The sequence below is a fragment of the Dipodomys spectabilis genome, unplaced genomic scaffold (assembly GCF_019054845.1).
Source record: "Dipodomys spectabilis isolate Male_0828 unplaced genomic scaffold, ASM1905484v1 ptg000478l, whole genome shotgun sequence".
Taxonomy (NCBI): domain Eukaryota; kingdom Metazoa; phylum Chordata; class Mammalia; order Rodentia; family Heteromyidae; genus Dipodomys; species Dipodomys spectabilis.
In genome coordinates, this window is record NW_024871155.1 from 198504 (window position 1) to 302892 (window position 104389).

The 104389-nt window shown below is 53.3% G+C and overlaps 3 protein-coding genes and 1 long non-coding RNA gene across 5 annotated transcripts; 2 read left to right on the forward strand and 2 right to left on the reverse strand.

The window, feature by feature from the left end:
- Nucleotides 1–23756: 23756 nt before the first annotated feature.
- Sema7a (semaphorin 7A (John Milton Hagen blood group)) lies at nt 23757–48410 on the reverse strand. Its single transcript, XM_042668881.1, has 14 exons — nt 48221–48410; nt 34666–34808; nt 33951–33992; nt 32885–32977; nt 32620–32704; nt 32303–32413; nt 31028–31167; nt 30424–30608; nt 29272–29380; nt 28986–29184; nt 26280–26407; nt 25491–25645; nt 25324–25385; nt 23757–24337 (listed from the first exon to the last, which is right to left on the reverse strand). Exons 1-14 carry the CDS (start codon nt 48408–48410, stop codon nt 23976–23978), a joined length of 2004 nt encoding a protein of 667 aa, XP_042524815.1. The 3' UTR covers nt 23757–23975.
- Nucleotides 48411–59655: 11245 nt separating this feature from the next.
- Nucleotides 59656–79823, reverse strand: Ubl7 (ubiquitin like 7). 2 transcript variants are annotated; one of them, XM_042668832.1, is made up of 11 exons: nt 79745–79823; nt 76335–76547; nt 70907–71026; nt 68907–68989; nt 67396–67480; nt 66808–66865; nt 65134–65267; nt 64847–64896; nt 64417–64584; nt 63856–63978; nt 59656–59895 (listed from the first exon to the last, which is right to left on the reverse strand). In XM_042668832.1, the coding sequence occupies exons 2-11, from the start codon at nt 76516–76518 to the stop codon at nt 59758–59760; spliced, it is 1143 nt and encodes a 380-aa protein (XP_042524766.1). In that variant the 5' UTR covers nt 76519–76547; nt 79745–79823; the 3' UTR covers nt 59656–59757. The 2 variants fall into 2 exon arrangements, with proteins under 2 accessions (XP_042524766.1, XP_042524767.1); XM_042668833.1 differs by lacking the exon at nt 79745–79823 and adding an exon at nt 79670–79744.
- A 135-nt stretch (nt 79824–79958) lies between these two features.
- LOC122098463 lies at nt 79959–81781 on the forward strand. The gene is made up of 3 exons (XR_006145738.1): nt 79959–80045; nt 80530–80640; nt 81332–81781. It is a non-coding gene; the product is annotated as an uncharacterized LOC122098463 (long non-coding RNA).
- A 648-nt stretch (nt 81782–82429) lies between these two features.
- Nucleotides 82430–90181, forward strand: LOC122098462. The gene is given in 6 exon segments (XM_042668892.1): nt 82430–83363; nt 83366–83859; nt 83861–84246; nt 84248–84435; nt 84438–86007; nt 86009–90181. Coding segments are annotated over 6 exon segments (5277 nt in total). The 5' UTR covers nt 82430–82558; the 3' UTR covers nt 87843–90181.
- The last annotated feature ends 14208 nt before the right edge of the window (nt 90182–104389 follow it).

Below are 104389 nucleotides of genomic sequence, written 5' to 3' on the forward strand. Positions count from 1 at the left end.
AATAAAACAGGGGCCGGGAGGGTGGCTCAGTGGTAGAGCGCTTGCCTTGCATGCATGCGGCCCTGGGTTCGATTCCTCAGCACCACATAAGCAGAAAAAACTGGAAGTGGCGCTGTGGCTCAAGTGGTAGAGCACTAGCCTTGAGCTGAAGAGCTGAGGGACAGTGCCCAGCCCAGAGTTCAAGCCCCACGACTGACAAAAAGAAAAAGAGGCGGAGGCAGCCATGGAGGCAGAGGTGGGGTTCTGGTGGTCACATCTCTTCTCTGAGTCCATGGCAGCTGCCCTGCCCTGCCGAAAGACCCACGTTAAACCTACAGAAGCTAAAAAAAGAACGTTCCTGTGGTTCTCCGTGAGGGAGGGCCTGGGGTTGGATATTTCTGCCATGTGTGATAGGTGCTCTGATGTCAGGTCACCCAACACCTTCCTGTTTTACCGTCCTCCGGCTTCTCCCCACCACCAGGCACAAACAACCTGCCAGAGAAATGCAAATCAGAAGAGGAGTTCCCAGTGTGTATTTAAACAAACGCTTTTAATTACAAGTGGATGCAATTTAGCTTATTAACAATGGCTGCGTTGAACAACCAGCTGGCAACACTGAAAAGCCAAGCCCAGGCACTGGCGGCTCCCGCCCATCATCCCAGCAACTCAGGAGGCTGAGATCTGAGGATCACCATGGAAAGCCAGTCCCCCACCTCCATCCTGGGCCGGAAAATCCATAAGACTCCTCTCTCCATGGGTTAGCAAAAAGCTGGAAGAGCTGTGATTCAAGAGGTAGAGCACCAGCCCTGAGCAAACAAGAAACAGCATCCAGGCCCTGAGTTCAAGATCCAGAACTGGCGCGTGCGCACACGTGCACAACACACACACACACACACACACACACACACACACACACGTCAGAGAGGCCTCCTCATGGCGTTCATGTTTCTCCTGGGCTTTTGGCTCACCACAGACCTTCTGCCACAAAGCCTCCCCTCCCCCCAGCCTGTTCTCCCAGGTGAACCCCAAAACTCTGGTGTGTGACTGTAATTACCATCATTTCTATAACACGTTGCTGCTCCTCCTAATTACCAGTGTTATGCCAATTACACCAGTAAGGGAAGCAGCTCCTGATCCAGCCTGCCAACCCCAGCTCCCCGCCCCACCCCCACCCCCGCCCCGGCCAACGGGGGGAGGGGGGGGAAGGGGGGCTCCATCTTCTTTCTGTTCCCTTTGGAAGTCCTGGGTTCAAGATCTGCCTTGGATGGGCATGGGCTGAGGAGGAAGCCAGTGAAGCCCCTACCCTAGAATTGGGTTTGAGGCCTGGGGAGCAAGTGGGGGCCCGGTCCACGCATGCAGCCGGTGGTCTCAGAGCACTGGGGTGCCCCGGGGCGGGGTCCCCAAGGAAAGTGGCTGCACAGATCTTGATAATAAGCCCCTCCCTCCCCAATCACTGAAGGAGACAGAACCATCCCAGCAGGGTGCTGGCTTAGCATGGGCACTGTCACTGTAAGCCGCCATCTTAGGAGATGTCATTGAGTTAAGCTGCGTCCTGTTGTGACAGTTATTGGAAAGCCAGGGCCAGTGGCTCACGCCTGTCATCCCAGCTCCTCAGGAGGCTGAGATCTGAGGATCCCAATTCGAAGCTAGCCCAGGCAGGAAAGTCCTTGAGATTCTTACCTCCAGTGAACCACCCAAAGGCTGGAAGTGGAGCTGTGGCTCAAGTGGTAGAGTGCTAACTTTGAGCAAAAAGCTCAGGGAGAGTGCCCAGGCCCTGAGACCAAGCCCCAGGACTGGCTCTACTACTACTACTACTAATAATAATAATAATAATAAATTAATAATAAAAATAAAAATAAATTAATAATAATACAGCAGTTGTTTAATGGGTCTTCCTGGAAAAACTTTAGAAAGAATACTAAGTAGTAGCTCTCAACACTCCCTCCACACAAAAGCCAGGCTCTGGTGGCTCATGCCTATAATCCTACCTAGTTATTCAGGAGGCTGAGATCTGAGGATCTCAGTTTGAAGCCAGCCCGGGCAGAAAAAAACAAGTCCCTGTGAGACTTTTTATCTCCAATTAACTACTCAAAACACCAGAAGTGGAGCTGGGGCGCAAAGTGGTAGAGCTTTAGCCTTGAGCAAAAGAGCTCAGAGGTGGCATCCAGGCCCTGAGTTCAAGTCCCACAACTGAAAAAAAACAAAACAAAAAACAACCTCCCACACTCCTCTAAGACCTAGAACTTTCCCCTGATATGGGGGAAGACCTTTGAGCATCAAGTCTGAGGTTTCTGGGCCCCATGGTGGCAGGGGACCCCCAGAGGCTGAGAGCTGACCCCTCCCAGGGTGCACAGGGGCACCTAACTCCCACCGACACTGCTGCCAACCAGGCAGAGCCAGGAGCGAGGTCTTCTGACACCCCAAGCCTCCTCCGCCCCTCGCAGCCAGACCTGGGCCAAGGGAGACCTGAGCAGCCTCCCCTGGCTTCCAGCCTCAGGAGGGCGGGTCTGGCCCCGTGAGTGCACTTGTATGTGGGGGAGACTGAAAAGAGGGGGTCCCAGGGCCCTTACTCTTCAGGGCCTGGGTGCTGGTGTGATTGGTCCCATTGCAGGTGCAGGGAGGGGCTGTGAGCCAGGAGGGTGGAGGCAGGAATGGCCGGCACCAGGCAGGCCGGGCAGGCTCCATATTTCATCTCTGGGAGGAACTTTGAGTCAGCCTGCTGATCATCAGACAGATGGAGAAATTGAGGTCAAAGAAGAAACAAATAAACAAACAAAGAGCCTAGCTGGCCACCTGCGGCTCACACCTGTCATCCTGGCCACTCAGGAGGCTTGAGATCTGAGGATCGCGGGTTCAAGGCCAGCCGGGGCAGGAAAAATCCTTGAGACTCTGATGTCCAGTTAATCACCAAAAAGCCAGAAGTGGAACTGTGGCTCAAGTGGTGGAAGGCGAATGATAAATCCTCAGGAAAGGGGCCCAGGCCCTGAGTTCAAGTCCCAGTACAAGCACAAGAACAACAAAAAATTCCCAAAGCCACTCAGCCAGTGGGAGGATCGGGCAGGGGAGCTGTCAGGCCCTGGAGAAAACCAAGGAGCCAGGTTTTCTGTCCCCAGCAGAAACCATGAAAAGGTTTCGCTCCCTCTTCTCTTGAGCGGCCAGCAGGGGGCGCTGCTGCCCAGAAATGGACGTCAGTTCCCAGGCTCTCCTAAAGGAGGAACTCAATGAGATCTCAAGATGATTTTGATTGATTGATTGATTGATTGATTTCAGGGCCTGGGGCTTGAACTCAGGGCCTGGGCGCTGTCCCTGAGCTTCTTTGTGCTCCAAGCTAGCGCTCCACCACTTGGAGCCACAGCGCCACTTCCTGCTTTTTCGGTGATTAATTGGAGAGAAGAATCCCACAGACTTTCCTGCTCCCCGGCTGGCTTCGAACTAGGATCTCAGCCTCCTGAGTAGCTGGGATGGCAGGTGTGAGCCACCGGTGCTAGGCTTCTCTAGGGGTTTTAAGATGGTCCCCTTACCTAAACCAGATCTGGAGAGCCAGCCCTTGGACCGCAGCCATGCAGGATCAAAGCAGATGGGGAGACTGAGAACCCCAGGCCCTGAAGACTCCCGCCCCACAGCCCACCTTCCCCCCAAGATTCAAGGAACTCAGAGGCTGACGGTGGCGTATGGCGGTGATGTGTATACTGGCGTGTATACCCGCGTGGAGGAAGGGCTGGTTGGCCACCTGTGGCTTTACCATCAAACACAGTGATCTCAGCCAGAGTCCTGTGGCTCACGCCTGTCATCCCAGCCACTCAGGAGGCTGAGGCCTGAGGATTGCGGTTGCAAGCCAGCCCTGGGCAGGAAAGTCCGTGAAACTCTTATCTCCAAGGAACCAACAAGACAAAACCAGACGCCGAGCTTCTGAGCAATAACGCTCAGCAATAGCGCCCAGGCCCTGAGTTCCAGTTCTATGGCGCAGGGAGCAGATGGAGAGCCAGGGGCCGGGAAATCACAGCAGAATCCCTGGGGACAACAGGGACAAGGAAATGGAGCTGGCCCCGTGTGGCAGGGGGGAGACAGCGTCCTGACAGAACCTCGGGTCACTCCCATGACTCAAAGAAGGGGGCATTTCCTTCCCAGAACCCGCAGAAACCAGACGCACACGGGGGGGGGGGGGGGGGGGGCCGGTCAGGTGATTCACAGGATGGGGCCTCACCCCTGCTGCCAGCTCACCCTGACCACGGAATCTCCCCGCCCCGCCCCTCACCCACCAGCATCCAGGTTGAACTGCCACAGGTAGGTCCTGGACCACCAGAAACTCCCGCCCCTTCGGGACCGGGCGCCATCTTGTCAGTTCTGGGATGCTGCATGCCAACCGCTCTGCCGGCAGCCCCTGCGGTCACCTGACTCACCACAGGGCCTTTGCACCTATGCTTCCTATCCCCTTCCCACCTGGGATTTCCCTGCCACTCCCCTACTTTGCCAGTTGGTCTTTATTGACACATCGCCCCTCTCAAGCCTGCTCTGAAAGCCCTTGAGGGGGTTACAGTGGTGGCAAATTGTGAACCCCTGTGTCCTGGGCCTCCACCAATGAAACCTCAGATGCCTAGAGGAGAAGGCAGCGAAGGGGATTCCTGTCTCATTTGTCCCAGGCCACAGAGGGCCAGGCACACAGTAGGTGCTCAATAAACATCACGGGATGAGCCCGTGCCCCAGAGTGGGCCTTCTCCTCCTGCCCAGTCTAAGCCCATCCTACGCCCCCTCTGCCCTCAGACCCCTGCCCCCTGCAGCCCTCAGAGCCTGCTAATTAATGGCGGGCTGGGCTTTGTGGGGGCAGTGTGTGTGTGGGGGGACAGGCCACCACCCAAGATCAAGACGAGATCAAACGATGATGCTTAGTGACATCAGCCCCTCCGACTTGGTGACTCGGAGCCCCGTCAACTTCCTAGAGAAACCAGACACCCAGAGAGGCCTGGCGCCCAGCCCAAGGTCACACAGCACGGCTTGCCACCACCGGCCTGTGCCCACGATCCCGCGTCCCACGATCCTGCTTAGGGTTCTCCCAGTTTTGCTCTCATAAATGGGGCTATTTTTAGGGAGCCCATTAGCAAGTCAAATATGACTTCTGCTAATAATAACCGCACCTTTCTGCTTCTCAGCCGTGTGGCGACATCACCTCGTTTGCTCCTGCAGCATGGCGGTGGGCGGGGCTGCCGGGCAGGTGGGGGGGGGGTCTCAGTCAGAAGGGGCGGAGCCTCAGACACAGAGCCCGCCCTTCCTGCTTCCTAAATCCCAAGACCTCCCACAGCCTCCAAGCCTGGGACCCCCTATTGCTCCCGCCACCCCAACCCTTCTCAGGTCAGGGAAGAAGACCAGCTTTAAGGACTGAGCCCCAGTCCTAACTGAGGTTCCTCCATCAAAATACAAAGTATCTGTGGCTCCCGGTCAGTGGCTCTTGCCCATCATCCCAGCTACTCTGGAGGCTGAGATCTAAGGATCTTGGTTCAAAGCCAATCCTGGGCAGGAAAGTCTGTGAGACTCTAACTCCAATAACTAGCAAAAAGCCCGAAGTGGAGCTATGGCTTAAGCACCAGCCTTGAGTGGAAATGCTAAGGGACAATGCCCAGGCCCTGAGTTCAAGCCCCAGGACTGGCACACGCACACACACACACACACACACACACCCTAAATCCAGAAAAGCTTCATCCTGTGAGCGGCTGGGTCAGGATCAGCCCCTCCTCTGTCAGCCCCTTCCCTGCTGGGTCCCCATCCCCCTTGGGCACTGCCTGGACATCTGGGGTCCCAGCTGGCGCCAGCCGGATGCAGGTGCGAGGTCAGATCTTCCACTGCTTCCTGACCTCTTCCCAGAGGAGGGGCACGCTTCCTCCGGCCGCTCCCCGGGGGACAGACAGGACACAGGATGTGACCAAGGCCCACATCTCCGGTGGGGACTGAGGTTGGGCCGAGGTTGGCACCGCAGCCCCGGGGGTAAAATCAAGAGGAACCATGGAGTTGGTGCCAGTGGCTCACGCCTGTCATCCCAGCCACTCAGGAGGCTGAGATCTGAGGATCGTCGTTTGAGGCCAGCCCAGGCAGAAAAGTCTGTGAGACTTTCTACTAAACTACCAAAAAGAAGCTGGAAGTGGAACTGTGGCTCAAAGGGTAGAGAGCTAGCCTTGAGCAGAAGAGCTCAAGGACAGCGCCCCTCCAGGCCCTGAGTTCAAGACCCGGGACTGGCACAAAAGATTTAAAAAAGCAAGTGGGAGCTGGGCGTTAGTGGCTCACACCTGTCATCCTAGCTACTCAGGAGGCTGAGATCTGAGGATCGAGGTTCAAAGCCAGCCCAGGCAGGAAAGTCCATGAGATTCTTATCTCCAATGAACTACCAGAAAACCGGAAGTGGCGCTGTGGCTCAAGTGGTAGAGCGCTTGCCTTGAGCTGAAGAGCTGAGGGACAGCGCCCAGGCGCAGAGTTCAAGGCCCTCCCTACCCCCCAAAAAAGCAAATGGAGCCCAGGCAGCGGCTGGCACCGCTGACTGTCCCCTGCGTGTTCCTGACCAGATTCTGGGGGCAGAACCGGCTACATCTGCTCCCGTCACCACCCCACGGTGCCAGGGGCCTCCCTACGCCTGGCATCAGGGGTCGACTCTCTGCCCACTTCCCCCGCCCCCCGCCCAGTGCCCACTGGGGGGGCAGCAGGAGGTATGCACGGGGCTGGTCGCCAAGGCAGAGGGCGAGAGGTCTGAGAAGCCCCCAGGGACGCAGGGCGGCAGGTGCGGAGGCTGGTGCCCGCCTGTCACAAGCCATCAGGAAGCGCTGCCAGGCTGGGGAGGCCCAGAGCCCCAGGCAGCGACCGCCTGGCAGCTGAGTGAGCAGGAAACATGGGCTCAGGTTGAGGTACTGCCCCACTTTCGGGTGCATGTGGCCAGGGAGCGGGGCGGGGTGTGGGGGGGCAGTGCCTGCTGCCCACAGACCCAAGCCAGGGTTGAGGGCCGGGCCCTAAGCGGATCCACACAGGCCTGTCCAGAATCCCTCATCTCTAGGAGGGCAGGAGTCACGCTGAGCAGGAAGACAGGGCCAATGCTGGAGAGAGCCCTGGGGGTTCAGGGGACCCCCAAAAAACAGAGGCCTGAAGCTGGGCACCCGTGGTCATACCTCCTAGCTACTCAGGAGGCTGCGATCTGAGGATTGAGGTTCAAAGTCAGCCCAGGCAGGAAAGTCCATGAGACTCTTACTGCCCATAAACCACCAGAAAACCGGAAGTGGGGCTGTGGCTCAAGTGGTAGAGCGCTCGCCTTGAGCTGAAGAGCTGAGGGACAGCGCCCAGGCCCAGAGTTCAAGCCCCACGACTGACAAAAAAAGGTTCTTCCTCCAAAACAGCCCTCTCCTGTGTCTCCTTAGGCCTCCAAGGGTTTGCTTGTCACCAAGATCCTTGGTTTCCTGGCCTCTCTTCTGCCCAGGGCTATGTCGCCCCTGGCTCCAGGCTTTGGTGTCTGTGGCTCAGTGGCTGGCACTCAGGAGTGTGTGGGTGCTGGAGGGGACAGAGCTAAGTCCTGCTGTATTCCTGGTACCAACATCCCGGACCCTGTACTTACCTCGCCTCTAACAAGCTGGGGCTTGAACTCAGGGCTTCGAGTTCTCCCTTAGCTCTTTCACTCAAGGCGAGTACGGTACTACTTGAGCCACAGCTCTATTTCCAGCTTTTTGCTCGTTCATTGGAGATCAGCGTCTCATGGACTCTTCTGCCCTGGCTGGCTTCAAACCTCGATCCTCCGACCTCAGCCTCTTGAGTAGCCAGGAGCCACCAGCAGCACCTGGACCAGGACAATTTCCTAGATCATTTGCTTCCTCCTTCCTCCTCTGTTCCAAGTAACTTCCTGGAATAACTTCCATTTTTTAGCCTCAGGAATCGGGACTGGAGAGAATTGGAGATGTGGCCACTGCCCTGCGGGCAGTTTTTGTCCCCCCAAGAAGAAGAGGCTCAGACTGAGCATGAGGAAGCTGGGGGGGGGGGCGGCGCCTGGCCAGCCCCCGGTGACCAGAGTGGTCATCACCACGGCCCAGCCTTTCCCCATACCAGGCCTACATACCCGCCTCACCCTGTGCCCCCCCTCCACACACAGCCCCAGGGAGCAAACACACACACACACACACACACACACACACACACACCAAGGACAGGTCAGTTCTCTGAAATCGCCAGAGGGGTTTTGGGTGTGCACAGAGGAAATCTGCTCCACACCTGGCTGTGCACCTCCAGGAGAGGAGACCCAGGCAGACAGACAGGACAGACAGGACAGACAGACAGGCCCTGAAGGGGGCCGGGACCGCAGTGGGGGGCTCTGGCTGGCCAGGGCAGGGGATCGGGGAACGTCCTGCCAAGACTACTCACACCCAAATGTCCCAGCCTCCCCTCCCAGCCAGCCTTCCTTCCCCATCCTCCAGCCAACATCTGCCTCCCTCCCCTGTGCTCTGACCACCTCCCCCAGCTCCACGCTCCCCCTCGTCCCCTCCCAATCTTCCTCCTTTCTTTTATGGTCAGTAGCAGGCCTTGAACACAAGGCCTGAACTCTGGGCCTGGGCGCTGTCCCTCAGCTCTTCAGGTCAAGGCTAGCGCTCTACCCCTTGAGCCACAGCACCACTTCCGGCTTTTTTCTTTTTGCTTATTTGGTGCTGAGGAATTGAACCCAGGGCCTCAGGCATGCAAGGCAAGCGCTCTACCACTGAGCCATCTTCCCAGCCCACTTCTGGCTTTTTGATGGTTACTTGGAAATAAGAGTTTCCTGCCCAGGCTGGCTGTGAACCGCGATCCTCAGCCCTCAATCTCGCTTCTCTTGGTCTTCTTCTCCCTGCAACAGAAACAAATCCTCTCCTTTCCCATCCAGCATTTGCAAAGCCTTGGTCCACCACCTGCAGAGCAGAGACCGCCTCCAGGAAGTCCTCCAGGCCCTTCTATCAAGTTCTCCCAAGCAACCGGCCCTTCCTTCCTCCTCCTCACTCCCCTCCCCAGCTCATCCCAGCTCAAGGTACCTAACACCTTCTAAGTTCCCCCCCACAAAATCAAGACCAGGACTTCACTGGGAGTCCAGGTACCATGGCTCACGCCTGTCATCCCAGCTACTCAGGAGGCTGAGATCTGAGGATCACAGCTCAAAGCCAGCCTGGGCAGGAAAGTCCTTGAGACTCTTATCTCCAATGAACCACCAGAAAACCGGAAGTGGTGTTGTGGCTCAAGTGGTAGAGCGCTCGCCTTGAGCTGAAGAGCGCAGGGACAGCGCCCAGGCCCTGAGTTCAAGCCTCACAGTGGACAAAACCACATGATGACAGCTTGGGAGATGTGAGCAGGCCAGATGGGAAGTCCACCAGTGAGCTCACCTCCAGCCCCTCCCTGATGGTTCCGTAACAGCCTCCTGGGTATCTCAGAATAGCCTCCACCATCCCCATCCTCCACCACCCACCCCTCAGCAAGGCAAGCTACAGGAGGTAAAGGTCATGTGGTATGGCACTGGGGCCAGCCTGGCTACATTCTTTCTGTGGCTCTGCTGTTTTCCTGCTGGGTGGCTTTTATGCTCCATCTTAACCTCTCTGTCCTCCACTCCCGAGTTGATGAGTGTTGGGACCCAATCTTAATGTTAGGACCCCGTAAACCTACAGGACTCCACCCGGGTTAAACATCCATCTTGTGTTTACAAGTTTAGGAAAAAACTGTGGATTGCAAGTCTCTGGTAACAGAGCCTAGAGGTCAGGACCAATGCAAAACCCCACCCCACATCCCCTCCTTAACCGCCAAACCTGCGCCCCAAAACTGACCGAAGTGGTAGGCTAGTTTAAACAACTGCGTAAGGAAAAGGTGTCACCTCATTGGTCACCTGCGTGTGGCCCGACGTAACTGTGCGATTTCGTGCAGGTGTTGCAATGCTATTGGCCACCGGTGTGTGCCCAGCCTACACTGCACGGCCTGTTCCCTAAAAAAGTGAGCCTGGGCGGGGTTCGCCTCTGCCCAGGCGGCCGTGACCGGTCAGTCTGTTTCTAGATACTTGGCACGAAGTATAGCTTTGTCTGACTTTTGCTTTGTTTCGGTCTCGTTCCTTTGATCACGGACTCCAAGATGGGGGTACCCACCCCAATAGTGAGGTGGGGTGCGCCCCTCCCCCAGAATGTCACAATGGGGCACCATGTTGTAAATCTGCTTCCTTGTTTGCAGCTGGCGTAGAACTCACTCCCAGACAATCTTGTGCTGAGATAAGGATTCCCAAAGATCACCATGAGAGCCTGGACTTATAACCGTCACCGCCGCAGCGGGTCAGAGTTGAGAGTCCAGGCCCTGCAGTGAACAGGGTTTTTATAGGGTATAGGGTTGAGGTAAGGGGGTTCCTAGCTTGGCAGTTACATGATTGGTTGACATGTAGTGAGTGAATCTTGTAACAATCTTATTGGCCAGTGTGCACAGGCTAGGCAGTAAGCAGCAAACTATGTTAACTATGCTATCTGGAGAAACATCTGGAGCTTTAGGTACCTTCCTGTCCTCCGCTGATGGCTATTGCTAGGGGAGTTACGGGCAGAACGCTATTGGGACATTTCGCAGTTTTTCCAGGAACCTGAGTTCTTACTTTCAGTAAAAGTCTTCACAATGGACACTTTGGGTACAGGCCTTCGCAATGGAGTCTAGATCCAGAATGGCTATACTTTGACTAAGACCTCTCAACAAAAGCAGGTGAAAAGCTGGGCGCTGGTGGTTCACCCCGGTCATCCTAGCTACGCAGGAGGCTGAGATCTGAGGATCATGGTTCAAAGCCAACCCGGGCAGGAAAGTCCATGAGACTCTTATCTCCAGGGAACCACCGGAAGTGGCGCTGTGGCTCAAGTGGTAACAGCGCTAGCCTTGAGCCAAAAAAAAAAAAGCCAAGTAAGAGACCAAGGCCCTGAGTTGAAGCCCCAGTACCAACACACACACACACACACACACACACACACACACACACACACACACACACACACATGCAGAAGAGAATCTGATTTTGTCCGTCCCAGCCTGGCCACTGCTTGCTTTCCAAGCATTCTGATGACTCGCACTCACTTTGCTTTTTTTCTTCACAAAAATCCCAGTGCTGTTTCGCACATTCATACCTAGACAGCGCCCCATCCTCCCATCCTTCTTCACAGCAGCGTGGTATTCCCTCACAGGGACACCCCCCACAGGGACATCCCTTAGTTCCTGCCAATCCTGCGTGGCCCAGTAAGGAGGGGGTTACCCATCTCCCACCAGCAGAGCGGGGCTGCCATCCAGCACCACACCCCTGCACCATGCGAGGCAGCTTGCAGAGACCACTCCCAGAAGTGGGGATGTGGGCCCCAAAGAAACTGGCAAGTTGGGATGAGATGCTCTCCTTACCCAACAGGGCCACCATTTAGGCCAGGACCCCATGGTCTCAGAGCTCATGGCCTCCTTCAGAACTGGAGGTTGCTCTTCTGGGCACCAGTGGCTCACACCTGTCATCCCAGCTACTCAGGAGGCTGAGATCCGGGGCTCACGGACATTCCTGCCTGGGCTGGCTTTGAACCCCGATCCTCAGATCTCAGCTCCTGAGTAGCTAGGATGACAGGTGTGAGCCACCGGCGCCCGGCCTCCGGTCTTGTTTTGCCGTGGATAGTTTTTGAGCTGGGGTCTTGATTCCCTCCTTGATACTTCTTGAGAAATGTTCTGCCTGGCTTGGCCTCTAACTGTGATCCTTCCATTCTTAGCCTCCCAAGAAGCATAGATTATAGATAGGAGCCGTTGGTGCCCGGCTCCACCTCAATGGCCTCCCCCTCCAGACTGTCAGAGCGCCGAGTACGCCCTCACACCAACTTTCTCTGGAGCAAATCCCCAAAATCCAGAGCAGGTGGGCCCTGATGTCCGGGCAGTGGGGAGCTGATGTTTGCGGTCGCTGAGCTGTCCGGGGAGGGGGGTGGTGGTGAGGGAGTTTCAGCCCTGACGATCCCCTGGGAGTGCGGAAATCTCCCTCCCTCCCCCCTGCACTGTGGGCCGTCAGCACCAGGGCAGCCCCTGGGAAAAGCCAGGCCTCAGAGGGCCCCCCCGCCCCCTCCCCAACTCCATGATGGGGAAATGGCCTTCTCAACCTGGGGGGGGGCAGGGAGTGGACAGCTTGCTTCAAAGGTGCCCGTCCACTCAGGGCTTTCCCCAGCACTCAGGGCTCTGCTTGGTGGGAGGGTGGGCCGGGAAGAGACTGCAGGCGGCATCAGCTCCAGTGGGCTGTGCTCTTGAGATGAGGAAAATCAGAACCCTCAATGGGCAAGAGGGCCGGGGTGGCTTGAGACTCCCCCAGCCACGGGTGGAGGGGGTAAGGAGGGGAGGGCAGAGGAAAGGGAACTCCTGTCCCCACCCTCCAGCTTCCTCTTCCACTACCCAGACTGCCCCCCCACCCCCCGCCAATCCTCGAGAGACTCAGACACAGAAGCAGTCCCAGACCCCTCCCCACGGGCCCTCAGCGGCGGCTGACAAGCCCATCCTGGCCCCTGGGATTGGCTTTGGTAAATCGAGGAATGGACTGGAATCCTCTAGACCCAACCAGGTTTCCAGTCTACCTGCCCAGCACCCAATGAGGAAGGTACTTCCCTCCCCCCCCCCAACTCCTCCACCTGCATCAGCACCCTGACTACCTTCCCCAGCCTTCAGAGGTACCTCTGCCCCTGGTAACTGCTACCCCAAGACTCAGTGTGAGGCCCCACAAGTCAGGAGGGACCAGAGTGTAAAAACCAGAGGAAGACAGTTCAGCCTGTTCACACAGACTGTGAGCTCCCGCTGACAGCCCCTCCCCCCTCACCTTGCTTTTCCATTAATTTTCCATTAATTCCATTAATTAATTAAGTCAGTCCTGGGGCTTGGACTCAGGGCCTGGGTGCTGTCTCAGAGCCCCTTGTTCAAGGCGAGTGCTCTATCACTTTGAGCCACAGCGCCACTTCCGGTGTTCTGGTGGTTAACTGGAAATGAGGGTCTCTTAGACTTTCCTGCCTGGACTGGCTTCGAACTGCGATCCTCAGCTCTCAGCCTCCTGAGGAGCTGGGATGACAGGCGTGAACCACTGGTGCCTGGTTTTCAAACTTGGCTTAGGGGTCAGCACGGATCCACTGGGCCGTGGGATTTTTGAGATACAGGAAGAGGCCACAGGCCTCGTGGGCCAGCAGGGCTGTGACCCACAGCCCCCCCCATGGACCCCAACAGGCTCCCTTCCACCCTCAGCTCGTCCACCACCACGGCCAGACCTCAGGCCTTTCCTTGTTCCTTGGCTAGAGGAAAAATAAAAATCAGGCCGGGAGCCTGAGGCTCACACCTGTCATCCCAGCTACTCAGGAGGCTGAGATCTGAGGATCGATCAGAGTTCAAAGCCAGCCCCAGGCAGGAAAGTCGGTGAGACTTTTATCTCCAGTGAACCATCAGAAAAGCGGAAGTGGCTCCAGTGGCAGAGCGCTTGCCTTGAGAGAAAAAAAGAAAAGAAAAAAGCTGGGGCTGGGGGGTTTCTGATCTCTGGGCCTGATTTTCTGTTCCCTAGAAGGAGGCCTAGGTAGCATTGGGGCCGCTCTCCTGGCTTTGTTATAGGGGAACTCGGCCAGATCAGGGAGACAGGGCCACACTCGGACAGGTAGAACTGGGAGTCTCTTCTAGGAAGCAGGCAACGGGGAGCTGATCGATGTCAGCAGGCGGGTGCCACTGATGTTAGCATAAAGCTTATAAAGGCATAAAGAAGGTCATCATAAAGGCGGGTACCGCGTGGGCTGGGTGGGGGGAATTGCGAAGCCTGTTGCTTTTAGAAGCAAAAGAAGCTAGGAGCAATAAGGGTTCCTTAATCGTTAACTAGGGGTAGAGATTTACTGGAATACAACCATCAGGGGGTAGGGATTTCCTGGAGATTCACAATCCGTGTTCCCAGCCCTGGGAATGACCTACACCTCAGCAAGAGTTCGTGGAAATCGAGTCAAGTGCCCCCATTTCCTAGGAAGGTGGTGAGCGTATATTAGACTTTGCCAGAAAACCACGCAGACATCCAGGGACAAAGAACACAGAAAAAAGTTTCTTGCCTTGTACAGGGAGGAGCAAGACCTCTTCTCACAAGAGAGGAGTGAGAAGTTTCTGGGGATTCTTGCTGCTAATTATAGGGTTATAGCTGCCCCAAAAGAGGCCTACTGTTGCCTTGGGAAAGAGCATGCTAGGCCTTGAGAGTAGAGGCTTCTGGGTTAACAAAGGCATTAAAATGGCGGTGGTGGGGACCAGATGACCTAGTATGCACCCCCCCCCCCATGGCTCCTTTGGAGCCTCTGCCCTCTCTGGCTGCCATCTGCAGGTTGCGTGGGCCTCAGTTTCCCCATTGGCTGCTTTCCTACTAAGTTCACTCATTACCCAGAAGACCCCCTCCTCCTCCCCCCCCCCCCCAGGGTTGGGGAGAGGCCAGGAGACAAAGAACAAATAACAAACTACTGAAACCAGGCCATGGAGAAACCGGTCTGGGCAGGTCTAAGGGAGGGGGGGTGCTTAGACTCTCACCCCTAAACCCACACACCTGACCTAGGCCTGGGAAAGTCTTCAAAGCTTGGCTTTCACCCACCCGGGAAGAGGAGGAGGAGGAGGGGGGAGGAGGGGGGAGAAGAGGGGAGGGGGGGCAGCCTCCAAGCTCCACCCCTCCAATCAACAGAACTAAGAGGATCCTAGGCTGCCACGTGGTGTCTGGAAAGCCAGGATCGGAGCTACTTTCTGAGCCTTTTTTTTTTTTGGCCAGTCCTGGGGCTTGAACTCAGGGCCTGGGTACTGCCTCTGAGCATCTATGCTCAAGGCTGGCTCTCTGTCACTTGAGTCATGGCTCCGTCTAGCTTTTTGCTGGTGATTGGAGAGTCAAGTCTTAGGGACTTTCCTGCCTGGGGTTGGCTTCGCACTGCGATCCTCAGATCTCAGCCTCCCGAGTAGCTGGAATGGCAGGTTGCCTGATCATAGACAGCGCCCAGGCCCTGAGTTTAAGCCCCAGGACCGGCACCAAAGGGAGATGGGGGAAAATAAATAAATAAAGGTCATCTATTGCCCAACTCCATTTATCTGAAGTGTCCAGAACAAACAAAACCATACAAAGACAAATAAATAAAAATGACAGGGTGGGGTGTGTGTGGAGGGGACAAGGGAAAGGGAGGGGTTCCTCTTGGGTGAAGGAATGTTCTAGAATTAGATCAGAGGGTGAGGGGGCAGGTGGTTAGTGTGGCCCACGGTATTGTGAATCGGAGAAAACCCGCGGGGACTAAACCTTTTAGCGCGGTGAATTTTGTTATGTAAATTCTCTGCTTCCTTTTTTTTCTCTTTCTTTCTTTCTCAGATAAAGAACAAGGACAAGCCGGCCGCCATTACCCAAGAGAGGAGAGTTTGGAGGGAGACCGAGCAGGTCTGGCTCCCCTGCTTTTATTTTCTATTTGCGTCTGTCTGAGAACTGTCATTGTTTACCAAGGGAGGTTCCCGGCTTCCCCACCCCTCACCCCTGCCCGGGACTCTCAGCCCTGTGGGAGGGAGGCAGGAGAGGACCGATGGATCTGGACAGCTCTGCAGAGGCCAATTTATGGCTTCCATCCTGGCCATGTGCTGACCAGCAGTTGGGAAGTTCTTCCTTTGGTCTGACCACAGTATGCCACTTGGAGACAGCAGTGGGCCGAGGGCTCCACTGAGTCAGTCTGACTCAGCCTCAAGTTCCCATGAGGGTCTTCGCCCCAGGATGCTCACCTCCCCGTCATGGGCAGGATGTGGGTGTCTGCTGCCCCCCAGAACAGCTGCTCCCCAAAAGAAATGCTGCTTTCTGTTTCCTTTCTTCTCTCTGTCTGTGCTCTCTCTCTCTGTCTCTCTGCAGCATTGAGGGTGGAACTCAGGGCCTCATTCTTGCTATCAAGAATGAAGCACTCTACCACTTGAGCCATACCCCCAGTACTGGGTCTTGAACTCAGGGCCTGGGTGCTGTCTCTTAGCTTTTTCATTCAAGGCTGGCACTCTACCACGTGAGTCACAGCTTCACGCCTGGCTTTTTGGTGGTTCATTGGAGATTAGAGTCCTCTGAATTTGCTTCCCTGGCTGGCTTCAAACTCTGATCCTCAGCTCTCAGCCTCTTGCGTAGCTAGGATGACAGGCGGGAGCCATGGGTGTCCTGATTTTTCTTTTTCTTTTCTTAAACTGAAATGTAGACAATTTACTATTGCTTAACAGAAGAAAATAACAACTTTCAACTTTAACAAAGAAAAACAAGTCTAAAACCATCTTGTCACATCTGAACTGTATACATAGATAGCTATGAGCCAGGCATGTATTCGAGACCCAGGACAGAGACAAGGCTCTGGGATTCAGGAGGACAGGGAAAGGGGCCGAACCCCTGTTTTTCCTTTTCTTTTTTGTGTGTGTGCCAGTCCTGGGGCTTGAACTCTTTGCCTGAGCACTGTCCCTGAGCCTCTTTGTGCTCAAGGCTAGCACTCCACCACTTGAGCCACAGCACCACGTCCAGCTTTTTCTGAGTAGTTTATTGGAAATGAGAGTCTCACAGACTTTCCTGCCTGGCCTCAAACTACAATCCTCAGACCTCAGCCTCCTGAGTAGCGAGGATGGCAGACCTTGAGGCACCAGGACCCAGCTCTAAATTCTCCTTCGATCTCTGAAATTTGTCAACTCCTTGCCTCTTTCTGTGCTCGTTCCTTTAACTCTAAAACAGACATTATGATAACATGGTGCTCCGAGCGGGTTCAGGTGCCGGCTAAAGAAAGCCAAGCTTGGGCTGGGAAGGTGGCTCAGTGGTAGAGCGCTTGCCTTGCATGCATGAGGCCCTGGGTTCGATTCCTCAGCACCACATAAGCAAAAAGAAAAAAGCTGGAAGTGGCGCTGTGGCTCAAGTGGTAGAGCGCTAGCCTTGAGCTGAAGAGCTGAGGGACAGCGCCCAGGCCCAGAGTTCAGGCCCCGTGACTGATAAAAAAAGAAAAGTCTCATGGACTTTCCTGCCCGGGCTGGCTTTGAACCCTGATCCTCAGAGCTCAGCCTCCTGAGTAAGCTAGGATGACAGGCGTGAGCCACAGCGCCTGCCCCAGGCTCTGTTCAGGATTCCGTAGGAATCCTTCAGGCCTGGGATTACAGAAAAGCAGTGCATCCTGGGAAAGGCCAGAGGGGCCTGGGAAACCCGAGCAGCTGGGGTGGTCGAGGGACTTCGGGGGTCCCATGCAGACAGGCACAAGAACTTGTCACGGTGACCGTGACCGCGCCTCCCCAGGGGCCTCCCGGAGGAGCCTTCCTGTCCCCCACCGTCCCTTTCCCTTGTGGGTACATTATTAGTCAGACTTCCTCCCCAGAGTCTCACTGTGTGTGTGTGGGGGGGCTGGGGGAGGCAGGGAGGGGAATCTGTCCCCAGCTGCCAGGTGGGGGTCGCAGAATGTGTCAGCAGGACCCCAAGGCAAGGCCACCCCCATTTCCCATCCCCTCCTCCAGCCCCAGCCTTCTCTCTCAACTTGTAGCCAGCCTTGAGCAAGAAATGCTAAGCAAGAGCATTCAGGCCCTGAGTTCAAATCCCAGGACTGACATAATGTTTTTTGTGTGCCAGTCCTGGGGCTTGAACTCAGGGCCTGGGCACTGCCCCGGAGTTTCCTTTGCTCAAGGCTAGTGCTCTACCACTTGAGCCATAGCACTATTTCTGCCTTTTTCTGAGTGGTTAATTGGGGATAAGAGTCTCACGGCCTTTCCTGCCCAGGCTGGCTTGGAACCATGATCCTCAGAACTCAGCCTCCTGAGGAAGCTAGGATTACAGGTATGAGCCCACACATTAAAAGTTAAAATAGGTAGTTCTTCTTTGGCTCTTTCTTGTTTGCCAGCTTGAACTCAGGGCCTGGACACTGTCCTTGAGCTTCTTTTGCTCAAGGCTAGCACTCTGGCACTTGAGCCACAGCGCCACTTCTGGCTTTTTCTGTGTATGTGGTACTGAGGGATCGAACCCAGGGCTTCATGAATGCAAGGCAAGCACTCTACCACTGAGCCACCTTCCCAGGCCTTCCTTGACTCTTAAGGTGCGGATGGTGGCTGTGTCCCCCAGAGCTGAGAGGGGCAGCCAGCTCCCCACAGAGCTGGGCAGATGCAGCATACAACTCTAGGGCAGCCATGCATAAGGGCAGAACCAACCTGTGCCAAGCCTGGCCCCGCTCTCTGCCCTTCCCTAATGGATCACACTCTGCTACCACGTGCTGAAGGCTAGTCCTGCTGCGTGCCTTTGCGTTCCACGTCTCCACTGCTGGGAGTGAGTCCTTGCTCACAGTTGTGTCTGCCTAGCTACCCTGCAAAAGCTAAATGGACAAACCAGCACCGGTGCTAACACCTGTAATCCCAGACACTCTGAGGATGGCGATTCAAAAACCAGTCCGGGCAAGGAAAGGCCGTGAGACTTTTTAGCTCCAAACGAATGACTAAAAGGCTGGAAGTGGAGAGCTAGGTCAAGTGGTAGAGCGCCAGCTTGCAGGGGAAAAGTTTTGAGATGGCACCCAGGCCGGGAGTTCAAACCCCAATAATGATGAGAGAAAGAAAGAAAGAAAGAAAGAAAGGAAGGAAGAAAGAAAGGAAGGAAGGAAGAAAGAAAGAAAGGAAGGAAGGAAGAAAGGAAAGAAAGAAAGAAAGAAGGGAAGAAAGGAAGGAAGGAAGGGAGGAAGAGAAAGGGAGAAGGAAGGAAGGAAGAGAGGAAGGAAGGGAGGGAGGGAAGGGAGGGAGGGAAGTGAGGGAGGGAGGGAGGGAGGGAAGGAAGGAAGGAAGGAAGGGAGGAAGGAAGGGAGGGAAGGAGGGAGGGAGGGAGGGAGGGAGGGAGGGAGGGAAGGAGGAAGGAAGGAAGGAAGGAAGGAAGGAACTTAGTGAACCGAGCCTGCATGTAGACGCCAGTGGGTCTGTTTGGGAGGGCAGAGGAGATGTCTGGCCCCCACAGAGTGCCGACTCGGGGTCCCCAGGGCTGAAGAGATGGGCTGGCGGCCGGGGCAGATCTTGCAGGCAGGAGCACGTGGGGGAGGCTGGCACTATTTTTAGGTTGCTGTTGCATTTGAGAGACAAGGACGCTGCAGGCTACGAGTCCTCTTCTTCCACCGCCATGTCACCGCCAACACGCACACCCCAGTTCCTGGTTTGGGGCGTCCCCTGGGTCCCCCAGGGACCACAGGCAGGAACCAGGAAACAGAGCAGTGGCATCTTCAGCTCCCCATATGCAAACATGGAGGAGAGGTCATTTCCATATCATTTGCACATAGCCCTGCTTCCCCAGAGAAGGGGGCACCTTCCAGAAAACTCTAGAAGCAGCGCGTTTATCCTCCTGGCAATCAGGGGATGAGGCCCCAGTCAGAAAGCACGTGGGCCAAGTATAATGGTGCACACCTGTAGTCCTAGCTACTCGGGAGGCTGAGATCTGAAGATCCTGTTTTAAAGCCAGCTAGGGCAGGAAAGTCCACGAGATTCTTTTTTCTTTCTTTCTTTCTTTCCTTTTCTTTTTGGTCAGTCATGGGGCTTGAACTCTGGGCCTGGGCGCTGTCCCTGAGCTCTTCAGCTCAAGGCGAGTGCTCTACCACTGGAGCCACAGCACCACCTCCGGTTTTCTGAGTGGTTAACTGGAGATAAGAGTCTCACAGACTTCTCTACCCAGGCTGGCTTTGAACTGTGATCCTCAGATCTCAGCCTCCCAAGTAGCTAGAATTTCAGGTGAGAGCCACCAACGTACAGCTCTCAGTCCACAAGATTTTTATTTCCAATGAAACACACACACAAACACACACACACACACACACACAAGCTGGAAGTGGAGCTGTGGCTCAAAGTGGATACAGCACCAGCCTTGAATGAAAAATCTCAGGGACAGAACCCAGGCCCTGAGTTCAACCCCCAGGACTGGCACAGAAATGCATAAATAGGTAGAATTAAATTTCATAGTATACTCAGCACAAGATATTCAAACTTTCCTTATTTCCATGTGTAGAACCATATAGTAAGCTGAGATAAATCCTTCTTTCCATGTTAGGTAGTGTGTGTGTGTGTGTGTGTGTGTGTGTGTGTGTGTGTGTGTGTGTGTACCTATTCTGGGGCTTGAACGCAGGGCCTGGATACTGTCCCTGAACTTTTTCACTCAATTCCAGCCTTCTACCACTTGAGCCACAGCTCCACTGTGAACTTTTTTAGTGATTAATTGGAGATAATAGGTCTCACAAATTTTCCTGCCTGGGCTGGCTTTGAACTAGGATCCTCAGATCTCAGCCTCTGGAATCGCTGGGATGACAGGCGTGAGCCACCAGCACTCAGCTCTGTAGTAGCTTTTCACAATCTAAGATGTCTTTACTACTTAGGCCCATTTCCTTTCAGGTCCTGAGGCCTGTCCTGGGACCCTGGAGAAAGGAGCTCTAGAGGAAAATGGCTCCCAGGGACACAGGAGAAGGTTCGGCAATTGATTTGTGCTGTCTTGAGCAGGCAGACAGGTGCATGGGGAGGCTGTGCGTTTAGACAGGTGCATGGGGAGGCTGTGCGTTTAGACAGGTGCATGGGGTGGCTATGCGTTTGCCTGTAGCAGGTGTTCACCCCGACCCACACCCTTTCCGATCCTATTCACATCACCCCACTTGGAGTAACCACCTGTGCCAGGCTGTGTTCAGTGCTTTCCCTTCCCATTTGGTCATGCCACTAGCAAGCTAGCACGGTGGCTGTCCCTGGGATGTAGCCCTGCGCCCTCCCCTCCCCTTCCCTCCCTGTGGAAACTGGCCTGTGTGGGTCATCCTGACCCTGAGACTGTGAACTTTGTTTTGTCCCAAGGTCTCTTTGTCCCAGAGCGAAACAATAACATGAAAGTACTTCCTGAGCCAGATTTAGCCCGGCCAGCCCCCCTGCGCCAGCCCGCGCCCACAGAACCTCCTGTCTGGACCAGGGCCTTCCCATTCTTGTCCAGACAATGAGAGGCTAAAATTAGGCCAAATAAGGAACTAGAAGTCAAGCATTGGTGCTCATGCCTGGAATCCTAGCTACTCTGGAGGCTGAGGATTAAGCATCAAAGTTCAAAGGGAGACAAACTGGAGAGACTCTTATCTCTAGTTAACCAGCTAAAAGCTGTGGCTCAAGTGGGTTGAGCTAAGGGAGAAAAAAAATGGGAGGCCTAATAATAATAATAGTAATAATAATAATATGCTTGGTTCAGAATTTGTGAAAGAGGAACCAAGGCTGAAAAATCACTAGAACAGTAAGAAATTGAACTAATTGTTCAAGAATAAACAGATCTGGCCGGGTGCCGGTGGCTCACACCTGTAATCCTAGCTACTCAGCAGACTGAGACCTGAGGATCACAGTTCAAAGCCAGCCCAAGCATGAAAGTCTGGGAGACTCTTTTCTCCAATAAACCACTCAGAAAACTAGAAGAGGTGCTGTGGCTCCAGTGGTAGAGCACTCGCTTTGAGCTGAAGAGCTGAGGGACAGCGCCCAGGCCCAGAGTTCAAGCCCCATGACTGACAAAAAGAAAAATAAAAGAATAAACAGATCTGAATTCCTCCCAGGGCCTAAATTCAAGCCCCAGGACTGGCACAAAAAGAAGAAAGAGAAGGAGGAGGAGGAGGGGGAGGAGGAGGGAAAAGAGGAGACAAAGGAGAAGGAGATCAAGAAGAGGAGAAGCCTGAGGAGGAAAAGAGGAGGAGGAGGAGAGGAAGAAGAGGAAGAGGGAGAAGAGGAGAGGAGGACAAGGAGGAATCCCACTGAAGAATTCCACGCCATCCTGACATCTCAGGTGGGAGCACCCTCCAGCACGCCCGGGGATCACGGTGTGCAGGAGGGCCAGGCTTTGGGCCTTCACATCTCTGGCCCTCTGCTGTCCCAAGGAGAGCAAGCAGGGGTGAGAAGCAGAGGGACAGGCCCGGCTCCGGGCCCACACTGGCCCTGGGCATGTCACACGGCTGCCCTGCAGCCAGGCCTGGCCTTCAGACACCTGCCCACCTCCAGCAGAGGCCCCGCGCCAGCCAGTCAGACAGGAACCTTGTGTGTGTAGGGGGGAGGGGGCGGAGGTGGAGGAGCTCCGTGAGGCCTCATTTACATGAGATTTACATGGGATTTACATGGGCTCATCTCATGCCTGGATGCACAGGGCTCCTGTGGGACAAAGGAGTGCACACTCCATGCTCACCACAGCACCCCCCAAAAAAGCTGTGGAGCCCCTGCAGGTCTCTTGGTCACTGTGGAAGGGGGCGGGGAATGGGGGGGGAGGAAATGCTGGTGGCAGGGGTAAGCGTGCCTCATTCCAGCTCTGCCAGAACTGATCAGAGGCTGGGCTGGTGGTTGGATAAGAGGGGGGACTGTCCTAAGTGTCTCTCACACACACACACACACACACACACACTTCCAGCAGTGGCTGCTACTAGTACAGAGAAGATGGGAAGCAAGGCCTCTCAGGACCACGTGGACTCTTCTCTTGTGGCACCGTGGTTTGGGGTGCCCACCTTGATTAGGGCTCTGCCTGGCACACCAGAGAAGGAGGGGGGTACAGGAGCTATGGGGCTGGGGATGCATGGCTGGGGGGGGGGTCTGGTCCCCCAGCAACAGAAGCCACCCAGTGGTCACTCAGTCTCACCACGGTCCCCCCCCCGGCCCCGGGACAGCTGGCAGGGAAGGCAGAGAGCAGGCACTGGTAAATAAATAGCTTGTTTATTAGTAATATGTGACATTATTATTAAAGTGCATTGAGAAGATGCAGGGGCGGAGGCCCCCGACACAGCTGGACAAAGGCCTGGGACCGAGGGGCCTCCAGCCGCCCCCTGGACAGCGGGGCCCAGGCCAACCCCACGAGAAGTTTTCACAGTTTAGCCTAAGTTACGGCATGTCCTGAGCTGAAGGGGGGGGTGGGGTGGGGGGAGGCGAGGAGCATGGAAGCACAGCCCCTGGGGGAGGGGGGCCCGAAGGGAAGGGAGGGGGGCCTCCCTGCCCCCCCAACCCCCAATGCCAGGGGCAGAGTCCTGGGACCTCCCCCTATGGACCCGGCTCCTTCCTTGAAATGACCACGGCCCAACTTAGGGCTTTAATTTCCCTGTCTCCCTTCCCCCCACCCCCCACCCCTCCTCTATTCACCCCTACCCTAAGGGGGGGAAAGGGCGGGGGCTTGCACCCTCAGACTGGATTCCCAGGCCAGAGGCTGCTCACCCTGGCACCCTCCAAACCCGTGCCCTTTACGCCAGCCTGTGACCGGCCCCGCCCCCCCTTCCCAGCCCCTTCCTCTCCTCCCCCCACCCCTACCCCCCCCCCCCCTGTAGTTTTGGTATTTCATACAGATGCAATCGGAAGAAATAGCTATTCGTGAAATAGGCCTAACGTAAAAATAGAGCTTTTTTTTTTTTTTTTTGTGGGTTTTCTTTTTTGCTTTTTTTCTCTCTCCCCCCCCACCCCACCCCACCCCCATCCTTCAATCCGGAAAGCAAAAACATCCTTCAATAAACATGCAAGGCGCTGTCTGGTGGCACCAAGCTGGGCACAAAGGCCAGGCGGGAGCTATTAGCCACCCAGAACCCAAAAAACCACGGGGGGGGCGGCGCAAAGGAAAGGCGGCCTCAAACCTCAGCCCCCAAAGTCTAGATATGCTGAAGTGGGGGGCCTCCGGCTAGCCTTTCCCAAACCCCAGCCGACTCTGGGTTGGGCCAGGAGAATCATTGCATTCAGTTAAAGGGGAGGGCTTCAGGGGAAAATAGCCTCCAGAAAATAAAAAGTCTTGGATCTCTGATGTCCCCAGCACCTCCTGGGACACCCCCCACCCTCCCCCCACCCCCCCCTCCCTGCCCTCACCCCACCTGGCCCAACAGCCGCCCGCGGCTGGACAGCTCCAGGCCTTTTGCCTCCACTGGGCCATTCAGTCTCCGTGGAAGAGCTGATGGATGGGCCTGTGGCTTCTGGGGCCAGCGGGCTATGAGCAGATGTTTGGGGGACCCCCCCCCACACTCCGTGGGCTGTGGGAGTCTGGGCTCTGCCCAGCTCTTGCAGGCCTAGTGGAAGAGCAGGCCCAGAGTGAGCGTAGGCAGGATCCCCAGCCAGAGAGAGGTAGCCAGGACCCCTGCGCGGCCCATCAGCTGCTCGGCCAGGGCGCGGTCCTCGGGCAGCAGCTCCCAGTGCTGGGCCTCGCGGAGGTAGGAGCCCTCCTGGGCCTCGCAGCGGTAGTGGCCGTACTGCCGGGCCGTGAGGTTCTCGATGAACAGGATGCAGCTGGGGCTCTGGTGGCCCGGCTCACAGCTCTGCTCCACATTCTCCTCATGACGCCAGGAGTAGGTGGCGTGGCGTGACTCCATGGGGCAGCTCAGGTAGTAGCGGGAGTTCTGGGCCAGTGATACCTTCTGCAGTGGAGCTTCGTCTGGGGTGGTGGGGAAGTGGAGGTGGGGGGAAGCAACTTGAAAAGGAGCTCAAGGCACCAAGGCTTCTTTTTTTTTTCTGTTGTTGGTCGTGGGGCCTGAACTCTGGGCCTGGGCGCTGCCCCTCAGCTCTTCAGCTCAAGGCCAGCACTCTACCACTTGAGCCACAGCACCACTTCTGGCGTTTTTCTGCCTATGTGTGGTACTGAGGAATGGAACCCAGGGCCTCATGCATGCAAGGCAAGCGCTCTACCACGGAGCCACCTTCCCAGCCCCCTGGGCTCCTTGTTTTACTCAAGGCTAGCACTCTACCACTTGAGCCACAGCACCATTTCTGACTTTTTTTTCTGGAGGTAAGAAGTCTCATGCACTTTCCTGCCCAGGCTGGCTTTGAACCACGATCCTCAGATCTCAGTCTCCTAAGTAACTAAGATTAGAGGTATGAGCCACCGGCGCCCAGTTCCAAGGCTTCTAAATAAAGAGGAGGGCCTGTTTTATAACGTCATTCCCCACATCTCCCTCCTCCTGACTGGCCGGGCACAGTAGCTCATGCCTGTAATTCCAGCTGAGATCTGATGATCATGGTTCAAACCCAGCCCTTTAGCATGAACAGTCCAGGAGACTCTTATGTTCAATTAACCAGAAAAAAAAAATAATAATAATAAGGAAAAGTAGAACTGTAGCTCAGGGGGTAAAGCACTAACCTTGAGCAAAAAAAAAAAAGGTAAGGGACAGCACCCAGGCCCTGGCAGTGGTACACGTAACATGTACACGTACACGTACACACACACACACACACACACACACACACACACACACACACACCCTACACTTACCCTGTGGTTCCCTCAACAGAACTGGGTCCCACCTCATCTGCCCAGGGTTCCCAGGTTGGGGCCAGCACAATCCAGCACAAACCAGCACAATCGGAGAGCATCCCCCCCGCCCTCCCCCCCAACAAGCTGAGGCCCAGAGGTAGGGCAGATACCTGGTTTGGGACTGGGACATTCTTTGTGTGGCTCAGCTGGGTTAATAGCCTGCAGCACTGGACTGGGGTAGAAGCAGATGGTAAGAAGATGTGCCCCCTTGCAGCTCTCCCCCACCTTCTTCCCCTCCCCCCCCCTTTCCGGGACACAAAGGGCCTGGGCAAGGTACCGGTGGGAGCTGTAGATGGATATACAGCGGTCCTGGTCCCAGCCGCAGTACGGGTCTCTGGACATGAGGCAGCCATGGCAGCCACCGCCGTACACATCACACAGGTCCAGTGGCACCTGGCTCACCTCCCACTGGGAGCCCACGAACAGCTTCCGCTGCCGAGGAGAAAGAGCGAGTCCCCAGCATCAGGCCCTGCAGGGTTCCCAGTGCCCAGGCCACAGAGGGCCTTGCTACCCAGCAGGCCCTGGGGCTCAGAGCCGGGCACCGGGGGCTCACACCTGTCACCCAGTTAGGTTCTCAGGAGGCAGAGATGTGAGGATCATGGTTGGAAGCCAACCCAGGGAAGAGAAGTCTGTGAGACTCTAAATTTGGTTAGTCGTGGGGCTTGAACTCTGGGCCTGGGTGCTGTCTCTGAGCTCTTCAGCTCAAGGCAAGTGCTCTACCACTTTGAGCCACAGTGCCACTTCTGGTTTTCTGGTGGTTCATTGGAGATAAGAGAATCTCACGGACTTGCTTGTCCGGGCTGGCTTTGAACTGCAATCCTCCGATCTCAGCCTCCTGAATAGCTAGGATTACAGGTGTGAGCCAGCAGCCAGGCTTCTGTGAGACTCTTATCTCTAACAAAATAGCCAAAAGCCAGAAATGGAGCTGCGGCTCAAGTGGTAGAACAAAGCTTTGAGTGAAAACGCTCAGGGACAGCGTCCAGGCCCTGAGTTCAAAAGGCAGGACCAGCGGGGCGGGGCTGGAGGGGGAGCCCTGTGGGAGGAGGTGGGGGGGAGGGGAGCTCACCCTGTCAGCATCCAGGGACATGGTTTGAATGGCGGCCGCCCGGCGGAAAGGCTGGATCTCCATGATGTTGAACACAAGTCTGTGTTCCTGCTCTCCTGCTTCTACCACCTTGTGGATGGTGCCTCTGTCTGTGGGTGGGTGGGGGGGGGGGGGGCAGAGGATCAGTGGGTGGGGGTGGGCCACAAGGGGAGTCCCACTCCAAACCAGGAGGTGCCTGTCATCCTAGCTACTCAGGAGGCCGAGATCTGAGGCTCATGGTTCGAAGCCAGCGAGGGCAGGAAAGTCCCCAGGAGACTCTTATCTCCAATTCACCACTCAAAAACCGGAAGTGGCGCTGTGGCTCAAGTGGTAGAGCGCTCGCCTTGAGCACAGAGAGGCTCAGGGACAGCGCCCAGGCCCCGAGTTCAAGCCCCACAGCCAACCAAAAGAAAACAAAACACACCAAAAATACCAGAACCAGGCCTGGTCTATTCCAAGACTGTGCCAGCAGGGGTAGATGCGGGGCCGGAAGGGCAAGAAAGTCACAGGACTGGCGTAGAGTGGGAGGAGGGCACGGAACCCAAGGGCAATCTAGAAGCTTCCCAAGGGCAATCTAGAAGCTTTCGGTCTAGAGAAGAACCCTAATATGCCTGGGGCTGCAGCCTTTGGGACAAACCAAGACTGGGCACACCATCCGTGACCCCATTTACCTGTCCCCAGCCCTTCTTGGGGGGACAGGTATCTCCCCCACATCGCAGCTAAGGAAGGGAGGCTCAGCAAAGCCAAGCCATTCTCTCAAGGTCACACAGCTGGTGAAAGGCAAAGATGCCAACAAAACACAGATTGAGGGGCGGGGAGGGAGGGGACCCCAGCCCTCAACTTCCTCCACCTGGCCCCTGCTTGCTTGCTGGCCCCTGTGGGGACACAGGCCCATGACATCAACTGCTTACTTTGGAAGAATGTGGACATTTCCGGGGAAGTTGTGAAGATGGATCACAGACAGCCTTCTTGTTTCCCCTCATTGCTCTGCCTTATATAAGCGGAGTGCATCTGTCACAGCAGAGCTGTTGACACGGGCCTCGCTTACTGGCTACGCTGCAGGCTTTGTCTGCATCGCATAGGTTTGGGGTGTATGTGTGTGTGAGAGTGTATGTGTGTGTGTTTCCACGATGGCCTTCTTTTGTTCTAAGATCCAATCCCCAGCACTTAAGTCTTGGGGGATATTTTAATTTCCACAGAATCTCACAGCTGAAAAGAACTTCAGATTCCATTTAAGTGCTCCCAAGGTCGTAGAACTGGGCTACTGCCTGCAAGAACGGTGCTCCCTGGAGCTACCTGCCCGAGGCTAATGGGGATCCTGACCCTCAGCTCTCCTAATCCCATATCACCTGCTGTCCCAGTTTCTAGAACCATCTTCCCTCTCTCCCTCCCTTCCTCTCTTCTTCCCCATTTCCCAGGGCATCACCTGGGGCCCCTAAAAAAAGCAATCAGATGATCCACTTTGGAGCAGGTTCTAGAATGCCCACCTGCAGAGTCTTCCTGAACCTTGACAAAGCCCCCAGCCTGGGTGCATGCGCACGCAGAGGTGTGCACGTTCACACATGCACGTGTGCATGCACATATTGCCTGCACCTCCTTCCAATCAGCCTGGGGACATTATCTTCTCCCCTCAGAGAACTTCCCAGTCTCCAGAGCCTCCGTTCCCTCACTATTTCCAAATGCTGCAGGCTCCAACATGATTCCTCTCCGTGGGCCTCAACGAGGACACAGACACTTTCCCTAATCCTTGAGCGTGCAGGATGGGACTGCATGGGAGCCCTGGCCCTGAGCCCCATGGCTTTTCCTGGGGGGCTGCTGCCCTGAGCCCAGCCCCGTGGGATCCTGTCCTCCCCTGCTTCCCAATGCCCTATGGGAAATCCCTTTCCTAGAGCATTCTGGGAGCCACACGATGGTCTTAGGGCCTGGGCTTCCACTCAGGCCACCACAGGCCTGGGCCAGGCAACTTGGAGGTGAAGGGACAATTCAGGGCCGAGGCCTGGGGTGCTCAGGTTCCAGAGGTGTAAGGCCCCTTCCAATCTTCAATAAGGCCTATGCTCACGCCTGTCATCCTAGCTACTCAGGAGGCTGAGATCTGAGGATCGTGATTTGAAGTCAGCCCAGGCGGTAAAGTCAACAGGACTTTTTTATCCAAGTAATCAGCAAAAAGCTAGAAGTAGAAGTGTGTCTCAAGGGGTAGAGCACCAGCCTTGAGCAAAATAAAAACCTCAGGGACAGCGGACGTATACACGTACACACACACACACACGCAAACACCAACACAATCCCAAATTCAGGCAGAAGTTCCAGGGTCCTCATTCTACTTGAAAGATCCTTCCAGAAGGCCTGAAGGCCAGAAGGCCAGGCCCTTGCACCTGGCTTTCCAGATCTGTCTCCACTACCTTCTTCCCTAAGTCCAACATTGAGACCAAAGCCGCACCAGGCTTTGGCTCACTCACTCTACTTCTGCCTCAAATCCCACGTCAGGCTCTCCTCCTATCCTACAGGTCTTTCCCATTTCCTTCTGCCCCACCTCCTCCAGGAAGCCCTCCAGGCCTGCTTCATCAACCACAGCCACACACACAGCCCAAGCAAATGCTACCCCCGTGATCCTTTCCACCGCTCATCCACCATTTCTACTGGTCGTAAGCATCTTCACTAAGAAGCCAGAAGGCCCTAGGGCAGCCTCACCTGTGGTTAGGTAAAGCACGCGGAAGGTCTCCCCGTGGCTGGCTTGCATGCGGTGGACGACCACTTTCTGGTAATGGTACTTAGAGTGGAACAATGGCGTCTTTAGGGGTCCCATGGGCTCCACCCTCTGAGCCACCTCGGGGTGGCTGTCGGCCACCTGGAAGGTCTCGGTAGGGATGGGATGCTGGTCTGGGAGGCACTGGGAAGGAAAAGAGGCTCAGATCAGTGGGGGTGCCTGGGAGCTGGGGTGCAGGTGGGGCTGGGTGGGGCCTGAGCTCCGGCTCACCTTGCCAGGTCGAGGGTTAGGAAGGCCCGCGTGGTAGCCCTTGAGTGAGGACGTGCGGAAAACCCGGTCGATGTCGCCGAGGGAATACACGCACACGGCCGAGTAGTTCCTGCAGGGACATGGGATTGCCGTCACTGGGGGAAAGGGGGGCGCTCAGGATCCCCTACCTCCACGTCACAGGCCAGCCCAGGCCCCTGAGCCGGTGAGCCGAGACTATCCATGGCCCAGCCCCAGGGGCCTGGGATACATGGAAATGAGGGAGGGAAGCCGGGGGGCCGGGTGGCTCACGCCTGCCATCCCAGCTAGTCAGGAGGCTGAGATCTGAGGATTGCGGTTTGAAGCCAGCCCGGGCAGAAAGAAAATCAAGGACAGTGCCAGGCCCTGCGTTTAAGCCCCAAGGTCTGCACACAAAAATGAATAACTGAGCCAAGAAATAAATGAATAAATAGGGGGGGAGGGAAGGACAGACAGGAGGAAAGAGAGAGAAGAGTAGGAGGGAAGTTCAACCTAGTATCTCTTGGGCTAAAACCACGACCTTCGGTTCTGGGATGGCATTGCCCAGCTCCCAGTGTGGATGGGGGGTACGGATATCCCAGGAGCCCTGATGCTCACCCCTTTCCCCCCGCCCAGCGGCCGCCCCACCCACACAGGGGCCAGAACGAGATCTTCATTCCCCCACTACACCTAGGACTTTTTTTTTTGGTTTTCTTGCCTGCCTTGTTTTCAATCAATGAAAGTGATTAAGGGGTGTGAATTTGGGAGCAGGCTCAGCGCCTGAGCAGGTGTCATCGCACCCCGAAGAGTCCTGGGGGGCCATTCCCCGGGCCCAGCTCTGGCTCTGAGCACACGACACAGGGGTCCTGATGTTCACACCTCACGGATTGACTCCTGAACGCAACTGAATACATATCTCAGCTGTGGGGTTGTGGTGTGTGTGTGTGGGGGAGCATGCCTGTCATCCCAGCTACCCAGGAAGATGAGATCTGAGATTGAGGCTCCAAGTCCATGAGAGTCTTCTCTCCAGGGAACCAGCGAAAACACAATAGAAATACTGATCAAACAAAACCCACGGCACTGACACCACACGCACGCACGGCCTGGGCCTTGGTCTTGGTCAGCAGGGGCAGGCTGAGCGGGTGGGGAGGGGCTCACCAGGGGTTGGAGAAGACGCCATAGACCCGGGTGTTTCTCCACTGGCCACTGGGGTCAGGGAGCAAGAAGACGTCCTGCAGCCGGTTGAAGTTCTTGTTGGTGGCGGCGTCGCTACACACCAGCATGGCTTTCAGGAACGTGTTCCATTTGGACACCGACAGGGAGCTCTCACCTCCCTGGTCCCCCTAGAAAGGCCGAGAGCAGAGAAGGCCCCTGAGCACCTGCCTGGGGCTCCAGTGCATGCTTGGGGCTACTGCGCATGCTTGGGGCTCCAGTGCATGCTTGGGGCTACTGCGCATGCTTGGGGCTCCAGTGCATGCCTGGGGCTACTGCGCATGCTTGGGGCTCCAGTGCATGCCTGGGGCTACTGCGCATGCTTGGGGCACACCTGCTGCTAGGCGTGCCGGCCTATGGCCCACAGGAAGATGGGCTGGGAGGACTGGGATGGGGCTGAGGAAGAGGCATGGGCCTGGCTGATCCAGGCTCATGGTGGATCCATGTGTTAAGAACCCTGATCCTCCGACCTCAGCCTCCTGAGTGGCTGGGATGACAGGCGTGTGCCACCAGCCCAGGCTAACTTTGCTTCCGTGGCCTGGCCGCTCACCCTGCACAACTGAGCCACGCGCGACACGTTGAGAGGAGCCTCAGGGTTCTTGTCCGGGTTGTCCTCTCGGAAGAAGTAGTAGATCTTGTCGTCATAAGCCTGGTCTTGGTGCACCACCGTGGCCTTGATGAACTGGGGGTCTGCAGGGAGGGGCAGGTGGGGGTTAAGGAGTGGTTATAAGGACCAGGGGGCCCATCCCCCATCTACTCCCTCCTGCACCCCACCCACCATTCACCTAACACAAGCCCAGGGCAGCTGAGACTTAAAAGTCAGACTGGCGACACCAGGCCCAGCACCCAAAGGACAGGGAAACTCTGTGGCCCCGCCCACACCTGTGTGCTCTGTGCCCCCCTTCTTACGGTGACATCATGGGCCCAGGAGCAATGACTTCATGCCTGGGGACTTGGGGGAGGGAGAGAGGGGGAGAAGGGCACTGTCCCTAGGGACGCTTATGTCACTTTGTGACTAATTGGCAGAGCCTTAATGAACAGAGGGGTAGGCTGTCCACCCGTGAGCTCAGCAGAGAGTTGAACCTGGGCTCTGGGCCCTCACTCTGGGAGAAGCCACCCTGTCTCCATGCTTTTATTTGGGGGGGGGGGGGGAGGGCTTGAACTCAGGGCCTGGGCACAGTCCCTGGGCTGCTTCTTTTGGCTCAAGGCTAGCACTAGAGCTACAGCTCCACTTCTGGCTCTGTGTGTGTGCGTGCGTGTGTGTGTGTGTGTGTGCGTGTGCATGTGTGTGTGTTTCATTGGAGATAAGTCTCAGACTTTCCTGCCCTGGCTGTCTTGGAAGCATGATCCTCAGAGCTCAGCCTCCTGACTAGCTGGGATTATAGGCGTAAGCCACCAGCCTCTCAGCATACGTTTATCTCAACAGCGTCTCTGCTCTTCTAACCCAAACCCCTCAGCCTGGGCCTGGCTTCTGGCTTTCCTGAACAGTTCAAAACACATCTGCAAGCTAGCTGCTGGTGGCTCATGCCTGTAATTCTAGCTCCTCAGAAGGCTGAGACCTGAGGATCACAGTTCAAAGCCAGCCAGGGCAGGAAAGTCCATGAGACTCTTTACCTCCAATGAACCACTCAAAAAGTGGAAGTGGCACTATGGCTCAAGTGGTAGAGCGCTGGCCTTAAGCTGAAGAGCTCAGGGACAGCACCCAGGCCCAGAGTTCAAGCCCCACGACCAACACACACACAAAAACTCCCAAACAAAAACCATGCCCCCCCCCCCCCCGCAAACCCCCCCTCCAGATTCAGCCCAGCCCAGGGCTCCGACTCACTCTGCATGACCGTGTCGCTGGTGTACAGTTCGCTCTCGCCACGGATTCGGCGGAATCGGGGTATCTTCCCATTGTACTCCTGCTTCCGAATGGTGGAGTAGACCTCGTCTCCTGGGGAGTGATGAGGGGGCGTGGCCTCAGGACAGGGCTCCTCCCCGACCTGGGCGTGGCCTTAGAACAGCTCCACCCACAAGTGGGCATATCCCACGATGACTCCACCCAACCTGGGCGTGGCCTCTGGACAGGGCTCCGCCCAACCCCTCCCCTGCCCACCCTTTAAGAGGGGGGGCAGCAGCTCCCTCCCAGGGTCACCCTACCTTCAAACAGGACCAAGGAGTTTTCCTCTGGGCTGAACGGGGCGTAACCTCTCATCTCCCCAAGCGCCATCACAGAACCATTCACCTGGGGGACAATGGCCTTGTGATCTCCCAGACTCTGCCCGCCAGGAGGACTAGTGTCTTCTGGGACATTCTGGCCAGGATGAGGCCCACCCAGGGGGGATCCCTGCACCCAGGAAGGCAGTGGCTTCTCTGGGGTGCAGAGGGGACCGGGGTGGGGTGCAGAGGGGGTTATCTTGCTCACCAGGTTCCAGCAACTAGGGCGCCGCGCATTGGTGCCACAAATCAGCAGACCCTCACTCCGCCTTTCTATGAGTGTGATGTAGTTCTCGCAGTCCTGCATAGAGAAAGAGGGTGAACAAGGAGATGGGGGGTCGGAGTGAAGAGGGACCAAGAGCCCCTAACTCAGAAAAGAAGACATCAGAAGGGCTGAACAAGCCAGCTACAGGTGGCTCACGCCTGTCACCCCGGCTACTCAGGAGGCTGATATCTGGGGATCGGGGGTTCAAAGCCAGCCCAGGCAGGAAAATCCGAGAGACTCTGATTTCCAATTAACCACCAGAAAACCTGAAGTGGTGCCGTGGCTCAAAGTGCTAGAGCACTAGCCTTGAGCAAAAAACTCAAGGACAGCACCTAAGCCCTGAGTTCAAGCCCCTCCACTGAAAGGAAAATAAAGGGGGTTGAACAAGCCAGGCACTGGTGACTCACACCTGTAATCCTAGCTATCCAGGAGGCTGAGATCTGAGGATTGACGTTGGAAGCCAGCCCCAGCAGATACATCTAAGAGACTCATTGGAGAACAAACCATCCCCTGGGGGTGGGGGGGAACTGCAGGTGGAACTGTGGCTCAGGTAATAGAGTGCTATGCAGCCTTGAGGATAAAAGCCAAGAGAAAGCCGGGTACTGGTGGCTTATGCCGATAATGCTAGCTACTCAGGAAGCTGAGATCCATTTAAAGCCAGCCGGGGCAGGAAAGTCTGAGAGACTCTTATCTCCAATTAACTGCCAGAAAACCGGAAGTGGTGCTGTGGCTCAAGTGGTAGAGTGCTAGCCTTAAGCTGAAGAGCCGAGGGACAGCGCCCAGGCCCAGAGTTCAAGCCCTAAAACTGATGGGAAAAAAAAAAAAAAAAGCCAATAGAAAGTTCCAGGCTCTGAGTTCAAGCCTCAGGACCAACACAAAACAAAACAAAAAGAAACAAAAACCTTTCCTATCAGTGTGGGGACTCAGGGCAGACTCTTCTTCCTCCTCCTTCAGATTCTCCTCTCGTCCCAAGGGATACTGACCCTGGCCATGCTGTGCCCATACTCACCCGCTTGTCCTGGCAGGACCCCTTGGTGGAGCCAATGTTCACCTGGGGGAAAGGGAGAGGAACATGAATCTACTCTTCTAGGGGGCGGCAAGACGCCCCTAAATGCTGTCCATGCCACCTCAGGCCACCCCTGCATGAGACTCAAAGGGACAAGGAGATTTCCCATCATCCCATAGGCCGTCCAGTGTGGTACTGGGCCCAGCTGTGTCAGAAGACCAGGAGCCAAGCACCGCCTGTCATCCCAGCTACTCAGGAGGCTGAGATCTGAGGCTCAAGGTTCAAAGCCAGCTCAGGCAGGAAAATCTGTGAGACCAAGGAACCACTAGAAAACCGGAAGTAGAGCTGTGGCTCCAAGGAGTAGAGTACTAGCCTTGAGCAAAAGAACTCAGGAGCAGTGCCCAGGCCTTGAGTTCCAGCCCCATGACTGACAAAAAGAAGAAAAAACACAGACCAGGAAGCTCAGCATCTCCCCCCCCCTTCCCCAATTTGCCTTCCCTCACCTGGTCAGGCATAGCCACCCTCAATTTCCCTAGCCCATTGTTTGGCTGCATGCCCCAATCTGAACTACATTTGGGAACCATATGTGGGCTGTAGAGGTCAGGGTCCAGTTCAGGAAGAGGGGGGTCAGCTCCTTCATAACCCCCCCCACCCGATGGGGGTGGGGGTCAGAGGGGAAGCCGGGAAGGGAAGCAGGGAGGGGAAGGGGCAGGCTCACTGTGTGCACGGAGGCGTTCTTGCCCTCGGGAAAGTCGAAGAGGTAGATCTTGCTGCGCCCACCCACCCACACGGAGGTGCTGCCGGGTTCGTGGAAAAGCACGGTGTGGGGCTCAGCCTGGCCAAAATCCACCCGATCCTGCCCTGCATGGCGTGAAGAGGTAACAGGGAGAAAGCAACGTTGAGGTTGGGCCCTGAGCACCCCCCGATTTAAGAGTCTTAAGTTCCCAGGAATTAGTGCAGAACCCCAAGTTCTCCTCCTTTAAGATGCCCTGTAGGCTTGCCCCAGCCCTGCCATGGGTACAAGATCGGGGCTAGATCTGTATGATAGAAATCCTCCATTCCCGTTGGGAAAGCACAGTCATGGGGTGGAAGCACATGTGGAAGGTGGTAAGGAGGGGGGTCCCCCTGAATCAGGGGCTTGGGATAGCACCTCCCAAGCCAGACTCCGGCACACCCCAACCCTATCCTAGCTTTGCCCCCTGAGGTGCCACGGAGGCAGAAGGCCCAGCTTTTCCCTTCCGGGAGAGTCTGGACCACAGCACACAGCCTGAGTTTTTCCATAGAAGGGCTGACCAGGACACAAATGTTTGTCCCCAAAAAAAGAAACTCGCAGCCACCACCTCCCTGGAGAGCGCACTGTCTCATCTCCGGCGTGACATTGTTGCGGTTGTTCTGATTGCCGGGCTAAATGACGGGGCTGGGCTAGCCTGGGGCTGTGCCCTCAGCAATCAGCCACCCCCAGCGGCTTCCCACCTCCGGAATTGGGTCTGACCAGTGTTTTTCCAGCTGCAGTAAACTCTAGAACAACAAGCCAGGACTTGGGACACCCACACAGGACGTGCCCTAAGCCCAGACAGAGAAAAGCTGCCATTTCCTCAACATCTTCCCCAGATCTTGTTGGTTGTGGGTGGGGCTTGAACTCTGGGCCTGGGCGCTGTCCCTCAGCTCTTCAGCTCAAGGCTAACGCTCGACCGCTTGAGCCACAGCGCCAGGAGTGCTGAGGATTCGAACCCAGGGCTTCATGCATGTGAGGCAAGCACTCTACCACTGAGCCACCTTCAACAGCCCCTCCCCTGAGTCTTTCTTGCTGTCATTTGAACCACTCCTCACCACCTGACATCCTACTGTGTGGCTGGAACTGTCTGGGCTCTCTCCAGAGGATGGAAAGAAAGGACACAGACATGGCCCATGGGGGTGGGGGGTGCCAAGTTTGCAGCCATCAGCTCATCTCGGCTCTTCTGGTATATTCTGCAGACAGCTGACACAGCAGTTCAGGAGAAAACAGACACCATTACTCCCCTCCCCGCTGCCCAGCTACCAAAATTACCTCCTATTCACCTGAGATACAAAGGTCAAGGGGTAGCCAGGCACTGATGGCTCACGCCTGCCATCCCTGCTACGCAGGGGGGCTCAGAGCTGAGGATCACGGTTCAAAGCCAGCCCAGGGCAGGAAGGTCTGGGAGACTCTTATCTCCAAGGAACCATAAAAAGCCAGAGGTGGAGCTGTGGCTCAAAGTGGTAGAGCACCGGCCTTGAGCACAAAAGGTATGGGACAGCGCCCAGGCCCTAAGTTTAAACACCAGTATTAAGTGTGTGTATACACACACACACACAGAGAAGGCAAAGTGCTGAGCGCTCAGTTCTTTGCTGCCAGTGTGGTACGGGATGCTGGCAGAGCTCAGCATTGCCCTTCTCCAGTTCCCTTTGAGCTGGGGTAAATCCGGGGTCGGCGGCCTGCAGATAGGTCTGCCTGAGTCAGCCCTCAAGGCTCTCTCTCCACCTGCAGCCTGAGTAGCATATGCTGTCATCGATGGCCCCAGCTGGATGCAGAGGGTGTACAATCTGCAGAAGCCCCGAGCCTCTCTCCCATCACCCTGCACAGCCAGCCTGGTGGAGCGGGGGAGAGGTTCATACGTGTGTCTTGCAGAGGTTGGCCCCAGGAGACCACCCCAGTCCCAGAGGGCCAGCATCTGCACCGGCCTCAGTGGAAAAGCCAGAGGAGGCCAATGTACAACTCTACCCATGAGGACCCTGGACAGCTCCTCTGGGGGGGGGGGGGATCACTGGACTGTCAAAGGGAGTGAGTCAAATCTGATGGAGGAAGTTGAGGGCGGGTGACTCAAGCCTGTCATCCTAGCTATTCAGGAGGCTGAGATCTGAGGCTCGAGATTAGAAGCCAGCCTGGGCAGGCAACTCCGTGAGACCCTCATCTCTAATAAATCACCAGAAAACCAGAAGTGGAGCTGTGGCCCAAGTGGTAGGATGCCAGCCATAAGCCAATAAAAAAAAAGCTCAAGGACAGTACCCTGGTCCTGAGTTCAAGCCCCATGTCCGGCAGGTGAGCGTGCACGCAGACACACGTGCACACACACACACACACACAAATCCTGGCTGCAAGATGGAGGAGAGGGGAGGCAGGGGTGGGTGGCCCCATTTTGTAGAGAAATGAGCACCCCCAAGAAGTCACCTCTGGTGACCCCCGGGCTCTGCCCTTGCCCACTCGGTGCCTGGCAATGGGCATGGAGAGAGGGTGATGGCACAGCTCGGCCCCGGGACAAGACCTTGGCACAGTCTCTGGCGGCTCCTGCACTGCCTGAGACCCTCAAAGAGCCTGATTGTGCCCGGAAAGTGTCAAAGCCACAGCCGCGCCATGAATACATGAAAGGAACCTTTGTTCCGGTCAGCAGGAGCGGCTGGGGGTGGGGAGGGCTGGAAAGGGGGATCTGGGGGGCAGGGGGGCGGGAGGGCTGCCTGGAAGTGAGGACCAGGATCTGTGGCCCTTTTGGATCAAGGCTAAGAGGGCTGGGCCAAGGGGGCTGAGATTGGCCTTCTAGGCTGTGTGTAGGCAGGGCCGGTGCGAGGCCAGGCCAAGGGAGTTAAGTGGCAGGTCCCCTTAAACTCTGCTCTTTTTATCGACTAGTGAAGCCAAAAGGGACAGAGAGGCAGATAAAAGCTTCTATGGGCCAGGAATGGGGTGGGGGAGGGAGGCGCATGGAGAAGGACAGAGCCACGTGCTAAGCGCCTGCAGCCCAGCCCGCAGCGCCCTAAAGAGAAAAGGGAAGGTGGGCCGTGTGCGATCAGGGGAGGGGAGGCCCTCACCCACTGCCCAGTCCCCCAGCTCCCAGACTCCCCTGCTTCCTATCCTGCATATCTAAAAGGAGCACCGTCTGGCACCGGGCTCCCCCCCCCCCATACACACACAGCCTGACGCATTAATGACTAAGTGGTAGCTAAAAGCTCCCAGAATAACCAGGGGTTCGGGCAGGGGAGGGGGCGAGGGGGCACAGAAGGAGGACGAGGACCTGAGGCAGGGCCCCACTCCCGTGCGATGCTCACTCTACCGCATAGGGAACCAAAAAAAAAAAACAAACCACAACACAGTCTAGAGACTCCCCACTACCCCATCTCAACTCCGTGACCAGACCCTGAGGACTCAGCTTTAGCCCCAGCCAGATAGGAGAGATGGTAGGGTTATGACAAGCGCTCTGATGCTGTTGGAGAAAAGACGGTCTGGTCTGGTTTCTGGGGGGGGGGGGGGGGGGGCGGAAGGAAGGGGACACATCATCTTGCTATCCCAGACCAATGACAATTCTGCATCCCTGCAGGGTGGGTTTCCCCCAAAGCAGGCCTGGCAGAGCCCCCTCCCCCAGCCTTCTCCATCCACTCCGGGTCTCTGGGTCACCCACTATCTGATCCTGCGGTCCCCACTCGCTTGCAAGAGGAAGGAAGGAGGCCTAGAGGAGGAAGGGCCGAGCCCTGGGGGCGGGGCTGACAAAGATGGACCTCCATCTGACCTAGTCACCCCAACAGGCTTTGAATGCCAGAGTCCCGGGGAGGCTGAGAATGGCAGGAATGTAGGGCAGCCTGGCAGCCAAAGCCTGGGGCCATCCAGGCCTAGGAGTTTGGCCAACCCCAAGATGAGGGACCAGCTTATGTCGGGAAGGAGCCTCGATCCATGGTTTTGTGCCACAAGGCCACGCTGCCACATCCAGCCATGCTCTCACCCAATTGGTCACCCGCTGGCAGCGCAAGAAGAGTGAATGGCCCCATGGGACCTGGGGACTTGCCCACAGACTCCGGAGGAAATCCAAACAGCCACCAGGCGGATGAGGCGCAGAGACCAGAGAGGCTACGACACTCTAGCCAAAGGCACGCAACACCACTTCACTGTGATTGCCCAGGTGTGTGTGTGTGTGTGTGTGTGTGTGTGTGTGTGTGTGTGTGTGTGTGTGTGTGTGTGTGTGTGTGTGTGTGTGTGTGTGTGTGTGTGTGTGTGTGTGTGTGCGTGCGCGCGTGCATTCACATGGGCCAGGACTACGACTCAAACTCAAGGCCTGGAGCTCTTGTTAAGCTTTTTCATTCAAGACTGGCGCACACCTGTAATCTTAGCCGTTCAGGAGGCTGAGATCTGAGGATTGGGGTTTGAAGCCAGCCCAGGGAAGAAAGTCCGTGAGACTCTTATCTCCAATGAGCCAGCAAAAAGCCAGAAGTGGAGGTGTGGCTCAAGTGGTAGAGTACTAGTTTTGTTGTTGTCATTGTTGTGGAAGTACTAGGGCTTGAACTCAGGACCTGGGCACTGTCCCTGAGCTTCTTTTGCTCAAGGCTGGCACTCTACCACATAAGCCACATCTCTACTTCCAGCTTTTTTTCCCCCCTTTTTCTGGTTCATTGGGAAATAAGAGTCTCATGGACTTTCCTGATTGGGCCGGTTTCAAACTGAAGATCCTCAGATCTCAGCTTCCTGAGTAGCCGGGATTACAGGCATGAGCCACTAGTGTGCTTGCCTAGGAAAGCCAGCTTTGGGAGAGCAGAGTGGAACAGGATTCTGGACCTCAGGTGGGGAGACAATCCTGGCACGGAGCCCAGTGGAGAGAGAGGAGGCTCCCAACGCAAACCCAAGGAGGCTGGAAGCCAGAGACAAACACCATAACTTTATCTTCCACCACAAAGTAGAGCCAAGGTCAGCTGGTGACTCCTTCAAACAGCGTGGGCAGAGATGCCAGGCCTGCTCTGCATCTGGGAGCCTGGGGCTAGGGTGGGAGGAGGCAGAGGGTGGCCATACCAGCCATGTAGGGAGGAAGGAGGCAGGTGTAAGATTGTGCAGAAACTCAAGGTTCCTGGTCTGAGTCTTGGCCAAGCCAGGGAGGCAGTATGGGCGTGGCCAGCCCACACAGCCCTGGACACAGCGCTGAGCCTGGGCTGGGCCAAATGCCTCAAGCTCTAAGTAATCAGATCTGCCAGCAAAGTAGGAACAGGTGGCTCACGCCTGTCATCCTAGCTACTCAGGAGGCTGAGATCTGAGGATTGCCGTTCAAAGCCAGCCGAGGCAGGAAAGTCCATGAGACTCTTATCTCCAATGAACCACCAGAAAACCGGAAGTGGCGCTGTGGCTCAAAATGGTAGAGTGCTCTAAAGAGCTCAGGGGTGGCGCCCAGGCCCTGAGTTCAAGCCCCACAAGTGACAAAACAAAAACAAAGCTGATGTCAGTGCTACCTATGCAGCCTGGCCAACAGTGAAGGTGAGCCTTCCCAGATCTCACAGCGTGTGTCTTCCACACTGTTCCTACCCAAGCCGGCCCTGGCCAAAATGCTCACGCCAACCCCTGGCTCCTCAGCTCAGGCTCATCCAAGCAGGACTCAACTCCCAGGAGCGGGGCCGTCCAGGCTTACCTTATCTCTGAGCACCTCTGCCATAGCTCTCTCTCATCCTCACCCACCCCCCTGCTCTCTTGCCCTCCTGGGCTGCCCCAGCTCCCCCTCTTCTGCAGACATGGTCTCTCCTGTTCTTGAAGATCTGGCCTCCATACACCTGCTGCGGGAAGCGATGCACACTCTCCCCCACGCATGCCTCCGTCCTGACCTTTTGCCATCTGCCAAGCCTGGAGTGTGGTGCTCTACCACAGAGACCTGGCCCCCCGCTCACTCCACCACCAGTCCAGTTCCAGGGCTGGGCGAGAAGGGGGCAGTTTGGCCAGGTGCCGGTAGCTCATGCCTGTCACCCTAGCTATTCAGGAGGCTTGAGACCTGAGGATTGTGGTTTGAAGCCAGCCTGGACAGGAAAGCCTGTGAGACTCTTATCTCCAATGCACCATCCAGAAAAGCCCAAAGTGGAGAGCTGTGACTCAAATGGTAGAGCAATAGTGAGAAGGCTGAAGGACAGCGTCCAGACTGAGTTCAAGTCCCGAGACTGGCACACACACACACACACACACACACACACACACACACACACAAAGGTAAGGGTAAGCTTGGACAGAACGAAGGGTTAGCACGGGGGTGGGCAGGGCCTCCTGGTTTGAGAAGTAGAGATCTTAGCCCTGCCCCTTCCCCTTTCCCTAGCTTGGCTTCTTTTCCACCTGTACTTCCGTGTACTGGCGTCTTCTGATAACTCCTCACGGTCTGAGGCCTCACTCCCCACATTGTGTTGGCCTCCCCACCTGAGAAGCAGGAGGCCTCCACCCCTCCAGCCTCCAGGGCCTCTACCATGGGCTCCCAGCAGGAGCTGATCGCAGGTTCAGGTGTGGGCTGGGGGCTTTCGGGCCTCCACGGGGAGGGTCCCCGGGAGGCTGGCTCAAAGCCCCAAGGCCCTGATTAGAAGTGGGGTGGGTACAGGAGGCACTGAAGGATCTGCTTAATCCCAGGCTGCTGTGGCGGTTAAACCCAGATTAGCCTGAGCCGTGACACAGATCAATCTGCCCCTGAGACCCGCCTGCAGCCATCCCGAGGAGGGCCAGAGAGGTAAATGGGAGCTGGTTCAATCCAGCTTTGAGGACAAGACTTTCCAGATGGGAGTAGCTGCTGGGTGCAGAAAGCTCAGGGCAGAAAGAATCTGGACTTAGCTGGGCACTGGTGGCTCACACCTGTCATCCTAGCTACTCAGGAGACTGAGAACTGAGGATCACGGTTCGATGCCAGCCCAGGAAGGAAAGTCCATAAGACTCTTATCTCCAGAGGAGAGAAAAAACCAGAAGTGGCGCTGTGGCTCAAGTGGTAGAGTGCTAGCCTGGAGCAAAAAGCTCAGGGACAGTGCCCAGGTCCTGAGTTCAAGCCCTAGGCTGACCATGAAAAAGGACACCAGGAGCCCCAATTTTCAGACAGGCACAAAGGTAGCCAGAATAACCTCTCCAAGGTCAAAAGGCTGGACCAGCCATAGACTCAGGGCAGAAAAATTCAGCCCTGACGCCAATCTTTATCATCCCCAGGCCTCAGTTTCCCCATCTGGGGACTGTGTGGTAGGACGAGGTAACCGGTGACATTTCTCTCCTGACACCCTCAGCTTGGCGTCACCAGCCTCGGTGGCTTGAGGTCACCCCAGAAAGCTCAGGGGGGAACTGAGAAAGAACACAGAGTTTCCACATCACAGAAAGGAGCAGGAGGTGGTTGGGGTGCACAGAGGGCCGCCCTACGGCTGTAATGGGGGGCTGGGGAGGCCAGGATGGTGGGAAGACACAGGCCAGGCCACCATGAGGTGGCGTTCTAAGTGGGATAGCCTGGAGAACAGACATTAGGGCCGGGAGGAGGAGCAGGCTATGCCCTACACTGTGCCTGAGGCGTAGGGAGCGAGGCCCCGCTTTTCTTTCCGGCCTGCCCTGGGGTATGCTGGGGCACACCTGGCAGCTTCTTGGACAGGGCCAGAAACGGGGGGGGGGGGGGGGGGGGGCCTTCCTCAGAAGGAGGAAGGCGGTGTGGGGGAACAGCCAGGGCCTGGCCAAAAAAGGAAAAGAAAAAAAAAACACAAAGCCAAAGGGGAAGTGGTGTCAGCCTCTTGTGACACAGCCAGCCAGGGGTGAAGTAAGAGGTGTGGGGGAGAGGTGGGTGGGGGGTGAGGGGGGCGGGATCTGGGCTATGGACATCCATCCAAGGGGCCAAACACTCCCGCTACTCTGCTCCCTGGGCTCTGCTTCTCCTCCTGTCTAGCCTTGGATCCCCACAAAGAAGAGGTGCCTGGGATTCCCCACCCCCCCTCAGCCCAGACAGTGGTCTACCCTCACTGAGGGACCCCAGGTTCCAGGAAGGGGAAGGTAGACATGGTAATGGCGCTCCATCCCCACCCAGGGTCAGTAAGGGGAGGCGCTGGGGCTAGAACCCCTCTCTAAGCAAAGCCTGGGTCTCCCACCAGGAAAGAGGCCCTGCCACAGGTCTTCCCCTGGGGCCAGCAGCCTCTTTCCTATTGGGGGGCTAGCCGTGGGATGATAAATGGTCCAGCTGAGAAAACTTCTCCTAAACCAGGCACCAGTGGCTCACACCTGTAATCCCAGCTACTCAGGAGGCTGAGATCCAAGAAGCCAGGTTTGAAGGCAAATCCCACTTTGACAAATCTGAGAGACTCTTCTCTCCCATGTACCACCAAAAAGCCAGAAGTGGAGCTGTGGCTCAAGTGGTAGAGCACTAGCCTCAAGTGAAAAAGCTCAGGGACAGCGCCTGAGTTCAAGTTCCAAGTCGAAGATGAAGAAAAAAGAAAGAAAACTTCTTGTTTCCAGACCCAAGCTGACTCAACACCTTTCTGTCTGCCTCTCCCTCTTTCCATCTGTCTATTTCTGTCTGTCATTCTGTCTTTCTGAGACTCTCATATCTCCTCTCTGAATTCCTAACCACAAGATTTTTGTTGTTGTTATTGTTGATGATGATCGTAGGGCTCGAACTCAGGGCCTGGGCACTGTCCCTGACTCTTTCCAATCAAGGCTAGCACTCTATTACTTTAAGCCACAGCTCCACGGACAGTTTTCTGGTTGTTAATCAGAGATAAGAGTCTCATGGCTTTTCCTGTCCAGGCTGGCTTTGAACTGCAATCCTCAGATCTCAGCCTCCTGAATAGCCAGGATGATGGGTATGAGCCCCCGGCGCCTGACTTAGCCACAAATTTTGGGGTCTAAAATACTGTCCTTCCTCCCACTCCCTTCCCTCTCCTACTCAACTTACCCTCCTGGCCTCTCAGCTTTTCTAACCTGCCCCAGCCCTCACAGCCCAGCCACCAGGCCGGCCTGTAACATGGCCGCCACATTGTACAAGTTTATGTACAAAAATTTATCTGCAAGTCTCCCTCGCCACTCCCTCAGTACAAAGGGCACCAACGCAAATGGTTTCCCAGCCTGAAGCCCAGACCTAGAACCAGCACAAATTTGGCTACAGAAAATATCTGCTGAATGACTACGCCTACCCTCAGGCCACAAGCCAGCGCACTTCCCCCAAGTGATGCTGGTCTTCAAACCATGAAATTATGACTCAAAGATTTCCCCTGACCTCCCAGGCTTCAATTACTCAGAAACTGCTAAGGTAGGGATGTGTGTGTGTGTCTTGAACCCAGGGCCTGGATACTGTTTCTTAGCCTTTCCACTGAAGGATGATTGATGCTCTACTACTTGAGCTCAATCTCTACTTGTCTTTTTGGTGGTTAATTGGAGATAAACGTCTCACAGAGGGCTGGGAAGATGGCTCAGTGGTAGAGTGCTTGCCTTGCATGCATGAGGCCCTGAGTTCGATTCCTCAGCACCACATAGAACAGAAAAAGCCAGAAGTGGTGCTGTGGCTCAAGTGGTAGGGTGCTCGCCTTGAGCTGAAGAGCTGAGGGATAGAGCCCAGACCCAGAGTTGAAGCCCCAGGACTGACAAAAAAAAAAACAAAAACATCTCACAGACTTCCCAGCCTGCACTAGCTTTGAACCATGATCCTTAGATCTCAGTCTCCTGAGTAGCTGGGATGACCGGCGTGAGCCATCAGCTTACCAGTTTAGAGCTTGGAATCTGCTAAGATTTGAACAGGCCACAGAGTCCGCCCAGCCCTTTTCACTCCTAAGTAATCCTAAACCTTATCCCAGCCTCTCTGGGTATTTGGGAAAAACTAAGGCTCAGAGTCACACAGCTGAATCAAAACAGAATCCGGTTTCTCATTACCCATTTCTTTCTATCCTCCAGCCAGGGTCCTCCGAGACCTATATGCAAGAATCTTTACTATAGGACAGAGCCATCACGGAGCTTGATAGGAAGCTTCTGGAAGCCAGGCTCTGTTGGCTCATGCCTATCCTCCTATCTACTCAGGAGGCTGAGATCTGAGGATTAAGGCTCAAAGCCAGGGAAATCTGAGAGACTTTGATCTCCCATTAACTACCAAAAAAAAGCCAGAAGTGGCGTTATGGCACAAGTGGTAGAGTACCAGCCCTTGAGCAGAAAAACTTGGGGGGGGGGTGCCCCAGGCCCTGAGACAAACCCCCGGACTGGCAGAAAAAGAAAGCAGGTTTCTGGAGCTATCACCAAACATCGCTTGAAGCTTAGGAAATTCCCCTTTCCTCCTGGGAACTGCCCCCCTCCGTGCCTCTTTCTTCCAGGGGAGAAGTTCACCTTAAAGGTGATAAATACATCCCAGCCCCCCCATGGGGCCAAGGATTTCCACTGGAAATGCTGATGCTTGGGGAGCCCCAGCTCTGACCTCATCCCCTGGGGGAGGTGACAACCCCACACCCCCAGCCCCAGGGATTAGCTCCACAAATGGCTTCCCAGCAGCTACCAAATCAACAATAACATCCTGTTGTTTAATTGGATCAGAGAGGGCAGGGAGTGACTAGAGACTGTTTTTCCTCTGAGGTAAGTAGGTGTGTGTGTGTGTGTGTGTGTGTGTGTGTGTGTGTGTGGTGTGTGTGTGTGTGTGGTGTGTGTGTGTGTGTGTGTGTGGTGTGTGGTGTGTGTGTGTGTAGGTGTGTGTGTAGGTGTGTGTGTGTGTGTGTTCCCTTCACCTCTGACCTCTGACCTGGGGAGGGGGGTCAGGCTCTGCCTGCACTGTTCCATCTCCTCCAACCACCCAGAGAGAACCAGGGACGTGCTACACAGCCATGCCAACCTCCCGTGGCCTTTGCTGCGTGGCCCAGCGGGAGGCCAAAGGCAGCACCGTAACTGACATCTGTGTTTGCAATCACGCAGGGAGACCCCCAGATCATTCCTATTCTGGCAAGCTCTGAGGGGCAAGGACATGGGGTACAGCTCAAGGACACACGGGCCAGGTCCGTACTGACACGGCCCTGGTTGCCAGGCCTTTGTCAGACTGCAGAGAACTGAGATCGCCCCAACAAAGACAGGAGGAGACTCCCCAGACCCCCAGCTCGAAATCTTTCCCCTAAAACTTAGGGATCGAAGTGGCAGAGAGTAAAAAACAGGCGCTGGGGGCTCACGCCTGTCATCCTAGCTACTCAGGAGATCCCAGGATCTAGGTTCGGTGCCAGCCTGGGCAGGGAAGTCCATGAGACTTTATCTCCAATAAAAACTACTCAGAAAAAGCCAGAAGTGGCGTTGTGGCTCAAGTAATAGAGCACTAGCTTTGAGTTAAAAAAAAAAGCTTAGGGACAGCACCCAGGCCCCAAGTTCAAGTCCCAGGACTGCGTGCATGCACATGTGTGTGCACGTGTACACACACACACACACACACACACACATACACAAGAACTTTCTATACCTATTTCAGGCCCTACACTTGTCCTGATTAAAAACTAAAATTCTAGCTTACACCTTATAAAGGAACGACTTTGGGAGGCTTGGTGGAGCCTGGGAAGTTCCCCACTCCTGGCTTTACCCTTCCCGAACTCAGTTCTGATCGACTGCCATGTGTCACCCTGCAGGAGACAGGAGACAGTTGTCAACCGGGCACATTGTCACCAGCTGGTGGCTGGGGGGGGCAGGGGGGGAGGTGAATGGTGGAGTTTGTCTGGTCAGTTGGGACACCTGGAATTCTTGATCACAGACGATTCTTCTATGGGATTGCTGAATGGCTGAGGGACCCAGGAGGGGTGTGGGGGGGGGGTGGACCCTGGGGGTGGGGGTGGGTTAACAGTCAATACCAGGGTGGACACTGCGGTGAACTGCGGGCAGCAGAAAGGGGACAGAGAGCTGGTTGGAAAAGTGGGTAAGACAGTTTGAAAGCAGCTGGAAATAGCCCCAGGGTGGAGACTAAGTGCCAGCGCTGCGGAGGTATGCATTAAATACTAAGCAGAGGGTGTGCATTAAGTGTGTGGGAGGGAGGGGGGTCAAGGGAAGAGTTTAGGGGTGAGGTGAGTGCATACCCTAAAGGGAGCAGGATGCTTCCAGAACGCTGATTAAAAAACCATTTGTTCCCTTCCGGAGGGGAGGGAGGAAGACAGCTCGTATTTACACTGTGGCATCTGACATAATAGCCAAAGGAGAATGAGGCAAGTTGGAAGATTCTGGGAGGGGCTGGCACCACTCAGAGCTGTGCGGGAGTCGCGGATGAGGGTCCGTCCGGCTCAGCTGCTGGACACCACGGCATTTACGGTTGGAGATCCACCTGCAATGCCTTGTCCTGCGTGTGCCCCTGCGCCCAGGCCCGGTCCTGCGCGGCCGGGAGACCCCCCTGCAGCGGGTGGCCGCCGCTGCCCAGTGACCTTGGGCGAGTCTGGCTTCCTGGGCCACTGCGGCAGTCCGGGCCACTCTGGGGTTTTGTCTCTCTGTGTGTGTGTGTGGTTTTATTTTTTTCCCCTCTGCTAAGAATACCTGCCCCAGATTCGGCTCCGGCTCCCGCCCTCCCCGCACACGGCCGGAGGCGATCCAAAGGCTCCCGCAGCGGGTGAGGGGTAACAACCCCGACCAGCAGCACCCCGGGAGGGCCCCCCTCCACCCCGCAGAGGGGCCACGCCAGGATCCGGGGGGGGACAGAGCTGGGGGGGGGGCGCTGGAACGCACTGCAGCTCTCCGTCCCATTCATCGTCCGGGGACCTAAACTGAGGCACGGGTCCCCCAGGTCCCCAGCGCGCGCGCCCCGGCCCCGCCGCAGCCCGGGGTCCCCACGGCCTCGCCGCCCCACCCCAGGGGGCGATGCCCCCCCCCCAGCCCGCGCCGACCTCGGGGGTGGCGAGTGCCACGTGCGGGCAGGGGGTGGGGCCGGTCCCGGCCCTGCGGGGACGGTGCCCGGGCTGCCCCCCCCCCCCCGCCCCGCACCGGAGCGCGGCCCGCCCCGCGTCCCCCCTCCCGCCCGGGCCGCGCTCCGGGCCGGGGTGGGCGGCGGGGTCTTTGTTCCCGCAGCCCGGGAGCGCCGCGGCGGCGGCGGCGGCGGCGGGTCCGCCCCGCACCCCCAGCAGCCCGGCCTCCAGCCCAGCCCGCCACGCGGAGAAAGCCAGCCAGGGTCCCGCGTGGAGGATCCCGCCGCGGGGAGGCCGCTGCCGGCCCCGGGCTGCGGGCGCTGCGGCGGCGGCTCCGCACTTGGCGGCGCGAGTCGGAGCCGGGCAGGGGCGGGGGCCGCGGGCCGACCGCGCGCTGCGGCGCCGCACACACGCGCGGGCACACGCGGGCACAGGTGCGCGCGCACCACACACCCACGTGCACACGCACTCCTCCTCCCCCCCACTCCGGGCGCGCTGGCACTCACCGTCCCGCACACACCCGCGCGTGCACACGCGCACTCACACACGTGCATCCTCACACGCGCGCGCCCCGGACCCCTGGCGACCCCCGCGGGGGAGACCTCCCCCCCCGGCCCCGCAGCGCCCCGCGCGCGCGCGCGCTCACCCGGGATGAACCGCACACGCCCGTCCGCCCCGCGCCCGCCGGCCCCGCCTACCTCTCCAGACCGTGGCGATGCGGGGTCCGCTCCGCGGGTGGCCCCGGGCGGGGGTCTCCCCGAGCAGCAGCAGCAGCAGCAGCAGCACCGGCAGCGGCCGGGGCCCCGACCGAGGCGGCGCCGGGCTGGGGACGCGGGCGCGCGGCGCGCCGGGGGCGGCTGGTCCCGGAGGCGGCGGCGGCGGCGTCATCCCGCGGCCCCGGAGCCACCGCGGCCGGCGAGCAGCCGAGACTGAGCCGGCGCCCGGCCGCGGGCTGAACCAGGCGCCGGGGGGGGCGGAGCGAGGCCTGACCCCGCCCCGCCCCGCCCGCCCGCCCCGCCTTCCCCCGGCTCCGGGGCGCCCGCAGCCGAGCCCCCCGGGGCCACCTGGCCGCCGAGCCCGGCCGGCCGGCCGACCCAGATCCCCGGTCCTCTGCGGGTCACCCCAGAGCGGCTCCTAGCTCCCCAACCTGCACCCAGGAAACGATCTTCAACCTGGGCACCCCAGAAAACCACCTTCAAACCTGCGCCCCGGAAAACCATCGGCCTTGCGAGTGCTTAGCTGGACCTTCTCTTAAGAGTCCGTAGACCACCCGGCTCGGCCCAACTCCAGCTAAGTGATCTGTACTCTCAGAACTTCCCGGGTTGGGGAGATGGGGGGGGGGAGGGAAAACAGCCCCTAAATGCCACTATTCCCCCACATACCTGGGGAGGGGGGCAGGCCTATACAGCACCCCAAGATTGCTTCTGTGTGTTTGTGAGAACACTGGGATTTTTTTTTCATCCTTTTTTTTCCCCCATCTTGGCCTGACTCCTTCCCCTCCCTCTCCTTTCTCCTCCTTTCCCCAGCCAGCAGCCTTCTGGGCTGCCTCCCCCCAGCCAGCTGGTGTACGCTCAGAAAAAAACCTAAACTCATTTCCATGTGAGCACAGGGGGATATAATTAGGAAGGCCCCTTCCCCAAGTAGAGAGAGAAAACATCCTTCATTCCCCCCCCTGCCCCCCACAAAACACCTTCCTGTCAAGGAGACAGGGTCAGAACAGATCCAGGGCGTGGGCCTAACCCTTGGAAGTCCTTATGTAGGGCTTGCTGGAGATCTAGCCCCGAATGTACTGCTTTGAGAGGAGGCCAAATGAAGAGGAGGCAACTAGCGACAGGGAGGTTTGACCTTCAGAACCCACAGACCTAGGCTTGATGCACGCACTGCAGAAATCAGCAAAGACGCTGGGCAGGATGCCCTGGCCCCAGTGCAGTCGTCTGTCCAGCTCAATAGCCAAGAAAAGTTTTGCTTCCAGGAATTTTAGCTTCGCCATTCCGCATTTTGCTTCTAACTGTCCCCTCCTGCCTTCCTGAGGGTCCCTGCCACTTCCCCGCCCCCAACAAGGTACCCTAGAAAGCTGAGAAGGTGGAATTAAATCCCCAGTACTCCTAGAGCGAGAGGGAAGGAGGGAGGAAAGAAGGGAGAGAGAGAGAGAGAGAGAGAGAGAGAGAGAGTGTGTACAGGGCTAGCTCCCTGAGCTTTTCCAGATTCATGATGCCCAGGGAGGAAGCTGTGGGCAGACTGAAAGCAAACAGTAGCATAGTGACTATGGGCGAGATTAGCCTGGGCTAGCCTCACAGAATACCATAGGATGCTCGTGAATCCCCTACTGCACAAGCATAGCCCCCAATGTCTTCCCTGGCTTTGAAAAGTTAAGACAAATTAAGAACTCCTTAGGCTGGGAATTGCTGGCTCAAACCTGTAACCCTAACTACCCAGGAGGCTGAAATCAGAGGACAGTGGTTCAAAGCCAGCCCAGGCAGACAGATTCCCAATTAACCAGCAAAAAGCTGAACGTGGCTGTGCTTTTGCCTTGAATGAAAAGGCTAAAGGACAGCACCCAAACCCTGAGTTCAAGCCCCAGTACCGCTTCACCCCTAAAAAAAAAAAAGAAAAGAAAAAGAAGTCCTTTATTTTAAGAACTAAGAATCAAACCGGGCGCCAGTGGCTCACACCTGCAATCCTAGCTACTCTACTCAGGAGGCCAAGATCTGGGGTTCAATGCCAGCCCGGGGAAGCTAAGTCCATGAGACTCTTATCTCCAATTAACCACCAGAAAACTGGAAGTGGTGCTATGGTTCAAGTAGTAGAGCGCTAGCCCTGAGCAAAAAAGCTCAGGGACAGCGCCCAGGTCCTGAGTTCAAGCCCCAGGACTGACAAAAAAAAAAGAGAGAACTGAGAAGCAAACATTCATAATAAAAACATTACCCACATGCACAGACTCAGAATGCAGCCCACACTCACCCACACCCTCCCTGCCATCCTACATTTTCTTCTCTCACTCAGGGAGGAGCAGAGCTCCAGTTTAGAGAAGCTGAGACACAAGGGGAAAGAGAGAGATCCTGACCCCCAGGTCATATGGAGAATGCTGGACCCAAAATGCAAAGCCTGATCTTGTGCATCGGAGCAGGATTGCTAACGTTGCCATTTCTACAAGCTACATTTCTTTACATGCTGATTCTTCTTTTATTTTCACACTAACCAGGAGACGGATGCTCTACTTCATTCCCACATGCAACACCATTTACAAACTAGGAAATTAAGGCACAGAAAGGAGCTGGATATACCAGCATCACTAGGCTGCTCAGAGGCAGCGCTGGGACCCAAGCTCATCCTCGGTTGCTCTGATATCTTCTGTCTGTGGCTGCCGTCTAGGTCCAGGTGACCGTTAGAAGGACCCAGACAGGGCCCAGGTCACCAGGTCTGGGGTAGAAGGGCAGGCCTGCTCAGCCTTCAGAACAACAGAACAATTAATGGAAATGAGGAGAGAAGCCAAGAAATTTCTTTTTTTCTAAGCTTGGTGTTGGTGTTAGTGGGGGTTGGGGGGAGGTAGTAGGGTGGTACCATCTTTTTCCCAGGCCAGCCAGCCTGGGCACAAAGGGCCAGGGATGGATGGGAGCCCACTCCCAGTCAGCCATAAGCAGCAGCTCCATTGGAGGAAGGCAGCTAGACTATTGAGCAACACAAGGGAACAAGTACCATTACCAAATGTCTGGGCACGGAATTTTCTGCCCTAGGCAGAAAAGCTGATGCCTTTCTCTAGGTGCATTTTTATGTGATTGGCCATGGCCTAAATTGTGAAGACCTAAGTGTTTTCAACTATGTGAAGTTATAACCAGAAAAGTAAAACTCCACAGGGTAAGCCAGGTACTGGTAGCTCATACCTGTCATTCTAGCTACTCAGGAGGCTGAGATCTGAGGATCAAGGTTCAAAGCCAGCCTGGGCAGGGAAAAAAAAAAAGCCTGTGAAACTTATCTCCAATTAACTACTCAGAAAAAAAACCGGAAGTAGCACTCTGGCTCAAGTGGTAGAGCACTAGCTTAAGAGAAAAAAGAGAAAGAAAAAAAAACAAAAACTCAGGGACAGCACCCAGGCCCTGAGTTCAAGCCCCTGGACCTGCAAAAAAAAAAAAAAAATCCACAGGGGATTAGCAGAGAGAGATAGAGAAAGAGAAAGAGGGAGGGGGAAGAGAGAGAAAAAGAGAAGGGGAGGGGGGAGAGGAGGAAGGGAAGAAGGGAGGAAGGGAGGAAGGGAGGAAGGGAGAGAGAGATTCAAGTTTATTATCAGTGTACTGGGCTCACCTAAAAACCGCAGGTTGGGGACTGCATGGCTTGGTCTTGTGGCTAAAGCGCCACCTAGTGTCCGCTCCAGAACAGTAGCGTATAACAGACTAGATACTAAATATTCCTACAGCTTTCTGGAGGTTTATAAATACCTTCCTCCGCCCAACCTTTCAAGCCCCAAGCCCTTCTCTGAGCCTCCATTCTCAAGCCCAAGGCCTGGGGCAGAGCACATCCCATGAAAGTCACATGGAACCTGTCCTGGAGTCTAACAAACATCTCCTGACTAGATGAAGCTAGCACAAGACAAGGTCCCAGATTGGCCAGTAAGCGAAGTTTGGCAGGGCCCCGCCCCAGGCCAGGCCTCAGCTCTCTGGATTACAACAAAAAAAGGAGGAGCCAAAGATCTCCTGATGCATCTACAACAGAGATGGACCATCCTACCTTCTGCATTTCCTTGAACCGTGAAACTGGGGGATTGTTCATTTGCAGAACCAAGAACTAGTGGCTCACACCTAGCATTCTGCCTCCTCAGAAGGCTGAAGAGTTGAGAATCGTGGTTCAAAGCCAGCCCTGGCAGAAAAGTCCATGAGACTCTTTGTTTTTGTTTTTTGCTGGTCGTGGGGCCTGAACTCTGGGCCTGGGTGCTGTCCCTCAGCTCTTCAGCTCAAGGCTAGTGCTCTACCACTTGAGCCACAGCGCCACTTGCAGCTTTTTCTGCTTATGTGGTGCTAAGGAATTGAACCCAGGGCCTCATGCATGCAAGGCAAGCACTCTACCACTAAGCCACCTTCCCAGCCCCTCCATGAGACTCTTATCTCCAATTAACTAGCTCCACTTCTGTGGCACAAGTAAGAGCACCAGCCTGGGCTGAAAAAGATACCTAACCTGTGACTTTATGACCCAGGACCAGTACAAAAAAAGAAAAAAAAAAGCCAGGCATTGGTGGCTCACACCTGTCATGCTAGCTACTCAGGAGGCTGAGATCTGAGGATCTGGATTCAAAGACAGCCTGGGCAGGAAAGTCCATGAGACTCGTATCTCTAATAACTCAGAAAAAGCCAGAAGTGGCGCTGTGACTCAAGTGGTAGAGCACTAGCCTTGAACAAAAAGCTCAGGAACAAAGCTCAGGCCTAGAGTTCAAGCCCTAGTACCAAGCAAAATTAAAAAGCTGGGCATCAATGGCTCATGTCAGTATTCTAGCTACTCAGGAGGCTGAGATCTCAGGATCACAGTTTGAAATCAGGAAAGTCCATGAGAGTCTTACCTACAATACATTATCCAAAAAGCCAGAAGCAGAGCTGTGGCTCGAGGGGTAGAGCCTAGCTTTGAGCAAAAGCAGCTCAGGAAGAGCACCCAGGACTAGCACACACACACACACACACACACACACACACACACACACACAGAGGTATCCAGTCCAGCCTACGAGTCCCAGTAGAGGCCACTCACAGGGCACCCAGCCCATCTTGCTGAGGTCTGACACAGCCTTCTTCCCTGGAAAGATGCCCAAATCATTTAGGAATCTCTAAATCGGCCCCCTAAGGCCACACTGTGTCTAACTCTTCTTTCATAAATACTGCCTGTCATGAGCCTAGAGTTCATCTCCTTTAAAATCTACTCTCTTGTCAGGACAAATAAACCTACCTCTAAATGGGTCTTTCAAGAGGCTTTCATGGAAGTCTCTGTAATCTCTGTTGATTTCTAGAATATGATCATTCACTCTCATTTAACACGTGTGTGTGTGTGTGTGTGTGTGTGTGTGTGTGTATCAGTATAGGTGCTTGAACTCAGGGTCTGGGAACTGTCTCTCAGCTTTTTCACTCTTATCACTTGAGCCACAGCTCCACTTCTGGCTCTTTGGTGGCTGATTGGAGATATGAGTCTCACGGACTTTCCTGCCCTCGCTTGGAACCCAGGTCCTCAGATCTCAGCCTCCTGAGCGGCTAGGATGACAAGCATGAGCCACCAGTGCCCAGCCTAGGCTCCTGGGTTTCTAAGATCGGCTCTATCTAGCATATTCCCCAGCCGATCTTCAACAGCCTGGCATCTGATGCACACATTTTCAATCCTCACTTATATAAATGGGGGGAAAAAAACCTGTCTGAGGCTCCCCGAAGTTCAGCGGTATGAGGACAAATGATTCAAACCTCTGGGCTGACTTCACAGCTTCCTGGTTAAGCTGCCACTTCCAGAATGAGCGATTAGCCAACTCCACAGCCCAGGTAGATTGCATGATGCCAGGCCCCAGGCCCGACGTGAGGGCATTAATTGGGCTCCTGGCTGGTACAGTCACCCAGGTTTGGGAAAGGCTGAATCCTGTGACAGTCTCTACAAAGAAGTGATCTTCTGCCCCAGCTGTAGAGAGAGCCATTGAAATGGTTCTGGAGGGTACTGAGGGTACTCAACTTTTGCCAGGGTAGAGGAGACCAACATCCGGGTCATTGAGAAAGATATCTCAAGCATGGAGGAAGTTGAATTCCATCACTAGCAACGGCAGAGTCTTTTGGAGAAAGGTATGGCTGAGCCTAAGGAAGCCAGGGGCACAGCTGAGCCGACCGGAACCCAGACCAAGATCTCAGGGGAGCCCCCAAACTGGAGAGTCAGGAAAAAGCCAGCAGAGAAAAGCCTCGAATAAAAAAAAAAAAAACGCCCAACAGCCTCGCCAAAGGTTCGCTGCCAAGGCTTGCGGCAGAGGAAATAAAAAGCCACCTCAGGGCAGGGATCTGAGAGGTTGGTCTGCTGCCCAGGCCAGATGGGGTTGAGGTGAGGAACAGAACTAGGGCCCATGTGCCCAGCATTTGGGCCAGCCCAGCCCCATGTCAGCCCAGCCACATTTTGAGTTATATCAGGAGAAAGGATCTGTTCTGAAAGCTCGCCCATCTCTGCATATTTGCATATTCTATTTTGGGGTCTCTCTTCCTTTTTTTTTTTTCCCCTCCCCTTGAGCTTCCTAGACAAATTCTCGTGATCCATTCCAAGTTCACCTCTGCTGAACTTCAGACACTCTCACATCCTGTTTGCCCCCTCAAACTGCCGCTTTCTCCCAGGTCAACAAGCATCTCAGGGTTTTCTGCCCACCCCACCCTCCCCCTGCCTGCCTGGTAGTCAGACTTTTGACCTCTGGCTCCAAGGCGTCCTGTCTCCAAGGTCACAGCTGTATCCATCAAGGTCAAAACCAGCCCTTTCCTTACTGGATTCATCTGTAGTAGCTGCCACTGACCTCACCCTCTTTTCCAGATCCTTCTATCCCTCTACTTTGATGACATCGATGTGTGTGTGTTTCCAGAAACAGACCTTCCCTCCCTCTCTCTCTCTCCTCTCTAACAGTCATGCTTTCTTATAGTCTAACTCCTTAGTGGGCATCTTCTTTCCTCCATTTCCCTGAAGAGCTAGAATTACCTTAGCCAAGGAAATAGGACCAGCCTTGAACATAAAACTTCCTGAGCACTATCTCCACCCAAGGACACTCACCTGACTGGAAGCCATCCAGCCTGGCTGTCTCCTAACACCCCAGGTACCAAGTGTCCAAAACAGGTCCTAGGTCCCCAATCTCCCCACTCAGCACCCTCTCCCTGCTCACAGCCTGCCTCCTCCCCTCTCCCCCACCCCCAGAACTGGGTCCATCCTGCTTCACACTTCTCACTCTCTCCCTACCCCTCCTTCCAGTCCCCCCCCCCCCGCTGCTGCAGCTCCGGAGGTCCCCGCCATCTGGAGACGGCGAACCTTCTAAGTGGTCGCCCACCCTGCCTCACATCCCACTGACTCAGCCTCTACACAGCTGCCAGCTTGTATCTCACACACAAATCACGTCCCCACTGCAGCTATTCCAGGGGTATGCTGGCAGCGTGTGTGTGTGTGTGTGTGTGTGTGTGTGTGTGCGCGTGCATGCATGTGTGCGCATGCGTGCACACGTGCACCTGCGTGCTGGTCCTAGGGTTTGAACTCAGGGCTTGGAATGCTGTCCTGGCTTGAACTCAGGACCTGGATGTGATCCTTAATGTTTCTTTTGCTCAAGGTTAGTGCTCTACCACTTGAGCCACAGTGCCACTGTGTGTGTGTGTGTGTGTGTGCTTAATTGGAGATCAGAGTCTCAAGGACTTTCCTGCCTGAGGGCTGACTTTGAACCTCAATCCACAGATCTCAGCCTCTTAAGTAGCTGGGATTACAGGCATGAGCCATCGGCGCCACATCCAGTGATCGCTCTAAAATCCACATTTGCTCTCTTCCCTGGTTGAAATTCTGGCTCCCTCACTGCCACCCCCCCACCGCTTTCAGGGTGGGTGTCACTTCCTTACATGGCACCTGTCACTGCAGGAACCATATCGCTCCTCGACTCCCTTTGCACTCAGCACACAACCTCTGCCCCGATTCTCCTCCACCCTCCAGATCTCAGCTTTCTCCCAGCGGCTTCTCCCCAGTTCCCTTTCCTGGAAGCCCTCCCCCGACTCCCACACCCCAAACAGCCCCTGGCCTTCCCTCGCCCAGTTCTCATCACATGTTTATCTCGCCATCCATGGAGCTCTGAGAGCTGGATATGCCTTCCCATCTACCTGGCTCAAGGCTCCATCACGTTCATTCAGAGGCTAAAAGGGGCATAGGTAGGAGGGAGGCCCTTGACCTTTCGCAAGCTCCAACATGGAGTCCCAGCATCCACCGTTTCAAATATGGCCACAGAGCCAGGCATCAGTGTCTCATGCTTGTCGTGCTAGCTACTCAGGAGGCTGAGATTTGAGGATCGCAGTTCGAAGCCAACCCCAGGCAGGTGTCTATGAGATTCTTACGTCCAATGAAACACCAGAAAAGCTGGAAGTGGAGGTGTGCCTCAAGTAGAGCACCAATAAAAAAAGCTCAGAAACAGGGGCTGGGAAGGTGGCTCAGTGGTAGAGCGCTTGCCTTGAATGCCTGAGGCCCTGGGTTCGATTCCTCAGCACCACGTAAGCAAAAAGAAAAAAGCCGGAAGTGGCGCTGTGACTCAAGTGGTAGAGCGCTAGCCTTGAGCTGAAGAGCTGAGGGACAGCGCCCAGGCCCAGAGTTCAGGCCCCATGACCGGACCAAAAAAAAAAAAAAAAGCTCAGAAACAGTGCCCAGGCCCCAATTTCAAGCCCCAGTACAGGCACAAAAGGGGGGGGGGGCGGGGAAGCAACCATGGGGGCTGGGAAGATGGCTCAGTGGTAGAGCGCTTGCCTTGCAGGCATGAGGCCCTGGGTTCGATTCCTCAGCACCACATACACAGAAAAAGCCAGAAGTGACACTGTGGCTCAAGTGGCAGAGTGCTAGCCTTGAGCTGAAGAGCTCAGGGACAGCGCCCAGGCCCAGAGTTCAAGCTCCACGACCAGCAAAAAATACAACAACAACAAAAAAGCAACCACGGCCACAGGAAGCAAAGCCAATGTGCCAAGCCTCCAGAGGAAAGAACTGACAAAAGAGGGAAACTATGGGTTCGGCTCAGTTCCGAGAAGCCGTAACTGGCATCAGAAGTAGGTTTCATTGGAAGGGTAATAGGAAACACAGCAATGGAGGGACAAAGGGGGAGCTGATGCAGCAGTGGTGCTCACTGGACACTGGAAAATGAACCAAATGAACTTGTGGGAGGGAGACACTGGGAGAGAGGGAGAGAAGGGGCGACTGTCCAGAAAGAAATGTATTCATTACCTGACTGTCACCCCTCTGTCCCTAATCATTTTAAAAATAATTTGTAAAAACATGCATGAAAGAAAAAAGGTGAGCTGGGCACCAGTGACTCACGCCTGTCATCCTAGCTACTCAAGAGGCTGAGATCTGAGGATTGAGGTTCAAAGCCAGCCTGGGCAGGAAAGTCTGTGAGACTCTACTCCAATGAACCACCAGAAAACCGGAAGTGGCGCTGTGGCACAAGTGGTAGAGCGCTTGCCTTGAGCTGAATTGCTGAGGGACAGCGCCCAGGCCCAGAGTTCAGGCCCCATGATTAAAAAAAAATTGGTTTCAGCAATATTTTCCCAAATATTTCATAGCATCATGGGTCAGAGAACAGGGGTGGGGGGTGCAGAGCCATGAGCAGTTCTGGGCAGACTGCACACGAGGAAGGGAAGGGCTGTCCCAGCCCTCTCTTGCTACCTGGGGTCCATGAGGAAACCACTGCCCGCATTCCTACCAATGAGCAGGAGGCATTAAGTTCGTGGACAGAGCCTCCTGACTTTGCTATTGACCACTGAGGCCCCCAGGTCAGGAAAGCTCTTCTGCCACTATACACAGCTTTCCACGCGAATCCTAGGACTGAGAAGCAAATGCAGACTTTGCAAATTCTGCAGAGGGGGTGAAGAATGGTGGGCTGCTGGATCATAGCTGACACACAGCGTTCTTCAAGGGCACTGATAAACTGGAGGTCATCCACAAAAAAGGACACAGGGCCATCAGACCCGGGGCAGACCAAGAGGCTCACAAATCATTGCTGGTCTCTGACTGAAATCCTTCCTGTGTGCCTGTGTGCGCACGCGCGCGCGCACACACCCACCCACCACACACACACACACACACACACACACACACACACACACACACACACACACACACGACACAACACAGGCCTGTTCTGCGTGGCTCCTTAGAGCAGAAAGATTAAGGTCTGTTGTCCTAACTAATCAGGTAGGCTGAGATCTGAGTTTCACAGTTCAAGGCCAACCAAGGCAGGAAAGTCCACAAGAATCTCATCTCCAGTGAACCACCAAAAAGCCAAAACTATAGCTGTGGCACAAGTGGCAGAGCATCAGCCTTGAGTGAAAAGCTAAGGGACAGTGCCCAGGCCCTGAGTTCAGGCTCCAAGGCTGACACACGCCAATTATAATGATGATGATGATGATGATGATGAATAAGTAAGAGGTAGGTTTAGGGTAAGCTTTTTGTTCCAGGGGATAGCAGAGGCCAACCAATCATGACTGGAGATGGCGTGGATGGATTGGACTGGATCCCAAGTGCCTTTCCCCCCAGGTTCATTTTCCCAAGTGAACCCAAACATGTGAGAGACCAAGGAACCTGGGACATGGTACAGGGGACGGAGCGCACAGCCAGAGGCAAGGTGGTGGCCCTGGTCCTGCTGGCACTGTGGTTCGGTTCTTCTACAGCTCTTGTACTGACACCTTCTGGACAGGGAAAGCCCTGCTGCTCATGACTGGCATTGGTACAAGAATAAGCAAGCAACAGCCGGGTGCTGGTGGCTCACGCCTGTAATCCTAGCTACTCAGGAGGCTGAGATCTGAGGATCATGGTTCAAAGCCAGCCTGGGCATGAAAGTCTGTAAGACTCCTATCTCTAAGGAGCCACCAAAAAGTTAGAAGGGGGAGCTGTGGCTCAAGGGGTAGTGTTAGCTTTGAGTGAAAAAGCTCAGGGACAGTGCTCAGGCCGAGTTCAAGGCCCAAGACTGGCGTGTGCGCATGTGCGTGCGCACACACTAGTAAGCATTGAAGAACATGGCATAGAGGAGATCAGGATAGAGACAAAGACCCTTTCAGAAGGCTTGGGGAAGCAGGGAGGTCATCTGCAGGATTAGCACCCCTGACCTCACATCCCCTGGCTACTCTGAGTGGGGGACATCTCAGAAGCATGAGCCTCTCTTGGCAACAGAACAGCCACCCTAAAAAAATGGCAGCAGCATGGGTGGGTTCCCCCAAACCACCAGCATCTGGAGGGAAGGAGGGCTACTGGTAGAAACTTGCCCCCAAGGCCAACATGGCTACCACACAGCATGCCAGGGATCCTCTGTTCTCTGCCTAGACCCAGGGGCCGGCCCTGCTCCGATGGCACACACCCTACCTGCCCCCCCACCCCCCACCTCTACCAGCTCACGCCAGCCAGCATTGCCAAGCACAGGACAAAGTGGGAGAGTTGAGAGTCAGGTGTATTTGGGGGAGGTGGGAGGGAGCTTTGTGAGCGCCTCTTGCTCAGGCCTTGCTCAGGCTGAGCCGGGGCTTCATCATGGGGTTCACGGGGCTCCCCCGGCAAAGATGAGCTCCAGGGCCGCCTGGATGTCGCCCCCAGTGGCCTGCAGGGCCCGCAGACTCAGCTCATCATCCTGGATGCCCATGTCACGCAGCTGCTGCAGCTGAGGCCGCCACTGGCTCTGTGGAAAGACCCAGAAGGCAGAAGGTGGTTAACGGCAAGGAAGGGAGGTGGGAGGCCCCAGGAATAGGGCTGGCTGAAAAGATAGGCTTGAGGTTTAAGAGAGGAAATGTCATGTTTTTCAGCAAAAGAAATCAAGAGAGGGCTGGGGATGTGGCTCAAGTGATAGAGCGCCTGCTCCAGGTCCTGAGTTCAAATCCCAGGATTACCAAAGGGGGAAAAAAATCAAACAGAAGGCACAAATTATTCAATGTTTAAATCAGAAAAGATTACTTTTTCTCCTCTATCTGCACATGCGTGTGCATACACACACACACACACACACACACACAAATGAGAGGGAGATAATTTTGTCAGTCGTGGGGCTTGAACTCTGGGCCTGGGCGCTGTCCCTCAGCTCTTCAGCTCAAGGGGAGCGCTCTACCACTTGAGCCACAGCGCCACCTCTTGTATTCTGGTGATTGAGTGGAGATAAGAGTCTCACGGACTTTGTCCTGCCCGGGCTGGCTTTGAACCTCAATCCTCAGATCTCAGCCTCTTGAGTAGCTAGGATTACAGGTGTGAGCCACCAGCACCCGCAAATGCATGAGATCTTATCTCCAGAAAAATCTGGAAAAAACTGAACGTGGTACTGTGGCTCAGTTGGTAGAGCAGTTGCTTTGAACAAAAGATGTTCAGGGACAGCACTCAAGCCCTACAACCAGAAAAAAAAAAAAAGGAAAAAAGAAAGCTAAGGACATGCTTCAAGTGGAAGAGCACCTGCCTAGCAAGCTAGAGTTCAAACCCTAGTACTGACAAAGAAACAAAAAACCAAAACGAAACAAACCCTCCCACTGAAAGCCAGAAAACAAATACAAATAACTAGTTTCATTTTCTAACACCCACTCCTACCCTAAGACAACCAATTTTACATCCTTTGAGAAAATACATTTATTCCTGTGTTTATCTTTTTCTTATCCTGTTCTACATCCTCCCTTACCCCTTTGGGTTATGTTTTTTTGTTTTCCCCCCTCTTTCATGCGATCAATTTATCCCAGAGAAGTTCCCATGCTAGCATACAGAGTGGCATTGGGGTTTGAACTCAGCCTCACCCTAGCTAGGCAGGAGCTCTAGTGCTGAGCCACACCTCCAGCCCTGTTTTCCCTCTGGTTATTTCTGAGATAGGGTCTCCCTTCCCATCTGGGTGTATGCCTGGACTTCAATTCGCCAACTGTAGGCTTCTTGTTATCTGTAGGCTTCTTGTAATGTGCCGGGGTTCACAGGCATGTACGATCACATGCAGCTTCCCTCCCGTGACCTTTCTGCCGTGACCTTTCTGCCTAGGTTGGCCTCAAACTGCGATCCTCTCGATCTCAGCCTCCCACATAGCTTGGGAGGACAATCACTATGCCCAGCTATGGATTGAGAATGCGGGGTGGGGAGTGGAAGCTAGTGGAGGAGGATCTCCTGAACTTTTCTTTCTTTTTGCCAGTCCTGGGGCTTGAACTCAGGGCCTGGGCACTGTCCCTGAGCTTCTTTTGCTCAAGGCTAGCAATCTGCCACTTGAGCCACAGCACCACTTCTGGTGTGTGTATGTACCACACTTTTCTGTGTATGTGGTACTGAGGAATCGAACCCAGGGCTTCATGCATGCTAGGCAGTACTTTACCACTGAGCCACCTTCCCAGCCCCTCTCCTGAACCTTTCTGCTCAGGCTGCCTTGAACTAAAATTCCCCCAATATTTTAACCACCCCAGTAGTTGAGGGCTACAGGCATGAGTCAAACACCTTAGCCAGACTTTTGGGGGTTTTGTTTTTCTTTTACACAGGCTCTTACTATGTAGCTCAGATGGGCCTTGAACTTGAGATCTTCCTGACTCAACTTCCTAGGTACTAAGATTAAAGGTATATGCCTCCATACCCAGCAACAGTCAGTCATGGGGCTTGGATTCTGGGCCTGGGCGCTGTCCCTCAGCTCTTCAGCTCAAGGCCAGTGCTCTACTACTTGAGCCACAGTGCCATTTTTGGTTTTCTGGTAGTTTATTGGATATAACAGTTTAATAGACTTTCCTGCCTAGGCTGGCTTTGAACCTCAATTCTCAGGTCTCAGCCTCCTGAGTAGCTAGGATGACAGGTATGAGCCACCATGCCTGGCACAAAGAACTTATTTAATAATCATATAATATTCTAACTCAATCTTTTGGCATGGTAAGTAATGCCCCAGAGACAATGCAACTATCATTTTCTACACGTGCACACATTTTCCTGGTCAAATTCTGAGAATTGGGACTGCTGGGAACTACTGATCTTACAGATATCTGAACTTCCTTTTCAAGAACAGCTTGCTCATATCCTTCGCTCACTTTTCATTGGAATTACAGGGCTGAAATTTCTAGACCTCTATACATCAGGAAGACTTTACATCTTACTGTTGGCCTCTAGACTTGGCTGATGGGAATTAGTTTTGTTTTCTGTCTCTTTTTAGACTTTACTTTTTTGTACCAGTCCTGGGACTTGAACTCAAGGCCTGGCACTGTCCTTGAGCTTTTTTTGCTCAAGGCTAGCACTCTTTTTTTTTTTTTTGGGTCCGGTCGTGGGCCTGAACTCTGGGCCTGGGCGCTGTCCCTCAGCTCTTCAGCTCAAGGCTAGCGCTCTACCACTTGAGCCACAGAGCCACTTCTGTCTTTTTTCTTTTTGCTTATGTGGTGCTGAGGAATCGAACCCAGGGCCTCAGGCATGCAAGGCAAGCACTCTACCACTGAGCCACCTTCCCAGCCCAAGGCCAGCACTCTTATCAGTTGAGCCACAGCTCCATTTTGGGCCTTTTGGTGGCTAATTGGAGACAGAGTCTCATGGACTTTCCTGTCCTGAGCTAGGATCCTCAGATCTCAGCCTCCTGAGTTGCTAGGATTATAGGCATGAGCCACCAGTGTGTTTTCTGGACTTGCTTTGTCAGGCAGTTTTCAAATTCACAAACTCCAAGTGTATTCACTTTTATTTGTTGGCTCTTGGGAGTCTAAGTTTCAGCCATGAAAGGCCTTCTCTACTGTAAGGATTTCAAGAGACCCACATTTCCTTCCAGTATCTTCCTGGCTTCATCAATAGCTACCTCATGAGCAGAGGGAAATGCATGCCCACATGTGGAGGGAGAAGGCAGGGAAGGCTCTGAGTGAGGCCCAGCCAAGAAAGCAGAAATGGAACTCATTCTCTCTGAGCCCCAGAACCTGGATCCAGGGATGCAAGCCCAGAATAAACGTGTACAATGCTTAGTTGGTGCTCATTGAGTGAATGAATGAATGAATGAATGAATACTTGACTACAACAATGATTACCCAAGTCAAGAAATGAAGGGCTAGGTGCCTGTGGCTCAGGCCTGTCATCCTAGCTACTCAGGAGGCTGAGATCTAAGGATCTCAGTTCACAGCCAGCCCAGGCAGGAAAGTCTGTGGAAACTCTTATTCCTCATTAAATAGAAGAAAGACAGACAGGTCCCTGTGGCTCAAGTAGTAGAGTGCTAGCCTTAAACAAAAAAGGTAAGGGAGCTGGGCGCCAGTGGCTCACATCTGTAATCCTAGCTACTCAGGAGGCTGAGATTTGAGGATTGCAGCAAAGCCAGCCCAGGCAGAAAAGTCCATGACACTCTTATCTCTAATAAACTACCAGAAAACTGGAAGTGGCACTGTGGCTCAAGTGGTAGAGTGCTTGCCTTGAACTGAAGAGCTCAGGGACAGTGCCCAGGCCCACAGTTCAAGTCCCATGACCGACAAAAAATAAAGAATAAAAGGCTAAGGGAACAACATCCTGCCCAGAGTTTAAGCCCTAAGACGGGCACAAAACTAAACAGGGAGTAGAGGTATGGCTCGGGTGGCAGAATGCCAGCAGGAGCATTATGTGCTGAGTTTGAGTCCCAGTTTTGGGATAGGAGGGGGAGGGAACAAACCCAAAGAGTCTTCACAGAACCCAGGAAGTGCGGCAGACTGACCTGGAGGCTGGGCTGCCCAGAGGCCTGCAGGGCATGCTGGAGGGCCTGGCTGAAGAGGTCGTTGGTAATGGGTGTCCCTGACTGGACACCAGAGGACATCGGAGAGGTCCCCGAGGAATGGCCCTGGAGACAAACGTGCAGTCAGAGTGGCCCTCAGAGCCAGCTCAGCCTCCCGAGTTACCACCGAGCTCACACGGCCCACAATACTCCTGGGGAACTTCACTCCCATGCGGCTGCTGTAGCCCAAAAGCTACACAGGCAGGAAATGGGTCTGTTCTCTTTTCTACTCCAGGGAAACGGAGCCCCCAAGCCCCAGACAAGACCCTAGGGCCCTAGGACTGGTGGGGGGCCAGCTGTTGAAGCAATGAAGCCTAAACTCTACTAAGGATGAAGACACAGGGGCTGGCCAGGCCCGGGCTAAACCCTGGGGTGGCCCCGATTGCAGGGTTCTTTTGAGAGCAGATCTAGCACTAGGGTTAGCAAAGGCTCCCCAGAGTGGGGGGGGCGGGAGGGAACACCCCCTTAAGGCCCGTCCTTGCCCTTACCAGGCCTCTCTCTTACCTGGGTGCCAGGAGTGGGTGTGTGGGAGCTGCTCTCGGGCGTGCTGGCCAGGGCCAGCGCGGTGGCTAGCTCACTCTGGGTTATGGGCCGGGGCCCCGCTGCCCCACTGTACCCCAGAGAGGCTGGACGGGAGCTGGGTGTGCTGCTAGAGGGCGTGGACCGGGTGCTCTGGAAAAGACGACACCCCGAATCAGGGGCGAAGCAGCGAGAAGGTCGCAAGAGAATGCCACCCCGATGCCAAAACCACCCGAGGCGATCCTCCAAGCCCCCAAAGGAATATTAGTATGGCATGAATATGACTCCCCACAGCCACCGCCCCCCCCCCCCACACCCCAGGAGAGCCCAGTGCTACACTTCCCAGCCCTGGGAGTGCCGGATCCCAGGGAGAGCGCCCCTTCTCCCCCCCAAGGGCCAGCAGCTAGCCACTCACGGGGTGAAAGTCATCCTCCTCGTCTGAGAGCCCTTCGAACAGGAAGCCACCTGGAGGAGAGGGAACAAACTCCAAGAGGGAGAACAGAAAGGCCCAGGCTCGGCTCCAGATCACAGCTCAAGCTCCTCTCCAAATTCCTACCTCCTCGCTCCCGTTGGAAAATTACAGGACAGATGCACTTCCTGACTCAAACCGAGCGCTCCCAAGGAACGCCCTCTGCCAACGCTATACATAGCCGCCGAGGAAAGCGAATCCCTGGGCCATTACCAGCTCCCTGGGGGCCTCACCTGGCATCTCCCGGTACGAGCTGGATGGCACGCTCCGGGAAGAGGAGTCAGCTCCCGGCATCGGGGTGCTGCCTGCTACCGAGTGCAGAACCAAGATGATGGCATTGACTAGTGCTGGGTGAGCGGGCACCAACCTAGGTTGGGGGGATGGGGGAACGACAAGCGCTTTGGCTCAGGTCACATGACTCAGAAGCGAAGAACAAGCCAAGTGCGGTGGCTCATGCCTGCCATCCAAGCTATTCCAGAGGTTGAGACCTGAGGATCATGGCTTAAAACCAGCCCAGACAGGAAAATCCATGAGACTCTCTTGAACTCTGGGCCTGGGAGCTGTCCCAAGCTCAAGGTGAGCACTCTACACTTGAGCCACAGCACCACTTCTGGTTTTCTAGTGGTTCACTGGAGGTAAGAATCTCACGGACTTTCCTGCCCGGGCTGGCTTTGAACTGAGATTCTCAGATCTCAGCTTCCTGAGTAGCTAGGATTACAGGCATGAGCCACTGGCCCCTGGCTGAGGTAGAAGCTCAAGTGGTAGAGCTCTAGCCTTAAGTTAAAAAGCCAAAGGAGTTCAAGCCCAAGGGTCAGCGCCCCCCAAAAAAGAGAAAAGAAAAGAAAAGAAACAAAGAATATCCTTGTTTAGAATCATCCAGCTTTTGATCTGCAATAGATCTGTCACATGTGCTTCAAGCAAGGCATGATGGGAAACAGACAAGTAGGCCCAAGGTGCAGTATCCATGTCTATGGTTGTACCAGGCAACCACAGACAGCACCCCACCCCTTTTTTTTGATTGACAGGAAAGTTCATTGGGGTATACTCCCAGGTGAACTCCCTGGTCAGGATCAGATAGGTCACACAGAGTCTGGTTGTAGCAGGGTTTATAGGGCCAGGGTCAGCAGGAACTTTTAGCACGTAACTTGTTTTGCAAGTCTGAACGGTTTTGGGCCAGCACCCCCGAAGAATGACTGGGACAGTGATGTATAAGGAAGTGGTTTTTCTCGGCTGCCTCTGCCCTCCAGCAGCCTGGTGACAGCCCCTTTTTTATCCTTGGGGACAGAGCCTCTGCTGTCCCTTCCACACCTAACACTCGATTTCTTTTCCTAGCTTAAAATCTGTGAAAGGTTCCTATTAGTTGGGTGTGGTAGCTCATACCTGTAATCTGAGAAACTCAAGAGGCTGAGAAAGCCAGCCACAAAACTCTTAGCTAAAAAAAGCCGTAAGTGGAGATGTGGCTCAAGTGGTAGAGTGCCGGCCTTGACCACAATACCTCAGGGACAGCACCCAGGCCCTGAGTTCATCAAATTGCAGGACCCCCAGATCTCCCCAAAGAGGGGAAGGAATGTGGAGACCAGAATGCACGAGGGCTGATGCTGAAACAATGATGGCCAATCCATGCGTAGGCAGCGATCAGCTCTGAGCTCTAGAACCTGACTTCCACAGCTCCTGGCACAGGGAGCCCTCCCCTTGAAAGAATGTGGCTGTGTCAGAACCTGACTTCCACAGAATGAAGCCTCACAGCTCCTGGCACACGGAACCCTCCCCTTGAACGAATGTGGCTGTGTCCTGCCCCTCCACACAGCTTTGCCACATTCATGGTCAGAAGGCAGACTAGACATGGACAGGGTGAGTACCACTCCCAGAGCAGAATCTAGCGACAATGAGGCAGAAGTGATACTTACGTATCCAGCATGTTGGGGTCAGCGAAGACGGAGAAGAGGTCTTTGTCCTGGAGGACCCCTGAAAATGAGCAGAGAGCCCCTCAGACAGAGGGAATGGATCCAAGAGGGATGTTCATCTTATTTTTGGTGCTGGTCCTGGGACTGAACTCAAGGCCTGGGCACTATCACTGAGCTCTTTTGCTCAAGGCTAGCGCTCTATCACTTGAGCCACAGGGCTACTTCCAGTTTTCTGGTAGTTCATTGGAGGTAAGAGTCTCAGAATTTCCTGCCCTGAGCTGGCTTTGAACCCCAATCCTCAAATCTCAGCCTCCTGAGTAGCTAGGATAACAGGCATAAACCACTGGAGCATGGCTACCTACTTTTTTATACAGTGGACACTGGTTATAATGACTGCATTTCCACCCTTCTTCTCTCTGTTTCTGTGTCCCCTCTGGTCCTCTCTACTACATGATGAAGCACATCTTGATTATTCTATCTTTCTCCAAGACCAGTGAGATTCCCACCCCCCTCCAAAAAAAAGGATAGTCGGAATCTCTTTAGGGCCAATGCCTTCTCATTTTGTTTCCTCGGATTTTCGCCTGTGCTTACCCAGAGCAATGGGGTCACTGCTGAGGCCTGGGGTCGCCACAATGATCTGATCCAGCGATTCCTTATTGCTGAGCATCTTAAAAACCTGCAAGAAAAATGGGTGGGTGGGTGGGTGGGGAGTGGTTTACTCTTCAACTAGCCTACCTTTCATCAAATGCCGACTGCTAAAACTTCTTCAAGCCAGGCGTTGTGGCTCAAGCCTATAATCCAAGCTACTCAGGAGGCTAAGATCTGAGAAGGAAAGTCTGAAGCCAATGGGGCAAAAGAGTCCATGAAGCTGGGCACCGGTGTTCACGCCTGTCATCCTAGCTACTCAGGAGACTGAGATCTGGGGATCATGGTTCAAAGCCAGTCTGGGCAGGAAAGTCTGTGAGACTCTTTATCTCCAATTAATCACCAGAAAATCGGAAGTGGCGCTGTGGCTCGAGTAGTAGAGCACTAGCCTTGAGCTGAATTGCTCAGGGACAATGTTCAGGCCCAGAGTTCAAGCCTACAACTACCACCAATAACAACAAAAGAAGGAAAAAGAAAAGAAAAGAAAAGAAAAAAGAAGTCTATGAGGCTCTTATTTCCAATTAACTACCCCAAAAGCCAGATATGGAGCTGTGGCTCAAAGTGGTAGACCATTAGCCTTGAGCACAAAAATTCAGGAACAGTGCCCAGGCCGAGTTCAAGCCTCAGAATTGGCACAAAAAGAAAGAAAAAAAGAGGAAGGGAAGGAGGGAGAAAAGGAGGGAGAGAGGGAGTAAAAGAGGGAAGGGGAAAAAAGAGGGTGGGAGAACAGAAAGATAAGAGAGAGGAAGAGAAAGAGAGAGGGAAAGAGAGAGGGAGAGAAGGAAGGAGGGAGAGGGAGGGAAAGAGGAAGTAGGAGGGTGACAGAGGGAGGGAAGGAAAAGAGAGGAAGGGAGAGGGGAGGGGGGGAGCCGGGGAAGAGGGGAGGGAAAGGAAGGAAGCAAATCCACAGTAAACCTCCCTCCTCCACCCCATATTCCCAATACTTCTAAAATAAAATCTTGCACAAGAAGGCCAATAACAAAAGCTCCCCTAAGCCCTCGCCCATCTGTACACAATTACATCTGTTGGTGGGAAGTTCACGCTGTACTAATGCTGGGTTAATTCGGCCCGTCAATTCTCCCACAGAGAGACAGCAGCCCATTTCCCCAGGGAGGAATTGCACACTAAAGAGCCACAGGCGGGCAGATCAGCCACGGTCCCAGCACGGGGGCCCTTCAGAAATTACATAGGACCCTCTGCCTCACTACATTCAGCCCACCAGGCCAGTCTGAGGAGGGGGTGTATCATTATCATTGGAGAAAACTAACAGCCATGGCCTGGCTGAGACCCGCTCTTTGGGGCGGGGCGGGGAGACACAGGGCTCCAGGGAGGCCCACAGCCATGGCAGAAACTCCCAGAGGAACTCTGAGTTGCTATGGAAATGGGCTGCCAGCTCCCACTCCCGACCACTCGCCAGCACACTCTCGTGCTCTCCTGCAATCCAGGCTCATACTCACCGCCTCCCTGTAGGAGGAGCTGCTGTGCAAGGCAGTGTGCAGGACCCGGAACTCCCTCTGGGCGGCGACTTTGTCCACAGGTTCTGGAGGAGAAGACATTCATTGACCCTACAGGCCGGGACCCTGTCCTCCTCAGGGCTGGAGGAACATCATGGCAGCCTACGACTCACATTTCCTTCCCTCCTCACAGTGGCTCACGCCTGTCATCCTAGCTATTCAGGAGGCTGAGTGGTTCAATGCCAGCCCCAGGTAGGAAAGTCCATGGGACTCTTATCTCCAATGAAGCACCAGCAAAAAGCCAGAAGTACAGCTGAGGCTCAAGTGGTAGAATATCAGCTTTGAGTGAAAAAGCTCAGGGAAAGCACCAGCACTGAGTTCAAGCCCAGTACCAGCACCAAAAAAAAAAAAAGGGAAAAACTTGGTTGGTGACAGTGATATGAAAAATGCAATGTTTTTTTTTCAGAGATAGCCAGTAGAGAAACAAATCCAAGTTCTAGCAGTGAGAAGTCTTGTCACTCCCCGCTTACACTTGAGAAAAAAAAGGAAGAATATATAATCAACTCAGAAGACTTATGCAGAAATTTGAAAAAAAAAAAAGTATACTGCAATCTTGACAACATAGCACTCTGCTGACACAATATGTTAAGAGAAAGAAATAGAATGCAAAGTGGTATGCGCATTCTCTGAACTATAAAATGTGTCAGTGTGCATATGGTCCAAGGCTGGTGAGGACAAGAAGAGCAGTATTCAGCAAACATTAGTCCGGGGAAACTATGTCCTCGTCCATATTTCCATGTTTCTTTAAGTCTTTAAAAAAAAAGAAGGAAGGGGCACTGTGGCTCAAGTGGTAGGGAGCTCACTTTGAACTGAAGAGTTCAGGGACAGTGCCCAGGCCCAGAGTTCAAGCCCCATGAGTGACAAAAAAAAAAAAGAAAGAAAGAAAGAAAGAAAGGAATGAAGGAACGAAGGAAGGAAAGAAGGAAGGAAGGAAGGAAGGAATTGATCCACTAAGAAGTGGTGCTGTGGCTCAAGTGGTAGAGAGGTCACCTTGAACTGAAGAGCTCAGGAGCAGAGCCCAGGCCCAGAGTTCAAGCCCATGACTGACAAAAGCAAAGCAAAACAACAACAACAACAAAACCCTAAACTTTCTTAGGGGGCCCCAATGGCTCATGCCTGTCATTCTAGCTACTCAGGAGGTTGAGATCTGAGGATCGAGGTTCAAAGTCAGCCCAGGCAGGAAAAGCTGTGAAACTCTTATCTCCAATAAACGACCAGAAAACCAGAAGTGGCTCTGTGGCTCAGCATTGAGCTGAAGAGCTGAGGGACAGTGCTCGGGCCCATGACCGACCAAAAAAAAAAAAAAAAGAAGAAAAAGAAAATACAAGAAGCCAGGAGCCCATGGCTCACACCTGTCACCCTTGCTACATAAGAAGCAAGATCTGAGGATCACAGTTTGAAGCAAGCCTGGCAGAAAAGTCCTTCTGAGACTCTCATCCCAAAAAAGCTGGAAATGGGGTCTGGGAAGGTGTCTCAATGGTACAGTGCTTGCTTTGTATGCATGAGACCCTGGGTTCGATTCCTCAGTACCACATAAGCAGAAAAAGCCATAAGTGGCGCTGTGGCTCAAGCGGTAGAGCGCTAGCCTTGAACTGAAGAGCTGAAGGATAGTGCCCAGGCCTAGAGTTCAGGCCCCACGAAAAAAAGCTGGAAATGGTGCTTTGGCTCAAGTGGAAAAGCACTAGCCTTGGGCCTACAGAGGCTCAGGGATATCACCTGGGCCAAATTCATACTCTAGGACCAGCCAAAAAAAAAAAAGAGAGTCAACAACTAGGCTGTTTGTAATTCAGTAAGCAATTTAAGTATCACCTAATACCATAACACCATTTCAATAAATCACCCCTTTGTTTTACCCAGGCTTAGGCTTTAAGAACACTCCACCCTTCCCTTTGGAGATATTCTAGAAGCTCTGCCCATCTGACTAAGGGCCAGCCCTGACTTACCCGGTTTCTGATCGGGCTCAGGCCAGGACTTGCGCAGAACGTGCACCGTGGACCCTGGCTGAATGCCGTAGAAGTCGAGTGTCTGGTCATCTTTCAGCTTACGGCCACAGTAGATTAGGTCTGAAAAACAAAAAGAGATGTCTGCTTCCATTTTGCTGATGGAGAATGTATATTCTTTAAAAGGAGATACTCTGTAGGTGCTGGTGGCTCACACCTGACATCCTAGCTACTCAGGAGGCTGAGATCTGCAGATCTCAATTCCAAGCCAGCCAAGAAACTCCTATCTCCAATTAATTACTAAAAAAACAAAAGCCAGAAGTGAGGTGTGGCTCAAGTGGTAGTATGCCAGCCTTGATCAGAAAAGCCAAGCAAGAATCAGAAAAGCCAAGCAAGATCACTAGGCCCTGGGTTCAAGCCTCAGTACCACCACACAAAAAAGTTTGTAGTTGATAATAAGTGTTAATATGCTCATTAATAGGAGTATCCGTGTGTGTGTGTGTGCGTGTGTGTGTGTGTGTGCGTGTGTGTGTGTGTGTGTGTGTGTGTGTGTTGGTCCTGGGACTTGAATTCAGAGCCTAGGCACTGTCTCTTAGCTTTTTGGCCAAAGCTGGTGCTCTACTACTTGAGTCACAGCTCCACTTCTGGATTTTTGGTGATTAATTGAAGAATGTCACAGACTTTTTTTGATCGTCTAGCTTCAAATTTTGATCCTCAGCTCTCAGCCTCCTGAGTCACTAGGTCTATAGGTGTGAACCACCAGCACTTGCCTTTCATTTCCTTTTCCTGCTGCGTTCCTTTCTCATCAACCAAACGAACAAAAACCCATCTAACTATCCCTCAAGACTTAAGGAATACAGTTAGGAACCTCCCTTGATTAAAAATTTCTTCCCTAGATCCAGCCCAAACTTGGACATTAAAAAAAAAAGAAAGAGGCGGGCACCAGTGGCTCACGCCTGTCATCCTAGCTACTCAGGAGGCTGAGATCTGAGGATCGCAGTTCAAAGCCAGCCAGGAAAGTCTGAGTCTCTTATCTCCAATTAACCACCAGAAAACTGGAAGTGTTGCTGTGGCTCAAGTGGTAGAGCGCTAGCCTTGAGCCTAAGAGCTGAGGGACAGCGCCCAGGCCAGAGTTCAAGACCCACAACTGACAACAAAAAACAAACACTGTGTTGAAAACAAACTTAACAACTTGGAGGGGGGGGGAAGATGGAGTTGGGGAGGTGGGGAGGGAAGGGATGGTAGGGGAAAAACAAAGGAGGAGGTAACAATGCTCAATAGGAAATGTACTCATTACCTTACTGGTGTAACTGTAACCCCTCTGTACAGTATTTTTACAATAAAAAACATAAAAACAGAAATGGAGCTGTGACACAAGTGTTAGAACACTAGTGTTTAGCAAAAGGAGCTAAGAGACAGAACCAAGGTCCTGATTTCAAGTCAAATGACCAATCAAAACCATAAACACGCCAGCTGGTGGCTCACGCCTGTAATCCTAGCTACTCAGGAGGCTGAGTCCTGAGGATGGAGATTCAAAGACAGCCCGGGCAGGAAAGACCGTGAGACTCCTATCTCCAATAAACCACCAGAAAAAACCGGAAGTGGCGCTGTAGCTCAAGTGGTAGAGTGCTTGCCTTGAGCTGAACAGCTGAGGGACAGCGCCCAGGCCCAGAGTTCAAGACCCACGACTGAAAAAAAAAAAAAAACAACCATACACACACACACACACACACACACACACACACACACTAGCCCACACCTCGCCTCCCAGGCACTGGTGGCTTACACCTGTAATCCTAGCTCCTTGGGAGGCTAAGATCGGAGGATCCTGATTCAAAGCCAGCCTGGGCAGGAAAGTCCATGAGACTTTTAATCTCCAAAACATTTTTGTTGCTGTTGTTGTTGGTTGTGGAGCTTGAACTCTGGGCCTGGGCACTGTCCCTCAGCCCTTCAGCTCAAGGCAAGCACTACTTACAGTTTTCTGAGTGGTTTATTGGAGATAAGAGTCTCACCGACTTTCCTGCCCCAGCCCCCAGCCCCGGCTGGCTTTGAACTGTGATCATCACATCTCAGCCTCCTGAGTAGCTGGGATTACAGGCATGAGCCACCACCAGATTCCAATACATTTTTTAAAAGTGGGGCACCAGTGAGCCAGCGCTGGCAGGAAAGTGTGTGAGACTCTTATCTCCAATAAGCCATCAGAAAACCGGAAGTAGCATTTTGGCTCAAGTGGTAGAGCACTCGCCTTGAGCTGAAGAGCGCAGGGACAGCGTCCAGGCCCAGAGTTCAAGCCCCACAACCAACCGACCAACAACAACCAGAAAAAGCCAGGAAGAAAAAGACATTAAAGGGATCTGCATAGGGAAAGAGGTTAAATTATCTCTTTTTGCAGATGACATGATACTATACTTTCATGATCCCAAAAATTCCATCCCCAGAAGGTGGCTCAGTGGTAGAGCACTTGCCTTGCATGCCTGAGGCCCTGGGTTCAATTCCTCAGCACCATATAAGAAAAAAGCCGGAAGTAGCGCTGTGGCTCAAGTGGTAGAGCGCTAGCCTTGAGCTGAAGAGCTGAGGGACAGCACACAGGCCCAAAGTTCAGGCCCCACAACTGGATCCAAAAAACAAAACAAAAAAACCCAAAAAAAACAAAAACTCCATCCCCAAACTCCTAGAAATTATAAATCACTCCGGCAAAGTAGCAGGAAACAAAATCAACCCACAAAAATCAGTCACCTTCCTGTACACTGACAATGTACAAGAAGAGAGGGAAATAAAGGAAGCTACCCTATTCACAATAACCTCCCAAAAAATAAAATATTTAGGAATTAACCTAACCAAAGATGTAAAAGAACTATTTAATGAAAACTATAAAAAGTTAAAGAAAGAAATTACAGAAAACACTAGGAAATGGAAAGACCTTCCATGCTCTTGGATAGGCCGACTTAATATAGTGAAAATGGCAATACTGCCAAAATTAATATACAAATCCAATGCAAATCCTATTAAAACCCCAATGATGTACATTTCTGAAATATAGAAAACAGTCCAAAAATTCATATGGAACAACAAAAGACCTAGAATAGCCAAGACAAATTCTAGGGAAAAAAAAGACAACATGGGAGGGATCTCGATGCCAAACTTCAAACTCTACTATAGAGCCATAATAACAAAGACAGCATGGTCCTGGCACCAAAACAGACCCGAAGACCAATGGAATAGAAGATCCAGAAATAAAACCACATACCTACAGTCAGCTGATATTTGACAAAGGAGCCAAAGACATACAATGGAAGAAACACAGCCTCTTCAATCACTGGTGCTGGGAAAACTGGTCGGCCACAAGCAGAAGACTAAAAGTGGACCCCAGCCTATCACCATGCACCAACATCAACTCAAAATGGATTAAAGACCTTAACATCAGACCTGAATCTCTGAAACTACTGCAGGACAGAGTAAGAGAAACACATGAACTAATAGGCACAGGAAGGAACTTCCTGAACAGAGTCCCAGGGTCACAACAAATTGGAGAGAGACTCGACAAATGGGACTACCTTAAAATAAAAAGCTTCTGCACAGCCAAATCTATCGCAACCAAGCTAGAAAGACAACCAACTAATGGGAAAAAATATTTACCAGCAATATATCAGACAAGGGGTTAACATCCTATATATACAGGGAACTCAAGAAACTAATCCCTCCCAAACCTAACAAACCAATTACTAAATGGGCAAGGGAACTAAAGAGAGACTTCTCAGAAGAAGAGATAAAAATGGCAAGAAATACATGAGGAAATGTTCATCATCCCTGGTGGTGAAGGAAATGCAAATAAAGACAACCCTGAGATACCACCTTATCCCAGTCAGAATGGCCCACATCCTCAAGTCAGCCAACAACAAATGCTGGAGGGGATGTGGAGAAGGAGGAACCCTATTACACTGCTGGTGGGAATGTACATTTATACAACCACTTTGGAAAGCAGTGTGGAGGGTCCTCAGCAAGCTAAATATTGACCTCCCTTATGACCCAGTCATACCACTTCTAGGCATCTATCCTGAACAACAGGAACCAGTATACAAGAACACATGCACCTCCATGTTTATCGCAGCACTGTTCACAATAGCTAGGATATGGAAACAACCCAGATGTCCCACCACAGATGAATGGATCCAAAAATTGTGGTATCTATACACAATGGAATATTATGCAGTCATTAGAAACGACAAAATAATGGCATTTGCAGGGAAATGGATGGAGCTAGAAGGAATCATGTTGAGCGAGGTAAGCCAAGTGCAAAGAGACAAATGGCACATGGTCTCCCTGATAAGTGGATGTTAAATCCAAAATGTTAGGTGACATGACAAAATTAACAGGACTTAAGAAACAAAGGACTTCCATTCATCTGGTCCAATCACTACTAAATAACCCCCATGCTACTGATCACATGTATGGTATATATGTGCACACTGGAGGGAAACCAGGAGGACAACACAGAACTAGAGGGAATCAGGGAAAAACATACAACAGCGGGACCCATCAACTGCACTGGACATTGACCAAAATGAACTAAGCAACTCAATGGCAGCGATGGGAGGGAAGGAACGAGTGGGAAAGAGGAAACAGCTGATGCTATGCAAAACAAAAGAAATGTACATATCACCCAATGTGGAAGAAATAACTGTATCACAAAGCTCACAGAACCCATCAATGTTATAGACCACGATAGACAATTTGTTCTATGAAAGTTAGAATGTGTTTGTCACTTTAACTAAGCTTCACTATCCCACAATACTGTGAAATTTGGGAAATTATGTAACCACTTAATCATAATAAAAAATTTGAAAAAAAAAAAAAAAAGAAATAAGATCATAGTGACAAACTGCACAAAAAAAAAAAAAAAGCCAGGAGTTGCAGCTGGGAATGTGGCTTTCTGGCAGAATGCTTGCCTAGCATGCATGAAGCCCTGAGTTTGATTCCTTAGTACCATATAAACAGAAAAAGCTGGAAGTGGTATTGTGGCTCAAGTGGTAGAGTGCTAGCCTTGACCAAAAAGGAGCTCAGGGACAGTGCCCAGGGCTAGCAAAATAAATAAATAAATAAGCTCAACAGTATCATAATTAAGGAATTCTGTTATGATGTAACTCCTAACAGCCCATAACTGAAATAGTGGCCAATAGTTTAGTTCTGTCTGGGGTTCTGTGTCTCTCCTTACATAAAACAATACATTAATTTTGAAACATCAAATTCCAGTCCCTTAATTCACCCCTCCTCAGACAAGGTATCTTTTGTAGGCAGTTGGTCTCCAATCATGATTCTCCTGCCTCAGTCTCCCCAATGCCAAGATCACCACCATACCCAGCCACTCTTTTACTCCAGAAGTATCCTCTCCCAAGAAGAGAACAGAGCCTGACCCCAGTCCACAGAGACTTACCAATCAGCTCAGGGTCTGGCACAGATTCCTGGAGTTTGCCGGCAATCAGCTGCTTTAGAAACGAAATACTATAGCCACCTAGTGAATATTCACCCAGTTCTGCCTCTGGCAACTGCAGAATTGACTTTGGAGCAAGTGGCTGGTCAGCCAGCTTCACTGCCAGATGCCAGTCTGAGAGAGACATCCTCTCTCTTTCTCGCTCTCTCTTTCTCCCTGTAAAAGAATAAATCTTTAGTGATTAAAGGATGGACCACCCCATCCCATTTCTCGTGCAAATAGACTGAGACAAGAAGTACTGAGACACTGAGAAACCTGGGATTTCAACTCTCCAGGGCTCGGTTTCTTCATCTTGAAAGAAGGCATAAAATACCATTCAATTCAATAAGGGTGTTTGCCTGGTGGCTCATGCATGTAATCCTAGCTACTCAGGAGGTTGAGATCTGAGGATCTCGGTTGAAAGCCAACTTGGGCAAGAAAGTCTGTGAGACTCTTATCTCCAATAAAGCACCAGAAAACCAGAAGTGGTGCTGTGGCTCAAGTGGTAGAGCACTCATCTTGAGCTGAAGAGATGAGGCCCAGAGTTCAAGCTCCACAATCAACCAAAAGAAAAAAGAAAAAAAGAATAAAAGCTAGCTATTTAGGAGGCTGAGATCTGAGGATCATGTTTCAAAGCCAATGGGGGCAGGAAAGTATAGGAGACTCTTATCTCCAATGAACCACCAGAATACTGAAAGTGGAGCTGTGTCTCAAAGTGGTAGAGTGCTAGCCTTGAGCAAAAGAGCTCAGGGTCAGCGCCCAGGCCTTGAGTTCAAGCCCCATGACTGACCAAAAAAAAAAAAAAAATTGGGGTGTTGTGAGGTTTAAGGGAGATCATTTAACTGCCTCCCCTCACTATATTCCTTATTTCTGATCTTTCTGTTCAATTTTTGCTTTACCTATTCAAACAGCTTTATTACAGTTCTGTGCCTTGCCTGCCACTTCCTTTCAAAGATCTATGCTAAGCAAGGTACTGGTGCTCATACCTGTAATCCTACCTACTCAAGGTTGAGATATGAGGATCAACCCAGGCTGGAAAGTTGGTGAGGCTCTCTATCTCCAATGAACCAGCAAAAAAGCCGGAAGTGGAGCTGTGGTTTAAGTGAAAGAGTACCAAGCAGCCCTGAGCACAAAAACCAAGCTAGAAGCCGGGCGCTGGTGGCTCACGCCTGTAATCCTAGCTACTCAGGAGACTGAGATCTGAGGATTGCGGTTCAAGGCCAGCCCAGGTAGGAGAGACTGTGAGACTCCTATCTCCAATAAACCACCAGAAAACCGGAAGTGGCGCTGTGGCTCAAGTGGTAGAGCGCTAAACCCTTGAGCTGGAGAGCTGAGGGACAGCGCCCAGCCCAGAGTGCACGCCCCACAACCGACCAAAAAAAAAAAAAAAACCAAGCTAGAGTGCAAGGCCCTGAGTTTAAGCCCTAATACCCACACAAAATATATTAATTAAATAAACAAAAGTATCTTCATAACAAGTTCTTGCCTCTCCCCACCAAAGATCTCTATTTTCCCTCAACACATTATTTTGTGCCAGTATCAGGGCTTCAATTCAGAGCCCCTAGGTCTGGTGCAAGTTTCTTGTGCTCAGCAGCTGGCACTTAATCATTTGAGCCATGCCTTGCAGTTTGGCTTTTTGCAAGTTAATTAGATTCTCTCAACTTGTTCTGCTCAGTTGACTTTGAATCTCCATCCTCTATGTCTCAGCCTCCTGAGTAGTTAGGATTACAGGCATTGAGCCACAACATACCTAGTTTTCATTTCATCATGGGAATTGAATGCAGGGCCTGAGTGCTGTCCCTGAGCTTTTGTGCTCAAGGCTAGCACTCCACCACTTTGAGCCACAGCTCCACTTCAGGCTTTTTGCTGGTTCATTGGAAATCCAGAGTCACACAGTCTTTCCTGCCAGGGCTGGCTTCAAACCTGACCCTCAGACCTTAGCCTCCTCAGTAGCTGGGATGACAGGTGTGAGCCACCAGCGCCCCACCACAACACATCCCTTTAAAACAGATCTAAGAGTCCTCTCTTCAGTTGTGGGGCCTGAACTCTGGCCTGGGTACTGTCCCTCAGCTCTTCAGCTCAAGGCTAGTGCTCTACCACTTGAGCCAAAGAACCAGCTTTTTCTACTTATGTGGTGCTGAGGAATCCAACCCAGGGCCTCATGCATGCAAGCAATCTACCACTGAGCCACCTTCCCCACCCCTTAACTTCAGAGCTTGGGTTCCAAATCCATTCACTCTGTCCACCATCAGTTTTCCTCCCCAACAACATAAGCTCTTCTCCTAACAATGCTCTACTTTCCATGGAAGTCTCTCTCTCTCTCTCTCATCTGTCTTAGCAATAAACTCCTACTGAGACACACACAAATGCAACCTCTTTAAGATATCCTCTCTTCTTACCCATTCCCCCTACATTTCCTACTCCTCCAAGGCCAAAGATGGATGACACAGACCTATTTACTTACCAAGTCTCCCCTTTCCCGTGCCCCACACCCTCTCAAATTTTTTTTTGTTTTGTCGGTTGTGGGGCTTAAACTCTGGACCTGGGCCTCGCTGTCCCTCAGCTCTTTAGCTCTTCAGCTCAAGGCCAGCGCTCTACCACTTGAGTCACAGCACCACTTCTGGTATTCTGGTGATTAATTGGAGACAAGAGTCTCACGGACTTTCCTGCCCGGGCTGGTTTTGAACCATGATCCTGAGATCTCAGCCTCTTGAGTAACTAGGATTACAGACGTGAGCAACTGGCACCCTTAAAAGCCCTTCTAGGAAGCCGGAGGCTAGTGCTCACACCAGAAATCCTAGCTAATCAGGAGGCTAAGATCTGAGGATCATGGTTCGAAGCCATCCCAGGCAGGAAAGTCCGTGAGACTCTCCCCTCCAATGAACCATCAAAAAGCCAGAAATGGAGCTGCGCGTGTGGCCCAAGTGGTAGAGCATCACCTGAGGTGAACAGCTCAGGGACAGTGGCTCAGGGCCTTGAGTTCAAGACCCAGGACCGGCACCATGTTTGGTTTGAAGCCTCTGAAGGCAGACTAGATACGTTAATATCCTCCCCCAGGCCTGGCACACAGGTCTGCCTGGAAAACCAGTCCACAGCTCGGTGAGTGGAAGAGAAGTCGTAGTTACAGACACGATGGCTTCCAAAGAGACCGCGGGCCCCAGGGAGGAGGAAGGCCGTGGCCCCTTCGTGTACCGATCTCATAGCAATACCGTCCCCACTTGACAGCTTCGCAGTCCCTGAGAAAGGTGAAGCCGCCCGGCCCCAGGTCCCGAGGTCGTAATGGGGAGACGCGACCCCACCTCTCCCCGCAGAGCTAGTCACGTAGCGACCCCACGTAACACGCGCGCGCGACCCCGACAGCAGGGCCCTCTCACCCGTCCCGCGGAAGGAACCCGGCCGCAGAGTCGCCGGCGTAAACACTCGCTCAGACCCCTGTGGCCGGAAACCGGCGGCTCGCGCTGCATTCTGGGACTTGTAGTTTCTCAAAAACCACCGCCGCCACCACCGCTGTGGCTCCGCCCCCTGCGGCGAGTTGGCTGGCTGGGGATGCTACGTCATGGGGTTTCCGGTTCCCGGTAGGCGTGGTCTCTCCCAGCGCGGGCTTTGCAGCCTCCGCGCGCGTCCGCTGTGGGGAGAGTCGGCTTCCCGGAGTAGGCTGACGGGGCGCCGGTGGAGGTAGGGGGGATCTTGAGGTGTGGGTTCCTCGCAGGAGGTGAACGGGAAGGAGGGGAGGATACCTGTGCTGAGGCCTTGGCGGCGGACCCGCCGTTAAGGTTGCTTTTCCCGCCCGCGGGCTTCGCGCCGCCGGGTGTGCGCGCGCCTCGTCGCTGATTTCCTGCAGGGGATTCACCTTTGGGGGGGGGAGCTCACCCGCACCCCCAAAACGCGGGAGCCGGTGGAAGGGTTGCGATTTCTTGCAGGGGATCCACCCGGGGTGGGAGGGGGTCTCACCCGTGAAAGGGAGGCGACTGGGCTGGTGGGGGGGGGGGAGGGAGAGAAGGGGAGGGAGGGAGAGGGGGAGGGAGAGGGAGAGGGGAGGGAGGGAGGGGGGAGGGGGAAAGCGTTTGTCTCTCTGAGGAGCGGTTTTCATCATCTAGAGGGGCACAGGGCGGGAAGTTGTGTGGATTGGAGACTGACTCATGTTGTTTGTTGTGCCCAGATAAGGATCCCCAAAGACCACCAAGGAGCCGATTCCGCTGCAAGCTCGAGCCTGGACTCACAAACGTCCCCCACGCAGCGGGTGGAGAGCCCGACTTCCAGTTTAGCAAGGGTAAGTAAGTTATTGGCTAGCGCGCGCAGGCTAAGCAGCAAACTATGCCAACTGTGCGATCTTAAGAGACATCGGGCTAAGCAGCAAACTATGCCAACTGTGCGATCTTAAGAGACATCTGGGCCTGGGAAGGTGGCTCCGTGGTAGAGTGCTTGCCTTGCATGCATGAGGCCCTGGGTTCGATTCCTTAGCACCACATAAGCAGAAAAAGCCGGAAGTGGCACTGTGGCTCAAGTGGTAGAGCTTAGCGCTTAGAGTTCAGGCTCTACGACCAACCACAACAACAAAAAGGAAACATCTGGAGCTATAGGTGAAAGACCCCAGACTCACTGTGAAAGGCCCCAGTTTATGCTTGGCCACTAGGTACCCCAGAAAAACTGCTGACCATCCCCCGCGAGCTTGTGTGGGTGGGAAAGTACCGAAGAGGGCGAGGCAGGTCGTTGCAGTTAACCGGAGATAAGGAACAAAGAGTCTCTGAGTTAACAACTGAAGGGCAAGTACAGACACGTCAGCTAACTCAACTGCCTGTGGAAAGTCCCACCGCTAACCCCGAGCAGACTCCGCCTGACCCGTCACCTGACTTAAACTTACCAATCCCCACCCTAAGCATGACTTAAAATTAGCCAATCAACACCCTGTAACCATGCATCTCGCTTCTGTTGAAAGACCCCAGCCCGTGCTTACCCATTAGGTACCCCAAGGAAGACTGCCGCCCCTCACCCTACATACCGATGAAAGACCCCAGACGCTCAGCCCGAAGCCCCCCATCGAGCCCTTTAGGAGAGACTGCTGCCCCTCACCCTACATACCGAAGAGAGTGGGGCCGGATACGTGCAGGCCGCTAACCAGGAAATGAAACCACGGGCCTCTGAGTCACCGCCTGCAGACCCTAGCATGACCTTAGTACATGCCTTAAAACCAGGCATTCCGGTAAAATAGCCGACCACCACATTCCTTCCTGTAAAACTTAGCCTTAATACTAGGATGAGGCAGGATGTGATAAATCACTTGTCAAAACTAGGGAACAAACAGTTTCGGTGCATAGCGGCCAACACAGGCATGTCAGGGCAAGTACCGACACGTCAGCTCTCCCCCAACCCCACCTACCCCATCTGGCCAGCCTAACCTGACCAATCCTCACCCTGAGCGTAATTTGAAATTAACCAATCATCCCCCTGTAACCACGCATCTCGCTTCTGTAACCTCGCTTCTGCTGTCCATAAAAAGAGGGTGCTTTCAAGCACTCGGCGCGCAAGTCTCCCGATAGACTTTGTCACCCCGGGTACCCGTGTAACCGGTTCTCAGACACTCAACCCGAACCTTGTGGATCTCGAGGTTGAGTGCACCTGGGAGCCGAGGGCTTGCCCGAATAAACCTCTTGCTGTTTGCATCCGCACAAGTGGTCTCGTTGTTCCTTGGGGAAGGGTCTCTTCAGATTGAAGGACACCCCACGCCGCCGGGGGTCTTTCATCTGGGGGCTCGTCCGGGATAGAGACCCCCACCCAGGGACCACCGACCCATTTTCGGGAGGTAAGCTGGCCAGCGTTTATGTGTTGTCCAGGTATTGTCTGTGTACTGTTTAAGTCAATCTGTGTGTGCGCTTGCGAATCTGGTGAGTTCGGCCGTACTCGTCCGTATCTGGCGGGCCCGTGGAGGAGCTGACGAGCTCGTACTCCCGACCGCAACCCCCAGGAGACGTCTTGGGGGTGTCCGGAGCCTGAAACAGTGGCTCATCCGAGGGCCTGAAAAAGTGGCCCATCTGGAACCCGGTCCTTTTGGACGCGTGGTTCATCAGGGGAGACGAGAGATCCGGACTCTCACTAAAGTCTCCATCAGGTTTTGCTTTCAGTTTGTGAGCAAAAACGCGCAGCGAAGCTAAGTGTTGTTTGTCTTGTGTCTGTGTTCGTTAAAGTTTAAAATGGGACAAACTGTCGCGACCCCTCTTAACCTTACTTTACAGAACTGGAAAGATGTGCAGACATCAGCTCACAATCTTTCAGTAGAAGTCAAAAAAAGAAAATGGATAACTTTTTGTTCATCCGAATGGCCCACTTTCAACTGTGATTGGCCACGAGAAGGAACCTTTAACCTAACCATTGCCTTACAGGTGAAGGCCAAAGTCATGGATCCGGGACCACACGGACACCCAGACCAGGTCCCCTATATTGTCACTTGGGAGGCTCTTATTTCTGATCCTCCCCCTTGGATAAGACCCTTCCTACCCGCCCCGACGCCCCAACTCCCTACCCCCTTAACCCTTCCATCTGCACCTCAACTCCCGTCCCCACTCCTTCCTTCCTTGACTCCCCAACCCCAACTCCCTCCTCCTCTCCTCCCCTCTCCAGCTCCTCAACCTCCCTCGCATTCCTCACTTTACCCAGCCCTTGTTCCCCTAGAAAGTGAAAAACAGGTGCCTCCAGAGAAAAACAGGTCCACCACCCCAAAGGTTCTGCCACCAGGGGAGGATACTCTCTTGGATTTACTGACTGAAGAGCCGCCTCCCTACCAGGGGCACGCTCAGCAACCTCAGGAAGCAGTTGCTGCCGCTCCTCCACCGCCTGCCGACCCCGCGCCTTCCCCGGTGGCCGGTCGACTCCGCGGACGCCGGGAGCAGGCCCCGGACTCTACCACCACCTCTCAGGCGCTCCCCTTGCGTACAGGAACGGGCGGCCAACTACAATATTGGCCTTTTTCAGCCTCTGACTTGTATAATTGGAAAACTAACAACCCCCCTTTAGTAAGGACCCCACAAAGCTAACTTCTTTAATTGAATCTATCTTAGTGACTCATCAACCAACTTGGGACGATTGCCAGCAACTATTGCAGGTGCTGTTGACTACCGAGGAAAAACAGCGTGTTTTCCTCGAAGCTAGGAAGAACGTCCCTGGGGACCACGGGCGTCCCACTCAACTGCCCAATGAGATAGACGCTGCTTTTCCCTTGGAACGGCCCAATTGGGACTTCAATACGGATGCAGGTAGGAACCACCTACGCCTTTACCGCCAGTTGCTAATAGTGGGTCTCCAAGGGGCCGCCCGGCGGCCCACCAATTTGGCGCAGGTAAAGCAAGTAGTTCAGAAGGTAGAGGAGTCGCCTTCAGCTTTCCTTGAACGTCTTAAGGAGGCATATCGTATTTACACTCCTTATGACCCGGAGGATCCAGGGCAGGCTACGAATGTTGCTATGTCCTTTATTTGGCAATCGGCTCCTGATATCAGAAAGAAACTAGAGAGGAAAGAAACTAGAGAGGCAGGAGGATCTTCAGACATTATCCCTCCAGGACTTGCTCAAGGAAGCCGAACGCATTTATAATAAAAGAGAGACTCCAGAAGAAAGGGAGGAAAGGCTGAGGAAAGAAGCTGAAGAGAGAGAAAGTGCACGTGATCGTAAAAGAACAAAGGAAATGAGTAAGTTATTGGCCACCATAGTATCAGGACAGCAGCAGGAGCAGGGAAGACAGAAGGGAGACAACAAACCAGGCACCCAATTGGAAAAGGACCAGTGTGCATACTGTAAAGAAAAGGGACACTGGGTGAGGGACTGTCCAAAAAGACTCAGGGGACCTCGGAGACCTAGGCCCCAGACAACCTTGCTAACCTTAGACGACTAGGGGGGTCCAGGCCAGGAGCCCCCCCCCTGAGCCTAGGATAACTCTGGAAGTTGGGGGGCAACCCGTCACCTTCCTGGTGGATACGGGGGCCCAACACTCGGTATTAACCACGGCCCCCGGACCCCTGAGTGACCGATCAGCCTGGGTACAAGGAGCCACTGGAGGGAAGCGGTATCGGTGGACCACGATCGAAGAGTGCAACTGGCCACCGGCAAGGTAACGCATTCCTTCTTGCATGTTCCCGACTGCCCTTACCCTCTACTGGGAAGAGACTTGCTAACCAAATTAAAGGCACAAATTCATTTTGAGGAGACAGGGGCACGCATTACTGGGCCCAAGGGACAGCCATTACATGTACTGACCCTCGGAATAGAGGATGAGTACAGGTTGTATGAACAAGAACAGAACAAAGAGGACCCCCATATACGGCCTTGGGTGCAAAAGTTCCCGCAAGCGTGGGCTGAGACGGGAGGCATAGGCTTAGCCGTCCACCAGGCTCCTTTAGTTATCCAACTAAAGGCCGCTGCCTCTCCTGTGTCTATAAAACAATACCCGCTGTCCCAGGAGGCCCGTCGGGGAATTCGCCCTCATATAAAGAGACTGTTAGATCAAGGAATACTAGCCCCCTGTCAGTCTCCCTGGAATACTCCGCTCCTCCCAGTCAAAAAGCCAGGAACTCAGGACTATAGGCCGGTACAGGACTTAAGAGAAGTTAATAAACGGGTTGAGGACATTCATCCAACGGTCCCTAATCCATACAACCTACTGAGCAGTCTGCCCCCCACTCACATCTGGTATACTGTTCTGGACTTAAAGGACGCGTTTTTTTGCTTACGAATCCAACCCAGTAGCCAGCCTATTTTTGCCTTCGAATGGAAGGATCCTGAGCTGGGAGTGTCGGGACAATTGACTTGGACTAGACTGCCCCAGGGGTTCAAGAACAGCCCCACACTGTTTGATGAGGCGTTACATCGGGACTTAGCCGACTTTAGAATCCAGCACCCCACGTTAATATTGCTCCAGTACGTAGATGATCTCCTACTGGCAGCCCAGACACAGGAGGACTGCAAATCAGGGACGGAAGACCTATTGCAGGCCCTGGGTGCCATAGGATACAGGGCCTCCGCCAAAAAGGCGCAAATTTGTCAAAAGCAGGTCACATATCTAGGATATCAGATCAAGGACGGGCAGAGGTGGCTGACAGAGTCTCGCAAACGGGCAATTATGGATATTGCCCCACCCCAGAGTCCACGACAGTTGCGGGAGTTTCTGGGAACAGCTGGATTCTGCCGACTGTGGATCCCCGGCTTCGCGGAAATAGCGGCCCCTCTGTACCCGTTAACAAAACCAGGGACGCTGTTTGTCTGGGAAGAGGTCCAACAAAAAGCCTTCCAAAGCATTAAGGAGGCTCTCTTACACTCCCCGGCTCTGGGGTTGCCAGATCCAGCCAAACCGTTTGAGCTATTTGTAGATGAAAAACAAGGATATGCAAAAGGGGTCCTGACCCAGAAGCTGGGGCCTTGGAGACGTCCTGTGGCCTATCTCTCCAAAAAGCTGGATCCGGTTGCTTCCGGATGGCCCCCGTGCCTGCGGATGGTCGCGGCGATTGCAGTCCTGGTAAAAGACTCGGGTAAGCTTACCCTAGGCCAGCCACTTGTCATCCTGGCCCCACATGCCGTGGAGGCCTTGGTCAAACAACCACCAGACCGATGGCTCTCTAACGCCCGCATGACACACTACCAAGCCATGCTCCTAGATAAAGACAGAATACAGGCCCGTTGTAACTTTAAATCCAGCCACTCTACTCCCACAACCGGGGGAGGCGGAGCCCCATGACTGCCTGCAGATCCTGGCCGAAGTGCACGGAACCCGACCTGACTTGACTGACCAGCCCCTCCGAGACGCAGACTTCACTTGGTATACAGACGGGAGCAGCTTCTTAGACAATGGGGAGCGGAAGGCCGGAGCCGCCGTCACCACCGAGACTGACGTAATATGGGCTAAGGGACTTCCGCCTGGGACATCGGCACAGCGTGCTGAGCTGGTTGCCCTGACTCATGCCCTCAAAATGGCAAAAGGCAAGAAACTTAACGTCTACACGGATAGTCGCTATGCCTTTGCTACAGCTCATGTGCATGGCGAAATCTACCGCCGACGGGGCTTGCTGACTTCAGAGGGCAAAGAAATCAAGAACAAACCTGAAATCCTGGCCCTGCTCGAGGCCTTGTTCTTGCCCCAAAAACTGAGCATTATGCACTGCCCAGGGCACCAAAAAGGACAGACCCCGGAGGCAAGGGGAAATCGGCTGGCTGATGAGGCCGCCAAAAAGGCAGCGTTAACAGGGACTTCAAAAACTTCAGTCCTCCCAGTAATATCTGAGCCTCAGGCAAAGAGACTCGATCCACTCCCCTACAGTCCAGAGGACATGGACGATCTAAATAAAATGGGGGCCACCTTTGACCCCGAGAAAAAGATCTGGACGTATGACGGGAAAATAGTTTGGCCCAGGAAGTGGACTTATCAGATGATAGACCGCCTTCATAAGCTAACCCATCTCAGCAACCGAAAAATGAAGACTCTCCTTGACCGCGAAGAAGGACTGACGTATCTCTTGGGAAAAGAGGACAGCCTACAATCAGTGACAGATCAGTGCACAATATGCGCACGCGTCAACGCCGGAAAGACCAAAGTAGGCCCAGGAGTGCGAGTACGCGGCCAGCGGCCAGGGACCCACTGGGAGATCGACTTCACAGAAATAAAACCCGGCCAGTATGGGTACAGGTATCTCCTAGTATTTGTGGACACATTTTCAGGATGGGTAGAGGCCTTCCCTACCAAGCAAGAAACCTCCAGAGTGGTGACAAAGAAACTGTTGGAAGAAATTTTTCCTCGGTATGGTATGCCACAGGTGTTGGGGACTGATAATGGGCCCACGTTCGTCTCCCAGGTAAGTCAGCTGGTGGCCAAACTGTTGGGGATTGATTGGAAATTGCACTGTGCTTACAGACCCCAGAGCTCAGGGCAGGTAGAAAGAATGAATAGAACGATTAAGGAGACTTTAACCAAATTAACACTTGCAACTGGCTCAAAGGACTGGGTGTTCCTCCTGCCCCTTGCCCTTTACCGCGCTCGCAATACCCCTGGCCCCCATGGCCTCACCCCTTTTGAAATCTTGTATGGAGCTCCCCCGCCGGCTATCAATTTTCTTGACCCTCATATATCTGATTATGCTAATAGCCCTTCTTTACAAGCTCACTTGCAGGCACTTCAGATTGTCCAGCGTGAAGTCTGGAAGCCTCTTGCGGCAGTCTACCGGGACCAACAGAACGACCCTGTCGTGCCTCATCGTTTCCAGATAGGAGATTCTGTGTGGGTCCGCCGCCATCAGACCAAAAACTTGGAACCACGGTGGAAAGGACCATACATCGTCCTCCTCACCACTCCTACAGCCGTGAAAGTGGACGGAATCGCCGCCTGGATCCACGCATCCCACGTCAAGGCCGCCCGGACCCCGGAAGGGACCTCAACAAACCCGGACTGGAAAGTGCAGCGTACTCAAAATCCTTTAAAGATAAGACTTACGCGAATATGATTTCCTTTGCTTACTTGCTATTCCTATCCCTATTGAGTTTTGCTTTTCCCAATCCCCACCAGCCCGTGCGACAGACCTGGCAGATTCTGTCCGGCACAGCGGATGTAGTTTGGCAGATCAGCTCTGACCGCCATCTGTGGGGAGCTTGGTGGCCAGATCTGACCCCAGACGTTTGCCAACTAGTAGCCGGATTGCCCCGCCCCTGGGACCTGCCCGGTTTCACCTTTGATAAACTCCCGGTAAAAGACTGCTCGGGCATCCCCAGTATGGGGGGCTTTGATGGAGGATGCTGTTCCCCCGACAAAAGGACGAGTTTAGCCAAGGTTGATTTTTATGTTTGCCCTCGAGAAGGTAGAACCCAAGCAGCATCTAACCAGTGTGGACAGGAGAGTGACTACTTTTGTGCCTCTTGGGGTTGTGAGACCACGGGAGACGCATATTGGAACCCAAGTTCCACATGGGACCTGATTAATGTAAAAAAGGGACGGCCCTGGGGCACTTCATGCTACTTCAGAAGTACGTGTCTGCCTTTAAAAATATCTTTCACAGACAGAGGAAGGGCCTTACTTCCTGCCCTATGGATGGCAGGCAGACAGTGGGGAATTAGATGGCATACATTTGGATCTGGACCTTATGGAGCAACATTCCAAATCAGACTACGCAGACAACCGATAACCCCTATCTTGCCAATTGGGCCCAACCCAGTTTTGACAAAACCTAGGGTCCCTGCTGCTAAAAATCCTCCACAAACCCCTTTGCGCGGTGGCCCAGTGTCTCCTCCTTTTCCGACCAATTCCCCCTACCAACCCGCCTCAACGACGGTCTCGGCCTTATCAGGGACAGAGGAAAGGCTTATTGACCTTGTAAAGGGAGCATATACTGTTTTAAACTATTCTGATCCCAGTCGCACCGAGAGCTGTTGGCTTTGCCTGGCCTCCAACCCTCCCTACTATGAGGGCATTGCTGTAAAAGCTAATTTTTCCATTCACTCCAATCCCCCTTCCATCTGCAGCTCCCTGCCTACTCACCAGCTGACTCTTCCGGAAGTGTCCGAAAGCGGAACGTGTTTGGGTAATGTTCCCACCTCCCACCAAGTCCTGTGCAATAACATTCAAACCGTACCCGCTGGATCCCATTATTTGGTCCCCCAGACTGGACTCTATTGGGCTTGCAATACGGGCCTAACCCCCTGTGTATCAGCAGCTATTTTTAATCAGAGTAAGGATTATTGTGTATTAGTACAGATCTGGCCTCGCATTACTTACCATCCTGACAGCTTTGTCCTCCAATACTTTGACCGACCAACTCATAGAGACAAACGGGAACTCGTGTCTATTACATTGGCTGTCCTTCTAGGTATAGGAGGAATATCGGCTAGGATTGCCACAGGAGCCACCGCTCTGACGAGAGTGGATCACTATTCGCTTCTCCAACAAGCCATAAATAACGACTTAAAGACCCTGGAAAAATCCGTCCGTACACTAACGGACTCTGTAAACTCCTTAGCCGAAGTAGTCCTTCAAAATCGAAGGGGACTGGACTTACTGTTTTTAAAGGAAGGGGGCTTATGTGTAGCCTTACGGGAAGAATGTTGTTTCTATGTCAATAAGACAGGAGTAATAATCAAGTCCCTAGATAAACTTAAAGAAAGACTAAGCAATAGACAGCGAGAATTTGAGTCTCAACAAACTTGGTATGAAGGGTTGTGGAACAAGTCTCCGTGGTTTACTACCCTAATATCCTCATTAATGGGACCATTAATACTCCTCATGTTAATCCTTACTGTGGGCCCCTGCATCATAAACCGCCTAATACAATTTGTAAAAGACCGACTATCGGTCGTACAGGCCCTAGTGCTAACCCAACAATATCATCAGCTTAAATTAACGGAGGAAACGTCGGGTGAATGAAGGATTTCATTCAGACAAAAGAAAATGGGGGAATGAAAGACCCCAGCCTGTGCTTGCCCATTAGGTACCCCAAGGAAAATTGCTGCCCCTTACCCTGCATACCTAAGGGGGTGGTGGGGCAGGATAAGCGCAGGCCGCTAACCAGGAAACGAAACCTCGAGCCTCTGAGTCACCGCCTGCATGACCCTAGTACATGCCTTAAAACCAGGCATTCCGGTAAAATAGCCGACCACCACATTCCTTCCTGTAAAACTTAGCCTTAATGCTAGGGTGAGGCAGGATGTGATAAATCACTTGTCAAAACTAGGGAACAAACAGTTTCGGTGCATAGCGACCAGCACAGGCATGTCAGGGCAAGTACCGACACGTCAGCTTTCCCCCAACCCCACCTACCCCATCTGGCCAGCCTAACCTGACCAATCCTCACCCTGAGCGTAATTTGAAATTAACCAATCATCCCCCTGTAACCACGCATCTCGCTTCTGTAACCTCGCTTCTGCTGTCCATAAAAAGAGGGTGCTTTCAAGCACTCGGCGCGCAAGTCTCCCGATAGACTTTGTCGCCCCGGGTACCCGTGTAACCGGTTCTCAGACACTCAACCCGAACCTTGTGGATCTCGAGGTTGAGTGCACCTGGGAGCCGAGGGCTTGCCCGAATAAACCTCTTGCTGTTTGCATCCGCACAAGTGGTCTCGTTGTTCCTTGGGGAAGGGTCTCTTCAGATTGAAGGACACCCCACGCCGTCGGGGGTCTTTCAAGACATGTCAGGGCAAGTACTGACACGTCAGCCCCCCCCCCCCCCCCCCCCCCCCCGGCCTCACCTACCCCGTCCGGGTGATTTAACCTAACCAATCCCTACCTTAAGCGTAATTCAAAAATAACCAATCAATACCCTGTAACCATGCATCTCGCTTCTGTAACCTCGCTTCTGCTGCCCATAAAAGAGGATGCTTCCATGCATCAAGGCGCGCAAGTCTCCCGATAGACTTTGTCGCCCCGGGTACCCGTGTAACCGGTTCCCAGACACCCGACCCGAACCTTGTGGATCTCAAGGACGAGTGCACCTGGGAGCCTAGGCATGCCCGAATAAACCTCTTGCTGTTTGCATCCGCACAAGTGGTCTTGTTGTTCCTTGGGGAAGGGTCTCTTCAGATTGAAGGACACCCCACGGACGGGGGGTCTTTCACTGTAACCCTGCTTCCAGCTGCCCATAAAAGAGGGTGCTCTCATGTGCCCCGGCGCACAAGTCTCCCGATAGACTTTGTCGCCCCGGGTACCCGTGTGTCCGAACAGGTTCCCAGCCACCGACCCGAACCTTGTGGATCTCGAGGTCGTGTGCACCTGGGAGCCTGGGCATGCCCGAATAAACCTCTTGCTGATTGCATCCGCACAAGTGGTCTCGTTGTTCCTTGGGAGAGGGTCTCTCCAGATCGAAAGGCACCCCAAACACTGGGGGTCTTTCAACTGGGATACTTTCTCAACGGGAGGGCACCCCAGAAACCAAGACTCCAAACCAGCAGATGCAGCAAGCAAGAGGATTTTATTCGACGTTTGCACAAACGGACTCTGCCCTGTCAGTCAGAGAGCCCTGAGCAGAGGTTACAGACATTTTTAAAAGCAAAATCCACAAAATTAGCATAAAACACTCTTTGTAGAACAATTGGCCCATGGTTGGTTTAAGGGGGGTTTACATGGTTACAGGCCTATGATTGGTTGACATTTGGCTTAGCTTGTGGTCTTGCCAGGTGGTCGTGGTCTTGCCAGGTGGTCGTTGTCAAGGCCTGTCCCAGGGATTGTTGAACTAAACTGGAACATAAACTAAAACTGAAAAACATGTACTATCTGTTTTTGTCCTGGGGTGAGCTGACATCTGGACATCTGGGCTGGCCGATATCCTTGAGACTCTACTCAGTTTTATTTCTCAGGGAAGGGGGGGTGGTCCGAATGCAAGCACATTTACAGAAGCAGAATCAGCAGTTAGCAAGTTAGTAATAGTAATGGTAAAGCGAGGTTTTTAATTTTTAACCCTTCATAGGTACTTTCCTGTTGGTTACTGATTGGCTGTTGCTAGGGAGTTATCCCTCAGTGGGCTTTCAGTCAGAACGACCTGCGGCTTGAAACCGGAACAGCTCATGTTTTTCGGTAAAGGCTTTACAATGGGTGCTTTTGGCAAGGGCCTTCAAGGTGGGGTCTGAATCTGAAATGGCTGTGCTTTAGCTAAGGCTTCTCAAAGGCAGCTGCCCAAACAGAAGATAAGGGGGTCTGCAGTTTCCATTTGTGGCTGTAACTGACCTAATGGAATGTTGCTTCAAGGTGAGAGGGAGGAGACTGGTTCCTCCTAGTTGCCTAAACCTAAAGGGCCCTTTGTTGGCCAATGGTGTGTGTGGGGGGGAGTCTGTTAGGCTAACTTCTGCACCTCTAAAAGTGGGAACAGGTGGAAGGGTTGCTATCCTTTTTTTATTTTTATTTTTATTTTTTTGCTGGTCGTGGGGCCTAAACTCTGGGACTAGGCACTGTCCCTCAGCTCTTCAGCTCAAGGCGAGTGCTCTACCACTTGAGCCATAGCGCCACTAAGGTTTTCTGGTGGTTTATTGGAGATAAGAGTCTAACAGAGTTTCCTGCCTGGGCTGGCTTTGAACCGGGATCCTCAGATCTCAGACTCCTGAGTAGCTAAGATTACAGGCGTGAGCCACCAGCACTCGGCTTCCTATCTTTTTTTTTTTTTTTTTTTTTGCCAGTGCTGGGGCTTGAACTCGGGGCCTGGGCACTGTCTCTGAGCTTCTTTTGCGCCTGGGCACTGTCTCTGAGCTTCTTTTGCTCAAGGCTAGTACTCTCATCACTTGAGCCACAGTGCCACTTGGCTTTTTCTGTTTATGTGGTACTGAGGAATCAAACCCAGGGCTTTATGCATGTTAGAAGGCACTCTGCCACTAAGCCACATTCCCAGCCCCACTTTTTTTTTCTTCTTCTCTTTGGTGTAGCTTTCTCACTCAAGGCTGGTGCTCTGCCACCTAGCCACACACCCCAGCTCTTTGGATTTTTTTGCTGGTTAATTGGAGGCAAGAGTTTCCAACAAAATAAATAAATAAAAATTTTAAATTGGGAGGTTCGATTTACATACCCAGAGAGAGGCTGGTGTTACAAGTAGGTGGTGTGGAAGGTACAGAGAACTCACTTTTCAGAAGACCAAAAGGGGAACTTTTGGCCCCTTGAAAAGAGGAACTGAAAAAAAAAAGCACCTTTTTCCTCAGGGGAGAGGTGCAAAATAGCTAACCACACAGATTTGAGTCTGCATTTTGTTACTCAGGAGGCTGAGATCAGAGGATCACAGTTCAAAGACAGCCCTTGCAGGAAGGCATGAGACTTTTACCAATAATTAATCACCAGAAGACAGGAAGTTGCACTGTGGCTCAAAGTGTAGAGTGCTAGCTATCCTTCATTGAAAGCACAGTGCCCAAGCTGGGCGCTGGTGACTCACACCTGTTAATCCTAGCTACTTAGGAGACTGAGATCTGAGGATCACAGTTCAAAGCTAAGGGCAGTCTCTGTGAGACTCTTATCTCCAATTAACTACCAGAAAACCAGAAGTGGCACTGTGGCTCAAATGGTAGAGCACTGGCCTTGAGTTGAAGAGCTCAAGAATAGCGCCCAGGCCCAGAGTTCAAGACCCACAATCAACAATCCCTCCCCCTCCCCTCCCCCCCTCCCCCCCCCAAAAAAAACAGTGCTCTGACCCTGAATTCAGGCCCCACACAGACAAAAAAAAAAAAAAAGACCTTGAGAAGTTTGTTTTGCAGAGTTAGTCTTGATAACACAGGAATTTAGCAACACTTGTGATTAAACCACCAGACTGCATAACTGATCACCTGGCAAGCATAAAACCACAAAGCTGTACAACTATGGCTAGCTGGCAAACTGAGAGATGTTTTTGCTTTTATTTATTTATTTTTTTACTAAAGGGAGACACTAAGGCAAATTCCAGATCTCAGTAAATTTGATCTTTCAGAGGTTGCAGCAAGATTCCAACCCTTCTGGGCCCTTAGGGGTGGCCTCTCCTCATCCCCCCATCAACCAACGGCAGAACAGCATTGGAGCGCAAATGGACTCAGGACTGAATGAGACAGCATACTACCCAGTGGTATTCTAGGACTTCCTTTGCTCTGGAGTTCCGGCCCTCTTGACAGACTTGCCCCAGGCAGCTCCAAGGAGAAGTGGACTAAACTTATCTAGAACTCGGTAAGCCCCTCGCAAGAACCCAGGCATTAGTTATCATTCCTTGAGAATAGAAGGGGAGTGTCTCAGGTTTGAGCTTGTGGCTATGGAATCCACACGGGTCTGTGGTGATCCTCATTTGGCTTACGGCAGCATCAGGTTAGAGGCACCTGAGCTCCTTGGGGACCCAGACAGGCAAACATCTTATAACATGTGAAATCAGAAACAGAACAAAATTATTATTAAAAATGGGGCCAAATAGCCGGGCGCTGGTGGCTCATGCCTGTAATCCTAGCTACTCAAGAGGCTGAGATCTGAGGATCGCGGTTCAAAGCCGGCCCGGGCAGGAGAGACTGAGACTCCTATCTCCAATAAACCACCAGAAAACCGGAAGTGGTGCTGTAGCTCAAGTGGTAGAGTGCTCGCCTTGAGCTGAAGAGCTGAGGGACAACGCCCAGGCCCAGAGTTCAAGCCCCACGACCGACCAAAAAAAAAAAAAATGGGGCCAAATATTAAAGGCAGCACTCCTCTGTAGAGAGAAGCTCTAGGTCACATGGCCAGTAGTCAGCTTAAGCCTTTTCCATCCTTGCAAAAGAACATCTCTCCCTCACCCAAGTTTACCAAGCTGGCAGCTTTGCCGGTCACCATAAACTTTGCTGAAGGCCACTGACAACCTTCAGGCTGATCGCCAGCTATAACTGAGTTGCTGTATTAGTCAGGAGCTTATAATAAAGTAGACTACCCTTAACCAAGGTTTGTAATCCAAGCATATGTTTTGATGTTCTGTAATCAAGTATCAATAGTATCAGTAGCATTGATAGTATCAGTCACGATGATCAAGTCAAGAGTATGTTTTGCCTGTGCTTTCTGAGACTCAGGCTATGTTTTGCTTGCTTGCCTTGGCAAACATCACCTAGGTGTAACCCCTTCCTTAAAAAAAAAAAAAGCCCCCGTGAAAAGTAAACAGGGCTATATTCTGAAACTCTGCGAGTTGAAGATAAACACCATGTGGCTCATAAAGGCTTCCAGCCAGATTGAGTGCTGGTGACTCCTTTCGCAGATCGTGGGTTCGAGTCCCCACCAGCCCGGGGAAGTTGGGATATTTCAGTCTGATTGGTCCCTTCTTTGAGAGGGGCACCGAACCTTTGCTTGTCTTGGCGCCACCAACACAGGGAGGGAAAGACAGAGGGAGCCTGAGAGTATTTTTGACTGCCATGGGTGGAAGGTCTTCCCACCTGCACCCCTAGGCTGTGTGCTTAAAAATTTCAAAAAAAGGATTCTCGGGGTATTATGGGATCAAAATGTCTCCAACAAAACTGCAGCTGCTGTGTGAATTAGATTGGTCTGCTTTTGGGGTCAGCTGGCCCTCTGAAGGCACCCTAGATTTACCTACTATCCAGGCCGTCTGTTGGATTGTAATAGGAACCCCTGGGCACCCAGATTAGTTCCACTATATTAATTTCTGGTTCCAGATAGCCCAGACCCTGTCCTCCTGGGTCTGGCCCTGCACTTACAGAAAGGACTAGAGCAGAGATGTCAGGGCTCAGACTAAGAAGCCCAAAGACCATTAGCTGACTAAGTCTGTGCCACCAAGAGGACAAACCACATGCGACTATCACATGCCTCCTCCATGCCTCTGCCTTCAGTGAGCTCCCCTCAACCCTCTCAGCTGCAGCCTGCCCCAGCCCAGCGCTCAAGACCGCAGACCATGAGCCATTCACCGGCCTTCCAAATACTGCCCCAGGAAACTCAGGGTCCACAACAGATCAGTGTTATTAGCATGTCCTCATTTTGACTTAACAGCCACCTCCATCTCAGGTCCTCAGCTCTTTCCCAACATCAGGTGACCAGACCAGGCCTGACCACAATTGTTGACCTGCGCTGGCTACTTGCTATCTTCAGCGTCAAGCTGCAGCTGCAGAGTACTTCCCACCCATAGTAGAATTCTCCACCCGTAGCCCCTTAGCCATATAAGATACCCCCTTTCCTCAAGGGCAAGTGCTGTTCTGTATTCCAGGAGGGACAGCCTTGTGGGCTTGCTGACCAAGTTTCTACGTGACTTGGTGTCCTTGTGGACTTCTGTGCTTGTGCTTTCATTGGGGATGTGATCGAGGCTCCTCCAATGATTTTGTTCTTCCCTCCAGGAATTCGAGCTGCTCCAGGGACCTTTGCGCCTGTCTCTAGCCCACCTAGAGGACTGCCGAGTCAATTTCACTTGACCAAGCAAGCGCTCTCTTTGCATCTACCAATCAGAAGGCTGATCAGACCTTCCCGAATGAGTGACCATTTCCCTTTGTCAGGAGCTCGGAGTTCCTTTACCACTTTTCAGGGAGAAAAATCTTGCCACTGAGTTCTGAGCACTCTCCTCCCCCGGCCCCCTGTCACAGGCCACCAGGCTAAGGTAAGCCAAGGGACCCAGCAGTTGTCTGGTGATGATCCGTCTTGCTGTGTCTGTCCATGTTAGTTGACCAGAGACCCTCTGGGATGCCTGTGGATCTCTAGCATCAGCTCCATTGGTTGCTCATCATGGGAGGGGCCCAGTCTCAAATTCCTGAGAACTCCCCTTTAGATTGCCTTTTGCACAACCTAGAGTCCCTCAAGCTCCTGCCTGCTCTCAAGCCTCATAAGCTGAAAAGATTATGTAATCAAGTTTGGCCCCACTATTTGCTGGACAATGAGTCCACGTGGCCTCTCCATGGCACATTGGACCCCAATATTTTACGGGACTTACACAACTTCTGCAAGCGCTCGGGCAAACAGAAGGAACTGCCCTACGTAGCGGCTTTTAGTATCCTGCGCTCTAAGCCATCGCTTTGCTCCTGCTCGCCTGCTCAAGTCCTGCTAGCCAATGAACCATCCTTTGACCTCGCAGAGAACCCGCTGTCCTGTGGTTCGCAGGTGAGAGCAGCTCCTCCTGCTCAGGCAGAGGTGGCTCTTTCTTCTACTCCTTCCCGGGCAGCCCCATCATATCATTCTAAAGCAAGAGCAGCTCCTCCTCCCACTTCCGCTCCATCCACGCCAGCGGCCCCTTCACATCGTTCTAAGGCTAGAGCTCCTCCTCCTCCTCCTCCTGCCTCCAGTCCAGCAGCCTCTCTTCCTTCTGCTCCAGCAGCCCCATCATGTACTAAGGCTAGAGCAGCTCCTCCTCCTCCTCCTCCCACTCCTGCTCCTCCGGCTCCTGCAGAGGCGGCTCTTCCTCCTCCCACTTCCGCTCCAGCAGCTCCTCCTCCTCTGGCTCCTGCAGAGGTGGCTCCGCCATCCACTTCGGCTCCAGCAGCCCCTCCTCTTCTTTCTGCTTCTGCTCCTGCTCTGGTGACCCTCACCACAGCGAGCCATACACCAGACAGCGAGCTGGGTGGTGCCCCGGCTCAGGAGCCCACTCCAGCCCCCCTTCCCACTGCAGCTCAGCATTCTGCCCTACTCCTCCCTTTGCGCGAGGTGGAGGACGCAGAGGGTAGTATAAAAGCCAGTACGTGTTTTTCTCTCACTGACCTATCCCAGATAGCGGAACGCCTGGGGTCTTTTACCTCTGATCCCTCTACCTATATTAAGCAATTCAAGTGTTTGATGTCTTCCTATGATGTAACTTGGGATGATATTCATAAAATTCTAACTGATACACTCCTGCCGGAGGAGCGGCAAGAGGTCTGGGCTAAGGCTTGCACTTACGCAGATGAGATCCATCTGCTTACTGCTGCCCACCCTCTTGGGATAGTGGCTGTCCCTGAAAAGGATCCCCTCTGGGACTACAACTCCCAGGCCGGCCGTCAGCATCGGGACCACTTTATCATCTGCATATTTGAGGGTCTCAAGCAGGCAGCCCACAAAGCCGTCAACTATGACAAGATGGCCAGAGTGTTCCAAGACAAAAATGAAAACCCATCTGCCTTTTGGACCAGACTAAACGAGGCTCTTATTCAGTTTACTGACTTGGACCCTGAGTCCATTCCTGGACAATGCATCTTAATGACACATTTTATGAATCAGGCAGCTCCGGACATCCGAGCCAAGTTAAAAAAACTGGACAGAGGAGCGCTGACACCCGGGGCTCAAGCCTTGGAGGTTGCCTGTAAGGTATACCATGGCAGGGAGGACAAGGCCAGAAGGCTCAAGTATCAGATGCCGGCAAAGATCCATCAACCTCAGGTCTTGCAACCGACCCCTTCCCGACGGAGACCACCTAGGTTCTGTTATAGACGTGGTCAGAAGGGTCATGGGAAGGGATTCTGCCCCCAAAAAGAAAAAAGAAAGATCTGTAAGCCATGCTACCGGTGTGGCCAGCATGACCATAGAGGTGCAGCCTGCCCACAGCCGAAGAAGCCGACCAGGCCGTGCCCCAGGTGCCATGAGTGGGGGCACTGGGCCGTGGACTGTCCATCATCGTCTCGAGGGCAGCCATCCACCAAGTCCCCATCACCCTCCTTCAATCTTCCTGGACTGGCGACTAAAGACTTAGGAGGCCCTGGATGCCCAACCTCGACTACTCATATCCATACCACCCCGGAGTCCAGGGTAACAATCACGGTTGCAGGTAGGCCTGTTTCCTTTCTGGTGGAAACAGGTGCTATGTATTCTGTTCTTCCTGAGTTCTGGGGCCAGACCTTCCTCGCTGAGACCTCCATTGAGGTGGAAGGTAAATCTTACAAGCCCCGACAAACTCCCCCCGTTACCTGCCTTCTTTCTAAGTCAGTCTTCTGTCACTCCTTCCTTGTCATTCCCCACGTTCCTAGCCCATTGCTAGGCAGAGACCTTCTCACCAAATTCGAGGCCTCCATTACTTCGTGCCCCTCCCAACTGTGCGAACGTGATGACAAATCGGCTGCCTCTACAATTTCTTCATTGGTGGCTTTAGTGGACCCGGCTGGAGACTCCTCAGGTTTCCCTTTCCCACCCTCCGAAGTTGACCCCTTGGTTTGGGACACCCACAACCCTTCCACTGCCAAAAACCATGCTCCTGTTCATATCTCCTTAAGGGGGGGGCCCCCAGCACGTTCTATGGCGACCTCAGTATTCCCTCCCTCGCCGCATACTTTTAGGATTACAGCCAATCGTTAAGGATTTGCTAAGAAAGGGGCTGCTGCGCCCCGTGACCTCCCCTTACAACACCCCCATCTTTGCGGCAACCAAGCCCAATGGCTCATTCCGCCTGATACAGGACCTTCGCCTTATAAATGCAGCTGTTGTACCTCTACACCTACCTTCCTCTCTTGTACCCAATCCAAATACTTTGCTTTGCACAATTCCTTCCACAGTTACTTTCTATTCTGTGGTGGATATAAAGGATGCCTCTTTCACTATTCCTCTGTCTCCTTCCTCTCAGGATCTGTTTGCCTTCACGTGGACTGACCCCATTACCCAAACCTCAACGCAGCTCACTTGGACGGTGCTGCCTCAGGGCTTCAGGGACAGCCAAAAGTTGTTTAGCCAGGCCTTGGCACAGGACTTAAAGGACCTAGATTTACATCCGTCCACTCTTATTCAGTATGTGGATGACCTCCTCCTCTGCAGTCCCACCAAGCAACTGTGCCACACCCACACAGTGGCACTTCTTAATTTTCTTGCCTCTCGGGGGTATCGGGTCTCGCCCAGTAAGGTACAGGCCATCCAGCAGTCTGTGACTTACCTGGGTGTTGAGCTTACCCCCACTCACAAGGCCATTACCACCGCCAGAAAGAATTTAATTGCCGATTACCCTGTTCCCGCCACTAAAGCTGAGCTGCTATCTTTTCTGGGTGTAGCCAACTACCTTAGGTCCTGGATCCCTAACTATTCCCTCCTCACCCGCCCCCTATATGAGGCATCTAAGGGGCCAAAGGGGAAACCCTTTTTATCTCCTTCCTCTCTCGCTTCTTCCTTCAAAAGCCTTCAACAGGCCCTGTTACAGGCCCCAGCCCTTAGACTACCAGACCTTTCACGCCCCTTTCTCTTGTACGTAACTGAAAATCAGGGTTTTGCATTGGGGGTCTTGGGCCAACAGGTGGAATCTTCATTTGCGCCAGTTGCTTATCTGTCAAAACGCCTAAGCCCCACCGTTAAGAGATGGGCTCCTTGCCTCCGCACCCTAGACGCAGCTTCTGTCCTGATCCAGGAATCGAAGAAGCTGACGTTTGGTGCAGCCCTGACCATTCTTTCTCACCACCACCTGTCTGAGTTGCTGACTCACAAGGGGCTACAGACGAAGTCTCCCTCTCGTCTTCTCTCCCTTCAGGGGTCACTGCGACAGGACTCTACCTTAACTTTCCAGCCCTGTCCCCCACTAAACCCCTCCACCCTATTGCCTATTCCACACACGGGGGCCTTGCCTCCGCACGCATGTGTGGATGTTCTGGAGGATTTGATGCCCTCCCCCCCGCCCACATTAGTGAAGGATTCCCATTTCACCCAGTTTACTGATGACAGTTCTTTCCTCTGGGAAGGGTCATGGGTGGTTGGGTATGCTGTGGTATCGATCTCCGGTGTTATCGAATCTGGGCCTCTATACCATTCCAAACCACCCAACAAGCTGAGCTAGTGGCCCTAACACAGGCATTTCACCGAGCTGTGGGCAGTTCCCTGACGTATACACGGACTCTAAAGGAACCTCAATCACAAACGGCCCCTATGTTACCAAGCTCCTGGAGGCCTCTCTCCTCCCCCTCAGCCATTGGCATAGTTCACTGTAATTCCCGAGGTTCTGATGGCTCAGTCTTCCACAGAAAGGGAATAGCCTGGCCAATGGGACTGTCAAGAGGGCTACAATGTCCTCAGAGGAGCCCGCATTAACACTGCCTTTAGCAAAAAGCACCGCCCCTCCCTCCAGGCAGGATATTCTTAAGGATTTGCATCACCTTTCTCACCCTGATAGGGGACCTTTAGGAAAGTACCTTAAGCAAAGCCTTCCTTTAACCTTAGCCAATTCACAATATCTTATATAGCTCTCACAGACCTGTGAAGTGTGCCAAAAGGCCAAGCTCAACAAGAATGTGGGGCCACCTCCCTTTCCAATCCACCATGCTTGGTATCCCCTCCCAGGTTTGGACTGGCAAGTGAATTTTACCCACATGCCAACAGTCCACAAGTCCAAGTACCTGCTGGTCTTCATGGACATCTTTACAGGATGGATAGAGGCATTTCCCACCACCAATAAGAGAGCCTCCTCTGTGTCCCAGCTTCTACTAGAGGAAATAATTCCCCGTTTTGGCCTACCAGCCTCAATCCAGACAGACAAAGGCCTGGAATGTGTTACCTCTGTAAGTCAGCTGTTGCCCAAGTCCTGGAACTTTTATATTCCCTATCAACCTCCGTCCTCAGGAAAAGTAGAGCATACCAATCACTCCCCTAAACAAATCCTAACCAAGCTATCCCTTGAACTACACCTGGACTGGGTAAAGCTTTTACCTTTGGCTCTTTTTCACTTACAAGTTTTGCAAAAAAAACCTTTGATGCTTAGCCCTTTTGAAGTTAGCAACATGGCTGCCCATGTTGCCTTCTCTGTTTCAGCCCTCGGATTCTCCTTTACCTTCCCTCCTTCAGCACCTGCATACTTTGGAAGTATGCTTATGAGCTCCGCCCTATGCCCCATCTGCACCCTCCATAAATGCTAGGGACCTGGTATACATTCCCAAAACCAAGTTTAATATGTGGGAAGGATCTTATCTAGTTATCCTATACCCGCGGCTGTACAGGTTCAGGGCCATCCCCACTGGATTCATCTACTCTGTGTCAGACGTCATCTGCCAGATGAACCTGTATTCATCTCAGCCTATCTACAGAACCTGTCCTTACAGAGATAAAGCAGCCTGACTCAAACCTTCTGGAAGTTGAGGAACCAGAGGGCCTCACTCTGGATAAGTAATGCCTTGATGACAGCCATGGTTTTGGTTGGCCTTATTATGACAACGTGCCTTCTCCTGTGTATGGGCCTGGGAGCAGTAGCCCCACCGGATTGGCAAAAGTGAGCCCTCCTTCCCCTAACTTCCAACAACTAGGTATGTAAAGCTTTATAGTGCTCAGCCAAAGAAACCACAGAGGGCCTTAACTTGTTACAAACTCAGGTAAACTCTGGCTGACATGGCCTTCCAAAACAGAAGGGCCCTGGATCTACTGACCCAAGAAAGGGGGACTTACCTTTTCATGGGAGAGGAGTGCTGCTACTATGTTCTCATGAGTAGTGGAGAACAAACCAAAGCTTTTTTTTTTTTTTTTTTTTTTGTCGGCCGTGGGGCTTGAACTCTGGGCCTGGGCGCTGTCCCTCAGCTCTTCAGCTCAAGGTGAGCGCTCTACCACTTGAGCTATAGCGCCACTTCAGTTTTCTGGTGGTTTATTGGAGATAGGAGTCTCACGGTCTCTCCTGCCAGGGCTGACTTTGAACCGCGATCTTCAGATCTCAGCCTCCTGAGTAGCTAGGATTACAGGCGTGAGCCACCAGCGCCCGGCTTCAAACCAAAGCTTTTTAAAAAGGACAATTACAAGCTTAAGGCCCAACAAGGACTCAGCTCTTTGGCAGCCCTTTCTGGGGACCAATCACCACCTGGCTTATGCCTTTTTTGGCTCAACCAGCAGCAGTGTTTTGACTTTTTATTAATTGTACCTTGCCTATTCAGGTATTTCCAGAACATTCTCATGGAGAGGATGAGGACCTTTACCAATCAAACTCAACCAGATGCTTCTTGGACGGTACCAGGCCCAATCAGGAAAAACCCACATTGATTGCTTCGCCCTTTCCCAGCAGGAAGTAGCTTCAGAAGAAATGACCTTCGCCCATGGTCCTGGCCTGGTATCTGTACCTCTTAAACAACAAAGGGGGGGATGTTAGCATGTCTTCCTCCATTTTGACTTAACCTCCATCTTAAGGTCCTCAGCCCTTTCCTCTGAAATCAGGTGACTACACAGATGTAGCTTCCAGCTGCAGAGAACTCCTTGCCCCTTGTGGAATTTTCTACCCTTAACCCCCTAGCCATATAAGATACCCACTTGGCTCTAGGACAGGTGCAACTCTCGATTCCAGGAGGGATAGCCTTGTCAGCTTGCTAATAATAAACTCTGCTCTAAATGATTTGTTGTCTGTGTGGTCTTCTGGGCTGGTGCTTTCACTGACCCTGTGGTCCAGCCTTCAACACTGACCTGCAGTAGACAAGCCTGATCACGCCTTAGAGAAAGACCAGGTGTTATCCGCTGTGTAGAGATCATATTTGAGATCTACCAACTGATGGAACAACTGCCACTTGATTCTGTTGATGATGCTCAGCCTGGAAGTGGCACAGAGTCCTGACAGAAGCTCAGCACTGGCTCCTAGAGAGGACCCTTAGAGGCAGAAGCTGGCTGCAGTGGCAGCTCCCAATACTCAATCTGCCTGGGACCTCTGTATAGCAGATGGACAAAGGGCCCTCCTACACATGCTCAGAGAGGTAGGTAAGAGGCCAGCCAACATAAACCAAACCCTAAGAGTTGTCTAGGAACAAGAGGAGGCACCAGCTGGCTCCTACATTAGGCTCTTCCAAGCGTGCACTACCTTTGACCCAGCAGCGCCAGAAAGCCAGGCAACAGTCGTCGCAGGGTATGTCACCCAGCTGATAAAAGTGGCAAACAAGGTTTTCAATCCAGAGCAGGAGGCCAAATGGGAACCTAACAAATGAAAGAATTATCTTTATTGGCTTCGTCATTGTCGGGAAGATGATCTGATGGAACAGCTGGCCCCACTGCACAGGCGGAGTCCCACTAGAAGTTATGCTCTGACATGACCTTTGTGTGCCTATTTCAAGAAGATAGGCCACTGCAAGAATGAGCTCTGACTGCAAGGGAGCTACACAAAGACCCAATGAGATTGCTTCAGGGAGAAGACAATGGCAACTCAAACCAGAGGCACTCAAACCTCTGGTCCTAGTGGAGGCAGTTTATGGAACCTAGAGCTCCATAGTCAAAATGGAAATGGTAGTGGGGACCAATCAATGACTTCCATGGCAAATATGGGTGCTGAATGCTCCTTGATCAGCAGACCTGTGGCTCCCCCCCACTGAATGCAGGATACAGTAGTCTGCTAGCATTCATTCTTCCTGGTGGTTCTGTTGGTACCATCATGGCAGCTAGGAGAACACATGGCAATTCATGAATTCTTGTACCTGCTCAAGTTCTCTTCCTCTGCTGGGAATCAACTATCAAAGCTTGGAGTCCAAATCAACACTCAAGCCTCACATTGGGAGAATCAAACGCTCTATTCTTGGCAGTGACAGTGCTTAGAGGATGAATGGCAGTTTTACTACCAGGAGAAGGAGGACTGGATGAAGCCCACCTGCCTGTTGGAAGTGTTTCCTGATGTCTGGTCTGGCAGAGTGTAGTTGTGTGGCTTCAACTCTGGCCTGGGTGCTGTCTCAGCTGCTTTGCTCAAGGCTCTACCAATTTCAGCTCTACTTCTTGATTTTGAGTACTTAATTGGAGATGAATCACATGG

Coding starts and splice junctions, on each gene's coding strand:
- Sema7a (XM_042668881.1), bottom strand. CDS start 48,410: ATGACGCCGCCGCCGCCGCCTCCGGGACCAGCCGCCCCCGGCGCGCCG. Junction 32,705..32,884: donor GCCCTAGTTGCTGGAACCTG/GTGAGCAAGATA, acceptor ATTGTCCCCCAG/GTGAATGGTTCTGTGATGGC. Junction 24,338..25,323: donor ATGTCCCAGTCCCAAACCAG/GTATCTGCCCTA, acceptor CCACCACCCCAG/ACGAAGCTCCACTGCAGAAG.
- Ubl7 (XM_042668832.1), bottom strand. CDS start 76,518: ATGTCTCTCTCAGACTGGCATCTGGCAGTGAAGCTGGCTGACCAGCCA. Junction 67,481..68,906: donor GCTCCTCCTACAGGGAGGCG/GTGAGTATGAGC, acceptor TTTTTCTTGCAG/GTTTTTAAGATGCTCAGCAA. Junction 59,896..63,855: donor CTGGGCAGCCCAGCCTCCAG/GTCAGTCTGCCG, acceptor GTCTTTCCACAG/AGCCAGTGGCGGCCTCAGCT.